Source organism: Taudactylus pleione, unplaced genomic scaffold (assembly GCF_031769625.1).
Source record: "Taudactylus pleione unplaced genomic scaffold, aTauple2 ptg000034l, whole genome shotgun sequence".
In the NCBI taxonomy this organism is placed as follows: Eukaryota; Metazoa; Chordata; class Amphibia; order Anura; family Myobatrachidae; genus Taudactylus; species Taudactylus pleione.
Window position 1 is genome coordinate 5,310,358 of NW_028284436.1, and position 144,179 is coordinate 5,454,536.

The window sequence follows — 144,179 nt, forward strand, 5'->3', positions numbered from 1 at the left end:
CATTTTCATAATTATCATCATCACAACAACATTAATTATATAGAGAGCTTACTCCAATAGGACTCAATGTATTATAATATTATTATTATTATTATTATTATTACTATTTATATAGTGATTTCTCCAGTAGGACTCAAAGTGCAATAATAGTAATAATAATAATAATAATAATAATAATAATAACAACAGAATGAACTGTAGAACTTTTCTATGTCCCGAAACAACCTGTAGCTATAGTTATAGCCAGTGCTTAAAGTGGTCCTAGAGAAATGGTGGAACTCACTGCTCCCCCTCTGTGTTTTTTTATAATAAAGGAAAAGGGTGCACTGGAAAAGGGGTGTGGCCTCAAACAAAAGGGGTGTGGTCACAAAAGAAAGGGCCATGGTCAAAAAAGGGGCGTGGTCACACAATAGTATTTCCAATTCAAATTACGCCAAACAGTAGCACAAACTTGGTTCACATTACACCTCCCTTATTCATGTATAACACACAGAAGTGCCCCTTTCACACAATGCCCTCATTTGTGCCCCTTATACACAATGCCCACAGTAGTAGTGCCCCTTATACAATGCCCACAGCAGTGGTGCCCCTTATGCAGTGCCCCCAGTAGTAGTAGTGTCCCTTATGCAGTTCCCACAGTGGAAATGTCCCTTATGAAGTGACCTCAGTAGTGGTGCCCCTTATCCAGTGCCCCCAGTAGTGGTAATGCCCCTTATGCAATGCCCACAGTGATAGTGCCCCTAATGCAGAGCCCACAGTAGTGGTAGTGCCCCTTATGCAGTGCTCCCAGGAGTTGTGCCCCTTATGCAGAGTCCCCTATGCAATGCTCCCATTAGTAATCCCCCTGTAATAGTGCCCCCAATAGTAGTGCCCTTTATGCAGTGTACTCAGCAGTGGTGCTTCTTATGCAGTGCACCCATTAGTGGTAGTGCCCCTGCAGTGCCCAGAGTGGTAGTGCCCCTTATGCAGAGCCCACAGCAGTGGTAGTGCCCATTATGCAGTGCCCCCAGTAGTGGTAGTGCCCCTTATGCAGTGCCCTCAGTGGTAGTGCCCCTTATGCAGAGCCCACAGTAGTGATGCCCCTTATGCAGAGCCCCCATTATGCAGTGCCCCCAGTAGTGGTAGTGCCCCTTATACAGTGCCCACAGTGGTGCTGCCCCTTATGCAGAGCCCACAGTAGTAGTGCCCCTTATGCAGAGCCCCCCTTATGCAGTGCCCCAGGAGTGGTGCCGCTTATGCAATGCCCCCATTAGTAATTCTCCTGTAATAGTGCCCCTAGTAGTAGTGCCCCTAGTAGTAGTGCCCCTTGATTAATGCCCCCAGTAGTAATGTCCCCTAAGTAATGCCCCCTGAGTAATGCCCCAAGTAGTAGCGCCTCCTGAGTAATGTCCCAAGTAGTAGTTCCCCCAGTAGTAGTGCCTACTGAGTAATGCCCCCAATAGTAGTGCCCCCTGAGTAATGCCCCCAGTAGTAATGCCCCTGAGTAATGCCCCCAATACTAATGCCCCCAGAAGTAGTGCCCCCTGAGTAATACCTCCAGTAGTAGTACCCCCTGAGTAGTGCCCCCAGTAGTAATGCCCCCAATAGTGAAGCCGCTACCTTACACCAAAAAAAAAAATCTAATACTTACCTTAAGCCCCGCTCCCACGTCCGCTGCCGTCTGGTCCATGTGGCTGTTCCTCTCTGAACTATGGGAGAGACATCATGACGTCCACTGCAGGAGCTGAATGTCGGAGCTCAGCGGTGAGCTACAGCCTCCGGCACAGCTGCGGTCCGCCTGGCTGCACCGCTCAACTATGGGAGAGACATCATGTAGTCTCTCCCATAGTGCTTGTGGGGGGAGCCGGAAGCCGGAGCTTTGGAGAGAGCTCCAGCCTCCGGCTGCTGGCGCTGCAGGGAAGGAGCCGGGTGCCCACTGGTAACAAAATCTCAGCGGGCGCCCGGCAAATGGAGCCTCCCTGTGGCACTGGGCTGAGGTGGGCCGGCGAATCTCCAAATAGATGTGACGAAACGCAGTTCCGCCCCATTCCGGTCCTCTTTAAAAAAATAAGTTAAGTGAGGATTTAAGTGATAGGATTTTATTTACAGCACTGTAGGTAGCCTAAGAAATTACTACTGACTGGGGAGATAAAAAACAATAGTCAAATAAATTAGATACGAGTTAAATTTGCGCAATCAACATATGCTGCTTCTTATGCTTAGCTAAGCAAATGTAACACCAGATACTTGAACACTAATAAACATAAATGGTAAACAATTGGATGCAATAAAATATACCAGTGTAGATGGTAGAAGAACTGTTTTTGAAAATAAAAAAAGCTGTTGATACTTGGAGGTATATTTACTAAAGTGCGGGTTTTTAGAAGTGAAGATGTTGCCCATAGAAACCAATTGGATTCTACATAACATTTAACTTGCACCTTCTAGAACAGGGGTGGGAAACCTTTTTTCTGCCAAGGGCCATTTGAATATTTATAACATCATTCACGGAACATACAAAATGATCAACTTAAAAATTACCCTGCTATATTTGGTCACTAAAGGTGCGTATCCACTAGCAGATAGTGGAACGACGGTACGATTACAACATTGTGCTGGTACAGTAGTTGCCCCTTTATGGTTAGTCTGTTTAGACAGTCAATGGCTGGATGTTGGGAGGGGTTTAGGGGTTCTTAGTGAGGTGAAGCTGATATCTCCTTTTATACCGTGTCCTTCTGGTTGTTTATTTCTCCTCTCCTATCTGCTCCTACTCTGCTCTTCCTTCCCCTCAACCTTCTTTCCCTCACTCTACCACCTTCCTTGTTCTTCAACTATTCTCCTTTCAATTCTCTTGTATTTTTATAATGTCATGTATCCAGCGTTCATGCCCCTCCCCCAGCTGTTTATGTGTTCCCTGGGTGCCCTGCGACGGCAGGCTCCCATTCTAGTCCCCGCCGCTGGTGCAGCGCCTCAGCATGAGCCAGGCCATGCACAGTTAGGCATAGCTGAGGCTTTGGCTAGGGATGGTCCATGGGGTGTCCATCAATCGTTACCATCGATGAGCCCATCGATAATTACCATCGATGGCATGAAAACCATCTATGGTGAACCATTGATGGTTTGTGCTCCTTTGATGGCCCCCGCTGCTGGGGGCATGACGGTCTGCGGGCCAATCAAAAATGGGGACGGGACTTAGTGAGTGCCGAGGGGTGGTGTTAAGCTCTGTCCTGTCAAGGAAAAAAAAACATTGGCTCCCACTCATCCATTGATGGTGGAGAACCATTAGTTCTCAGCCATTGATGGTAAAACTAGTTATCATCGGGTGACCATGATCGATGAATTGAAATCAGCGATGGTTGATGGCCATCCCTAGCTTTGGCTGGCAGCTCTACGTTGAATTCAGCCCCAGTTTCGGCAAGGCGGACATTGGTAGCTGCCACATCATCTCCTGTCCCCCTCTCAGGTGCCCGCCGTAGCTAAGAGCGGCCTAGACCTGTGGCAGCAGCCATGCACACGCAGTCTGTCAGAGCCGAGGCTGTGGCTGTTGTCTGGGGGTATCAGAGGCAGGCGACAGTAGCTGCTCCCTCTTTTATGGCCATAGCAGGGTCTGGATGCGGGCCAGTGGAGGGGGCGTGGCTTCCATGCAAGTCATAGCTGCTATCTTGAGTCTGGGGAGGCTGCTGCTGCCTGCACTAGGCAAGGTGTGTAGCCCTCCCAGGTCCACCAGCATGACCCAGGGTGCTTCTTCTCAGTCCCTGGTGCCCCAGGAAGATGGGGTACCTGGGGTTGTGGAGAGTCATCCCTCTTTCCAAACTAGGACAGGAGGGGTTAGCAAGGCAGATAACATAAGTAGGCCCCCTCTATATAGCAAGGTGGTGACCTCTGGGTTTAGGAGTGAATGATTCTCTTCTCCCGCTGCAGCATTCGTGGCAAATATGCAAGCTGCTGCGGTTGCGCGGGCCCAGAGTGTCACTTCCTCTGCACTTGCAATGACATTTGGGCTTTCACCCCTGCATAGGGCTAGACAGTCATGGCTTCAGTGATCCAGGTTGCTTCCTAGGCGGCGTCCAACACTGCATCTGTGGTTATACCTATGACGGGCCCCTTGGCTCCTGCAGTCATAGCAAATTCCCCTGATCCTGCTGAAGCATTAACTGCCCTCTGTTCGCTGGCATCTCTGGTTAGCACATTGGCCCTCATTCAGAGCCGTACGCTCTGAGCAGAGCGCACGCTCTGAATGAGGGCCGCCCTCCATAATTATGGAGCGTCCTCCTGGACGCTCGTATAGCTGTGGGTCACCACCCACAGCCTATACGAGCGTGCAGTTTGATGGCCGCGATGGTCGAGACCATCGCGACCATCGCCACTGCGAGCCGGAGCCTGCGGTTGAGTTTTTCAACTGCAAGGCCCGTAGTGATTTTGGCTCTATCAGAGCCAAAATCACTCCCACTGACATCACTTGTGATGTCAGTGGGCCGGCTTCTGACGGTAGGCGTTCCCTTGGGAACGCCCCCGTCAGGGAGGCACGCCCCTGGCACGCCCACCAAAGGGGCGTGCTGTCAATCAACATCGACAGCACGCCCCCTTTGATCAGACACAACGAGCGAAGGAAAGTCCTTCGCTCGTCGCGTCTGGCGCATGCGCACGACGGAGCTCCCGCCATCGACCACTTGCGAGCGGCCATTGTCTCCTTTGTTATCAGTAGTGGTGGCTATGCCCGGTGCGGCAGCCCCCAAGGTGGAATGTGCTGCATCCGTGCTGCTTCTCACTGCGCCAGGTGTCCAGACCCCAATTCACCCCTCCCCCTGCTACACCTACACCCGTTGTGTCTCCTGCTGCTCTTATGTCTGCCAGTGTTACTGATGTTCTGGTGGACCAGCTCTAATACAGATAGCTCGAGGGATAGAGGCAGAAAATTGTCACGTCAAAGCCGCTGTCATTCAAGCGAGGTTAGTTAAGCTTTCCCTGTTGCATCTTAGGGTGGGGTAGTACACTGCGACAACCCGACCGTACTTAGAGGGCTGCGTCGGAGGGTTCATGACAGGATTAACGGGGAAGCACGTTAATCTCTTCGCCTTAACTTCAAAAGCTATAAAAGAGTTTAGGGCGGCTAAGCGAAAAGGTGGGATTGGTTAGGAGGCCTACTGCTCATACCATAATTTGCAGGCCGGTTTCTTTATATTTGTGGTGTGCTACCTGAAAACCCACCATCAGGAGCATTTGAATGTCATTAGATATTTATCCATTTAATGCATTCGATGTTCCGTCCCGTGAGTAACTCCTCCTGGCAGACGTATGACGAGGAGTTCGGCGTAAGCAGATGGGAACCTCAGTCATCTATTCTGGCTGCAAGGATGTGGAGGTTTGGTTGGAGGCGACTCAGCCAGCCCCCAACCCTGCGGTTCCTTCTCCTAGGTGTTTACAACCTCCCTTTTGGGGGGCTTCACCATCACCCAACCCAGCAAGGTGCTATGCCTTCATTGGTCCAGCTGTTCAGCAGGAAACCATTGCATGTTCAGGCATGCCTGTCTGTGATGTGGAGGCCCGCACCCTTCCAAAGGCTGCTTCCGTGCCAAGCCTAAACCAGCCACCCCACGGTGGGTGGTGGGTCTAAGTCAGGGGTCAGGGAACTTTTTTACCTTTTACCTCAAAATATATTTAGATATGCCGACGTTACCCCCTTGATTTGAAAGGCAGGAAATCATATAGTAGTGCCCCCATATAATGCCCCTGTAGTAGTGCCCCCATAGTTATGCCACTGTAGAAGTGCCCCCATATAATGCCCCCATAGTTATACCCTGTAGTAGTGCCCCCATATAATGCCCATGTAGTAGTGCCCCCATAGTTATGCCCCTGTAGTAGTGCCCCCATAAAATGCCCCTGTAGTAGTGCCCCCATATAGTGCCCCTGTAGTAGTGCCCCCATATAGTGCCACTGTAGTAGTGCCCCCATATAATGCCCCTGTAGTGCCGCTTGTACAAAAAAAAAAACAATGATTTTAATCCCCGCTCCTGCATCCGCCGCCGTCCTGTCCGCCTGGCTGCTCCTTGGAACTATGGGAGAGACGTTATGGTGTCTCTCCCACAGTGCGTATGGAGAGAGGCGGAAGCTGGAGTTCAGAAGAGAACTCCAGCCTCCGGCTAATGCGGCGCTGCAGGGAAGGTTTGGGGTTTTTGCGATGGGTTTTGCTTGCACATTTTTGGTCCTGTTCTAAACGTTTCCCCAAAAAACTTAAAGTCAGTGGTGGAATTACCACATGTGATGCTCAGAACAGTTATAAAGGAGGTTGAGCTGGGTGGCCAGACCTTTTCCCTCACCTCCGTTGGCGGATCTAGTTTTTTCCCGTGGTATGGTGTATTTTAGCGGGAATGTCTTATTTTTCCTTGCTATATGACAAGTCTGACCCCTCCAGGTCGTCCCTCATTTTGAGGGCCTTGAGGGGTTGGTCCAGGTCAACCAGTACAGCTGTCAATCGCAGGCGCCCCATCCACATTTTACTGTTGCCCATTTGTTAGACGCAGTCCCCTCAGTTTGTCTTTCAGATTATGAGAGTTTATTATTTCAGTTAGGTTTTGCCGTGGCGTTTCATGGAGCATTTAGAACTGTGAGCTAGTTGCTCCCTCCAAAAATGAGGTTCCCCCCTCACTGTTCCGGGCCTTATAGTACAGCTGGGTGCAGCTTTATGCCATCTACGATGTTCAAGACTGACCAGGGTGGTAGAGGTCACTGTTAGTCCCATTAACAAGGTTTGTATGGTGACATTGGCGCTGGCCTTTGTGCAGGTACGAGTTGAGCAAGTCAGGGCATGGTTGATGTATGCAGATGGGTCTCCGGTTACAAAATACCAATTTTTTCATCATTAGGTCTCGCGCCGGGTGTGTTCGGTACTCACTCATTCCATATTGGAGCTGCTACATCTGTGGATTCAATCTCTGGGTTGGTGGCTTTCATCTTATTCGACGTTATACGTTGGAGTAATATAACTTATATTACTCCAACGTAGCTCACTGGGGGCCTAACCACTCACCGACATAATGCAGGGGCCTATGAGGAAATATTTATTTTCACTCAGCGATCCAATTGGCTTCATAATTATACTACATGGCGTAATTGTTAGTTTATTACTCCAGGGTTTTTTTTTATGTTTTTTCTCAGGTCCGGTTGGCTACATTCCCCCTTCTTTACCCCTTCCCCCATCTTGTTGGTATGGTGTGACTTTGTTTCGGTTGCATTTGTCTGTAATTTTAGATTTCTGACCTATTTTAACGTTTCAGGTGGAGTCGATTGCAAGCCGATATGGGTGTTAGGGCATTCATACATTTCTGGGTTGCTTAACTCCCATTAGCATCAGATCCTAATGTCTTCTCCCAGGCTCACTTGATTCGGTGGTTAGGGTTTAGAGGGATCTGCTGGGGTTTTTGGCTTGCTTTAGCTCTCATTATTGCATCTAGGAGATCAACGAACAGCTCTTGACCTGCACTCTGTGATCATTAGGGATTTTAACCTCATAGCTGAAGCTTTGCCTTCCTGCAAGTTTGGTAGTTCATAGTCCCTAAGCATGTGTGGATAAATGCTGTATCTGGTGCATGGTTAGATGTAGCTTAGAAGGTGAATATGGCAGTGGCTCTGTATATGTTGGAGAACGGTGGTGGTATGGTGGAGCATGTATTGATCCAATTCTGTGATGTCCATCTACATTAAGTAGACATACCATGCATACCATTGCACTCGAGTTCCAAATGGCCACTAATGTGGCGGTTTCGACAAGAACAATTAATAGGGAGGCCCATACACTTGCAGTTCTACTACTCCAATTTTACCTTGCAAATTCCTGCTGTTTGTATAAGCCACTACTGTCTGGAGGTTAAGACCTGACAGCATCCTACGTACCGGCGAGTGCGCCATACTCTATGGGAACAACAGGCAATTGTTATAGGCAGAAACCCTCCCTTGAGTGACTCTAAAGTACTTATGCAAATACAGGGGAGATTCATTACATTATCTTTGGCCTACCCACTGGAGCAGATTTATTATGGATCCTGCCTCGCAAAATCCACCTCAGATGTTATCCAATCAGATCCATGTTTTATCTCAGGTAGTGCAGGATCTGCCTGTGCGTGTTTAAACACAGGATGATAATTTTAGGTCGGTTCTACCACTACAGTTGACTGTAAATGCACCTCAGATGCATTTGCTTGATTGTTTTTCTGGTGAACGTAAACTTTTCTTGAGCTTTAAAGAAAGTTGCAAACTGTATTTTTGCTTGAGGCCTCACTTCTCTGGGTCTGAGACTCAATGAGTAGGAGTGATTATTTCCTTGCTACAAGGAGATCCACAGACCTGGGCTTTTGGATTGAGTCAGGATCATGTTTCCTTGCAGTCTGTGGATGCTTTCTTTGCTGCTTTGGGTTTGCTGTATGATGATCCTAACAGGGCTGCATCAGCAGAGGCACACCTGCGCACCCTCAGGCATGATCATAACACTGCAGAGACTTATTGTGCAGAATTTAGGCATCCATTGACTGCAGATGGAACTTTCGGCTCCCCGTTGGCAGTTCCGTCTGGAGGTTTATGAAGAAATTAAAGCCTGTTTAGTGCAATATCCAGTTCCTGAGACATTGAACATGATCACACAGTTTGCCATTAAAATTGATTGACGGATCAAGGGATGTAGGATGGAAAAAGATTGGCCTACATTTTCCCCCAGACTACCTCTCCAGTAACAATGGAGGAACCAGCAGAGTCTATTCAACTTGGAGTGTTCAGACTTCCAGCAGGAGAAAAACACTGGAGACGGATGTTAGGCCTATGTCTCTATTGTGGCGGCAAGGGCCACATTGCTCGTGACTGTCCAATCAAGTCGAGAAATGACAGGTCCTAAGTGAATTGGAGGATATTAGTTTGGGTGTACGTCTAGTCTCTTCTAAATATTCAGTGTTAGTACATGCTCAGTTATCATTCAACCAATGTGCAGTGGCTCAGACTTGTTATAGGGTAACCAGTCCATTCCTGACTTGCCGGAGATAATTTCTTGTGGAAGTTGTGCTATCTGGTCCCTGTTTCTGTAGCTGCTGTTTGGAATTCCTGGTTCTTGTACTGGCTGTGCCTTGCGTTACCTGTACCTGTTGCAAGTATACCTGGGACATTTATTGTGCTACAAATCCACTCTTCAAGCCATTCGTGTTGTATACTGTTGCTATTCCATCCTGTAAAATATGTTCATATCTCTTGCTGCTATTATACTGATATTCACGCTACCTGTTTATTAATGTGCATTCTATCTTGCTTGTGTCCACAGCTGCAGGTTGCTCCATAGTTAATGTTATTTTTGTACTACTACTACAGTTTTACCTTGCACACGCCCGCCGTTTGTATAAGCCTCTACTGTCCGTAGGTTAAGACCTGGCAACATCCTAAGTACCAGTGAGTGCATCAAACTCTATGGAAACAATGGGCGGATGGTTTACTCTAGGGGACTTATACAAATACAAGTGAGATTCATTACAGTCTTAGTGGGTGTGCTCTCCTTGAAGTGAGGTATGTCGTCAACCAATTGTCTTGAACGGGAAATGGTTACACCAGCTGAACGGGTTGGTGTGGAGTAAGCAGAGAGTTGACCACCAATGCTTGGTTTGTGCGTGTTTGATTGTTTGGCTGTCTGTTCTTTTGGTGCTGCCACCATTGCTAATTATAGTCAAAATTTAATACTTGTCAACAATAAAACTGACAACATTTTAAACGCCAGCACTGTTGTCCGTGGTTTTATTATTAGAGGTTTAAGTTTACACATGATATACTGTATTTAAATACTTTACACATCTCAACACTGGATCCCAATGTCTTCAGGGTCCATATTTTTGTGAGTCTGTACAGTTACATCTATGCGTCAAAGAACACTGAAATGCTGCTTAAAGCATATGAAATTGCACAATGTAGGTATATCTTAACCAATCAGCCCACCTCAAAATGTGCATGAGGACGGTGATATAGAATAACCAGAAGATCATCATATTTGTTTGGATAATAAAGATAATGTAAGAAGACCTTTTACACCTATTTGTTTGCAAGTTTATGCAATGTGTAAGGGTCTGTTTGGAAAGCACTAAAGCACCCAGGGCCGGATTACTAATGGGGTGGGTGGAGCTACAGCTCCAGGCCCACCATTAAAATAGGCCCACAGAATTCAAAACCGTGCAGACAGGAAAAAAATAATCCAGGAGAACACTGTCTGCACTGCTTTGAATGCGACGACACTGCATTGCTGTGATGGAAGATCCAAAGTCTGGACCATTCACCCCGCTCCCCGCATCGGCTGTCTGATGCTCCGTCACACGTCAGAATATCCTTATTCCTTTCCCTGCAGTATGAGGCTCCGCCCCTATGTTGCCCGAAGCCCTGCCCCCATGCCACCCGAAGCCCCGCCCCCAGGTTGTACTGAAGCTCCCCTGGCCATCTGAAGTTGTTTGTGAAGTTGTGTGCCCTCCCCCGGGTCATCTGAGGCCTAGCCCATTGACCCAAAGGGCCACTACCCCCCTTCCTGGGCAACTTAATCAATAGCTGGGCACATAAATTCAACTATAAGGTCAGCCTATCAAGTGGAGTGCAGAGGTTGAGCTGCCTTGCAATTGAAGGAAGTCAGCTTTCACCAGCCGTGAGGAGAAATCAGCATGCATAACCAGCATTCCTTCACACAGATAAGTGTAATGTCTGGCACCTATGTGTGTGTGTGCATGTATGTACATATGTGTATGTATATATATATATATACTGTATTATACACACAAAATGCATATACATATATACACACATATACACACATTTATATATGTATACAAATTAGGGGTGAGCGAGTTCGGATTTCTGAAATCTGAACTCCCCCGAGCCCCCCCGATCCGAGTCCGATCCGAGTCAGTCTCTACTTTTCCCGCCTGACTCGGATCTGAAATCGAGGCAAAACGTCATCATCCCGCCTTCCGAGTCCCGCGGGTTTTGGATCCTATATAAGGTACCCGCGTCGGCGCCATTTTCTCACTCGGCTGTGGACAGAGAAGAGGGAGGGTGGGAGTTAGGGCTGTGTAGTGTAGTGTAGTGTAGTGCTGCTGTTGTCCACTACTTCAAAGTCCATAGGGGCTGGCTGTGTTGTGCTGTGCTGCTGTTGTTAATAGGGGCTGTGTCCACTACTTCAAAGTCCATAGGGGCTGGCTGGACTGTGTTGTGCAGTCAGTTCTCCATAGGGGCTGTGTCCACTCCAAAGTCCTGTGCAGTGTCCCAGTCCTAAAGGGGTGCTGTAGTGTTGTCCAGGGGGTGCTCTGTCCATCAGGGGTGCTCCCCCCAAGTGCTAAAAAAATAATATATTTTCTGTGTTTGTGAATTGTGTGCGCAGTAGCCGCACGTGCATCAACAAAGTAGTGCCAAGCGTGCGCCTGTGTCATAAGTAAAGGGCCGGCTGGCTTGACCGTTAAAGGGTGCTGTAACCCCCAAAGTACACTCCAGTCCAAACCCCAAAAAAAATTATTTTCTGTGTTTGTGAATTGTGTGCGCAGTAGCCGCACGTGCATCAACAAAGTAGTGCCAAGCGTGTGCCTGTGTCATAAGTAAAGGGCCGGCTGGCTTGACCGTTAAAGGGTGCTGTAACCCCCGAAAGTACACTCCAGTCAAAACCAAAAAAAAAATTATTTTCTGTGTTTGTGAATTGTGTGCGCAGTAGCCGCACATGCATCAACAAAGTAGTGCCAAGCGTGCGCCTGTGTCATAAGTAAAGGGCCGGCTGGCTTGACCGTTAAAGGGTGCTGTAACCCCCGAAAGTACACTCCAGTCCAAACCAAAAAAAAATTATTTTCTGTGTTTGTGAATTGTGTGCGCAGTAGCCGCACGTGCATCAACAAAGTAGTGCCAAGCGTGCGCCTGTGTCATAAGTAAAGGGCCGGCTGGCTTGACCGTTAAAGGGTGCTGTAACCCCCGAAAGTACTCTCCAGTCCAAACCAAAAAAAAAATTATTTTCTGTGTTTGTGAATTGTGTGCGCAGTAGCCGCACGTGCATCAACAAAGTAGTGCCAAGCGTGCACCTGTGTCATAAGTAAAGGGCTGGCTGGCTTGACCGTTAAGGGTGCTGTAACCCCCGAAAGTACACTCCAGTCCAAACCAAAAAAAATATTATTTTCTGTGTTTGTGAATTGTGTGCGCAGTAGCCGCACGTGCATCAACAAAGTAGTGCCAAGCGTGCGCCTGTGTCATAAGTAAAGGGCCGGCTGGCTTGACCGTTAAGGGTGCTGTAACCCCCGAAAGTACACTCCAGTCCAAACCAAAAAAAAAATTATTTTCTGTGTTTGTGAATTGTGTGCACAGTAGCCGCACGTGCATCAACAAAGTAGTGCCAAGCGTGTGCCTGTGTCATAAGTAAAGGGCCGGCTGGCTTGACCGTTAAAGGCTGCTGTAACCCCCGAAAGTACACTCCAGTCCAAACCAAAAAAAAAAATATTTTCTGTGTTTAGCCGCACGTATATATCAAATCGATATAACATAAATGGAGGACCAAACTTTCTCCGATAAAAATAAAATAGAGAAAGATCAAGAACCACTTCCTCCTAGTGCTGAAGCTGCTGCCACTAGTCATGACATAGACGATAACATGCCATCAACGTCGTCTGCCAAGGCCGATGCCCATTGTCATAGTAGAGGGCACATACAATCCCAAATGGCAAAGTTCAGGAAAATGACCTTGAAAAAGACATTTAAATCAGCTGAAGAGAAACGTAAACTTGCCAATATGCCATTTACGACACGGAGTGGCAAGGAACGGCTAAGGTCGATCCCTAGTATGTTCATGACTAGTGGTTCAGCTTCACATGACGATGGAAGCCCTCCTCCCACTAAAAAAATCAAAAGAGTTAAGCTGGCAAAAGCACAGCGAAGAACTGTGCTTTCCAAGAAGATATCACAAATCCCCAAGGAGAGTCCAAGTGTGGTGGTGGTTGCGATGCCTGACCTTCCCAGCACTGGACGGGAAGAGGTGGCTCTTTCCACCATTTGCACGCCCCCTGCAAGTGCTGAAAGGAGCACCCACAGTCCACTTGCTGATATGCAAATTGAAGATGTCACTGTTGAAGTACAACAGGATGAGGATACTGGTGTAGCTGGCGCTGAGGAGGAAGTTGGCGAGGAGGATTCTGATGGTGATGTGGTTTGTTTAAATCAGGCTCCGGGGGAGACAGTTGTTGTCCGTGGGATGAAAAAGCCCATCACGGTCATGCCTGGGCAAAAGACCAAACATTCCACATCTTTGGTCTGGCAATATTTCTATCCAAATCCGGACAACAACTGTCTTGCCATATGTACCATATGTAAAGGTGAAATAAGTAGGGGTAGGGACGTCAACCACCTAGGAACATCCTCCCTTATACGGCACCTGCAGCGCGTTCATAAAAAGTTACTGTCAAGTTCAGAAACTTTGGCTAAGACCGTAAGCAGTCCAGGGACACCTAAATCCCGTTGTCCTGTTGTATTCAAGCGCCTGCAAACCACACCGTCAACTCCCTCCTCGTCAATTTCCTCCTTAGTCAGGATCGGAAGTAGTCCTGCAGGCCATGTCACTGGCATGACTGACTCTCCTATCCGGGATTCCTCCGGAGGATCCTGCATTGCTACGCCTACTGCTGCCGCTGCTGCTGTTGCTGCTGCTGGGAGTCGTTCATCATCCCAGAGAGGAAGTAGGAACACCACTACTTTTACTAAACAATTGACCCTCCAACAGTCATTAGCGAGGAGGATGAAGTACGACAGCAGTCATCCTGAAGCAAAACGTATAACTGAGGCCTTGACTGCTATGTTGGTGTTAGACGTGCGTCCGGTATCCGCCATTAGTGCAGTGGGATTTAGACAATTGATGGAGGTAGTGTGTCCCCGGTTCCAAATCCCGTCTAGATTCCACTTCACTAGGCAGGCGATACCGAGACTGTACAGAAACGTCAGAAAAAGTGTCCTCAGTGTCCTGAAAAATGCCGTTGTACACAATGTCCACTTAACCACGGACATGTGGACAAGTGGAACAGGGCAGACTAAGGACTATATGACTGTGACAGCCCACTGGGTAGATGTATCACCTTACGCAGCAACAGCAGCAGCGTCACCAGTAGCAGCATCTCAGAAACGCCAGCTCGTTACAAGGCAGGCTACGCTGTGTATCACCGGTTTCAGTAAGAGGCACACCGCCGACAACCTCTTAGAGAAACTGAGGGAAATCATCGCCCAGTGGCTTACCCCACTTAGACTCTCCTGGGGATTTGCGGTGTGCCTCTTACTGAAACCGGTGATACACAGCGTAGCCTGCCTTGTAACGAGCTGGCGTTTCTGAGATGCTGCTACTGGTGACGCTGCTGCTGTTGCTGCGTAAGGTGATACATCTACCCAGTGGGCTGTCACAGTCATATAGTCCTTAGTCTGCCCTGTTCCACTTGTCCACATGTCCGTGGATAAGTGGACATTGTGTACAACGGCATTTTTCAGGACACTGAGGACACTTTTTCTGACGTTTCTGTATGTGCCCTCTACTATGACATTGGGCATCGGCCTTGGCAGACGACGTTGATGGCATGTTATCGTCTATGTCATGACTAGTGGCAGCAGCTTCAGCACTAGGAGGAAGTGGTTCTTGATCTTTCTCTATTTTATTTTTATCGGAGAACGTTTGGTCCTCCATTTATGTTATATCGATTTGATATATACGTGCGGCTAAACACAGAAAATATTTTTTTTTTTGGTTTGGACTGGAGTGTACTTTCGGGGGTTACAGCAGCCTTTAATGGTCAAGCCAGCCGGCCCTTTACTTATGACACAGGCGCACGCTTGGCACTACTTTGTTGATGCACGTGCGGCTACTGCGCACACAATTCACAAACACAGAAAATAATTTTTTTTTTGGTTTGGACTGGAGTGTACTTTCGGGGGTTACAGCACCCTTAACAGTCAAGCCAGCCGGCCCTTTACTTATGACACAGGCGCACGCTTGGCACTACTTTGTTGATGCACGTGCGGCTACTGCGCACACAATTCACAAACACAGAAAATAATTTTTTTTTTGGTTTGGACTGGAGTGTACTTTGGGGGTTACAGCACCTCTTAACGGTCAAGCCAGCCGGCCCTTTACTTATGACACAGGCGCACGCTTGGCACTACTTTGTTGATGCACGTGCGGCTACTGCGCACACAATTCACAAACACAGAAAATATATTATTTTTTTAGCACTTGGGGGGAGCACCCCTGATGGACAGAGCACCCCCTGGACAACACTACAGCACCTCTTTAGGACTGGGACACTGCACAGGACTTTGGAGTGGACACAGCCCCTATGGAGAACTGACTGCACAACACAGTCCAGCCAGCCCCTATGGACTTTGAAGTAGTGGACACAGCCCCTATTAACAACAGCAGCACAGCACAACACAGCCAGCCCCTATGGACTTTGAAGTAGTGGACAACAGCAGCACTACACTACACTACACTACACAGCCCTAACTCCCACCCTCCCTCTTCACTGTCCACAGCCGAGTGAGAAAATGGCGCCGACGCGGGTACCTTATATAGGATCCAAAACCCGCGAGACTCGGAAGGCGGGATGATGACGTTTTGCCTCGATTTCAGATCCGAGTCAGGCGGGAAAAGTCGAGCCTGTCTCGGATCGGACTCGGATCGGGGGGGCTCGGGGGGGTTCGGATTTCAGAAATCCGAACCCGCTCACCCCTAATACATATATATATATATATATATACTGTATATGTATTTGTATAATCAGTTGTTGAAGCCGTGCTCATAAATAAAACTTTCACTGGTGTCCTCCTTAATTGCCAACTTCTGCAATAGGTTGGCATCCACACATATATGCCAATAAAGGCGGCACCTTGACGGTGATTATGGACCATTCAGCACATCCAGATGCTTTCAACATTTCAGAACTCTTTACTTAAGCTGAGTACACACTGATAAATATATCGTCCGTTCCACTGAACTGGCGATATACCCATAGTGCAACACCAGGTGTGTACAGCGGATATGTATGTGAACTACATGGTTCACAGACATATCCCATCTGTGTGCAGCTGTCAAGGCTGGGTCATCGGGCAGATGATTGGCAAGTATGTATACAGTACACTTACCAATCATCAGGTAGGTCGTGGTGGGTCAGCCAAACGTCGACCTAGTGTGTACCTGGCTTTAGGTTCTTTCATGAAAGAACCTAAGTATAGAATTCTGAAACGTGAAAAGCATCTTGGGGGTCCTGTGTGATCCATAATTGCTGTCAGAGTGCAGCCTTCATTGGTATTGGATGCGGTCATTATACCGACAGTCGGGATGCCAGCGCTTACAATGCCAGCGCTGGAATCCTGACACCTGTCAAAATCCCGGCCCCGGCATCCCGACCGCCGACACCATGACTGTAAGTACTGGGGTTAGTGTTAGGCATTAGGGGGAGGGTTAGGGTTAGACACTAAGTAGGGAGGGTTAGGTTTAGGGGTACAGGGGGGAGGGTTAGGTTTAGGCACTAGGGGGGGTGGAGTTAGTATTAGGTAGCGTGGTGGGAGGGTTAGGATACTGACCGACAAGTGTTGTTATCCTAACCCTGTTGGGATGCCGTTCCCAACCCATTGGTATATATATATATGTCTCTGTGTGTGCATCTAAATATATATATATATATATATATGTGTGTGTGTGTGTGTGTGTGTGTGTGTATAGGGAGCTGCTGCATCAATAAGGGGTGATGATGAATAGTCATAATCTTCAGAGGTGCCACAGGCCGCGGATTGCAGCTGTGTTTGCCCTTTCACAAAAACAAACAAACCCGTTTTTGTTATAGCACAACTATAAAGTTGTTAAAAGTGGACGCAAGATATGCCCCCATGGATATAGCCATACCCCCCATGTAGGCCACATCCACACACTAGGCATGCCCCCACATCACTAGTCACACTGCACAGAGGCTATCACATTCCCCTGCAGCAGCACACAATAGGCCCTTCCTAAATTTCAGCTCCAGGCCCATGTAGACCTTAATCTGGCACTGAAAGCACCATGTATTAGGTATTGGATTTGTTATCCAGAATGCTTGTGAATCAGAATATTCTGGAGAGTGACTTTTAAATTTGTAATTTAATTTAATTGTCAAGCATGTGAAGCATTATGGGCAGTACAAAGGAGCTTTGGGTGCTAGAGGCTACAATTCACAATGCAGACAGCAGCATGCAATTAAGTAGGCATGGCTATAGCCAAATCAGTAGCCACATACCTTTCAACATTGCAGATGTGCAGATCAAGACAAGGGACATGGCCTTCTCACAGAGCAGACCTTGCTGTACTGACCCTTACAAAGCCTCCCCTGTCATACTCCTGAGATAAATATAAAAATGACTAGAATAATACAAAGAAGATATTTATAACTTATAAACATCTTCTTTGTTTATTGTAATTATTTTTATAGTTAATATTCACCAGCTTTGTGGAGCTCCCTGGGACTGCAGGGAGATGAGAGATGAGGCAGTACCAGCTCAGCCTCACTTCTGTATAGTCAGACACTGCTTGCAGAGCTGGGGGCGGGGCCACACCACGGGCAGTATGCTTGGATGCGGTGGGTAAGGCTATCTTCAGATGGCATTACCCTACAAAAGTCTATGGGCTTCAATTCAGTGAGTGATGTAAAAGGAACCCAGCACCTTCCATGCGGCGTGTCTCATTCTGCGCATGTGTACAATGACACCAGAGGGACTTCTGGGTCATAGACCTGGAAGTCCCTCATTCGCAAAGGACAGCTCTTACCGAGAGAGTTGTCCTTTGTGATTTTGTCCATGCATACTGGCGCAACTAACGCCGGCATGCATCCCGCCCCTGGAGAGATACAGTACCAACCAATCAGCTCTTAACTGTTATCTTACAGGCTGTGTTTTAAGAATGACACAGAGGCGTATCTACAATGGGTGCAGGGTGTGCGGTGCACACGGACACCCTGCACCCATATTATCTAAAACGTACCTCTCCAAGGTCCCGCGTGAGGTCTCTCAGCGCTGCACAAAATGCTGGCCTGCGTTTTGCGCATGTGCCATTTCCCCGCCGATCTGCGCATGCTGATTCTGCGGTGGCCGGCCAGCCACGTCAGTCGGCTACCGGCCGCCGGGGTGAGAGGAGGGGGCCCATGATGGGGGATGCACACAGGCCTCCTCGTCTCTAAAGACGCCCCTGGAATGACAGCTCTTTGGCCCCCATTTACCAACAAAGGCAAATACCCGGCAGTGCTTGGAATGCTTCACTGAAGCCGTAAAGGCACCGCTGGCAATGGGGACCGCATTGCTCTCGCCATCTAAAAGATGTTATTTGTAACAGCATCGCTCTCGCCATCTAAAAGATGTTATTTGTAACAGCATCGCTCTCGCCATCTAAAAGATGTTATTTGTAACAGCATCGCTCTCGCCATCTAAAAGATGTTATTTGTAACAGCATCGCTCTCACCATTTTTAGATTACCGCTGTTTGTTATATGCAAAATGAGGACATGACCCCTTTATCGAGCACTAAAGGGGTTATGCTTCGTTGGTAAATGGGGGCCTCTGTCTCTTCTTAGGGAGAAGCGTTATTTAGTAGATTTTACAGAGAATGCAATAAAGTCCCCATTCTGCATCCATTGTGTTCCTAGAAGCTGATGGTGAAATGGTTGGCCAGTGTTTGCCTTCTGGAGTTTTGCAGTAAATTCTTAGTTATTACCATTCTAGCTTGCCTGCATCAAACAAATGACCTTAAAAAAGTTAACTGATGGCTATGTGCCTTGCAAATTCTAATGAAGGAATACCACTGATGGTCTCATTCAGTCGGCTAGACCATAGCCAATACTCTTCCAGGTGAAGCAACCTGACAGTTTAGAGTAACATGGGAGAGACACATTAGGCAGCCTGAAAAAGACATCGTAAACTAAAAACAAAGTTTTTAAAACTGTTGTGTCTACAATTAGCCTCTTCTGTTTCTCGCTTAATTTGTTTGACACAATGGAACTCGCTGAGTGGGAAATGGTTAATGTAATGTCTCAGTAGGGACCAATATAAATGTTTCATTTTATAATAAGACCCGGCTTAACGAAGGTTAGAATTTAGAACAGGGAATCTGGACTTGCAGTATGAAGAATACTATTTTATTTGCAGAGCAAAATCTTACCTACTATATGATTATTAGATTGGACAGGAAGCTGCTAGGAAGGAATGGGTATGTAATACCGGCTGTCGGGATATCTACTTTCAAAATACCAACAGCGGCATCCCGATGGTTGGTAACTTGGTATCTTGACGGGTCGGGTAAGTATACTTACCATACCCCTTCTCCCCCTAACCCTCCCTTCTTGTAGCCTAACCCTAACCCTCCAGTGGCAGGTGGGGAGTTTGACTGGGGCGGTACACCTGTCAAACCGTAACGCAGGTGTCCTAAGGCGAGCTCAGGGAGGACAGAAACCTCCCGTTGAGCAGAAGGGCAAACCCTAACCCTAACTCTCCCCATTCATGCCTAAACCTAACCCTCCCCCTTAGCGCCTAACCCCAGAGGTGTAGCGTGAAACCTCGGAGCCCAGAGCAAGCACTTGTTTTGATACACCCTGCGCCTTCCCCCCCTAAAGTGTGTGACCATTAAAATTAGTGTTTGGAAGTGCACAGGGAGGATACAATTTAAGTCTATAGTGTATGGTCTGGTTGTCAAATTTGAAATCCCCCTCTGACTGGGCACCCCCCACCCCCACCCCCAATTTGGTACACTTACTTCCCACTCATACTACGCACAATTACCACCACCTCCTACTAATGGACACACTCACCCTTCACTGTACGCCCCATCCCCCATGTATGTGCTGCAGCCTACCCGTCCCTACACTGTGGTGTGCCTACTGGACAGGCACCACTACTTTACTGGGCACATTCACACCTGTCCATCCCCAATCCCCAGCCTGCCACAGAGAGAGCCTCCTCTCCAGTCACAGTCCAGCTGCTGCCTTAGATTTGCGCTAGAGTGATCCCGCCATCAGAGACCTGGCAGGGGAAGTTGAGATGCAGCAGTAGTGGCTTGGGGGGGAAACATTTATTTTTATAAATGCAACCCGGATGGCACCCCCGACTAGAGCAGGCGCCTGGAGCATGAGCTCCACTGGCTCCACCATCGCTACACCCCTACCTAACACTAACCCCCCCAGTGTTGCCTAACCCTCCCCCCTAGGGGTGCCTAATCCTAATCCTCCCCCCCAAAACCTAAGGAGGCTAATCCCGCTATGCTACCTAAACCTAATCCCCCCCCCTTCTCGGCTAATGCTAAGGGCGCCTAGGACTTACCTTGTTCGGACTGGCATCCATCTGGATTTCCGGAGCCGGGATTAAGATAGGCGTCGGTATTTCGACACCTATCTTAAATCCCTTGGATTTCCCCCATTGGGATTTAGACCCACGGCATTGCCAGGGACGGCTATAGGGGTGTTCGACCGGAGAGGTCAAACAGGGGCGCCACCCATAGAGGGCGCACCCTTCCCCAGCATCCTGATGTTCCACCCGTGGACCAAAGTGGCCCACAGGTGGTCAAATCGGGGGGGTTGGGGACCCCAACCGCGCTGTGTAGCGGTGCCGGGACCCCGGAGTCTGAGTGAATGCTCCGCTCATGTGCGTGGCATCCATCAGTGCCGTGAGAGGGCTGGGGAAGCCCAGCTAGTGAGGCTCCCCCAGCCTGACATTATTTGGAGGCGTGCCATGCGGGCACGCCACTCAGATAACATCACGCAAGAAGGCATGGCCTGTGGTAATTAGGCCACGGCCCCAATTTCGGGTGCGCTAAGGAGCACAGGGTACTCGGCCGGCACAGGGCACTATTAGCCCTGGAGCCGGCCCTGGGCATTGCGGCCACCGGTCTCATAACTACATCCCGTTAGGAATATGTACTTTCTGCAATTAAGCATGTAAGTTCTCTTTCTTAAGGTAGTTTTAAGGTTATGAGAACAAATTCTGACATGGGGCCTGCCTCTCAGAAGGGGGCTGTTAGCATTGCTGCGGCTTCTTTGGACTGAGCAGCGATGCTAACATAGGCTAATGCAGCAGGAGGCGTCTGATGACAAAAGACGCCTCCAGCCAGCATCACAGATCCAAGTGCAGTGTACGAAGATGCAGCATCGGATCACCATCATGACCATCGGTCGTGATGCTCGCTGTCATCGCCCATTTGAGTAAGCTTAAGCTTACTCAGAATGGGCAACGGAACTGCTCAGCCAGGCCAGGAAATCCGCATCGGAAGAAGCAGACCCTGGCTCCGACTTGTCTAACAAACAGGGCAACGGCCCCCATATTGTAAAACAGCCCCTGTCGCTGTCCCTTCCCCACCTCCAATATGGTGCGGCTCTGGGGGCACCCTGAGCGATCTCATAGTGTGATATCCTAAACTATGAGTTTATTCACAATGTAATCATACAACATAGTATAACAGTAAAGATGGCAATAGTGAATCCTTTCTTATGTTTATTATACTTTGCAAGAACAAAAACACTTGGCAATATTCATATATCAACAATGCATTTAAGTAGACAGTAACACGTACATTAACACTCTTGTTTATTTTATTTTTCAGGCACCTGCAGATCACTAGCGAACTCTGGACTTTGAACCTGCAAACTATAAATGGGTAAGTATGCTCTAGTGGCAATTAACAAATGACTAATTTTGCAATTCCCTTAACATCTCTAAAATATATACAAAAAACCTCACGTGAGTATGATAAACGCATAAGGTTACATCAAGAATACAATTGCAAACTTGTGTTACTTTTCTATACACCTTTTTAGGAAAATGTTTTCCTCACACTACTGCACTTTACAAGTCTCATACAATGCTAGTTCAGCGCTGAAATAGTTAATAGGGTGCACCCTTCGTTGCCCGTGATATGAAGAACAGTTCTTAAACTGCTCTAGCTACAGTACTTGTCTGTATTTAATGCAACACTGTAATCCTCTGTAAATGATCCTGCTGCGATGGTGTTGGTATTACAGTCAGTTCCTTCTCTGTTTAGCAACCTTAGAGCCTGATTCAGAGCCGGACGCTCTGACCAGAGCGCTCGCTCTGAATCAGGGCCCTCCTACCTAAAAATGGAGCAGCCTCTTTGCCACTCGCATAGCTGTGGGTGACCACCCACAGCTTATGCGAGCGGCCAAAAAGATGGTCGCGATGGTCATGACCATCGCGACCATCGGGCTTGCGACGAGACCCTGCGGTAGGGTCTTGCTGCCGCAAGCCCAGGAGTGCTTTTGGCTCTGTCAGAGCCAAAAGCACTCCCACTGACATCACTAGTGATGTCAGTGGGGCCGGACCCAGACGGTAGGCGTTCCCATGGGAACGCCTCCGTCTGGGCAGCAACAAACCCGGCATGCCCACCAAAGGGGGCGTGTTGTCAGTCACCATCGACAGCACGCCCCCTTTGGTGCGAGACCCAAAGCGACAGCTTGGCTGTCGCTATGCGGGTCTCGCGCATGCGCACGGCGGAGCTCCCTCCGTCATGCGCATTAGGGCACCATCGACCAGCTTGCGAGCGTCCTACGCTTGCGAGCGGGTCTGAATTAGGCCCTTAGTTCATAGCGAGAGTATTACAGGTGCTGGTACTGAAGTGTCACCCTAACACTGCTGGTAACTGTTGTACCTAACCTCCAATAGGGCAGATGTACAGTATGAAGCTCTGGAAAGTGATAAATTAGAGCGTGATAAACAATCAGCCACTCAGCTCCCAACTGTCATGTCACAGGCTGTGTTTGAAAAATGACAGTTGGAAGCTGAGTGGTTGGTCGTTTATCACTCTGCACTTTATCACTTCTCAGAGCTTCATACATCTGCCCCAATATGCGGTATCAGGGGGTTAATCTTGTCTATAAACCCCACGCTGATCTCTGAAGGGACTGTTGTGTATATGTAACGGTGGACAACTGTAGACCTCCAGTTAATAGGCGCTAATGTCACTGAGTGTCTATTTAGGAGGTTGCAGCAGCTTTCTTACCCCTCCAGTATCAGCTCTCAACCTCCGGCTCCTTTACAAGCTCAGTCTCTATATTTCCGCAGCTCCGCCTCAGGAATTCCCTTAGGGGTCATCCGACACACCCCTCTTAGGCTAATTGTTCTCAGAACCTCCCCGCATGACACAGCTTAGTCCCATTGGATGTTCCCCGCCACAGAGACCTCCGCTGCTTGTCCCAGAGTACGGCCGCAGCCCTCAGGTAAGCATCAAGGCAGCGCAGTCCCTTCTCCTGTCCAGCTACCTCACCAACTGCCCACACCAACTGCCATTTTCCTCTAGTTCAAATCCTTGAGCCTGCTACAGTACTAACTGGTCCCCTAACATCCACCACCACTGAGGGGGCAGTGCAAATAGTCCTTGAACCTTAATGAAACCAGTTAAGTCATGCCCTATATTAGACAATGGCAGGAGTCACATTAATATTTAACATTTTCATAGAGGCACATCAGTGTGGGTAGGAACACAGGGTGTTGGTGGGGTGCCACAATAGGACCCGTTCTCCCAGAGCCGTAACTAGACTTTTTGGTGCCTTGTGCCAGAGAGACCATTGGCGCCCTCCCTCCAAATTTTTAACTAGGGACATAAGATAGCGCACGTGACAAAAGGGCCATGACCTCATGGGGAAGGGCCAGGGAAGAGATAGGGGAGGCCAGGAGCTGCTGGGAATAAAAGAAGAGGAAGCTACAAGTGAGTATGATAATAAACAGATGTGAATGGTAAGATATTCTCTGTGAAGCGCTGCGGAATATGTGTGCGCTATATAAATAACTAGTAGTAGTAGTAATAAATAGGAATATTGCCAGGCCCAAACAGCGCCCGCTGCCCTGCGGTGCCCTGTGCCATGGCACAGGTCGCACTACCCTAGTTACGGCCCTGAGTTCTGCACATGCGCAGTCCCCCAGCCATCAGAGATGTACCCAAACCATTGGGTTTGTGTACAGCTCTGAAGCAGGCCCATGGTTCAGTATTTTGTTATCTAATGACGTGGCAGGACCAGCAAGGAAGTTACATGACTATCCAAAGTGTTAGAAAAGGTTAGCAATGAGTCTGCAGGTGCGTTACAAAGGATCACTATGGCCATGCCTGCCATTAGAATTGTAGCACTGTAGAACAGAATAACACCAGGCTATGAATGCTGTGACTTTTTTCCTGACATTTAAACACATTACAACAAAAAGAAGTTTAAAAATTACATCATGATGAATCATAGAGTTTGTGTAGGGAGGAACTCAAGGGACACATATGTTATGGTATATTGCTATTTGTTTGTGTTTTCTTATGTATATGCTTGTCTTATTAATTACATGCTGTATCACTCATATGTGTTGTTAAAATGACTGAAGATTCTGTACTACTTCATTTGGTGCATAGAAAGCGACTATGTACTGTACAGAACTTTGATTTAAAGAATAGAGTGGAAAAGTGACTAACGTGTGTATGACTTTATGGGGTATATTTACTAAAGTGTGGGTTTTTAGAAGTGCGGTTGTTGCCCATAGCGACCAATCAGATTCTGATTAGCATTTATCTAGCACCTTCTAGAAGGTAATAGCTAGAATCTGGTTGCTATGGCCAACAACTGGAATTAAAAAACCTGCACTTTAGTAAATATACCCCTATGGCTAGCAAAATGAATGAAATGGATCCGAAAAGGGCTGAAATGTGGGAATGTTGCAGTGAGACTTATTAGCCAGTTATTCTGTATATGACTTGTGCTGAGTAAGCTGGGTATATGATCTGTATATGATCTGTGTACCCAGCTTTACAAAGTGTCCCAAAAAACAAAAGTAATAGAGCAGAAAATCAAATGTGTTATCATATCATCATTGTTATTTTTTACTATTAATGCGTATGGACCTGACTATGGTATGTCCTTGATTAGATATTGAAGGTATATTTAGTTCTGCCTTTTGGGTTGCATGGAGCTCCTGCTAAGCTCCAAAGGGCCATGAACCGAATGTTGAGACCCCATTCAGCCTATGACACTCTGTATGTTGATGGCATCGTCATCTATTCTCCAGACTGAGAATCTCATTTAAGTTTGAAGCAGTTCTGGTCTCTCTGAGATCTACTGGGTCAACCGATAACCTAAAGAAGTGTACCATTGCGGGAAGCCAAGTACTTGGGGTACATAGCAGGGCAGCGTTGAGTACAGCCACAGCTGGACAAAGTGGAAACAGTCAAACACTGGCTAAGACCCACATTCAAATCACAGTTACAAACCTTCTTGGGTCTAGTAGAATACTACAGTTGATTCATAGACCACTTTGCCACTAGAGCTGCTTATGGAATTGTTGAAGAAGGCATGTCCAAATTGCTAGGCTTGCACAGACTCTGCAGACCTTTGCTCAACCCCGGTGCTCTGTGCACCTGACCAGTCAAAGTTTTTTCCTCCAAATGGACACTTCCAGTATGGGTTTGGGGCAGTGGCGGCTCCAGAGGTGGGGCTGGAGAGCAGTCTAAAATTCAAATAGGGGAGCAACGCAAACTGCGAGTGAGTCCCGGTTGGCTATGTTTGGAAGGGCAGTTGGTGTGGCTTCCCTATTTGAATTTTGGACTATGTTGCAGCCCCACCTCTGGAGCTGCCACTGGTTTGGGGGAAGTTCTTTCAGTGAAGGACAGGTTGGAAAATCCAGTCCGCTACTTAAGTTGGAAGTTACTCCTGAGAGAGCAAGAGAACGTAACAAAAAATGCAGGCCTGTCTGGCCATTTAAACGCTGTTTCATGGGCGTGCATAAATTAGCCATTGCGATCTCCTTCACAGCATGAGAGCTTTCAGCATGTCGGGAGAGACACAACAGTGTTTAAGACAGGATAGACTACACTCAGAAACTACGTGGGTGCCTGATCTGGGTCATTGTTCCCAATGTTTACGATGTTGCACGTCATCGAACAGATATGAGAAGGCAGCAGTGGGCGTCCCTATGCTCAGGGAAGCTTTTGGAGATATTAGCATATTTTCACTATTGCAGTTCGTAAGAGATCGCAGCCGCGATTGCATAAGCGTCAATCTTGGATACAGGTCCTTTGTTTCACTTATGTGGCCACTGCTCTAGCTCCTAAAAACCATAATGGTTCCCATTTAAATTTAGACATTTTATTTATTTTTATTTATTTATTTATTAACAGTTTCTTATATAGCGCAGCATATTCCGTTGCGCTTTACAATTGGAAACATTGATAGAACAAAACAGGGTAATAACAGACAGACAGAGGTAAGAGGGCCCTGCTTGCAAGCTTACAATCTATAGGGAAACAGGCATTGATACACAAGGATAGGTGCTATATATATTGCAATTTGGTCTGGCCAGAATGCAGAGTTTCTTGGTGGGCTGCTTGATCCAGTCACATAGGAATGTCGGCAAAATGTCAGGAGTATGTGAAAGAAAGACAATATGTGAGGTTATGTATGGACTGTGAGAGGGGATGTGATAAGACATGGAAGCTATGAAGGTTATGTGGTCGGTTCTGGAATCTGATAAGCTTGTCTGAAGAGGTGAGTTTTCAGGGAACGCTTGAAGGATTGAAGAGTAGAGGTAAGTCTTATTGTGTGTGGTAAGGCATTCCATAGAGTAGGTGCAGCCCGAAGAAAGTCCTGTAACCGTAAATGGGAGCAAGTAATGCGTGGGGATGAGAGACGCAGTTCTTGTGCTGAGCGGAGAGGTCGGGTTGGGAGATATTTTGAGATGAGTGAAGAGATGTATGTTGGTGTAATTCGGTTAATGGCCTTATGTGTAAGTAACAGTATTTTGTATTGAATACGGTAGAAAACTGGCAACCAATGGAGGGACTGACAGAGCGGGGCAGCAGATGATGAACGTTTGGCAAGGAAGATAAGCCTCGCAGCTGCATTCATAATGGATTGTAATGGCGATAGCCTGTTTTTGGGAAGACCAGTAAGGAGACTATTGCAATAGTCAATGCGGGAAATAATGAGTGCATGGATTAGAGTTTTTGCAGTGTCTTGTGTGAGATATGGTCGAATTTTGTATATGTTTTTTAGATGTATGTAACATGATTTTGAGACAGATTGAATGTGGGGAACAAAGGACAATTCAGAATCAAGGATGACACCAAGGCAGCGAGCTTGTGGGGTGGGGTGGATTGTTGAGTTATCAACAGTGATAAAGAGATCAGATTGGTAACTGTTATTGGCCGGTGGAAATATAATTAATTCTGTTTTAGAAATATTAAGTTTCAGGTAGCGAGATGACATCCAAGATGAAATGGCAGAAATACATTCAGTGACACGGACCAATACAGATGGTGATAAATCTGGAGAGGATAGGTAGATTTGAGTATCATCCGCATACAGATGGTACTGAAATCCAAAAGAGCGGATTAGTTTGCCAAGAGAGGTGGTATAGATTGAGAATAGCAAAGGACCTAAGACAGAGCCTTGCGGTACTCCAACTGATAGAGGTAGCGAAGAGGAGGCAGAATCAGAAAAACGAACAGAAAAAGAGCGATCAGATAGGTAGGAAGAGAACCAAGAAAGGGCTGTGTCCTTAAGACCTAGGGATTGTAATGTTTGTACGAGAAGAGAGTGGTCAACAGTGTCAAAAGCAGCAGAGAGATCTAGAAGAATTAGAAGTGAGTAATGGCCTTTAGCCTTGGCAGTGACCAAATCATTTACTACCTTAGTCAGTGCTGTCTCTGTGGAGTGCTGGGAACGGAAGCCAGACTGAAGTGGGTCCAATAAGTTGTGGGTGTTAAGAAAGTGTGTGAGGCGGGTGTAGACAAGTCTCTCCAGTAGCTTGGAGGGGCATGGGAGCTGGGAGATAGGACGGTAATTAGAGAGAGTGTTAGGGTCAGAATTTTGTTTTTTCAGAATGGGAGTAATCACTGCATGCTTGAACAGTGATGGAAAGATGCCAGTAGAAAGAGAGAGATTACAGATTTTAGTTAGGGTTGGGATGAGCACAGGAGACAGAGCTTTACTAATTTGTGAGGGTATAGGATCTAGAGGAGAGGTAATAGAGTAGGAGGATGAGAAGAGTGTAGATACTTCATCTTCATTTGTGGGGTCAAATGAAGAGAATGTGCCAGAGGGTTCAGGTAGGGAATTGAGTAGGTCACTAGCTGAGGAAGAGAATAACATTTCATTTCGGATATTATCAATCTTGTCCTTGAAATAGGAAGCAAGATCTTGTGCACAGATAGTAGCAGGTGGCTTGGGTGAGGGAGGGGTAAGAAGCAGTTTAAATGTATTAAAAAGTCGCTTGGGGTTAGAGGCTTGAGCAGAGATTAGAGATTGGAAATATATTTGCTTGGCAGTGTCCAGAGCAGTACGATAAGAGTTGTAGATAGACTTATATGTGAGGAAGTCACTTGGAGTGCGAGACTTTCGCCACTGACGTTCTACTTTACGTGAGAGTTTTTGTAGATGCCTTGTTAAGTTAGAATGCCACGGTTGACGTCTGAGTCTACGCGGAGTGTGATGGGTAGCTGGAGCTACTTCATCGAGGGCTTTTACTAAAATCTGGTTTAGCTGTGATGCAGCATTCTCAGGAGAAGTGAGTGCAGAAATTGGTGAGAGTTGTTGTTGTAGAGAGGTAGATAGTTGTTGAAAGTTAATCACATTAATATTTCTGCGGGTTTTTGTAGGTTTGGTTGATTTCACTGACATTGAGGTTGATGTAATGGAGGAAAGTGTGCAGGTGATAAGATTGTGATCTGAGAGAGGGAAAGGAGCATTAGTGAAATCAGAAACTGAGCATAGTCTGGTAAATACAAGATCAAGGCAGTGGCCCTCCTTATGAGTAGAGGAGTCAGTCCATTGGGAGAGGCCAAGAGAGGAGGTTAGAGAGAATAGTTTGGTGGCATGAGGAGATTGTGGACTGTCAATGGGGATATTGAAATCACCCATAATGATGGTGGAGATGTCTGAGGATAGGAAGTGAGGGAGCCAGGCTGAAAAATGTTCCAGAAATTGGTGCGGTGGCCCAGGCGAGCGATAGATAACAGCAACTCGCAGAGAGAAAGGGGTGAAAGTCCTGATAGAATGTACTTCAAATGATGTAAATGTGAGTGAAGGTACCTGTGGGAGAACTGTGAATGTGAAAGATTGGGAGAGTAATATTCCTACCCCACCTCCTTTACAAATGCCAGGCCTGGAGGTGTGTGAGAAGTGTAGGTTACCATGTGAAAGTGCAGCAGGGGAGACAGTGTCTGATTGTGTTAGCCATGTTTCTGTTAATGCCAGAAGGTTGAGGTTGGTTGAAATAAAGAGGTCATGGATGGATGTTAGTTTGTTGCAGACAGAGCGTGCATTCCATAATGCACATTTTAGTGACTTGGATGGTGAAGGGAGGCATGCAATATTTATGAGGTTAGCTGGATTTATAGTTCGTTGTGGGTGTGGCATGTGAGTTGGGCCTGGATTTGGAGATATGTCACCAGCTAATAGAAGCAACAGGAGCGAGATATAAATATATTTGTGGGATTTGACAGAATGTTTGTTATGGCGAGAGGTTGTGGATGTTATTGTCAATGTGTTTAGATAAGTTAAAAGCTCATATGTGTTTGTAAGAGAAGAGGAAAGTACTGAGGCAGCAATATGTACAAAAGGATGAGCTGCAGGGAGAGTAAAGGATGTAGTAGTCTTAGAGATGATTCCATGGAGTGAGATCATTAATAGAAGTTTTTGATACATTTTTGCAATACATTCAATAATGCACAACACACAAACTACTGGTAAGGAATGATATTGTAATTACCTTGTTGTAGATGTTGTTCATTGTTTGTTCAACTGTTTTTTTTTAACTGTTATATAATTACACTTTGTGTTATAACACACTTAGTGCTTATAATACACAGCTGCCATCGACATCCACGGCTGCCTCTATACTGATTCTAAACTTACAGAAAGTCTGATTGAGACATGCTACAGCTGACCACAAATGCTAACTAATCAATGAAGAAATTTGGCACTGGGTTTGTGTAAACACAAGCAGTATCCTACCATAAACTAGGCATCACTGAACAACATCCCCCACCCAGGTAATACAAAATACAATCAAGTCATTACATCTATATCTTTGCTAACAGAAATAAAATCCATTATGCAGAAATGTAAGAGCAATATGTTGCTTGCTAGATGGGAATGGGTAACATACTTTTTAAAATCCAAACAGCTGATCTGAGTGATTGCAAAGCACTAGTTAGACTATGCAGCTTGTAGAATGGGTAACATACTTTTTAAAATCCAGACATATATATATATATATATATATATATATATATATATATATATATATATATATGTATTTCCATACAGCGCATGCACAAAAATACTTGTGTTGGCATCTGTATACTAATTCAGTTGCTCCTTGCTCTTACTCCTCCATACACTTATTAAGCTGGACACTGTCATATGTGCATCTGTTAGGAGGAGTATCTCTTGGGTGTGCTTGACCACTGGTGTAACGGAGCGCAGTTTAAAAATATTCCTGTAAACCCTGGGGATGCTGCAGCTTTTCTCGAGCACCCAGGGGGTAATAACCTTTGTCTCAGTAAGAAGAGGTATTGACACTGTCTTTTACCAGTCCAGAGAGAGAAACTACATCTCCCACAAGGCTGCTGTGAAAAGGGGACAAAGCCTTATGTGTCTGTATGTTTGGAGACTCTGAGCAGTACGGGCATCATATGGAAACAATCAAATAGGACAACAGACCTGGCGCAAAAATAGGGATTCTAAGCTGCCAGTTTCTAGTCAGGGTTAACACCTATTAACCCAAAGTACTATATGACAAATAACAGGGGTGACAAGAGTTATGACAACGCTAATCCCTTCTCAATCTATAAAGCATATGGTATACACAAAAAGAAAACACACTTCCCTGTTTATGATGATCTTCTCTTCCTCACCCTTTATAGGAAGTTTTCAAAGTTTATATGTTGATGTGTTTCATGTATGAAAAATATAAAGTATAAAACCGCAACATAGTGCAATAAAACAATTTATTGTAAACAATGATATGTAAAATCGATGAATTTCCAAGCAAACGTCTCCATTCATTACATGTGTGATTATCGCAGTTTGTCAGGAATTTGCTTGATATTTGCTTGGAAATTCATCGATTTTACATATCATTGTTTATAATAAATTGTTTTATTGCACTATGTTGCGGTTTTATACTTTTCATACATGAAACACGTCAACATATAAACCTTGAAAACTTCTTAGAAAGGGTGAGGAAGAGAAGATCACCATAAACAGGGAAGTGTGTTTTCTTTTTGTGTATACCATATGCTTTATAGATTGAGAAGGGATCAGCGCCGGAACTCTTGTCACCCCTGTTATTTGTCTTGAGCATACTGAGAGAGAGACTGAGCTGCCTCACCTTGTTCTCTACTGTGTATAATGAACAATGGATAGATCAGATGATTTTGCAAGGATCTAGCCTATTATTTCTTTATCCCCCATTATGTGTCCTATTCCGGGGATTGCTTATTCTGCCCATTGTTATCCTATGTTGTGCGCCTAAAATGGCTGTCTCACTTGGATCCTTTGTCGGTAGGATGAATAATACTTGGAGCTGATGACCTAAAATGGCTTCCACACCTTTGTATTATATTCATGGTTTCATTAATATATGCAAATCTTAGCCTCTGTACGTAGGCGCCGGAATGGGGAGGGGGCACACTGAGGCCCTGATTCAGAGCCGGACGCTCTGTCAGAGCGCTCGCTCTGAATCAGGGCCGTCCTTCATTTGTAGAGCAGCCTCCTGGCCGCTCGTATAGCTGTGGGTGACCATCGCGACCATCGGGCTTGCGATGAGACCCTTGTGGTAGGGTCTTGTTGCCGCAAGCCCTGGAGGGCTTTCGGCTCTATCAGTTGTGATGTCAGTGGGGCCGGCCCCAGACGGTAGGCGTTCCCATGGGAATGCCTCCGTCTGGGCAGCCACGCCCCCGGCACGCCCACCAAAGGGGGCGTGCTGTCACTCACCATCGACAGCACACCCCCTTTGTAGCGAGACCCATTGCGACGGCTTGCCCGTCGCTATCCGGGTCTTGCGCATGCGCACGACAGAGCCGGGTCTGTCGTGCGCATGCGCACTGGGCCAACATCGACCCGCTTGCGAGCGCCCAGCGCTCGCGAGCGGGTCTGAATTAGGCCCTGAGTGCACTGCACAGATGCAGTAAGTCCCATAAGACACCACAAAATGTCAGAGGCATGTGCTGAGCTCTGATTGGTGGTGCTAATCACATGCTACTCTGACCTGTGCAGGAGATCAGCAGCAGCCTCATGGGAGGATTCACCAGAGTCAGGCAGCGCCTGCTGGGACTGTGTAACCTTTGCTGATTGCTGAGTAAGAATGGAGCTCCCAGTAATAAACAGAAGCAGTGAGGTAATTACTATGTTGGATACACATATACAGGTGTATGTAACATGTCTGACTTATTACAGGACAAAGTTTAGGGAAATTGCATATATGTTTATGTTTGACCATATTGGCAACTCACAATACATACTGTAATATTGACACCTACTATAGTATTAGGACTAAACAAGATCAACTTAAATGTGAAGCTATTTATATCCTACTGAAATCTGTGCAGGTTTTTTAATAAGAACATTTTTGTTATTGTTGGTATTTGGGCACTATAAGGTGAAGTCTGAGCCTGTCTTCCTCCTCGGGGTGTAACCAGCCCAGCATAGCGTGTTTACAGCAGCGGTGTCTGCAGGGGTGTTTCTAGAGAGGAGGGGGCTGTGTGCAGTCTCCGACACGGGCCCCCTCCTCTCTGTCCGGCGGCCGGCTGCGCACTAATAGGCCAACGCCGCACTTATAGACTCTGGGCACTAGAGTGTGCCCAGAATCTATAGCGAATGCACAGGTCACCAGGAAATTGGCCGAGACGGCCATTTTCCCTGTACTGCGCATGCGCAAGCGACGGGAAAATGGCCGCGGCGCCCATTTTTCATCCGTTTTGACAGGCCCAGTCACCGGAGCCGGCGTGATACTCCAGACAGGTAAGTTTTATGGGTGCAGGGAGTGTGGTGCGGGCCCCCCCTTGACCCAGGGGCCCGTGTGCCCCGTACTCCCTGTACCCATTATAAATACGCCCCTGGGTGTCTGATAATAATTCCCATTTGTGGCATGCATGCAATGTGTACTATTGTGCATTATTAGTTATTAGATTAGTTTGCTGGATTGGAGGGATTGGGAGTCCCTATGTCTGTATTTGGGTGGAGTCTGACATTATTGTCACTATATGTACGTGGTCATGTCTGTACTGTACATAGGATGGGCATATGGAGCAAAGTTTGTGGTGTTTGTCTTGTATATTTGTTTTACATCCTTGATTTTTTTTCTATAGAATATTTGCAGTGGTTTGTGTATAGTGCAGGGAATAGCAGGGTGCATACACTGAGCTTGATTCTATTAGGCGCAAGTTGGGTCCTGTGAGCCCTTCTTACATGATGCATGATGGTGCCTGTAGTCCTAGAGTGAACTTCAGTACTCTGTAGCGATAAGCTCCTAAATCCACGCCAACCTACAACTCCCAGCAGCACACGGGTAAACAGCCTCCTCCTCTCTTGGTGCTGGTTGGATAAATCGCCAGTACATGGCAGCACTTTTGGTTGTATGTGTTCCCAGAGCTGCACTGTAGCGCTGTGTCAGTGTTGTGTATGTGTGTTAGGAGACTGGGAGAGAGCACTGATGTCCGCATACAGAGGCCAAATCGGCAAAACCAAAGACCTCTCAGGCTTACTGATCACTGTCATCAGGTGGGTAGTGTGGCAGGTTACTCCAACTGTCCCTGAGTGAGCAATATTTAGCGATTTAGGGGCACCAAATTTAAATGATATCTTGGGTCCCCAACCTAAAACCGTTGTGTCGTCCCTGCATCTGTAATATGTTCATAGTTTCTGTATTTTATGAAAATCTAAACCTCTGTATTACGTTCATACTATCTGTAAAACGCCAGTCCTATTGGAGAAAAGCGCTATATAAATAAAAATATTATTATATGTTGACAGTCATCATGTCGACAGTCATCATGCTAACATGAGAATGTTGGCATGGTCATAATGTTGCCGTTGACCATATCGACAGTGATGTTAGAATGTCAACATACAACATGTGGACAGTGATGAAATGTTGAGATGTTGGCATGTCGACATATCGTCCCTGGTAGCACACGGGGGACTCACCTGCTCCTGATGGCTGCAGCGGCTCCAGTGGCATCTTCTGAATACTGGCAGTCAGGTGACTGTGACTTCTGGGTCAGACCTCTGATCCTCCAGCATTCGGGTGAGTATTTCTCCCCTATTCCCAACCCTAATACCTACCCCGTCAGATCTCAAGACTTTTATCTTCTAACCTGTTTGAGCTTCTACTGATCTCTTGTAATCTGCAATTTTATCTACTACTTCACTCTCTGCATTGATGAAGTACACGTGTATCATACTTGTGAAGTCATCAATGAATGTTGGAAAGTATCTGTATCCACTTATCGATTTCACCTCCATCGGGCCACACACATCTGTATGTACTAAGGCTAGGGGTGCTTTAGCTCTGGTTGCTGATTTTGAAAAAGGCCAATGGGCTTGCTTATCCATTATACAACTCTTGCATGTTGGTCTGTCTGTGTTACTCATGGTTATTCCTGTCACCATCCCATAAAGGAGCATCTAGACATTATCATACCACAAATGGCCTAGCTGTCCTTGCCAGAGGTCCATAGATTGATTTGAATCAGAGTCTGTCATTGCATAAAACTCTAGGATGTACAGTTGCTGGCATTGGGTTGCTATCGCTATCGCAGTCCCTCTTTTTGCCCTCTGCAAATGTGACCTTGAATCCTTTCTTCTCTAGGATACTTAAGGCAATGAAGTTTGTCCCCATTCCTGGTACGAATAACACATACTGAATATCTGATCTCACCTCTTATTCTTAGGTGAACCATGATTGTCCCAACTTTTGTAGCTGTGAGGACCTTATCCACAATTCCTCTGATCTTTGTAGAACCACATGTGTTAAGTGATGTAAACCACTCGTGGTTGCAACTGAAGTGTCTTGTTGCTCCTGAGTCTATGTACCAACAGTCTCTTCTGTGACTGACCATGTCACTTAGGGCTGACTTGTTTTTCTTGTCACACTTCTTTTGTTGTCCTGCATTCACATCTTTCAGTTTGTATTCTGAGGCTTTGTGTCCAACTTTGTTACATCTATTCAAAACAACTGTACTTAGGCCTTTTGATCTTCGTATTTCTTGTGTGTAATGCAGTATTCTCAGCACTTAACTCAACTGGTATTTAGTGTTCACTCTAGGTGCAGGGTGCTGATCAGTGAGGAGGGCAAAGTTTAACTTTAGAAGGCAACATTTTAGGTGTGATGTATTCCTACAGTTACAATAGCTGTAACAATACATCATGTCTATAATTTTTCATTTCAAACTTAAAATATGCCCATCTCACTGTTTGGCACCCTGCAGCTACAGTGAACACTTGTATATATTCCTGGAACTGTATGAGTGTAGGCCTTCATTCAGCAGTGCACACTAGTGTATCGCTGAACGCAGATTCCCGATGATTGAGAATCTGCGCAGGCACCTGAACTGTTCTGTGCATGTGCAGTACGGATCTGCGATCCCACACGCAGACTGGCAGCAGACTGTCAGTGATTTTGCTCCCCAAAACGGAGGAGTGTCATCACCGTTGAGGAGGAGGGAAGACGCCAGGATCTCCGTCGGCTGACGGAGGTTTCCTGGCTTCTTCCTTTCATCTGCGGCGGCCGGCTGCATGACCCCATTGGTCACCGTAGCCAGCCAATGTTCTGCAGATTATCCAATGCTGCGTTGGACAACGCAGCTCGGATAAGTAATACAGCAGGAGGCGTGATGCCATATCTGCACAGACGGAATTGCAAAGCTGCTTGCAAGCAGCTTTGCAATTCCGTCTGAAGCTGAATGAGGCCCTTCGTCCTGAAGATCTGTTGATAGCTTGGTCATATTAGACTAGAGCTACTACTAGGAAATTTAATTCAGACATTAGGTTCTATTGCATCTGTCACAAATTGGGTACTTAGGGCCTGATTCCTTATGTTATGCTGCGAGGGCATTGCGATCCCAATGGATTAGCATACTATCACAGTTGAACTGTGTGCATAATCGCTATACGAATTTGCAGTTGCATACAGTAGTGAATCAGGCCCTTAGACCTTCTTAGCCTACTCTGCGCTGCTGATTCACTGGCTGGTGAATGTCTCCTGGCCAGTCATGTCAGAATTCACCTGCAGCTGCGTTATGGTGCTGCAAGCCCACCACCATCTTGCCTGAAGTCAGCTGAGTTGTTTCAGCCATCCACAGTGTCTCTACGCTGCACATGACTCTCACATCCAATCCTGTGCTGGAGCTCCGTTTAAACTGCTCACTGCCACCTGTTATTTGCCAGTACAACAAGTCTTCTAGGACTCCTGGTCTCCTGAGTTCCAGCATCTGTACTACTCTCTCTGATACCTCACTGAAGTGCTTTCCTTTCAGTGGATTCTGCTTGTCAGCTGCGCTCACCATTCTGCAGCTAAGAGTTACTATAGGCCTTCCTATTGTAATCAGCCCTACCTTACACCAGTGTGATGTCTGCCTTCAGCAGCAAGGATTCAATAATCACTACAGTCTGCTATTCCTAGCCTCCTGCATGCAGTCTCTCTCACATATGCCACCGGTGTTCAAGAACTGCCACTGACTGTTAATTCCTTCAGCTGTCATCTGCAGACACACAGCTCAATAGTGTGTTAAAGACTGATCTATACAGTACTCATTTGCACTCATATGTACTAAACTTTTAAAGGTATATCTACTGTACCACTGCCAGGTACCTTACTTAGCGCAGACTTAGATTTGCTCTGTTCCCCCATATCAGACATGAATACTGAATAAGGAGAAGTATAATTCAAACTCCCAGTTTCCGTGACTCTGGTTCTAGTCAGTCCTGCCCTGTGGCCCCACTTGCGGGTACTATACAACTCTGAATCTGACAGCATAATTAATGCGACTTCCTTGTCATCCACTTGGACCCCTACAGATGTTAAATGCTGAGATATAGCCATCATCTTATCAATATAGTTATTCATTTCTTTACACTAACTTAATTAGGTACCGTATATAGTGTACGCCTCAAATTTATCCTGCTCATGAGACCACGGTCTTCATATGCTGCCTGCAGGACTAATCACATGTCATACTGTATGCTGACACTTTATGTCAATTATGGAGTAAATGTGTTGCTCCACACTTAAGCCTATGGTACCCATGGCTCTATCTACTTTATCTGGGTTAGTATTGTCAACTGGGTTATTTGTAGTCTTCCACAGATTCTCATGTTTCAGCTGCATTTCCATAGCGAACTTTCTGTGTGGCATTATTCTCTGAGCCTTTATGTTTCATGAAGTTCACGCTGATCCAAACACAGGACTCATTGTATGCTTCACACATAATATACTTTGGAGCTTGTGGTGTCTGGGACCATAACCTGTTGATATGTCCTATTGCAGTAGAATAATATGCACCAGCGGAATTGTGAAATGGAGTTTAGGCCAGACAGTTTATCCTTAACCAAGCTTGCAGGTTAATTTGGATAACAGCGGTGACAGATATAACAGCGGATGTCAGTGGTAGCACAGAGTAATAATGAGTAAGCAGATCATAACGAGATACAGCGATGGTAACAGTGGTATGTACTGTAATATAGGTGCTCACACCTCAGAGGAACATGTGCTGCATGTCCGTGCAGTACTTCACACAGATCCAAGATGGCGCAGGTTTGGGCATGGGCAGTAGATGGACCGACAGCCATTTTGGTGAAGGTAGCTGGCCGGCTTCACACAGCACAGGAGACAGAGCTGAGGCGCACTCTTTTCTAACATAAGGTGCATTTGATTATGGTCTGAGCACCTTTTTTTATTCAATGTTTATCTCCTTTTCATCTTGGATTAACTGTTTTGAAGTGGGTTGGGGTTAAATAACCTACTGTCTATAGAGGATTATTGAATTGTCCACAGTAGCATGGAAGACTTTGGCCCTCATTCAGAGCCGCTCGTTAGCGGCAGTACGCTCGTTCCGAGCGATGTTTGCACATCTGCGCATGCGTACGGTTTTTAGTACGCATGCGCGAACCAGTCAGTGCGGCCAAAAATCGTTTGTACGCTATATAGCGAGTGCCTGCTATTTTGAGTGACAGAATGAGGCGTATGTGGGTGGTAACAGGGGAAGGTGCTTGAAAATGGGGAGTGGAGATCCGAACGCAGGCGTGCTTAAAGGTCAAAACAGGCGTATTATGGGTGTGCATAATTAATACAGCAGCGTCATTGACCACGTCACTGGGTTATTTTATAGCCAGAACTGCTCGCAAATTTGTGGTAGCAAACACCAACCACAAGAATAGCGAGCAGTTCATACGCTGGTCGATGTACTCGATTAATCTAATAAATAGCGGACATGACGTATGGTGCGAGCGGCCAGGGGGCGTTTTTAACAAATAAACGAGCGTATGTTTTGCTCGCTCGTTCAGACTTAGAGGTGTGAACAGACTGCAATTTGCGAACGGATCATTTGAATAGCCACCCCTTGTTTTTGAACGAACGACCGCAAATAGCGAACGGCTCTGAATGAGGGCCCTTGTCCCCTTGTGTGATTGAGTGCAGATAACAGGGACAGTGCAATAGTTCTGGACAGAAGTAAGCAAGAAGCCACCGTGGGCCTGATTCGGAGGTGTACACTAATGCAGTTGCATCTTTATGCTGATGCTGCAGCTGATACGTACTTTCCAGCCCAGCCGACTCTTATCTGCAGCCTTCTATTCCTCTTTCCTGGCGGCTCGGGCCCAGCTTCTTTCTAATCCAGAGACACAACGTCATGATGTCATGCGCGCTGAGCTGGCATCACAAAAAACATTATTGTGTCGGGCTGCCAGCCTCCCTCCCTGTAGCAATTCAAAATAGTGGTTGGTTTTTCACAGGTGCTTGTAGGGGGGGGGATGTTTACTCTGAACTACAGAAAAAATAAAATAAGTTTCCCTCCAGCACACTGCAAAAACCCAGCAGAAAGGCGTGTATACTACATGATAATAGACATTCAGAGGTCCTTGTTGCATATATTTGCAAATATATGGTTAAGCGCTGGGCCACGTCAGGGTTCCTCTAAACCGGCGTCCACAACACTACATAATAATAGCACCCACTCTGGGTCTCCCTCTTTCTTCCTGTGGCTGTGCTCTCCTGAATATAGCAGCATCAGAGGCTAAGGGGACACATGAACTGGACTCCCGAGATTCCTGAGGGGCCGGGGCTCCTCGGAATCTCAGCGCCCAGTACAAGTGTCCTCCTTGTACACCCCTGTCACCAGGTTTGATTATACTTAGGGCGCCTTCCACGTCGAGAAGCAGATTGGGGGCATTCACGTTTAAGTTCAGTAAGGGCATGCAGATGCAAGCTAGCCAAGCTTCTTTGAGATGATTACTATTTACTGCCGTACAGGGCCGGCCCTAGCCCAAATTTTTTGGTAAGCTAGTATATTTTTTGGTGCCCCCCTATGCAGTGCCCCTTTTACAGTGCCACCGGTAGTGGTCCCCCCTGTGCAGTGCCCCTTGTGCCCCCAGTAGTATTGCCCTTATATAGTGCCCCCAGTAGTAGTCCCCCTATGCAGTGCCCCCAGTAGTGGTACCCCCTATGCAGTGCCCCTTTTACAGTGCCCCTGGTAGTGGTCCCCCCTGTGCAGTGCCCCTTGTGCCCCCAGTAGTATTCCCCTAAATATAGTGCACCATTAGTACTCCCCCCCCCTATGCATTGCCCCCAGTAGTGGTACCCACTATGCAGTGCCCTTTATATAGTGCCCCCAGTAGTATTCCCCCCCTAGTAATCCCCTCTTGTAGTGCCCCCAGTAGTATTACCCCCTGTAGTGTCCCCAGTAGTATTCCCCCCTAGTAATTCCCCCTTGTAGTGCCCCCTAGTAGTATTACCCCCTGTAGTGTCCCCAGTAGTATTCCCCCCCTAGTAATCCCGCCTTGTAGCGCCCCCCAGTAGTATTACCCCCTGTAGTGTCATAAGTAGTATTCCCCCCTAGTAATCCCTCCTTGTAGCGCCCTCCAGTAGTATTACCCCCTGTAGTGTCATAAGTAGTATTCCCCCCTAGTAATCCCCCATAATGAAAATTAAAAAAACCCCACTTACCTGAAACCCGCTCCGGTCCTGGTCCGCCGCCAATACCAGCTCCTCCGTCCGCCGCTTTGCATTATGGGAGTGACGTCACGCCATGAAGATGTCCGGCTCTGGCAGTGGGAGCAGCAGCCGATGAGAGTCTGTCTGACTCTCATCAGCTGCTAAAGCGAACACACAGCTGCCAGAGCCGGCGGCTGTGTGTTTGTGCTGTGTAGCGCTGACCGAACTCCGTCTGGTCAGCGCTACACAGCGCTACACCGCTGCACCAGCTGTGTCACAGAGACACAGTCTGCACCGCGGCCCGCATGGTACGCAGCTGAGGCGGCCTACACTATGTGGCGCCTTACGCAGCTGCGTACCATGCGTAACGGGAGAACTGGCCCTGATGCCGTATTCAATTTGGGAGCGAAAAGTCCAGCATGGACTTTTCGCTCCACATCGGAGCTTTTCCTGGGATAAATTATCGGGCACGCGCCCGCTTTATCCCCGTATTTAATTAGGAAGCAGCGAAAACAGGAGACTGCGGAAAGGTATCGCAAAAAATTTGGGAATTTTGGGGTTTTGTTCCTAGGACCCCCCTAGAGATGTCCAGGCATGGGGGTTCACTCTGGGTACCCCTGTTTAGCCCTGCAGAATGTGTTCTGCATTTTTAAATAGCTGAAGCAGGTGTTTTTTCCGACATTAGAACAAGTGATGCAGAAGAGCACTCAGGTTTTTTTTTTTTTTTTTTTTAAGTGGCCACATCAAATTTGGGGTACATGAAAATGGGTACTAGCATATTTTTAAGTCCCTAAACTAATTTTTTTTAAATTCTGCAAAAATGCACCTGCCGCTAATAGCCTATTCTAGAAAACACCTGCCGCATACTTGCAGAATAGCCCTGAACCTATTTCCCTATTTTTAAACACTGTTTTCCCTTTTTTTTTTTACCCAAAATTTTTAATTTATATTTTACGGGTGTCCCTATTTTATTTTTAAACTTTTTTGACACAGTTTATTTTTATATGACATTCCCAGGGGTGCAGGCTTTTTTTTTTAAGCCTGCACCCCTAAACCCCAATCCTGCGCTTTTTTTCGCCATGTAAATGATGGTGAAAAGTTATCCCCGTTTTTTTTCAAAGACTTTTCGAACCTGCGAAAAGTTTTTCAAATTGAATACGGGGATAATTGAAGTAGGCAAAAATGACGTCATCAGCGATCCGACTTTTCGCAGCCTATTTGAATACCCCCCTTAGTCACATATATATTTTAGATATGTCTTTTGGGGGGCATTACGTTTGGATGTCCATAAAGAAGTTACATATTTACAAGCTACTCTAGAACCATCTACAGAATTAAAGTTGCCTGTGTCTTACGGCTGCACCGAGCCTGCACTTACCACCACTTCATAAATCCTCCGTCACTTGTCTTCAGTTGAATCCCATATTTACTTTTAGGGATATACATAACGTATAACCAATTAAACTTCCTGTCTGTACCATTCGTAGGTATTTGATATACATACCATGATACATTTAGCTGTGTGTTTTTTTTTTTTATCACTCTTATTTCAGATATGAAAGGCACATCCCTTCATTGTATAACTAGAACACCATATTGCAGCATATTTATAGACCCGGTGCTATTTGCATATTGCTAGGCTTTCATTAAATATTAATGAATTCCTTGGTGTTCATTTAGCTTGTGGTTTTGAAAGATCGGAACAAACAAAAAGATCATATCTGTTTGTATTTTTGTGCGTGTGTTTTATTTATTTATTTATTTCCACCTTTTCCCCCCTCAATGGAGACCCCTGGTGTATCATCACTTTGTTTACAACAAATTAAACCTTAGCTGTTTACCAGGCAGAAGACCCAAGTGCATAACTCCAGAACGCCATTCTCTTTTTTTTTTTTTTAATAATCGTATCCTGGGATTTGCTTGCAAAAAGCCCTAATCTGCATAAGAATTATACAATTAACTTTTGATTAACCACCTAGTCCTTTTGAAAATAATACTGTATAGGACTGGCTGCATTTAAATAACTATGTTTAAATGGGGAGCTGGCCTTTTTTTTTTTTTTTAACTAAACAACAACATTTACAGATAATCACATCCAGAACAATGGGGGAGAAGGCAAGGGTGGGATGTCATCTTTAAATATAACAGCTTAGATAAAAGCACCAAGATTGTGCCTTATCAAAACACACAAAAAAAATCAAAGCTCTCTCTTGTCTGCGGCAAAATACCAGGCCCCAGTGCCTGAATGTACTATTGTTTGCTATGCAAGTGTTGTAGGATTTGCATTCACAGAGCCGGTGCTGACATACATTACATCACGTAGAATACTTATCATGAAATTCTGACAATAATTATCAGGAAGAATATACTCAGAATGACTTTTTTGTAGGTGTTTTTTTTCTTCTTTCTCAAGCACATCTCCAACACAAGGAATGGAAGATAACGGCGTTATAAGGAGGGGAGAGTCTCTGAAGGCACTCCCTGGAGCAACGTTCTTCGATTAAATTTGCTGTGCCACTCTACGGCTGCTGAACTAGTGAAAAGGAAGACTATGAGGCCTTTATAAAGGGTAATAATAGGCCAAACACGGCTCCTACCAAAAGATAAGACGCATTGTCAATACAAACAAAGGCAGCAGCTTTAAACACCACTAGAAGAATACATATGAGCAAAGTTTTAAATCGCTATTCTCGTGTAGGTTTTATACTACCTGATATTCATGCAAAAGAATGATTCTTACAGGGAAGCTGGTGAAATCCGTATGGGTGGTATGTATTATTATGTAGCAATTGTGAATAAAGTGATTTAGATTGAATTAGGGCAGGGGTAGTCAAACTTTAGTGACATGGAATGTGTTTTTGGTTCAGTCAATCACTATTAACCTATTATATATTGATAAACTCAATAAAACACATGCAACTGTTCAGTTAATATTAATATATATATATATATATATATATATATATGTGTGTGTATATATATATATATATATAATTCTTTATTTATATGGAGCCACAAATGTTCCGCAGCGCCTTACAAAGTACATAAAGTACATAAATTGTCCAAAAGAAGAGTATATATACTTGTTTGATAAAGTAACCTTATTTTTATAAGACAAAAGAACCATAGAACATCCTAACAGTGAAGCAAGTACCCGAAGGAGGCATTCAGGTATATTTTGGCATACAGGTAAATTTTGTTTTATTCAGGTACCTGCCACACAAGTCCAAGGTAACTGGTGGTTCTGTAATTGTTCAGTATTCTAGCAAATGTATATCTAAAAAAAAAGGATCACCATGACTCTCTATAAAAGATAGGAATTATCTACAGTATCTGAACTAGGTCCATTTTAGCCTCCAACACCACACCACTAATAAAGACCCAAGGGGTTGTAAAACCGTCATACAGTAAGTGCCAGGAAAATTCAATATGAAATAACAAAGGATACAGCAGTCAACATTTCTAAGACAAAGACTACAACACCCAACAACATCATGCTCGCCCCACCCTCTATACCACTCTCCATTCAAGGCACTCCTGGTTTACCTCAAACAAAGAAACAGTTCTACTACCTAGACCCCCACCCCCACCTGCCCCCAACACAGTATTCATTTAGAAAAGAAAAGCTGGTAGAGGCTATTCTCTATATATGACCATATAGATCAGAAGCAATGTATAGCTGGTATGAGCTACTTTGTAAATTGCCATAAGGCAAAGGTACTCCAGCGAGCCTTGGCAAAAATAAAAGTAGACAACAATTGTCTTGTTGCAATAATAATCTATGCAAGAAAATAAAAGGTCATCTCACACAATAAATAAAAGAATGGGTATCAAAAAGACATAGCTGAATCGTCAAACATAATGAAAACACAAAAGCAGATCACAGTCCATGACTAGAACAGCAGGAGATAATCACCATTCAATGCTCCAGCTGGTCCAGCCATATGATGAGGTGGAATAACAGATATAACTGCATTGCAGGTATACTAAACTAGAAGGAAATATCAGGACACAAGGAAATTGATAGCCTCTCAGTTGACCCTGGACTGGAGCAAATGGTATACGACCCCCTCGCACAGGCTTGGAAAGGTCCGAGAGAACAAAAATCTGTAGGTAATGCAGAACACACATAGAGCAAAATTTACTAAGCTGCGGTTTGACTGCGGTTTCTATTCTATTCTAAACCCCGGCGGTTTGGTGGCGGTTTTGCAGCGGTTTCTAAATGACAGCCCTGTTCTATTCTATTCTAAAATGTGTTTTGACTGTGGTTTTGCGGCGGTTTTGTTTTCTGCAGACTTACTAAGGCCAAAACCGCTGCAAAACTGCCATCAATACACATTTTAGAATAGAATAGCACAGGGCTGTCATTTAGAAACCACTACAAAACCGCCACCAAATCCCCGAGGTTTAGAATAGAATAGAAACTGCCGGGGTTTAGAATAGAATAGAAACCGCCGTCAAAACGCCGCTTAGTAAATTTTGCCCATAGTCTTCATTTGTTTTTAAAAGGACTCTGACCAGTGCCCGCCTTTCTGGGATGGAAAAACCGTATTATGAAGGCACCAGGAACCACCATAGGAAGGAGGACATGGGAAAGGAGATGGTGGGGCCTTTCTGCAGCAAAGTATGTCACAAACATATCACGATCATATGTCCCAATAACAGCGTGCCTTCCGTACCTTTGAGTGGTCCGCCAATTCTGACAACATGTCAACAGAGACAATTCTCAAACCTAGGCATTGTTTGTACCCCTGTAGCCATGTGGGTCTCCAAGGAGAAACACTGAACATTCACAAGTGATCTATCTTCCTTAGAAGTAGATAGGTGAGCCACAACCTCCTCCATGCACTGCCATCGGTATTTGTAGGTCAGAGATAGGGAGCGGCAAGGCCAACTGTACCTTCGCAATTTTATCTAGGATATTCAGATTTACTCACCACCTGTAGCACCTACTGAATAGTGGCATCAGGAGAAAAGGGAACAGTATGATCCAATGGGGCCTGGGGATTCCATGGAGATGAGGGTAGTGTAGTAGGGACAAGCCAGTCCAGCTTGCCAACCTGTAAGACACAGAGCACAGGCTGAGGGAACTATCACTGAGGATATATGGGGACAGCAGACAGCAGCAAAGTTGACACTTTGTCACACTTGTATTGCAACCAGAGAGACTTTAGGGTATATGCAGGAGTCACAGCCAGCTAACTGCAGAGCGGAATGCAGAGCCCTTCACAATGGGCGCTGCCAGGACACTCTGCCAGGGGACACCGGATGCTGACAGAATCATCTTCGCAGCCAGAGAGCAGAACAGACAGGACCCAAGCTCCCAGGGATCAGGAGAGCTCAGAACACAGCAGCGACAGATCACCCGGCAACCAGCGTGAGAGCAGGTACTGCCAAGAGGAGAGAACTACTGGGGCCATTGCAAATCCAAGCAACTGCATACACATATGCCACCTCCATCGTGGATGATAGTCGCGCAGAATGGCTGCCTGAACTGATAAGTCAGAATCACTTTTTATTTGTTTACAGGATCGGAGTTGTAGGCTGAGATACACCCCAAAATTGGTTGCGACACATGTAAAAAAGCCCCCAAACGGTCCCTGAAGGTCAATCACTTTGCAAAGAAATCCTCAATGTGAGCGGCAACGCCAAGGTTCATTGGCACGTGCACAGTGCAGCCGTGAGGCATGCGAAGTTGGCCGATAATTGATCAATTGCGTAAATTGCGTACATATCTGAATCAGGCCCATTGTATGTATGTATTTGTCCCATGTTGGTGTATTGCTTTGGAGATGTGGATACAGAGGGTTAGGGGGACACTGCATGTTTATTAGCACTTGACCCACAATTTCTGATATAACATACCGCATGGGAAACTAGAATAGATACCAAGGCAAGGTGTAATTTGTATTCATTTTATTGTATTAGTCTACATAGATGCACAGTGGTCATATATTAATACTAACCCTTAGGGCCTGATTCAGGGGCGCACTTAGTGCCAATACCACATGCAAGCTGCCGTTTTCGGTCTGTGCATGCGTCCACGTCTGGCTACCCTCCCCCATGTTACCTCCCAGGAACTCCTCAGCTCTTGCATCCAAATTCATTCTGCAGCTTAGGGCCTGGTTCAGAGACGGACGCTAATGCCAATCCTGCTGCGAGTTTGTAGGCAGCGGCTGTGTGAAAGTATGCAATTGTCACAGCCGCTGGGATTTGTATTGAGATGCCCAGTGGCAGCTTCGCAAATCTAAGCAACTGCGTACAAAGACCCAGCTCAGTTGCAGATCAGCCGATTATCGAACTTCTGAGTAACCCTATGGTCGTGCATAGTAGTTGCAGGAACTGAGATGCCGGAGCCATTTTTACAGCGAACGGGATCGCAGTTGCAGGCAGAGACAGTCCCCGGATAGTCGCGACACGCCTGCATTTAAGTCACCACCCCTCTCCTTGGGCATATTAAGATATGCTGCGGTTGCCGGTCAGCCAAGTCAGTCTGCTGCTGGCTGCCGGGGAGAGAGGAGGGGGGCCCCAGACGGGGAATGCACACGGGCCCCCTCCTCTCTCCCTGGCAGCCGGCAGCAGACTGACTTGGCAGACCGGTGACCGCAGCATCAGTAGACTCTGGGCACTAGTCTGTGCCCAGAGTCTACTGCACATGTGTATGTCCCCGGAAAAATGGCGCGGCCGCCATCTTCACATCGATTTCCTCACTGCGCATCCGCAAAAGGCCGGAAAATGTATTCGATAATATCGGTGCCGGGTGCGCGGTGCGGCCCCCCCTGGACCCACGGGCCCGTGTGCACCGCACACCCTGCACCCATTATAGATACGGCCCTAGCCCCTCTGTTGCTGCCCACAAATGGTCCCTGCCTATCAGTCACTGCGAATAAATCCTCATTGTGAGCGACAATGGTAATGTAGCTTGATTCATGCGCAGATCACGAAAATCGCTCAACAGCATAAACATCACCATTGTTTCCATCTCTGAACCAGGCCCTGAGCCGCACAATGAATTTTAGGGCAAGAGCTGGGAATTTCAGTGTGCGTTCTATGGAGGTATCTTGGGGGAGGCTAGCCAGACGTGGACGTGTAGCAGTCAGGGACCTGCCGCTATAGACGCAATTGCACTGACACCGGCGGCCATGTTCAGACGGAGATTGTGAGCTGCAGTGGTGTGCACCTCTTATTCAGGCCCTTAGGGTGAATATATAAACAGAAAAAATGCAGCACATTGTATAGGGTGTGATATGTATTACATGCATGGCCGGCGGTTCAAATCCCGACAGCGGCTGCCCGACAAAGGAGGAAAACCTGATCGTCCTAAAGGTAAGTATAAACTAATCTAATTCTACCCCCTAACCCTCCTTTAGGGTGCCTAACTCTAACCTCCCCCCCGTGCCTAACCCTAACCCCCCCTCTAAGTGCCTAACCCTAACCTCCCCTAACCTCCCCCCCGTGTCTAACCCTAACCCCCCTCTAAGTGCCTAAACCTAACCCCCCCTTCCCCACTGCCTAAACCTAAGTCCCCTGGGGGGGTGCCTAACCCTAAGCTTCCCCCGGGGGTGCCTAACCCTCCCTCCCCCTAGCCTAGCCCTAACCTCCCGGGGGGGGTGCCTAACCCTAAGTCTCCCCCAGGAGTCCTAAAACTAACCCTCCCCCCCGCGGCTGTCCGCTGCGGCGCCCGGCATTCGCTCGATCGAGATGCTGTGCGCCGGTCTCCCGACGTCAGTCAAATGACAGCCGTCTAGATTTAGATGCCTGTCATTCGTCCCTAGTCGGGATTACAGTGTCTGGAAGCCGGCGGTCGGCATTTAGACTGTCAGCTTCCGGACAACATCCCATTGTATACCAGCTGCATCGCAGCACAGTGTATATCAGCTGCAATGCAGCACATTGTATATCACCTGCATTGCAGCACATTGTATACCAGCTGCATTGCAGCACATTGTACACCAGCTGCATTGCAGCACATTGTATATCAGCTGTATTGCAGCACGTTGTATACCAGCTGCATTGGAGCACATTGTACACCAACTGCATTGCAGCACATTGTACACCAGCTGCATTGCAGCACATTGTATACCAGCTGCATTGCAGCACAGTATACACCAGCTACATACATTGCAGCACTTAGGGCCTGATTCAGAGATGAAAGCAATGGCAATTATGGATGCAGATCAAGCGATTGTTAGCCATCGCGCATGCGTATAAGCCACACTGCACATGCGCAGAGATCGCATTGCGATTATGGATGCACATAAGGAATCCAGTGCAAAGTGAGTGACAGGTGGACTGCGTTTGGAGGTGGTAACAGGGAGGTGGTCAGAAAAACGTAGGCGTGTCTGTGTGTTATAACGCTGGTTTATGAGCATACTTATATTAGCCACTGTGATTGCATATGCAGCATGAGAGCCCTCTGCATGCTAGGAGAGCTGCCGGTTCTGCAGCTGGTCAGACCTTCCACAAGGGCAAGATGGCCTCTCGATGTGCGTCGATGTTACAGATATTTACACAGGTATGTGTCGTCGCATGCAGGTAAGAAGGCAGCAGTGGGGGTCTTTATGCTCAGGTGGTCTTTCCATACATTAGCATATATTTGCACCTGCGTTGCATACGATAACACAGCTGCAATGGCATTAGTGGCCGTCTCTGAATCAGGCACTTAGCCGTTGTGTTTTTAGTTCATTTGCACAATCGTAGCCTGTGACAGAAATGCACATATGGAAACAATAACAGCATTTTGTTTTTTTAATTTGGTGTATGTGCACATATAGGGCCTCATTCAGAGGAGGTTGGAGGATGCAAGCGGTCGCTCAGAAACTGGGCGGCCACTTGCATCCTGACCGCCCGCCTCTGTTGCGGTCGTTAGGCTGTGGGTTAACACCCACAGCTCTAACGACCGCTCGGGTGATGGTCGCGATGGTCAGAGACCATCGGGGCTTACGACGAGACCCTAGGGTAGGGTCTCACTTGTCGTAAGCCCCGGAGAGCTTCTGGCTCTGTCAGAGCCGGAAGCTCTCCACTGACATCACTAGTGATGTCAGTGGGGCCTCCCCCAAATGGCAGGCGTTCCCATGGGAACGCCTCCGTTTGGGCTGCCACCCCCCCGGCCCGCCTTCCAAACGGGGCGAGCTGTCAATCAAAATCGACAGCTCCCCCCCTTTGGAAAGAGACCCGCTACGACCGGCGCTGTCGGTCGTAGCGGGTCTCACGCATGCGCACGAGGGAGCCGGCTCCCTCGTGCGCATGCGCACTGGCAAAACATCGAGGCGGCCATGCAGTCGTAGACCGTACGGCCGCCTCTGAATAAGGTCCTTACTGTAATTCACTGCTGCTATGAGATAAGTCCAGATGGAGCAAAACACATCTGAAGAACTAATGACATCAGTTACTGTATACAGAAAACAGAGCAACCGCACCAGCTAACAACTGTCTTGTTCTATTTGTTACTTGGATGATTGTTATTATAGTTGAAGAGGTGATACCTACCATATTTGATGACAAGCGTTGAAAGAAAAAACAGGATAGTAAAATGGCGCATCGGTCATGTCTGCATATAAAACTTAGCTTTTAATTTTTTATTCAATTTAAAAGAACAAGGAAAATCTATTGAATCGTTTTCATAAAATATAAGTTAGGTGAAATATTCTTGAACTGAAAATCATTGTTAGGGATTGTTTGGATAGACACTCAGAAGAATTCGCTAAAATATCTTCTTAAAATTAGAGATGAGCGGGTTCGGATAAACTCGGTTCTTATCGCCACGTTACCGCAAGTTCAGATTAGTTCGGATTTATTTTATTGGCTATCCAAAACACGTGATAGCCGATAGACAATAAAATGCCGTTTTGAGAACCGAGTAAATCCGAGTAAATCCGAACCCGCTCATCTCTACTTAAAATATTAATTATCTCTATTCCACTATGTGTAGGAATCTTCCATTATGCGGTGTACTATTATTTGCAAAGATTTCTATCTGGCAACTTTGTTTTCTTTTTACCTGGCAATTGTTTCCAAATAACAGTATCTGTTCAGAGCTTCCCAATGCACTGGTTATTTTTCCAAAAGAACAGCTCACTGCGATCCTACATAAATGATGTGATCTTATCGTATTGTCTATCCCTATTAAACACTACTGAGATCATCTGCACTTTATTTCCTAGGACAAAAGTTTCTGCAGTTCAGATTGTTGCTAAAATGACAAATTCCCCACAAGTGCACATTCTCCTTGACTTGAAGTGCGTTAGTGTTAGAATAATGTTTATTCATATATATGGATTGTAATAACTACCATACTTATTGTAATAACTACTGTACTGTATCATAGGCAAACACAGTGGGAGTCCAGTAATCCCCCAGCCAGTGGCTCAAATCATGACCACAATAGCAGTTTTACTGTATATAAAAAAATTTCACTAGAGCTATAGCCACAACAGGCAGTATAAGGAATAGAACGGAGCTGCTGCACATGCCCAGTGACAGCAGCTTGCCCTACCAAGTCTGCTGTGTGTATATCTGAGCGCTCACCAGACCAGAGAGACCAGAGAGCAGCTGTCTGCAGAAAGAGACAGGCGTCTTACCAGGAGGAGGGAGAATGTATGTTTTAAGATCAGTTCTGTCTCCTACTGGTTAAATTATATGAGATGTAGTCATAATCCCAGCACATGGGATGCAGGCGCTTAGAATAATGACATCCTGAAGGTAAGTAGTGGGGGGACAGGGAGGGTTAGGGTTAGCAGTTAGGGTTAGGCACTAGAGGGAGGGGGAGGGTTAGGTACGGGGGAAGGTTAGGCACTAGACAGGGTTAAGCTTAGGCAGAGGGGGGAAGGTTTTGTTCAGGGTGCGAGGGGTAGTGGAAGGGTGATACCTACCAACAGGTTTTGGTATCCTAACCATGCGAGATGCCGGGGTCAGGATTTTGAAGGCCGGGATCCCAACCAGCACTAGACTCAGTAAGCCAGAAATACAGGGGAACAAAATGAGTAGGTGTCCCCTGCACTTTCCACAACCAGCACCAGACTCTTTCTATCAGGGGTGTAATGCTGCAGTCGTGGGACCTGTGGTGTATATAGTTCTCATTGCTGTGTATGTATTCCAGTGGAGACAACGGATCTTATTTTGTGTGTGTATTAGTTGGCATATGAATCTCTATTCTGTGTCTTTGGTTTCTTGCAGTTTTACAGTAAAGAATCACTCACTGGGCGGAATTCAATTGATTCCTGCCCCCATCGCACCCGACATAGCTATTCAATTCTAGCTCCTGTCGGGCACAATCAGCTGCCAGCGCTACATTTCAGCTCGCAGCCCCTGGGGGAAATGTGCGAAAAGTGACATGTTTGGGCTCCCAAACATCACTTTTCGCGATCGCGCCCAGCACTTTGGTCGGGTTTAGCTGCTTTACGCGGCTAAACCCGACCACTTTGGGCGCGATCAGCGTGAAAATCTAGAACAATTGCATAGCGGCCCGCGAACTCCTGTCACTTTAGACGGGAGATGCGGGCCGCGAAAACAATTAAATTCCGCCCACTGTGTCCAGGTTATTATGGAACCCTTATTGAAGTATAAGTCACAGACTTAACACTGGCGACGAGGATTAAACTCTTCTTCAGCATTGCTCCAGTAATCAGTGGACTGACACAGCATAGTTGTGGGCTGCAAAAAGGTGCAGCACATGCAGACTGCCAGCATCACCTAGGGGCCCATTTATCAAAGTATATTTGAGGTTTAATCCCCAAAAACACCCGTTTTTGGGTGTTTACCTCAAATATTAAGTATCCCCCGGATGTATTAAGGAGGGACCGCAGCAGGTATCTCTGATACTTGCTGTGATCCCTTCATTACCGCTTGCAGCCGCATCCCTCTTAGTTTTCTATGGAGATGGGATGCTGCCAAATAAACCAATCTCTGGAATGCGATGCATTCCAGATATTGGCCCCTGCAGCTAACGCCGACTGAAGATGGCATCAGCCACTGTAGCCTATGGGCTACACCGTGCATAATTATCTGGCGGAGGGATCCGCCAGAACCCTCCCTGGCTATTAGGGCTCTGCATGTGCAGTCCGCAGAACTCCGCATGCGCAGCACCCCCTGCACTGGCCAGCAGCTCTCCAGAGACATCGCAGGGGCCTGCATGTCCCGGATGATACATCCAGCCGCTATGACAGCATTTTGCAAAAATGACGATCATGGGCGGTACTGGCATGCTCTAATTGCATTGCAGAAGCGATCGGGGGCCCTAGTTTGATTAAAGGGGCACGTGAGTTATATCATTCTTTCTCTAGGGAAGGGGGGAAAAAGGACATGAGGCAAAGTGTCAGGATGTATAGGCACAATAGTTGCTATTGATAGTTCTGTAGAGGACTGGGCTACATATATTGAGAGAGTGGAACTTAACTGTAATGCTAACAGTGTGCAGGAAGACAATAATGTAGCTGTTCTGCTCAGTGTAATGGGTGCCAAAACATACAGGACCTGATTCAGAGACGCTCGCTAGATGCGATCGCTCGCATCCAGCGTATGCAAATTTGTCAAAGTGACGGCATGGGAAGTGATCGCTCGCCAAGGCATAAGCACGCCCACTTTGGCTGTGCGAGCAATTGCTCTGTGTATGCAGACGCCCATTAGAGTATGTAGAGACGCCCACTAGTGCATGTCATCTCCAGGAAGTTAAAACATTGGTACACCGAGCACCATCGGTAGCGATCGCAGCGCTTGTGGTTGCCTTACCCTGTCACAAGCAATGCGAGGACTTCAGTGTAAAAAACAGGCATGTGATGTGTACTGTGACGCTGCGTGTTAATTATGCATGCCTTAAAAATGGCTTGGAAACACCGAGGCACGCCTACGTTCGCACCTCCACTCCCCCGTCATTAGTGTCCTGCCCCTGTTACCACCTACAAACGGCCTCTCCTGTCACTCATTACACTGGGCTGTCTTTGCTGGGCGAGCGAGCGGGCTGCGATCGCACAGAGTAGTTCGTGCACATGTAGAATGAAGCGTGCGCATTCGCAAACCATCTGGCCGCTTGTGAGCGCACAGTGCTAGCGAGCGGGTCTGAATGAGGTCCACAGTTTGCTGAGGAGTTTAACAACACCTGAGAAGCCAGCCAGCAAGTCATTCACTGACATTGTGGACATTTTACAAAAGCATTTAAATCCTAAACCATTAGTGATTGCTGAAAGATTCAGGTTTCACAGAAGAAATCAAACTGAAAGTGAAAGTGTGTCAGATTACATTGCTGAACTGAGAAAGTGATCTGAGCACTGTGAGTTTGGAGCAAGGTTGCCACAGGTGCCCACGCAGGGGGGGTTTCCGGGGCACCTAGAAACCCCCCCTGCACGCCACTCCATCACAGCGCAGCTTAAAATTCTTTTTTTTTGTAAAGGACCTGAACTGTTACTGGCTGAGCTGGCTGTAGGGGGAGCTGCAGCTCCTCCTGCGTAGTTCCCATCGTACCCTGGCATTGTGGGAGGCTGAGAGATTGGAGCCTGCTGGGTGAGTCAGTGACCAGCGCTCTCTCCCAGAGCTGTACCGCAGGTAGGTGTAATGTATTACATGTGGGGGGAGCCGGTAGGGGCGAAGAGGTGATCTACTGTATAATAAGCCATGCCAGCACTATATTTACAGTATATGGCTGAATTTGTGTTATTAAGTGAGAGGTGTGTTTGTCTCAGTGTGTATTTCAGTGTGTGTGTGTAGGCTTTGTCAGTGTGTATGTGTGTGTGTCTAGGCTTTGTCAGTGTGTGTGTGTCAGTCTGTGTGAGTGTATAGGCTTTATCAGTGTGTGTATATACTTTGTCAGTGCAGTGTGTGTCTAGGCTTTGTCAGTGTGTGTGTGTCAGTCTGTGTGTGTGTATAGAGTTTTAAGTGAAGTGTGTGTGTGTCTAGGCTTTGTCAGTGTGTGTGTGTCTGTGTGTATAGGCTTTGTCACTGCAGTTTGTGTGTCTGTCAGTGTGTGTGTGTATGGGCTTTGTCAGTGCAGTGTGTGTGTCTGTGTCAATGTGTTTGTGTGTGTCTAGGCTTTATCAGTGTGTGTCTAGGCTTTATCAGTGTGTGTGTCTAGGCTTTGTCAGTGGGTGTGTCTGTCAGTGTGTGTGGGTCGGTTTTGTCAGTGTGTAGGCTTTGTCAGTGTGTGTGTCTGTGTCAGTGTGTGTGTCGGCTTTGTCAGTGTGTATGTGTGTCAGTGTGTGTGTGTAGGCTTTGTCAGTGTGTGTCTATGTCAGTGTGTGCGTCAGTGTGCGTGTATATGTCACGGTGTATGTTTGCGGTGCCGTCTTTTTATTTCTTCGAGGGACTGAAAAGCTCCACATAAATATAGACAAGTAGATGGCACTCCAAATAATAAAGTGCAACACCCGGGCTGCAGATCCTAAGCACTAAGCAGACCGCTCAATTTTGAACATACAATCAGATACAGGCAGCGCTCCTCAGGTACTCAATAATCCAAGCTTGTTAGTCTATTTCAGATGCAATTATTACATATTTCGTCAACATCCTGCGCTTGCCACTGTACCAGATGCCCTAAGAGACCTTTTAATTTGTGGGATGACAAGTGCAAGTATACAAAAGAAATAGCTGGCTGAGCCTAAACTGACCTTAGAGCGGGTTGGGTATGATATCCCGGCTGTCGGGATTCCGCTGTTCAGTATACCAACACCCATTGGAACGCAAGGTAAGTTTTTTCCCTACCCCTACCTTAACCCCCCCCTTCCTTGTGCCTAAACCTAACCTCCCCCTCCCCGCACCCTAAACCTAAGACCCCTCCCCAATGCCTAAACCTAACCTCCCGTCCTAGTGCCTAAACTTAACCTCTCACTCCCCGCACCTTAATCCTAACCCTCCCTCCCGGTGCCTAACCCTCCCCCTAATGCCTAAAAGTACTGTAACCCCGCTACCTAATGCTACCCTCCCCATGCACCCCGATACTTACCATTCGGGATGCCGACGGTCGGGATACTGGTGCCGGGATCCTGACCTGTCAGGTTTTCGGCGCCGGTATTTAGACCGTCGGCATCCCATACGCCGGGATACCAACTACATCCCAAATGTATTGCTAATCCAATTAATTGGAATCAGAGACAGTCCTGTGTCTGGTGTCATGATGCCAGTCAGTGCTGGTCTAAAGACAAAGTGTGTAGAAAATGTAGGAAAAGAGGCCATATTGAAAGGGTGTGCCAGTCAGTGACAACTCCCAACCGCCCGCAAGTATCTAAAGCCCCTGAAAAAACATATACACCCCAGGTGCGTAAGGTAGCCGACAATGAGTCAGACTCTACTGATACTACTGGGACAGAAAAAGGTTTAGGCAGCCTAGAGGTGCACTCTATAATGGCAAAAGAGCGCCAGGTGATTTGGGTCACCTTGGAAGTAGCAATTATTGACTTACAAATGGAATTAGACACAGGCTGCGCTCTGTCAGTGATAATTGCAAGTGATTACAAATGCCTATTTGCTGAGATTCTTTTAAAGAAAACATCAGTAGGACTGCGCACATATACGGGTGAACCTGTGTCTCCGTTGGGAAAAATAAAAGTATTTGTGAAATATAAAGGCAATACACATAAGCTGTATTTATATGTACTTCCACAGGGTGGACCGGCGCTATTGGGCCGTGGTGGATAAGGAAAATTCAACTTGATTCCATTCACATGTTACAGCCTACCGCATCTAATGTATCCAACAGTGACGCAGCTACTAAAGGACTTTCGAAATTGTTAGCTGCCGCACAACCCATTTTCCAACAAGGGATAGTCACGTTAAAGGGCATTAAGGCCAGTTGGATCCACATGCTGTTCCAAATTTTCATAAAGCTAGTACAGTACCATATGCTATCCCGCCAGGAGTTGAGGAGGAATTACGGAAACTGTTAGACTCTGGTATGCTCTCCCCGGTAGAATGGAGTGAATGGACTACGTCTATAGTTCCAGTAATAAAGAAGGACAAAGAGGGAAGTATCTGCATTTGTGCAGATTTCTAAATAACAATAAATCCAGTACTACGTACTGTACAGTATCCTTTGGCTAAAATAATTGCTGTTCTGCGAACTATCTTTGCCAGAAATGGTCTACCGGAGCAAATATGCAGTGACAATGGGCCACAATTTGTGTCCACGGAATTCAAAAAGTTCACGTAAGACAATGGCATTAAACATTTTATATCAGCTCCACACCATCCAGTCACCAACAGTTTGGCTGAGAGATTTGTACAAACATTCAAAAAAGCTATCAAGTCTATGCACAATGAACATCACTTTGCAACACAAGATTGACAACTTCTTGTTTATATATCACAGAACTGAGCACTCCACTACCGGTCAGCCACCTGCTGTGCTCTTTATGCAACGGAACTTGAGGTCTCAATGGGACATGATAAAACCATATCTGAGACGAAAGGTACACGACAAACAGTTTCAAACTGTTTATCAGAAACCTACTCGGACGTTTGACATTGGCCAGCAGGTGCTTGTCCGTGATTACAGAGGAGACAAATGGCAACCGGGAATAGTTTCTTCCAAATCTGGCCCTCTGATGTATGTGATTGAAGTGGGAGGAGAATTGTGACAACGCCACATTGATTACATAATTGAGGCCTGGTGGCAAACGGACTGTACAGTACATCGAAATATTGACATAGCCAAGCAAGTGATATGGGAGTTTAGGTATACCCCTCTGAATCTATTCCTGACACTGTAGAGAATGTGTATCCCTCTGGGTCTGCTACAAAGACTGTTCCCAAGCCTGAGCATGAGGTTCCCTTAGTGACAACAACTGATCCTGAACTTTCTAGTGTGATTTCGGTGGAGCAGCCTGTCACTCTTGGATCTAAGCATCGTTACCCAGACAGAAGGCCTGATTCAGAGCCGCTCGCGAGCACACAGCGCTTTCATGCGGCTCGATGTTTCCCCACTGCGCATGCGCCGCGTCCGGCGTGTGCATGTGCTTGCCCCGACCAGCGACTGAAGCTCAGTCGCTACAAGATGGGGCGGCTGTCGATGGTGAGTGACAGCTCGCCCCGTTTTGTAGGCGGGTGGGGGTGGCTGCACTAATGCAGGCGGTCCCTTAGGAACGCCTGTTGTTTGTGGGAGGCCCTACTGACATCACTACTGATGTCAGTAGTGGACTTCCTGCTCTATTAGTAGCCGAGACCCTACCACAGGGTCTTGTTGCAAGGCTGATGGTCGCGATTATCGAGACGGTCTCCTGGCCGCTTGCACAAGCTGTGGGAGGTCTTACACAGCTTTGCGAGCTGCCAGAGGAAAAAAAAAACACGCCCACAGACCCTGCGAGCTGTCTGCGGCAGTGAGCGAGTCTGAATCAGGGCCAGAGTTCGTAAGGCACCCCAAAGGCTTGATTTGTAGCCTTCTGGGGTAACATATACATTGGGTAGTGCTAAGCACTTTCAATGATTGCATTTATTTATGGGAAGAGTGTGGTGTATATAGTTCTCATTGCTGCGTATGTATTCCGGTGGAAGGTTACAAGAGATCTTATTTTGTGTGTGTATTAGTTGGCGTATGAATCTGTATTCTATGTCTTTGATTTCCTGCTGTATTACAGTAAAGAATCAAGCAACACTCACTGTGTCCCGGTTATTAAGGAACCCTTATTGAAGTATAAGTCACAGACTTACAGGACCCTTTCACCGGGTCCCCCGGCCAAAGCATTCATCAACCCTCGCTAGTCAGCCTAGGCCAGGGATCCCTGGGGTGGTGGGGATGCCCAATATCTCTCTCCAGGATACCCCCGGCTGTTAGCCCAGGGCTACACCCCACCCCTGGTGGTGGTGGGTGTGGGGTTGATAAATAATTTGTTAAACAGTTTGACTATTGTTTTCAACATGGGGACTACAAATTCCAGCAAGGTTGCCACACTTGCTGGTACTTGAATAACCACAAGTACAAGCAAGCCCAGGCATTATGGGCCCACTGCTACTTGTAGTCCTCCTGTTAAAGAAAAAGTTAAAAAATAAATAAATATTCCAAAAACCACAGACACACACACCGTGATAGTATAACTTTAATAAGCACTTGTGCACAATCACACTCACACATACTCACCAACAATACCTGTAGCCATTCACGTCCTCTTCTCCATGTAGCATCCACATAACCTGTTAAAAAAAAAAAATCCATACTCACCTACTCCTAGTGAAAACCACATCCTCTTTAGTCCAAGTAGGCATCCAAGGGGATAAAGAAAAAACAAAGGGGGTCATTCAGACCCACTCGTGAGCGGCAGTCCGCTCGCAAGTGGGTCGATGTTCCCCACTGCGCATGCGCACGACGGAGGGAGCTCCGTCGTGCGCATGCGCGAGACCCGGCGAGCGAAGGACTTTCCATCACTCCGGGTCTCGCACCAAAGGGGGCGTGCTGTCGATGTTGATTGACAGCACGCCCCCTTTGGTGGGCGTTCCAGGGGCGTGCCTGCCAGACGGAGGCGTTCCTATGGGAACGCCTACCGTCTGAAGCCGGCCCCACTGACATCACTAGTGATGTCAGTGGGAGTGATTTTGGCTCTGATAGAGCCAAAATCACTCCTGGCCTTGCGGTTGAGAAACCCGACCACAGGGTTTCTCTCGCAAGTCCGATGGTCGCGATGGTCAAGGCCATCGCGACCATCTTGTTGGACGCTCATATATGCTGTGGGTGGTCACCCACAGCTATACGAGCGTCCAGGAAGATGCTCCATTTTAATGGAGGTGGGCCCTGATTCAGAGCGAGTGGCTCTGAATCAGGGCCTAAGTGAGAAGATGAACCACAGACACAAGGAAGTTATCACATAGTCCTGTCATTAGAGGAGCAGCCAGCCAATCAGCGGTCACCTCCATAGGAGCTGCCCGCTGATTGGCTATAAGCGGGCAGATTGTCTATCAAACTTTCCACCATAGACTTTGGTAAAGTGCCATTGACATTTATGGTGGAGACCACTACATGGTACTGCCCACTGTTTGGCTATGAGCGGGAAGGCTGTCTATCAAACTTTCCCCCATAGACTTCAATGGTGGTAAAGCGCCATTGATGTTAATGGTGGGGACCACTACATTGTATCCTATGATGGGAGCCTGCCCGCTCATTTTAATTTTTTTTAGCACTTTCCTGCCTTTATATACACAGAAGCCGTCAGGGATCTCACTGATCTGTGAAGCCTTATGTATAACTTGCACCTTGTAATGAAACTTGCATGGACTTGCACAATGTAGTAGCCTCGAACTCACAAATTCGCAGTTGTGGGACAAACTCGCACCTGTAAATGTACGAGAAGGTGCGAGTTTGTCCTACCCAAAAATCTCGGACCCCTATTTTTATGAATGTAGGAAAATGCAGATTAATGAGTGTGCGCCTTTAAATCATCAGATAATTCACTTTCAGAAGACTTTTTTTCCCCTCCTATAATTCACTTTTAGAAAGTGCATACTACAGAATAAAGAAACCAGGAACCTGGTATTTACTACTAGCAAATTAATGCATAAGAGAATTGTTTTTTTTCTCCTTATTTCCCACAGCAACAACGCACGTCTCAATAGAAGTTTTTTTTTATTTTTATTTTTACATTGCAGAGCTCATTTGAAAAGGTTCACTGTGTTTTCACACAAGCGGTTGTCATGCTTTGGAAAAAAAAAAAAATCACAAGCTGTAAAAAGTCAAAATTGTCAGTTGCGAAGACGTTGCTTGTTCCGCTGGGCACAAAGGAGAGGGAAACGCTTGCAAACGATCTTTAGAAGAATAGAAAAAAAAAGGAAAAAAAGATTTCAGAAACAGCAACAGAATAAAGATGAAAAGGGCTGAGGGCTTTATTCTGGCGGAAAAGGTTTGCAATGGGAAATCTGTTGAAGAAGGAGAATATTATCAGATAGGTCATCTGTTGTGTAATGAAGGCTGGGAGACATGCTAAGAGAGGCAAGGTGAGTCTATATCTCAGAGGACAACCTCTGCATGTTCTCCGAAATGTATATGGACAGTAAATAAATCAAGAAAATCTAAGACCAAACTAAATTTACAACAGGAGGCGACGCACTGACAAAATCACTGAGCGCATAACAGTCAGTAACATCTTCCTTTTGCTCATTGCCACTAACAGGATTCCGTTTCGAACCACACAAACATAATATAATTATATTTTTGATATTTCAATAAACAAAAACATTTTAAGAAGCAAAAACATTTTGATTAGTAAATGAAGATAGATTAAACAAGAAAACACATAGGGATAATCTCTTCAGTGCCGTATCAGGGCTCTCTGCCACCCAGTGCCAGCCATGCCCCCTACATCCCTACCGTCATGCCGAAACGCCTAGGGGTTGGGGCTGCTGGCTTCGGTAAGTTTAAGGTCATCTGCAAGATCAAATATCGACAAACCACCTAAGATTTATGATGAGGAATTCACAAATATCGCATTTAGTCAGCCTTAGGACATCCGGAAGCCAACGTCAAAATCCGACTGGTATGAGTAGAAGTCTAGGATAGGAAAAAGGACTTTGCAAGAGCTAAAGGTCGCAAGTGTGGAAGGCATCCAGAATCGTGAAAATGGCATCAGTTCTGAGTTTGTGAGACAAGAGACTGTAGTTATAGTCCATGCTACCAATGAAGGCACTCTTACTGATGTGTCTACCAAGGAGACCATACCAAAGTCATATGATGTGGTGATGTTTTCTTATGTGCTTAACCCTAAATTTCTTACAGGCTGCCTCAGGGAAACTTTGATTGAATGTTTGTGTAACATGGTGAAGCTTGTAGTTTCTCACTTTAATCGGCAAGTGGATACGTGGCTTTACTATCATTTTCTAGAAGGCAATAGAGACATGTTAGTTAGAATCTGATGGGTTGCTATGGGCAACACCACTTTAGAAGCTTTGGTAAATCTACCCCTAGGAGATAAAGTGAACGGTGATAAAGTACCAGCCAATCAGCTCCTAACTGCAATGTCACAGGTTGTGTTTGAAAAATGTCAGTTAGGAGCTGATTGGCTGGTACCTTATCACCGTTCACTTTATCTCCTAACACAGCTTAAGCTGGCCATACACGCTACAATCATCAGGCTGATCCGCCCGATATCCGCGGATCGCCCCGATAAATTGTAGCGTGTGTGGGGGGGGCGACGGAGGGTTAAATATTGCTCGGTTGGACATGCCAGATTGCCCAGCATGCCCGTCCGATGCGATATTTAGAGGTAATCTGTTGGCTGCATCGGGCAGTGTATGCCTAGCCGCGGCCGACAGACCGACATTTCCTGTGTTCCCTTCCCCAGTGGCGGAGCGCAGATGTAGGGCGAATAGACTGTGATAAATCTCACAGTGTATGCCGGGAACATCTGCGGCTTGCAGCCTGCCAGATAAAATGTCTATTGGTTTGACAGGCATTTTATCTGGCCGTGTATGCCCAGCTTTAGTAAATAGACCCCTAACAGAGCATGCAAACTGCTGCAGCCCCTGTCGTCTATTCCATAATCACACACTTCCTGTAGATATCTCTTCCCTTTATAAACCACCAGTGCCAACGGGAGTCCTCCTCCCTCCATATTCAGAATTAAACAATTACAACTCTTTTTCTGTGTGATTGCTGTTTAAATTGCATTAGCATATTTAATACTTAAAATGAACAGGATCCATTTCTTATTTGCAGCTCTGCCGAAGCCTAATAGTGCTTAAATAAAACCACTGAAATGTAGTTTACATTTTTTTTTTAGTATTATTATTATTTTAAAGAGCTACAGAACCTCTTCTGAAATGCGTGCGATTAAAGCATTATTAGTGAAATGCTGTAAAATCCTCAGAAGATCAGCTTTCCCTTATCGCAAGGTGCTATTATGCTCATCTCCTTTTTATGCATATTTTGTTCTTTCTGTGGAGATAACTTGTTATCATTATGGCATTTGTCCAGAAAATAACGCATTTCTAATTTTGTGATAAACGAGGCCATGCTTTTGAAGTGTTTTGTAATGAAATGATGCAATGCCTTTGCAGGCTGAACCATATTACTGCTTTTAAATAATTTGTAATAAGTTGCCCTGAGCACCTGAGTGTGAGCCATGCTTGCCAACATTCTGGCTGCCCATCCGGGAGAGGTCAGCCAGACGGCAAAGCCAGGGGCCGTGGTGTGGCATAAGGGGGTGTGGCGGGGACATTGTGCTCTTTTGGGGGCTGGAGCAGGGGGCATGACCACGCGAATGTGTCACCATGGACCCGTCCCCCGCTACACAATGCAGAGATTACCGGCATGGCGACTAGCCAGGTGGCTTGCACACCTTTTTGGATAGCCGGGAGTGCCACATGGTTTTTGGAAGCCTCCCGGCCATTCTGGTAGGGTAGGCAAGTATGTTGTAAGCAGCACTACGCACGTGCAGCAATTGAATTGTGAGTACACTCACAATGAGGATTCAAAGTGAGTGACACGTAGTCAGCGTTTGGGGGAGGTAACGGGGTGGTTAGAGAAACGCATATGTGTCAGACTGTTAAAACACTGTTTTCTGGATGTGCATAAATTAGCCATTGCACTCTTGCTCGCAGCAGGAGAGCCCTCTGTGTGTCTGGATACCGGCTGTGTCTGCTGCAACTCAGAGTTGGAGGCTGATGGTCACCTGATCTGCGTTCAATGTTTCCGGTTTTGTGCGTGATCTGCAGATGTGAGATGCCTTCAGTGGAGTAGATCATTTGCATATTTTTGCAAAGTGAGATCCGTGAGAGGTCGCAGCCAGGGATGGATTAAGGCTTGTGGGGGCCCAGGGGCACATGAAGCCTACCCCGGCCTTCCCCCGCCCCCACTTTGCGATTACTCACCTTCTGGCTCTGTGTTCTGAATGAAGCAGCACAGTCAGCCCTGCTGCATAGAGTGCAGAGCGACTCCTGAGGTCCTACATCAGTGATTATGATGTGTCACGTGATGCTGATGAGGGGACTCGGGAGCCGCTCTGTGCTCTATGCAGCAGGGCTGACTGTGCTGCTTCATTCAGAACACAGAACCGCTGCAGCTCAGCCCCCATTCACACTAACACACACATATGCAGTATACACACACATAAACACATACATCAGACCCTCCAACATGACCCATTCCATTAGGTACAAACTGCTCTGCTCCTGGACTTGCCTCTTAATTTATGATTGCAGTCACCTGTGCTGTAACATCTGTCTCATCAATAACCTAGTTCAAAACAGATGGCTGCAATCATAAATTAAGAGGCAAGTCCAGGAGCAGAGCATTTTTTACCTAATGGAATGGGTCATGTTGGAGGGTAGGCATACATACACACACTAAAGCTGGCCACAGACTAGACCAACTTACATCCAACCAGCCAACTTGTTGATTGGTTGGAATGAAAATCTGGTAACGTATAGGAGTAAATAATGATCAGCAATTTGCTCCTAAATGCCAGAAAACAGATGAAAATGGTAATTCAAACAAGTTTGTTAAATGTTTGTTCTAAACTATTTGTTCAAACAACAGTTTTGGTCCATTTTCCAGTGTTTGGGAGCAAATTGCTGATTGTATTCCTTACCAGATTTTCATTCCAACCAATAAACTAGTTGGCTGGTTGGACAGATAATCTTTAGATGTGTGGCCAGCTTAACACATTAACACACATACATACACAGTATACACACACTAACACATATATACACATTAACACACATGCATAAACAGTATACACACACTAACACATATATACACATTAACACACATGCATAAACAGTATACACACACTAACACATATATACTGTGATAGGATCACTGGTAAAGTGGTCTGTGGCAGGTACATTTGTCCCAGATTCCTGTCTTTTGTGTTTTAAACCCCAAGGAGAAAGTCTGCAGTGTAGCAGGCTTGAGTTTCGGCTTTTTGAAAAGCCGGTTTGGGACCTGGGGGTTGTGGGTGAGAGGAGAGGGAGGGCTCCACCCACGGCCACTACAGGTTTTGGTTCTCGCAGCCTGGTAACAGGCTTGTTAGTTTTCCACCTGAGAGTGGCCAATATAAGCCTAGTGTGTTTAGGGCTGAGTGTCTCACCTGGGAGAGCAGACAGGGAGTTTGCTCAGAGACACTTGAAAAACCTATCTGTGAGTACTGTGCTGTGCTTTGTTGCTGGCGATGGCAGTAGGCCCTGCCAGGTTCTGGTAGTGAGGGAACTACCTGTGAAGTTAGTGCCCCGACAGGGCTAGGATTTATATTTATGTTTTCTTTATATTTCTGTCATTGTACAATAAAGACTGGCGCCGACCAGCTTGTACTTGCATCCAGACTGGTGTGCTGCTTCACTGCTGCTGTGTGTGTGTGTAAGGACGGAGTCCTCTACCCAGGAGAGGGACCCCTAACCTAACTGTGTCACAATATGGTGGAGAATGCGGGCACCCACACACACTGAAGTTGCAGCAAGAGGAAAACTTTCCATTTAAAAATTAAAGGGACAGACACCCAATTTGTGAGTGTGGAAATAACGCTGTGTCCTTGGAGTCCCATAGAGGAGGCGTCAGCCCATGCTCAGAGAGGCAAGGTTCAGCTTCCAACCTACACCCCAGGACAAAATGGAGGACATTATTAAAGCCCTGCTCCAAGCTACAGCAGCTCAGCAGGAATCTACTAGGGCTCTGTCACAATACACATTAACACACATACATACACATATATATACACACACACAAACATATATACACATTAACACACATACATATACAGTATACACACACTAACACATACATACACATTAACACATACATACAAAGTATACACACATACATATACATTAACACACATACACATATATGCACACTAACACATACTCAGTATATACACACTAACACATATTGTATATACAATAACACATACCCATAAATACACACTGGGCGGGATGTACTATGTACTAAGCCCCGCCCACCCTTTTTTCGTCGCGGAGGGTAACGCCAGAAAAACCTGGCGTTACCCTATAGAAGCCTATGGGCTTCTTACTGGACCCCGTACCCGCCTCTTCGGCGCCGCCCCGCCGTCGCCCAGCGAAGGCCCCCACTCACCTGTTGTTTATGGCCGCCGGCCCGCGCTCCTCCTGGGTCCTCCGTCTCCTCCTCCTAATCTTCCGGGTGTAGGGAGGAGGTGGAGGAGCCCGGGGCTTCCTGCACGTGTGACCAGCAGGAAGCTCCCGGGGCTCGGAGGACCCCGTCACCAGGAATCGGCTCCGTCGCAAAGGGCAGCTCTTGTCGCAAGAGCTGTCCTTTGCAATATTAATCACATATGTTAGTACATATGCGATTAGTAAGGTTGCGGCGACTGGCGGAGTGGTCACCGCAACCTTAGTACATCCTGCCCACTAACACATACATAGACCATAAATTAGTACGCATACACTTACATTTTAATGCAGCAGCGCCAGGATGATAATCGCGGGCACCTCACCTCATTAGGCTCACCTCATTAGGCCACTCCCCCTCGCACCGTAATGCCGTGATTCACAGGGGATATAGGAGCGGGGCTTGCCATTTTGGCTCCGTCCCCACTTCGGACAGCGTAGGGCTGTGTGGGGGCCCCGAGGCGACTGCCCCTATCGCTCTCCTCATAATCCGGCCCTGGTAGCAGCTGCCTGGCATTTGCGTCCGTCTCTGAATCAGGCTCTACGTGCACAATTTAAACTAAATTAAATTCCTGAAGAAAATTAAACAACAACATGTAATGTGCTAATAACGGAAACCTACTGACTCAAAATTAAATTTTGCAATCAGACAGTTATCTTACTTAACAGAAACCATGTGTACTATATAGTAAGCAAATTGTGTAAAAATGAATAGAGATGTCTCTAGGGGTAGATGACTCAAGCATTGCACGTTTAAAATTAAGATATATATATATATGTATATATGCCTGTATGTATTTACATTGCCTATTAAACTAGGTAAATCAAGGAAACCTCAGGAGTAACGCGATTACAAATGTTATTACCTTCAAATGATGGATGAGCCACATAAGGAAATGATGCATATATTCTGCCAGGCATATATAATACATTTGCATTTCAATACAGGGACTTTATTGCTTGAACAAGGCTTGGGCTTGTCCAAATATTCTATTACAGTACTGTATGTACATGCTGGCCTACGGCTATAGTTGGATTTTTATAATTTTACACAAATAATTTAACATTACTAACTAAAAGTAACAAAACACCTAATGTATCCTTATATCTAAACAGTATTTTATATATATAGTATTCTGAATACTGGCAGCATTCTGAATATGCTTATCCTGTGACAGTGTAATACATGTCATTTAATACAATCTACTGTATAATGATATATCCTGTTATTTACATAACCTATAATGTCATTTAACATAACTTACTATGACAATGATGTGAATATATTTCAGCCACCAGTACTTACACAGTAAAGCATAAAATTGTATTACTATATGGGTGCAATGCAGGCAAATATGGGATTTTTTTTCTTGACCATGTAGGCACTAAGGGTCGATCTTGATCAGAAGACAAAGGGCCTGATTCAGACCTGTTCGCTATCTGCGTACGCTCGCTAGATGTGTATGCAAATTTTTCAAAGTGACGCAACGGGAAGCAATCACTCGCAAAGGCATAAGCACGCCCACCATGTCTTAGTGAGCGGCCACTTTGGGTATACGTACGCCCATTCGCACAGGCAGAGCCGCCCACCAGCAACACAAGTATATTAAAACACTGGTACATCGAGCACCATCAGATGTGAGCGCAGTGCTTGAGGTAGCTTTACCCTACCGCAAGCATTGCGAGGAAATCAGTGTAAAAAAAGGCAAGTGATGTGTACTATGACGCTGCCTGTTACTTATGCATGCCTCTAAAATGGCGTTGAAACACCCAGGCATTCCTGCGTTCGCATCTCCAACCCCCCGTTATTAGTGTCCTGTCCCTGTTACCACCCACAAATGGCCTCTCCTGTCACTCATTACCCTGGGCTGCCTTTGCTGGGTGAGCGAGAGGGATGCGATCGTAGTGTGTAGTTCGCGCAGAATGAAGCGTGCGCATGCGCGTATGCAGAACACCGGGCTGCTTGCGAACGCACAGCATGAGTGAGCGGCTCTGAATCAGACCCAAAATCCAGCCCACCTATTAGATGCCCACATCCTCCCAGCAGTGGAGTAGCCAGGGGAGGATCAGTGGAGCGAATGCTATCTCATAAAACAGTGTTTCCAAAACGATGCTTTACATTGTACTTTCACGGGTGGTCTGCTCCCAAATCAAATGATTTGGGCTGGCATCTTTTAAGACTTAAATGTGCACTACCTGTAGCCTTAGAAAGGCTGCTCCCTGTCATTTTTAAAGGCAGCACGGCCTTATTTGTGGGGTGGTTAGATGCATTTTCCTGCTGCACTGTTTAATTATTATAGCAACAGTGTTGTAAATGGTAGGCAGATGTTTTGCCACATAAATCCGAAACAAAGTAACCAATTGCAACGACAGTATTTTGATGCAAATCTACGGACCAAGACCTTTAATTTGGTGTATGATGTGCCCTGCTCAGACAACGGCATCATAGAAATATGCCACTCATAACAGTCGTCCTTCTGCTATTAATATATAGATTATTTAGTTTATATACCGTTTTTCTCCAATAGGACGTAAGACGCTTAACAGATAGAATGAACATACTGTAACACAGAAGCTTAGATTGCATGATATACAGAAACCATGAAGATAATACACAAGCACAGCAGCCATTTTGGGTCATCAATTGAAAGGATTATTCATCCTATCCATGAAGAATCCAGATGAAGCAGCCATTTTAGACACACTACATAGGATTACACTGGGCAGAATAGGTAATGCCTAGAATTGGTGACACATAATGGGGGAGATAAAAACGCTAGTTGTGATCCTTGCAAAATCATCAGAACTATGCATTGTTCATCCTACACAATAAAGTACCAGACGAGGCAGCCACGGTGGGCAAACTACATCTGTTACAATGTGCGATAAGCAATACATGGAAATAAGACATACAAGGAAAAAATGAACAGTGACCAACAGAATTCCCACTGCATAAATAGTCCAATGGGTTCTTCATCCTGCCTTTGAAAGTAGCAGGTGAGGCAGCCAAGTTGGGCGCACAACACGGGTCCAGTGGTCAAAATGAGCAATATATATCAGTGTAACATGCAGTGGAAAATTACAGTGAAAAAAAAAAGACCAGTAGGTTGAAGTGGGTGGAGATACCAGGCAAGAGCCATTGGGGCCGATGGGGGGGATGGCAGGGGTCAAGGTTGTTCTGAACATAGAGCAACAAACATAAACAAAAAACAGCAAGTACAAATAACAGAAGGGAGGACAGATTAGGCTGTACTTCAGCCCTCTGTGCGCATGTGCTGAAAAAAAGGTTTGTAGTTATACCTCACGGGCATGTTATAAGTCATGGGGGCGTGGCCTTGCAGCATGCCCCTCCTATCTCTGCCTGCCGGCCGAGCAGACCTCCTGGAGGTGGAGCTGCTCTGCTGAGCTTTCGGGCCGTACAGGCCCATCAGCCCTTCTGGCATTTGCCAGAAGTGCCAGAGGCCAGTCCTTTAGAAGCTGAGATGCAGAGTTCCCATGTTGAAGTCCAGAAGGAAACTGACCATACACTTGGTAACAAACATCTCTGTTTTGCTGCCACCAGCTAAGAGGGGCCCTTAGCTGCATCAGCAGTTGATTGGTTGGGATTTTATCTCAGTTTACTTTCTCTCCATCCACTAGACCCCAAAGTAATATATCTGCTGCAGTCCCTCCATTTTCATCCATAAATGCAGCCCCCATATGTTTCTATGGGGGAAGCTGAGCCATCAGCTTTACCAAGCAGCTTGGCTCTGATAGGTAACGCCATCTCCAGATGGCGTTATTCTATTCTAGCCTATGAGCTACTATTTCACTAATTTTTCCATTGAGGGATCCTGTGGCGATTGCTCCGGCCGACGGCCATTCATGCGCAGTGTGCACCGAGGACCCAAACCATGAAGCAGTATGATAGATTTACGCTATCCACTGCTTCCAGCTCTCATCGTAGCCAGTCTCCTGGCAAGAGACAGATGGTAAATTTGTGTTAAAATATTAATTTTCACATTATGAATTTACACAAAAAATATTTAAAAATTCAGATTGTGATAAATATGCCCCATAGTGATTGCTGATTGTGGTGAAATTTGTGAACGTTGTCTTGTTTCTTGTTCTGTATATTGTCTATTTAAGGTGTGCTTTCCATATACTATGTTGTTATTATTTTTTCAATTAAAGTGCTATGTGTGTTTTGTATGTGTGGGAGTGTGGTGTGATTGTTTTTTTTTTAGTGTTTTATATTTTTGTTTGTGTGTTTCTGTTAAATTCCAGTCATGTCTGGTGAGAGGCATCAATATCCTACATAGCCCAGTTAGATGCCATTAATGTCAATCAATCTTGCCTGTCAAAATTAATGTACCTGCCATTTCTGCAATAAACACCTATATGTGTTGGAGATGTGTGTGCGCAGGTCTGCATGTTACACAAACATTTACTTTCAGATTTTCTGTAATAGCTAGTAAAATAAATTGGGTCAAACACATGAAAAGGCATCAAGATTTCACAAAAAAGTTTCTTTACTGACAACATGGGCCATAACAATAGTCTCTTGACTCACAAACTTGGGACTGCTGTCACTATCACGATTCTTTTCACACTGTGGTTTTTTAAACCTTGCAAAGCCCCTTTGCCTATCTTAGATTTCCATTCATACCAAAAAAAATTTGGTTTTGGCTTCTGGATATTGTGAGGTTCACTGAAGGCTATGATTGCATACTATCTTTTAGGTGGCTTGCCAATATTTGACCTTGCAGAATACTTTCTCTCTGGTGGAACTTCCGCCAAACAGTATGTCCAGTGACACATACTTGCTTGGCATGTCAGCTTCCAACTTTTTTACAATTTGTGTTGTTTTTTTTTAAATATAATGGGGTAAATTTACTGTTAAGTGATGTTGCCCATAGCAACCAATCAGATTCTACTTCTCATTTATCTAGCACCTTCTAGAAGATAATACCTGGAATCTGATTGGTTGCTATGGGCAACATCACTTCTTAATAGAACTCCCATCTTAGTAAATTTACCCCCAAATCTCTGAACTTAACAAACTTTCCGGTATTTGGTTTTTACAATCTGTAACCTTTGCTCTCAAGGCAATAGCCAAGGCTGACGCACTTTACTGACTTTAAATCCAGCTTTCATCTTTTCTCCCTTGGTTATTTGTACATAGGGTATACTTCCAAAGGTTCTGAGATGTCTTACACTTGGTGTTCTCTTTGAACGGTTCTTGATATAAACTGCTGTGGACACAGCTTCTGCCCAATACAGATTCTCTAGGCCTGCGTCCTATAGCATTCATCTTGCTCTCTCTACTAGCGTATGGTTTGCTCATTTACTGACACCATTTTGCTTAGGAGTAAAGGCAATGGTCAATTGATACTGTATTCCAAGTTTTCTTAGGAATTGTTACAAATGTCTGTTGAGATATTCTACACTATTATCAGATCTCAGGGTCTTGAGTCTGTAACCTGTTTGATTCTCTACAAGTCTCTTGTAATCTGCAAATTTTTCGCCACTTCGGATTTCTCTCTGATGAAGTACATGTCAACCTTGTGAAGTCATCTATAAATGTCACAAAATATCTGTATCCACTCATAGACTTTACTTCCTATGGACCACATGCATCTGAATGTACTATTCCAAGTGGTTTTGTGTAACTATGTGTGTTGATTATGGAAACAGATGACAACTTTGTTTCCCTGCAATAAAGCTCTCACATACGGGTTTCATTGCATTAGTCACTGACATTCCTGTAACCATCCCATTCTATAGCTTCTGAAAACTCTCATATCCAAGCTGAAGAAATCTTCAATGCCAGAGTTCCAATGACTGCGACTCAGCTGTCATTATTGCATAACATTGCTGTTTATCAAGGACGTACAATTGCTGACACCTTGTGCCTGTAGCTATTTCTCACAATGCACTTTCCTTTAGTGAAGTGAACTCTGTGGCCTCTCTAGGTCACTGATGGCAATACGATTTGTCCCCACTTCTAGAACATGCATTTTGATTTTCTGTAACTTTTGTTCTTGTTCCAACTTTTAAGTGAGCTTTAATTGTCTCTCCCAACTTTAGTTGCTGTAAGGACTTGATTGCCAATTAATTTGTTAGTGATACATTTGGTTAACTTAGTGAACCATTCCTCATTGCAGCTGCTTAGCTGCACCTGAATCAATGTGCTAACAATTTTCTTTTGCGGCTACCTGTAACACTTAGGGCTGACTCATCTTTGCAGTCACACTTCTTACTTTCCATAAGATTCACATTCTTTTGTCTGCACTCGATTGCTTTCTGACCTGTCTATCTTATCTATCTTAAACTTTAATTTTCTGAATTTGTCACTTTTTGTATTTAATGCAGTTGTTTTAGCACTTAAATCACAGGACATACGTTCTTGAAACTGTAATAACTTTGCTCTGACTGTGTCTGCCACATCCAGGAAATCAAACTCAGGCATCAATTTCTGTAGCATTTCTGTAGCAATCTCTTTTTCATTCCACTTGCACTCAAACATGTTAGTTGCTGAGAGACAGACATAATTTTCAGTAATCACTCATACTGCTGCATTCATCCAATGTGGTGTTACAATACATGACTTAAATGTATCATACTTATGAGACCTCCATCTTGATACGCTGCTTGCAGTGCTGACCACATATCTTTTTCTGACTCTTTTCCATGTATAATAGAATGCACATGTTGCTCTACATTTAAGCCTATGGTCCATATGGCTCTCTCTCTATCATCTGGGCTTGAATTTATATCTGGTTCTACAGTGACCTTCCACAACCTTTCATGCTTTAATTGCAATTCCATAGCAAACTTCCTGGTTGTAAAATGTTATACACCTTTTAGCTTGATAAACCCCATTAAGGGGGTAGCTCCTATATTTATACTTCTTACAGACAGAACTGTGCAGCTTCTGTACTTTAATCAGCTTTACTGTTGCTATTCTGTGCTGTAAACACTATGTGCTGTCTTCACTCTGTGCTTCTATGAAGTCTGCACTACACATGTGCCTAAGATGGCATCTGTATGCTGCTCTGGTCATCTCTAATAGGTTGTATGCCTGTGTATGGGTTTCTGGGTGCTTTACACCTGTGTGCCTGTGTACTTTACACCTGGGGTACTTTACACCTGTGTACCTGGGCCCATAATATGTTGGAAATTATGTGTGTGCAGGTGTTGATATTGCAGAGATATGTAGGCACAACACACAGTGGCGTAACTTCATCCCAGATGCCCAAAGGCAAGTTATAATTTGGTGCCCCCCCGTCACAGCCGATGACACTGTAATGTAGCATTTCCCATTACACCTGCAGTATCGCACAGAATATAGGAATGTCACATATCATTTTAATCAGCAGAAGCTTTGCACAAAAAGATGTTCAGTGCTACCAAATCACTTTGCGCTCACACATTATGTGTAACGCGACTTGTCGTGCATGGAGGATAGGTGTATGTGGACATATCTGTATGCATTAGACACAAATAAGATAGTGACCTGTATGGTGCAATTAGCTTGAGGCTCAGAGTCAAAGCTACCTGATGTGGGTTGGGGAGCCCTCCTGATACCCCTGATGGAGAGAGAAAACCACCTGATGTGGTGGCTTTGAGGACAGAGTTTAAGTCAAGATACTGTAAGACTGCCACTGTGGTGGGACTACAAATCACAAAATGCCCAGTCTACTGCCAACTGCATTACATGTCAGGAAGTTGCTCCACCAAAGTTGTGGGTGATAGGGCACGCCGTATCACACTGACATAAGAAGCTGCTGAGGAGCAGCGACACCAATGAGTAGGGACAGGCTATGGATAGACAGAGGTGGCAGCTGTTGGTCTGACATGAAGCTCTCCACTAGTGTATGGTGGCTTCTCAGGTGCCAGGAAGAAGTGCCATGTATTGGGCGGCCATGACGGTACACTCTGGGTACATAGTTACAGTCTTAAGTGAGGTGAATATATTGTGGGCAAATGGAGGAGGTACCTCTTCAGTGCTGGCGCCTGGTTGCAGGCACCTCCATTGTCTCCCATAGTTTCGGCCCCTGGGCACACACCAGCAGATGACTCAAATGAGGAACTTTTTTAACTTTACCAGTGGTGTTGGTTTGTTGATAAATAGCAGGTACAGCAGTACTCACTGTAACATGCATGCTGTTGATGGAGCTGGGTTCCATACAGTTAACCAGTCGGTAAGTGCATGCTGCTTGTGAGTAGCGGTGCAGGATGATGGAACAGCTTTTTATGCATGTATTAACCAGAGCTAAGTAGTAGACTTCTGTCTCCCACCATGTCACTCTATACAACACAGAGTATAGACAAGAGAGAGCCTGCAAGTGCTCAGTAGGAATCTCGGTGGTCATCTTGAAACAGTGCATGAAACCTCCCTGGAAGGACAGGAAGCCTGGAGTCTGAGCATTAATGCACTCCTTATTCAACAATCTGAGCCCAGTCATTTTTTGGGCATGTTTTTTTAAAAGCTGCAGCTTAATACATCATGGATTTCTACTCTTCCATGGGCTAAATCATTGAAGGTGCTTCAATATGTTATGCTATTCTTATGTGTGGTTTTGGCCCTTGTAAAAACGACAGAAAATGTCTGATATACCAAACTTGGAAATTAATTTCCAACTAGAACTTCAATGGAATTCTCATGCTGCAGCACAGAATCTCATTTTGGCAGTTTTGCGCTGTATTAGGTCCATTCCAATGTCTAGGCCCCAATTCAGTAAGAATTTCAACCTGTCCGCCATTGTTATCCTATTATAAAATACAACATTTTGCACACTACAGTCTCCGCTATCTTGACACACTAAGCCATGTGCAACTGGCTAAAGTGGGCAAAAATAGTCCCATAATGCCACAAAAGTAAGATAATTTAAGCTACACTGTTGACCAGAATAAATGACATCCATAGACATAAAAAAGTATGCTGTTTTCCCTATAGAAAATATATAGATGTCCCAGTGCCATACATTAGTCATGTATTATTATGTCTGGTGGTAAAATTAGGACTGCCTGGCCACTGTAAATGAAAAAAGAACCCACACAATTTAATAAAAATAATTTTTTATTGTATATTGATAATTGTGACAGAATAATAATTGCAAATCGTTAAAGTTCAAGCAACAGCTTGTATGCTAATAAATGATGGTGACCTAAATTATCTCCTCTTTTAATGTATTTCTTTAATTTTAGTGCTTCGGAGGAGAATACTTAAACTGTTAAGGACAATTGGTATAGTAATAAAATTCAGTAGACTATTAGAGGATTTATTTTTATTCTATTGCTTCTTAGCAACCTGATAACTACAGCAGTGTCTATTAACTTTTCAAGTATTAGTCCATATGAGGTTGAAATAAATTGTACGAGCATAATAGCTAATTCCTTATGCTTTATTTTGCTATAATTCAGAGAAGGAAATCTTCATATGCCAGATTTAGAATTATGAAATGCTCTCACTTCAGAATCCTTCATTTTACTGATGCGGATATAGTTATGTTTTCTTTGCCAATTATCTAGAGTTGGTTAGATTATCTAACAAGCTGAATGAATGACATTAATTTCATATAGAGGTTTGGCTAATGCCCCATTCTTTCTACATCAGCATTCCAGGAGCTTGACGCCACTTTCTCTGTGCTGTTGGGTTACCCTGTTCCTTCCTCTAATTCAGGGGTGGGGAACCTCTTTTCTACCAAGGGCCATTTTGATATATATAACATTATTCGCGGGCCTTCTGTAGACCACGCCCCCTCTGTGTGACATCACACAGGGCAGGGCCACAATCTCTAGTGATTCCAGCAGTGCATGGAGCATCCTGAGGATGCTCGGGGGAGCTGTAAGGGCAGCGGTGTGACCGTCTGAAGCATCCTAAGGACGTTCCAGGTGGCACTGCTGCATAGATTCTGGCTGCAGGGTGTCATTCTAGGCACCCTGTTATCCAGATGAGGCTAGCAGAAAATAGCTCAGAGGGCCAGACCAAATGATTCCCCAGGGCCCGAGGTTCCCCATCCCTGCTCTAAATACTGTAACTACCAGACTGTGACTTCCTGCTGCTTCCATTCCTCTCCTGACATCATGAGAATGAGCCTGGTTCATTACCGATCACAACAGCAATTATGCACGCAGACGGCCGATTGTTGCTTTCTGTGCATGCGTATGCATCGCAATGCATGTGCACGAAGGGCTCACTGTGATCGCAGACACTATGCAAATCCACCGCAGATTGATTGACAGGAACTGAGGGCATTTGGGGGTGGTGACGGGGGGTGGTCGGCGAAACGCAGGCGTGTCAGTACATTTGAACATCGTTACAGGGGCGTGCATAAATTAGCCACTGCAATGCCATACGCAGCTTGAGCTATCACTGCGTGCGACGAGGTTAGAAATTTCTGAGTAAGTTCAGACCTTGTACAACTGTGCGTGAGGCTACGATGATACTCGATGTTACCGATGGTTTCATTATTTGTATTAGTATTAGTATTACGAATTTGAGTAAGGGGATGTGGGCGTCCTATGTTAGGCTGCGACAGCATTGCGATTGTAAACATTAGCATATTTTCGCAGTCGACCTGCATGCATAAATAGCGATCCGTAAAGAATCAGACCCAATGTCCCTGTCACATGAAGCTCTGGCCCTGATTCAGAGCCGGACGCTCTAACAGACCAATAGTCAAGACCATCGCGACCATCGGGCTTGCGACGAGACCCTTGTGGTAGGGCCTTGTTGCCACAAGCCCCAGAGAGATTTCGGCTCAAACAGAGCCGAAATCTCTCCCACTGGGGCCGGCCCCAAACTGAGGTGTTCACATGGGAACACCTCCGTTTGGGCAGCCACTCCCCCGGCCTGCCCACCAAAGGGGGCGTGCTGTCACTCAACATCGACAGCACGCCCCCTTTGGTACGAGACCCGGAGCGACGGATTGCCCGTCGCTATCCGGGTCTCGCGCATGCGCACGACGGAGCCGGCTCCATCGTGCGCATGCGCTCTGGGCCACCATCGACCCGGTTGCGAGCGCTCAGTGCTCGCGACCGGGTCTGAATCAGGCCCACTGTCCTCACTGACACATAACTCATCTCCTGATATACTCTGTGTTGCTGTGGGACATAATTCTCAGTCTGTAGTTTCCTGCTATCTCCATTACCCTCCTCAATTCATGACTATGTCCCTGTTACATACAATAAACAATTAGCTACACAGAGAAGCACTGAGTCCAGATAAGCGTTTAGGGAGGGAAATCAATTAGCCGCGATAAGCCACTTTTTTTTCACGAAAAACAGCTTACCGTGTGAACTTATACCTATCGCGCTATCCTATTAACCGCGGTTTCGTGGGTGCGAATTTTGCACAAATTCATTTTCACCACCTCCTGAGCAGGTGAAAAGTTGGGGAAAAATCCCTATTTCAAGGTAGAAATGTCGAGACTTGGATCAGAACCCCTGGGACACTCTCCTTAATTACTAATTAGGCAAAAATATTATTTTAATTAGCTTAATTTGGCCTATAATGTCATGTCCTTTTTGAGGGTGAAAAGAGGAATAAAGTGCGAGAAATTGGCCTAATTGACGTGGGACAGGTATATGGGGCATACATGCCTACCCTTCCTATTTGGTCGAGAGCCTCCAAAAAATCGCGTGCCGCTCCCGACCTACAAGGAAGGCAGGCAATCCTCCCGGCTGCCGCCATACTGAATCACGTAATTTTGGCCCCGCCCCCTGCTTCACAATGTGTAGCGGGGGCGGGGCCAAAATGACGCGGTCCAGTGGCTTCGCCTCTGCCCCGCCCACAAATAATCACAGTCTGGCAGGCCCCGCCTCCTTGAGCTGGCCACGCCCCCTTTCATGCCGATCTGGCTGGTCCCTCCCGGCAGGGGCAGCCAGAAAGTCGGCAAGCCTGATATGGGGGTGGTCTATGAATGGGACAGATGTTTTTTAAGATTGCAGGCGGGTGTTAGAGGCGTATTGCGCCTGATTTAGCAAGGATCGCTATTCTGCTAATACGCACGCAACGCAGTTGCTAATATCAGCGGTGATATGCAAATGATTGCATTCGCTTTGCAATTGCAGCCTAACATAAGGACGCCCACTTCCCCTTACTCACATCAGTATACTTTAGTAACATAGCGAAATAATTGGTAACATCAAGTAACATCGGACCCTTATGAACACTTCTATGTATGCTATGAGACTTCACTCTGCGTATGGCACGCGTTTCCCCAATCACCCCCCGTCACCACCTACAGACGGTGCTTTCTGTCAATCAGTCTGCCAGGGGTCTGCGTAGCCTCTGCGATCGCAGTTCTCGATCGCAATAGCTAGCTTGCGCATGCGCACTGCGATGCATACACATGTGCAGAACGCAACAATTGGCCGATTGCGTGCGTATTAGCAACTGCGATCCTTGCTGAATCAGACCCATTGCATTTTGTAGGTGTTTTAAAAGTGTCTTTAAATAACAGAAATATATACTTTTAGGCATTAATATGCACCCCCAATATAAAAAGCACATTTATTTAGCCAAAAAATAACTTGTCTTCTATTATTATTTGACTGTTTTAGAAATATGCATGTAACAGCCATTTGACACAATTTAAGAACCCCACATACTTTCAGTAGGGCTACTAATACACTTCTATTAACACTTTGCCTTTTTCTGGGGTACAGGCAGATCTCCCCATTTTCACCTATACTTATTGCGGGTAAAACCAGGAAGAACATTAGTGTGAATGCCGATTCACAAATTTTGGAATTGAATTGCGCGACAAACAGGAATGCGCATAGACGCGATAAGTGACATTCGCATGCAAACAGTGTTAAAAGTTAGCGTGGAAAATTTTTTTCTGCTAATTGAATCCCCCCCTTAATAATATAATGATAAAAATACAATATAACTACAGCCATGGCCAATAGTTTTGAGAATGACACAAGTATTGGTTTACACAAAGTTTGCGGCTTCAGTGTGTTTAGACCTTTTTGTCAGATGTTACTATGGTATACTGATGTAACATTACAAGCATTTCATAAGTGTCAAAGGCTTTTATTGACAATTACATTAAGTTTATGTAAAGAGTCAATATTTTCAGTGCTGACCCTTCTTTTTCAAGACCTCTGCAATTCGCCCTGGCATGCTGTCAATCAACTTCTGGGCCACATACTGACTGATGGCCGCCCATTGTTGCCTAATCAATGCTTGGAGTTTGTCAGAATTTGTGGGTTTTTGTTTGTCCACCTGCTTCTTGAGGATTGACCACAAGTTCTCAAAAGGATTAAGGTCTGGGGAGTTTCCTGGCCATGGTCTCAAAATTTCGATGTTTTGTTCCTTGAGCCACTTAGTTATCACTTTTGCCTTATGGCTCATGCTGGAAAAGGCATTGTTGGTCACCAAACTGTTCTTGGATGGTTGGGAGAAGTTGCTCTTGGAGGATGTTTTGGTACCATTCTTTATTCATGGCTGTGTTCTTAGGCAATATTGTGAGTGAGCCCACTCCCGTGGCTGAGAAGCAACCCCACACATGAATGGTCTCAGGATGCTTTACTGTTGGCATGACACAGGACTGATGGTAGCACTCACCTTTCCTTCTTCGGACAAGCATTTTTCCAGATGTCCTGAACAATCGGAGAAAATAACTTTACCCCAGTCCTCAGCAGTCCAATCCCTGTACCTTTTGCAGAATATCAGTCCGTCCCTGATGTTTTTCCTGGAGAGAAGTGGCTTCTTTGCTGCCCTTCTTGACACAAGGCCATCCTCCAAAAGTCTTCGCCTCACTGTACGTGAAGATGCACTCACACCTGCCTGCTGCCATTCCTGAGCAAGCCCTGCACTGGTGGGCCCCGATCCCGCAGCTAAATCAACTTTAGGAGACGGTCCTGGCACTTGCTGGACGTTCTTGGGCACCTTGAAGCCTTCTTCACAACTATTGAACCTCTCTCCCTGAAGTTCTTGATGATCTGATAAATGGTTGATTTAGGAGCAATCTTACTAGCAGCGATTTCCTTACCTGTGAAGCCCTTTTTGTACAAAGCAATGATGACTGCACGTGTTTCCTTGCAGGTAACCATGGTTAACAGAGGAAGAGCAATGATTTCAAGCACATTTTCCGGTGCACGTGCCTTCGGTGCGCGCACATAAAGGGGGGGAGCTCCATTTTTCAACTTGCCCTGGGCTCCAGATACCCTAGTTACGCCACTGTCCAGTTGTAATGCTCGTATAATGTTACTTGCGTTATCGTAAATGACAAACCATGATGAGAGTGTTAGCGGGGTAAGCCATTTGGCTATCACATCCCTGAGTTATTCCAACACCGGTATGCCTGTTAGTGAAGCTGGTGACACAGAGAGTAGCATTGGCAAACGCAGGATTTCTAGGGGGGGAGTTTCCAAATACTTGATTTTAGAGCGCATGTGGCCAGTTTATGAAGAGGACATAGGCCCTGATTCAGAGCCGGACGCCTTTTTTTTTTTTTTTTTTTAGAACGGCCTCCTGACCGCTCGCATAGCTGTGGCCACAAGCCCCAGAGAGATTTCGGCTCTAACAGATGTCAGTGGGGCTGCCCCCAAACGACAGGCGTTCTCATGGGAACGCCTCCATTTGGGCAGCCACGCTCATGGCCCGCCCACCAAAGGCAAGCTGTCACTCAACATCGACAGCTCGTCCCCTTTGGTGCGAGACCCGGAGCGACGGAGTGCCCATCGCTATCTGGGTCTCGCGCATGCGCTTGACGGAGCCGGCTTTGTCATGCACATGCGCTCTAGGCCACCATCGACCATGGTTGCGAGCGCTCAGCGCTTGCGACCAGGTCTGAATCAGGCCCATAATTAGCACTTAACCAGCTTTACTATGCGTCATACCAAGTGTATTGTGTGTCATAATTCCAGCATATACAGGACCAGTGATCACAGTAAGCCATTGAATACGGCTGTAGGGCCATCCTGCCTGAGCTGAATGTTTTTATTTCAGATGTTGGCACCATTCCAAAGCATTGGAGCAAGTCCATTGAGTCTGGAGGAGCAGCAGAAGAACCTAGCACTGTCCTGGACATATATGTACGTATTGGTCTTCTTATGAACTGGATAGTGTATTATTAAACTGTATCAATAATTAATCCTATTGATGGTTTATAGCAGTGCACCCCTAACAGTGCATGTTTTCTAGATCTCCTAGTTGGTGCACAGTCAGGGGTGTTTCATGAGAGGAGGGGGCCCTTGTGCAGTCTCTGTCCTGGGCCCCCTCCTCTCAGTCCGGCGGCCGACAGCACACTGAGTGCCAGAGCCGCACTGATTTTGGGCACTAGAGTGTGCGCAGAGTCTATAGCGCATGCGCAGGTCCCCGGGAAAATAGCGCATTTTCCAGGCGTTTTTACAGCGCTGATTACGGCGCCGACGTGGCACTCCGGAGAGGTAAGTATATTAATGGTGCAAAGTGTGCTGTGCGGGCCCCCCCCTGGGCCCAGGGGCTCGTGTGCACTGCACACCCTGCACCCATTATAAATACGCCCCTGTGCCCAGGTGTATTTATTACTGTCTGACACAGGTTAAAAGATCCACAGGTGGTGCTAATTATTTCATTTGTGATACTGAGAAGAACAGGCCGCAGTAGTGAGATTCTATTATTTTACTATCTCTATTGTGGTCATGATGTGGGCAGGGGAGGGAGGTTTATAGGCAACTGGAAACCCCCCGCTGCTTTTGCCTATGAGTAACCTGTCTGTGAATGAGCTGGCGCTGTGTGTTAAATACTGCTGCTGAAGGCGATACACCTACCCATTGGGCCGTCACATTCATGTAATCTTTAATTTGAACAGTATCGCTTGTCCACATATCTGTAGTTAAGTGGTTACTCAGCACAATGCCATTTTCAAGGCCAAGTATACATTTTTTTTTAATATCCCCAGACAAGGCGAGTAATTGCTGCTCTAGTAGAATGGAATCGAGATGGAATTTGGTAGTGTGGACAGAGGACCTCAACTAATTGTTTAAAACCAGATGCATTGTTGGTAGATATTGGATACAGATCTAAATCTAGTATATGTGTCATGGCTTCAGTGATCCGCTGTGCAACTGTATGGCAGCTTTCATACTTGCTTCCTCTTGCTTCACAGTCTACTTCGTCTCCTTCTGTGATGAAGATTCACCCACAGCAGCAGCAGCCCTAGTGCGCAAGGTTTTTTGTGGGTAATCCTGGATAGGGGAGGAGTCAGTTAGCCTTTGCAAATTGGATGAATTGATTATTAATTAGGAGGTTGATTATGAAGGTGTTGGCGATGCAGATTGCATGTGCTGGGATATATCCATGCTGCTGGCAGCTGATACTGGACCGCTTGTTATTCTTTTATAGGGTTTTTGAGATTTCCCAAATATGAACTCGCTGCAAAATCGGTAAGAGGGAGGAGGTGCCTAGATGGTTATTTACTTTGGCCTCACAAATGGCACAGATGGCTTGACAATTGTCAGGATTTGGGAAAAAATTATTCCACACAAAAGAGGTGGCTTTCTTGGTCTTTTTGCCAGCCATGACAATAACCTTCTTCTTGTCCAACACATTCATCATCAACATCCTCAGTCGGTTACACATATAATCTCCCTCATTGTGTTGCACTTCCAACAGTAGCATCCTCAATTTCTATGTCACCATCCTTACTTTTAGACTAAACTCTTTACATCCAGAAGGTCTCAACAAATCAGTAGAATTGAATTCCTTCTTATAAATGTCGAGAAGTTTGAGAATGAGGTAGATAGGGTCCCCATCACCCATCCCCGACAACTGAATAAGATAGAGGAGTTTTATTTACTTTCTTTTTTTTAGGGACAGCTACATATAGACACCCCCTGTTCTGGATTGGGTCGTACTTGACACTTTTTTGGTCCATTATCCCCAACATCTCTGTCCCTAAATCTGTCTGCTTAATATTCTTGTTGTTCAATTAACAATTATTTTTTAATGTTTGAGGGGAACATCACTACTGCATATATTTAAGAAACCAATAGATGGAATCTGGAGAACTTTTGACTTTAATGATTCCCCATACTTACAATAAACAATAAAAATACATTATTATTATCTTTCTGATTTGTGTATTCAATTGAGATTTGTTTCGGTTGGCTTACCATCACGACCACTATTTGATGGAGGTCAATATTATAGTATAATTTTTAGTACAATGTAGATCCATAGACCATTGGATTTATAAACATCAAGTTTACCCGATCGACTCAAGGTTTTTGTATCTATCTAAAAACTGTACATCAAAATAGTGTAGGATGTGGGTATAAACTCACCTCAGGGAATCTCAATATATGGGATTAACATGAATATTACATTTATTTATGATATACTTCACTCGATCTTCAATGATATATGTATAGACTATATACACTTTTATATTCTCATAGGTGGATTAAAACTTCAATACCAATGATAGACAACTCTTTGTCAAATTGACTGTATGATGCTGTTTACACCATGTGATATCCGTCCCCAATCACGATTGGATATCCGCTTTTCGCATCAAACAAATTGTGAAAAAATCGGAACTAATGGACACCATTTAATAGGCACAGCAGGGACATGTGTTCATAGTTTACATCATGTCCCAACTTAATATACTCTATCCCTCCAACGTTAAACACCACACCCTCGTGATTCAGGCCCAGGTCCCGGATGTGTGGATGCCACAATAGGACCAGCCGAGTCACGTGATCTGAGTTTACATCACATGACTTGGCGATATGTTTCAGCCTGCATTCACTGAGCACCACACCCACGTGACTCAAGCACGTGTCCCGGATATGTGGATGATAGTAGGACTAGCCATCACGTGATCTGTGTTTGAATCACGTGACTCGGCGATATGCATCAGCCCGAAAAGACCGGGTATGTACAATCTTTCATATGATTTATTTATTGGTATTAATGATGCTACAGTTATTATCGTAGCTATGCGCACCTTTTATGGAAGTTTTATGTGACTATTTTTGTGGCTCTCTATGCGGCTTGGCTTATTGGATCTCTGATGAACTACAGTTGCTGATAATTTACATTAACATAAGGGTATAAAAAACTCTGCTTATGGACACTGGGGAAATTGCTACTGAGGAAGCTGTGAGACATTCCACAGGGAAACGCGTCTAGCACCCCATGGGTATCGGCTACTCCAACATTGGGATCTCATTTGGACATTTTCCGGACCGGCACCACTCACTTTATTCCACTCTTATGTTTCATTCATTCAAGCACACCATTGCAGCTATTTCTGCATGTTCATCGGGATGTGACCTCCTAATACAAGTCTGGTAAATACCAACAAGCTGAATAATATTCCGGATTACTTAATTGAGACCAGTGACTGGGTTTTTCACTTAATGTCGATTGCCCTTTGGAACTACGAATTTTTAAGAGTCATTTATGCTTATCCTTGCACTTTATACTGTACATTTATTATTATTCTTAGCATTTTTGTGCATTCATTTATTATGTAATCTATTTTTATGTTTTTTATCACCTTTATTTTGGAACTGAGGGCCTGATTCAGAGCCACTCGTTCGCTCTGAGCGATGTTCGCACATCTGTGCATGCGTATGGGTTGTAATGCGCATGCGCCAACCAGTCATTGAGGTCAGAAATCGTGTGTTCGCAAAATAGTGAGTGCCTGCTAATTTGAGTGACAGGATGAGGCATTTGTGGGTGGTAACAGGGGAAGGTGCTTGAAAACGGGGAGTGGAGATCCGAACGCAGGCGTGCCAAACGGTCAAAATGGGCGTTTTAAGGGTGTGCATAATTAACAAAGCAGCATCATCAGCCACGTCACTTGGTTGTCTCTTAGCCTGAACTGTTCGCATGATTGCGGTAGGAAAATCCAACCACAAGCACTGCAAGCAGTTCAGACGCCTTTCGATGTACTCGATTAATCTAATAAATAGCGGAGATGACGTATGATGCGAACGGCCAGGGGGCGTTTTTACAAAATAGCGAGCGCATATTTTGTTAGCTCGCTCAGACATAGAGGCGTCAACAGACCGCAAAGTGCAAGCGCTCTATTTAAATATCCGGACCCTTTTTCTGAACGAGTGAGCGCAAATAGCGTCCGGCTCTGAATCAGGCCCTGAATACCAAGCATTTAGATGATTTGTTCATATATCATATATTGCATGTTTTTAATACTTTTTTATGAAATTGCAGCAATAGCCATTTCCTATACAACCAAGCCACTTAGAGTCATATAATTATATGTGCATTATATTAATTGTTTTTTTTATTACATTTTGTGTTCGGAGATTTGCCCTATTGTGATCCTTCATCCATATTTGATCCTTCGTGTGAGTTCAACATCTACCTTACTAATTCAGTTCAATATAGTTTATGGTTACTAGTTTAATAGTGCTGTTCATTCATGTATTGTGAATCCTTTCTTTTATCGCAACTTATCCGCACATTTGCAAAGGGTGCAGAAATAGTGGAAGGAGGCTTCTTTAGGCTTACAGTGTCAGAAATGTTAGACTCACACATAGTACTCGTGGACACCCTTAGACTTTCCTCAGGTATTTGTGAGTTTGTGAAAACACAGTTTGTTCTTCAGCCTAAGGGGTAAATTTACTAAGCTGAAAGTTTGGGAGAGTTTGCAAACTCTGGAGAGTTTGGGCATTTTTTCCCACTCTCAAATTTACTAATGTCAAACTCGGGAGAAAGATCTCCTTTGCTACGGGAAAATACTGGAGAGTTAGCAAACTCTCTTCAATTCACCATCGGCAAAACTTGAGAACCTTTTCACTGGTGAAGATAGGATTCTGGACTTTACCAAACAGAGAGTTTCTAAACTCTCATAAGATGGGCAAACTCTCCTGTAAAAACTCGTGAAAAAAATACACCTGCCTGTGAACTGAGAGTTTGGCAGAAACATACACAGATCGCTGTGATCCATGTATGTTTCTGCCTGTAAATAGAGAAAATAACTGTAAATATCATGAAAAAATGACATAGGGTCCCCCCCCCTAAAGCTTAACCAGCCCCTGGCTTGCCAGCCTGTCATGATTTCTAAGATTACGGGGAGTAAAATGTGTAGGGTTCCCCCGTAATTTAGAAACCAACACCAGGCTGCAGGGCCAGTCCTGATTTTAAATATAGGGGGGAAAAATTGCGTAGGGTCCCCCCTATATTTAAAACCAGCACCAGACCGCCGGCCAGGGCATCAAACTCGCACCGCTTGTACCCCCACCCCCTGCCACCACCATTGCACCACTTTAATGAACAGGCAAGTGTGTCTGCTGAAGCTGGCTGGTCTGACTGTAGGGGGAGCTGTAGCAGAAGTGTGCAGCCTCTCCAAGGCAGTCTTGCCATACTGTAGCCAGACAGCTGCCGCTGGGTGACAGATTCTTCCTTCCACAGCGCTATGGGGCAGGTTTGTGTTAGTTTCTATTGCCCCTGCGGGAGGGGGGCCGGACTGCCAGAGGGGGAGAGGGGGGGAGTTGGTCTCTGTGTAGGCTGTCAGTGAATATGTGTGTATCTGTGTCAGTGTGTGTGTCCGTGTGTGTGTGTATATATCTGTGTCAGTGTGTGTATCTGTGTCAGTGAGTGTGTGTGTATATCTGTGTCAGTGTTTGTGTGTGTATTTGTGTCAGTGTGTGTGTGTATGTGTCAGTGTGTGTGTATGTGTCAGTGTGTGTGTGTATCTGTGTCAGTGTGTGTGTATGTGTCAGTGTGTGTTTATCTGTGTCAGTGTGTGTGTGTGTGTGTATATGTGTCAGTGTGTGTATCTGTGTCAGTGTGTGTGTGTATCTGTTAAGAGACAATGCAGGGGGGAGGTTATGGTGTGCTCGGAGACGACGCAGGGGTTGGTAAAGGTGTGCTAAGAGATGACACAAGGGGGAGGTAATGGTGTGCTGAGAATCGATGCAGCAGAGAGGTGATGGTGTGTTAAGAGACGACGCAGGGGGGGTAATGGTGTGCTGGCAGACGATGCAGGGGAGAGTTAATGGTGTGCTGGGAGATGATGCAGGGAGGAGGTAATGGTGTGCTAAGAGATGACGCAGGGGGAGGTGATGGTGTGCTGAGAGATGTCGCAGGGGGAGGTAATGGTGTTCTGGGAGATGACACAGGGAGGGAGGACACAGTGTGGCTGAGAGACAAAGCAGGGGGGCAAAGATGGTGTGGCTGAGAGACAACATGGTGGGGAGGAGATAGTGTGCTGACAGACAACTCTGTGGGGAGGAGATAGTTTGCTGAGAGATGATGCAGGAGGGGAGGTAATGGTGTACTGAGAGACAACGCGGTGGGGAGGTAATGGTGTGGCTGAGAGATGACATGGTGGATAGGTGATGGTTTGGCTGAGAGACAATGCAAGGGGGGAGGTGATGGTGTTGCTGAGAGATGACGCAGGGGAGGAGTCGATGGTGTGCCGAGAGATGACACGGGATGAGGCAATGGTGTGCTGAGAGACGATGCGGGAGGTGATGGTGTTCTGAGACAATACGCAGGGGGCGAGGAGATAGTGTGCTGAGAGATGATGCAGGAGGGGAGGTAATGCTGTACTGAGAGACAACATGGTGGGGAGGTAATGGTGTGGCTGAGAGATGACATGGTGGAGAGGTGATGGTGTGGCTGAGAGACAACGCAAGGGGGGAGGTGATGGTGTTGCTGAGAGATGACGCAGGGGAGGAGGCGATGGTGTGCTGAGAGACAATGCGGGAGGTGATGGTGTTCTGAGACATGATGCAGGGTGGAGGTGATGGTGTTCTGCGAGACGATGCAGGGGGAGATTGTGTGACTGAGAGATGCAGGGGGAGGAAAGTTACACAGGGGGAACGTGTCACGGTCAGGGTTTCGTGGCATGGAGATTTGCGGTCCTTACCGGTAAGGGCACTGTGACATGGTCCTTTTGTCGGGGGAGCTGGCATGTGGAGACTGGCATTGGCTGTACGCAGAGCTCTGCCAGCATTGGACCATCCTGGCAAGGGTAAGTCTAGCGGCATCTCTGTGTCACAGGTGTCTGGGCGCAACCATGTTGTCTTTGGCCATGTGACATAGCAGGCCAATCGTCTGTAGGTCACCTGCTCTCTCTGGCCTATCAAGTTCTGCTACTGGGTACTTAAAGGTGTTTGGAGCTCCCTGTAGTTGCCAGTGCAACATGTTCACAGCGTAGCTGTGAGAGAGAGTTCTCTGCGCTCCTGAAACCTAGACTTGTGTTCCGGTGCTATCTCCAGCTCCTTGTCGGCCTCTGGCTCCCTGCATAGCCTGCACCGCTCTGCCTTGCTCACTGCTGAGATCAGCCCTGGGCCTTCCACCAGACCCACTCCTGCCTGAACCTGTCTCCTCAGTTAACCCACTCCTGCCTGAACCTGTCTCCTCAGTTAACCCATCACAGCATTTCCAGATTTCCATTTCAGCCAGCATCACCGCATTACTGGATGTCCCCTTCAGCCACTATTCAGCAAACCGGGATTCCCACTTCACTCTCACAGTATATCTGGTACATCTCTGTCACTGATCTGGATATTCATTACTCCCATTCACTATATCAGTTTGTTTATTACTGGACTTTAGTTTATCTTATTATTCATGTCTACGAACAGTCAAATTAAACAACCCATCTTTCAGTTTAAACCTGTGTCTGCTCCTGTTTCCACCCCGGGTCCACAACAAATACAGACTCTGACAGAACGAGTCTGATTGAACCGCTGTTGTATGATGATGACATTGTTAATATTCCTAATCAAACAGGCATCTTTCAGACGATGTGCAGGGGCGCCGAGAGGGGGGGAGCGGGTACAGATTACCCAGGCCCAGGCTTCCTGAGGGGCCCGACGGGGGCCCGGATCCGGTGCCGCCCCCCCTCCCTCACAGCAGCCTCGTGGCTGCTGAGCAGCCACAGCAGTCTCCTATGCCTGTTGGGGGGAGCGATCACCCTCATTGTGCCCCCCCTGGCTCTGAGCCGGGCTGAGGGGGCTCAGAGCGCCCTCCCCCCCCTCCCCAGCGCACAGCGGCGCTGCGAAACATGTTTTTTTTTGGGAAGGGGTGGCGTGGCCACACTTCCCGCAATTAGGCCACGCCCCCTGTTACCCGGGCCCGCCGCCGCTCTTGTTGGGCCTGACGATGTGACCTACATGAATAGTGAATACTGACTGAAGACGTCGTCTTCCCAGGGAGGACACATTTCTTCAGAGATTCTACATTGTGAGAAACCCCGTATAGGTATGGTACTGTACATATGTAATGTTACCACGCCCATTTCTTTTGCCACGCCACAGGCACGCATATATAATTTGCTTTCTTATTGTAGGGGGAGCGCCGTTCTTCAACTTGCCCGGGGCGCCAAAGACCCTAGTTATGCATCTGGCCCTAATACAGAAGGAGACAAATATTCCACAAACATTTTTCAAAATTGTTCTCTTCACCGCATGTGATATGCAACTGCTGCATGCAATGGAATTTTTTAAGATGTTTTTCCCTTTAAGTTTAGCCATGCGCTAACAGAAGGCACTTGCTCTGGATTCACGCTATATATTTTTTTCTTTTTGTGATCTCCCATGGAACTTGTAATTCTTGGAACTCAACTTGTTTCAACCCTGTGCTTTCTGTATTCTTGGCTGTTCACCTACTCAGGAGTTTCTCTACTGCACCCTCGCTCCTCTTTGTAATCCAAACTTAATCTCACCCATCCATCGGTGTTACAGTTAATTGTCTAGTCTGTATGTCATTTAGTAGAGCTGTGTTTGACTTTCTCTCAGTACCAGCTTAGATCCGGATTATAAAGTGCATTAGACATCTACGTACAAACTACATACAAAGATATAGCCTGGTTGCAGACCAGTCGACTATCAGACTTCTTAGTATCCCGATGTTCGTGAGGAATGGCCATGGAACTGAGACGTCGGAGCCATTTTTACTGCGTACAAGATTGCTGTCGCAGGCAGAGACCCGCCCAAAAAATGGGCTGCGTTTGAGACGCCACCTTCCCGTTGCCGCCCACAAACAATCCCTGTCTGTCAAACACTATGCGAATTAATCCTCACTACAAGTGGTAGCGTAAATGAAACTTGGTACTTTTTTGGGCATTTTTCATCGGTCTTGCAATCCACTCATTTACTAAAGGCCAAACCGATGAGGAATCGACCAAACGACTGACTTTAGAACACTATAGAACATTGGTTCAGTAACAATGTATTTTTAGTTACAAGAATAGTAACCTCTGATTGGGCTCTAGTCCCATCCACCAATGACAGTGATGGGATGTCACCCCACATTGATTGGTGGATGGCTGGAGCTATTCATCAATCAGAACTCAGAAGACTGCAGGAGCACTAGACAAAGAGAGGGGCTAATTGCAGCAGGGTAAGTATGCTGAATGTTCATAGTTCTCTGGTTGAGTTGCTTCATTGATCTGAGGTCAGGGCACTATTTGCAATGAGGGACTGAGGGAGAGAGAATAGATTTGGACCATAACGTTTAATAAAAAGGGCACGCAGATTTTAGGCAAGATGTTTAATGAGAGGGTATTTGTGGCATTATTTTTAATTATGGAGTTGTTTGCTTGTGTTTTGTGTCTGTATGGGGGGGGGTTAATCTAGTATATTAATTGTAATAAGGGAAGTGTGTGTGTGTGTTTGTGTGTGCTTGTGTGTGGCAAATCTGTGGTTTGACTTTTTCATGAGGGACGAGGGGGATTATCAAATTTTGAGGTACAACTTTGTGTGTGGGGGATACATAGCTTGGGTCGAAATTTTAATAATGTTGGTTTATGTCTGTGAAATCTGGGGTCTGATTTTAAACAAATGAGGGGTTAGATCAGGTGTACATTTTTGAATGAATGAGGAGAGGAGGTCAGATTTGGGGGTTTATTTACTAAGTGTCGGGTTCTAAACCCAGCGCTTTTGATTGTGTTAATGCCCAAAATTTAAAAGGGCAATGCTATTACTAGCCTTATTTTGCTAGCTGTGCTTTGCTACTAAAACCATTGCCCTTTTAAATCAGGCATTAATGCAATCAGAAGCGCCAAGTGTTAGAACCTGTCACTTGGTAAATTAACCCCTTTGAGTCTGTTTTTAAATGTGTTTATTGTATAGACAATAGAATAGTCCCTGCTTTGTCAGTTGGGGCTGGTAGGTGTTGTATTTGTTTATACATATTTTATATTTAAATTGCTACTTAAACCACACCCACATTACATAAGCCAAACCCACATTACATAAACCACACCCACTTTACATAAGCCAAACCCACATTATATAAACCACACCAACATTACATAAGCCAAACCCACATTACATAAACCATTCCTGCAAGATTTTCGTTACACTTATTTTTCCATCGCAGTTTGCTGGTAGAAAAGCTGGGGCCAAATGCTTGTGTTGGCCTCAGGCTGAAAGTTGCCAGCCAGCCTCTGCAGGAGAGTGTATGGAGCAGGTGTGAGCTGTAGTAAACTTCTCTATTGTCAGATGACAGATGAACCATACTAAGGGCTCTATTTACTACAATCCGCATATTGAATGCGGATTGTAGTGTGATATTACCGAGTGAATTCGCATTGCGAATTCAGGCAATATCACAGGGAATTACTATAAATCCCTTGCAGGGACAGAGCTTGCGATAAAGCTCTGTCCCTGCGGATCCCATCCGCACTCTAGTCGCGGTATTTTTGGAAAAAATACCGCGACTAAGAGCCCGCGCATGCACCGACCCACCGTCGCTGCTACCCCCACCGATGCTAAGCCCTGCCCCCGGTGCTAAGCCATGCCCCCCGCGATCGCGGACCCCCGCGACCCCCCCCCTCCCTTCATTACACTTACCTGCATCCTCCTGGCCTCCGGTGATCTTCTCCGGGCTTCCCGATCAGGTGATCTCCCATACTGCACTGGGGCCCGATCACCTGATGACCGGGCAGCAGTGCACTGTGGGAGACCAGCTGACCGGAGAGGAGCCATCACCGGAGGCCCGATCACCGGTCCCTGGATTCAGGTAAGTAAAAAAAAAATGTTTAATTTTTTTTTTCTTTTTTTTTACAGCAATCAGCTTGCGGTCTATTTAGACCACATAGCTGATTATTGGTACCGGCTCCCGGCTCTGCTCTCCCCGTTAGAGCAGAGTGGGAGCCCGGTAACCGGGGGAGACCCTGGATAATGCCACCTCCCGGTGGCGTTATTATCACAGGGCTTCCCCGGTATTTTTTTTACAATTTATTTTTAGTAACTATGGTCGGATCACATTTCCCATTACAATTATGGGAAATGCGATCTGCTTTACTAAAAATAAGTGATAATTAGGGGTTGGAGTAGAATTTTACTAATTCTACTCCAATTGCCCTATAGTAACTACAGGTGAAACTAAAATAATGTGAAAAGGGTGTGAAAACACCCTTTTTCACTTTATTTTAGTAAAAATAATGTTAATAAATAGAGCCCTAATAATCTTAAAACACTCTAAACTTAACTAGAATAAAGACATGAGACCGAAAGTGCAGTTCAAAATTAATGGTCAGCTTTATTTATTACAACAGAAGAATGGTGGCATATTGCAAACCAGTTGACTTAGGCAAATGATGTCACAAATTTGGAGGGCCAACTATCCCATTGTCAAAGGCAAATGTGAAATTAGAACTTGCAAGGGCCAACTATCCCTTTCTAGCAAGAGGAGAAGAATCCGACACCCATACCAATGCACTATTAAGGCCCCCTCGGGTGAGAGGCACCGCTGACCCCATTAGGGTGAAATCAGCCTAGCCAATGCATTGAACGGGAGTGCACCTCCCATACTGCAGCAAGCTGGCCGCCAAGTTGACGTTCTTCCCCTGCACGTCAATAAAGCTGACAACAGACAAGACACAATAAGGGAAGGGAGGGTGGGAGATCAAATCAAAGAGGCAGGATAATACACATCACTGACCTAAAACCTCTCTGGAAGCCTCCCTAAAGATGATGCCCACCAATCAATCTGCTACCAGTGCTGTCCGTCAACCTACAAACACAACCCCTTAACTATCAACTCATTCCGTCCCAGACTAGAGGTTTATGAGCCTTCAGTTTTAAGGCAAACTTCAGTTATCTTTGTGTTTCAAAGACACAATTAGAAGCCATTAGAGACATGTAGGTAGATGGAATGGATGGCAAGGATAACTGCAGGCATCTTTGTCACTGTGTAATGTGTTTGTTAGACACACTAGTTAGCAGCAACTGGAATCCGGTGCAAACAGGCTACTGTCACTGTGTTTGCTTGTCAGACACTAGTAGCACCTGCATCCAGTGCATAGATACAGGCTCTTATGTTAACAGTCAACTTGCACTTTTTTTTCAGATGGTTATCTATCTATATCTACACTGCAGTATATATTGTCACTTATGTAAGAGGAAAGTCAGTGTGATTATTTTCAAGCTGCGCCCCAAGGAACTTAAGTAACTTAAGTTTTTTTTAATGCCCAGTCTTCTTTATAATTCACTTTAAATTGTATTTCAAGAGTATGTAGTTTTGAGAGGCACCATATATTACTGTACTTACTCTGGCTGTGGTAGTGTCCCCATCAGCTGCACCCCAAAATAATAATTGCAGAATAAAAATATTTATTTTCCTGTTTTAAATAGAACTTCATTATTTTATAATTCAATTTAAATCATATTTCAAGAGGGTATGATTGTGAGAGGCAGCATATATTACTGTACCTACCCTGGGCGTGGTGGTGTCCCTTCAGCTGCACCCCAAAATAATAATTGAAAAAATTTTTTTTTTTTCTGGTGTCTAATAAAATTTCCAGTGTTTTAATATAACTGGATGGTAAAGGTAGCAGTTCCTCATTTCCCTATCTCATTGTATGTTCACTGGTAGCAGTTAAGTTCAACTACAGTAGCTTTACTCCTGTCATGGTGTATATATAAAGTAAATCATGGATCAGTCATTACAAAAACAGGAGCAACTTTGTACAAGAGCTGGCAGTCATAGTACTTCTTCAACAACTACTTTTAATGAAGGTCAATGGGTAAGAAGAAGGTATAAGAAAGGGCACTCCAAATCTAAACATTGTTTGAAAGTTTTTAAGAAAACATCACCTCTTACTATGAAGGGAAAGGTAACAACAAACTATGGCCCTCATTCAGAGCCACCCACAAAAAGCGAGCGCTCGCTCTGAATGAGGGCAGCTGCTTTTTTTTTCTTTAGCCGGCCTCCTGGCTGCTCGCTAAGCTGTGGATGACCACCCACAGCTTTAGCGAGTGGCCAGGTGATGGTCACGATGGTCTTGACCATCGCGTCCATCGGGCTTGCGACAAGACCCTTGTAGTAGGGTCTCGTCTGCTGCAAGCCCCAGTGAGCTTTTGGCTCTAATAGAGCTGGAAGCTCACTACTGACATCACTCGTGATGTCAGTAGGGCTGCCCCAAACGGCAGCTGTTCCTTCTGGAACGCCTCTGTTAGGCCAGCCACCCCCTCCCCGCCTACAAAATGGGGCGAGCTGTTGAACAACATCGACAGCCGGCCCGTTTGTAGCGAGCCCCGGAGCAAGAGATTTTCTCTCTCGCTATGGGGCTTGCGCATGTGCAGTGCCCCACCAATGACCGTCTTGTGAGCGCACAGCACTTGCGAGAGGGTCTAAATGAGGTCCTATGTGTTTATAAACTTCACAGATCCCTAATGAGAGTCTAAGGGTGTCCATGGGGTGCCCATGAGTGCTATGTGTGAGTCTGGCACCTTCCACCATTTCTAAAACTTCTGCAAATGTGAGGATGAGTAGTAGTAAAAGTTATGTTGATAATGGTTTACATATGGAAATTGAGGATGCTACTTTGGAAATGCAACAGTTTGAGGGTGATAGTTGAGTATCTGACGCTAACGAGGATGTTGATGATGAATTTGTTGGGCAAGAACAAGTTGATATAAGAGGATGTTGTTGTTTGTGTCAAAGTAAATCAGCCACCAGTGGTGGCAGTTTTTTCCAGTGATAAGAAGAAGCACATTGTCATGCATGGGTAAAAGAAAAGCCACCTCGGCTGAATTTTGTGTTCTGTGCATGGGTATGCATGGCAGTGCGCATTTGCGAACCAGCCACTGCGATCGGGACTGTGACTACGCAGACCCACCGCAGAGTGAATGACAGGAAGTGCCATTTGTGGGAGGTGACAGGGGGGTGGTCGGCAAAACACAGGCGTGCCAGGGCGTTTGAATGCTGTTGCAGGGGCATGCATAAATTATCCACTGCGATGCCATATGCAGCCTGAGGCCTCAAAGTGTGCGATGAAGTTAGCAATTTCTGAGTTAGTCAGGGCTTGTGCAAGTGTGCGTGAGGCTGCGTTTGTACTCGATTGTTTCGAAGTCTTGCTAAACATTATGGATGTGTGTAAGGTAAAGTAGGGTCCTTATGTTATGCTGTGACGGCATAGCGATCACAATGGATTAGCATACAATCGCAGTGAGACTGCGTGCGTAATTGCTATTGCAATCGCAGTTTCGATCAGTAGTGAATCTGCTCATTGTTCACTAGAATGCCTTGTTTGATAAATAGGAGCCGAAGGGGTATACTTATTAATCAATACTGCCCTTTAAATATGAGAAACTGCTGATTCCGCTTGTTTAAGGGCAGAATTAAGTTTCCCTTAAATGGGCCAATATAGAAACCAGGAGATATTGGCTATATCACTTACTTTCTGTCCACCAGCCCACAGCGTCCCTCTGCATCATTTTCTATGGTAACAATATTCAACAAGATCCGCAAAAGAAATACTATGCGGATCTTTCCTGCGTGTGCTAATGTCATCTTCAGTCTGCCATGTGCAATGGGGGCAGCTTTGCTGGTGGGCTGCGGAAGGTCTTGCTGCTTATGGCTGCTTTATCCACATTGCGCAGCTGGAAACCATACATACATAGTGGTTGCAAAGGGTCCTGTAGTTAGAAATAAAGTGATTACAGCTGTGATCACTTTACTTCTTTCTAATCACCTGGATGGGCTTGTATCTGTGATTTTTATTAATACATTTAAGCGAATAAAGAATCCTTATTGCCAGGATATATGGCAATAAGGATTCTTAATATTCGGGCACTTGACGCAATTTATAACAGATATTCCCCAATGTATTAACTTAGAATTATTTACAGAAGTATATAGAACTATAGAGCGCTAACCTAGTAAAAACCTAAGATGACAGACAGGTGGATGTGATAACCATAAATACTGTAAATAGATCACTGTAATAATCGATGAATTGAAAGTAACTACACAATTGCATAGCCTATAGGTCACGCTGCTGTATAATGCCCGGGAACCATTCTCATTCCGCGACTGTTTAATGATCAGCAATTGTACAGGTTACAAATGCACATTTTGTATTTCGGAAGTTTACATATTGAATTGTAATGTGACATTTTTATTAATTTCTACCACACAGTCAAACATTTGTTTCCTTTATTAACACTTGAGACATGTAAAGCTAATGCACAATTAGCTATCCGAGTGTTGTGATTTCCCTGGTGTAAAATTCTTGTGACTTCCTCTTATCACTTAAAGAGGAATTACCAGGAGAGAAATCTGTCCTGAGATGTAGTGTAAATGATCATACTGTACATTGATTTAGCTGTCTGTGGTATGGCAGTGGTTCCCTGTGTAAGCCAATCTATTCCAAAGAATAATGTGCAGCTGAAAGTGGAGGTTTCTATGAAACTGAATATATGAACCGTCATTTAGAAAACTGCAAAAATGTCACTATTTACGCACGGACACTCATCTTTGCGAGACTATAGGTATGTCACAGGGAGAGGTTTGTTGGGGCTGTGGAGGAAAAAACTTAGGCCCTCATTCAGAGTCTTTTGCTAGATGCGATCGCTCGCCCCCAGCGTATGCCAATTTGTCAAAGTGACGCCACGGGAAGCGATCGCTCAACCAAGGCATAAGCATGCCCACCATGTCTTAGCAAGCGGCCAGCGTACGCCCAATCGCACAGGCAGAGCCGCCCACCAGCGCACTTCATCTCCAGGAAGTGTATTAAAACATTGGTACATCGAGGACAATCGGAAGCGATCGCAGCGCTTGTGGTTGCCTTACCCTACCGCAAGCACTGCGAGGACTTCAGTGTAAAAAACAGGCATGTGACGTATACTATGACGCTGCGTGTTAATTATGCTTGCCTCTAAAATAGCGTTGAAACACTCAGGCACACCGGCGTTCGCACATCCACTCCCCCGTTAGTAGTGTCCTGCCCCTGTTACCACCCACAAACAGCCTCTCCTGTCACTCATTACACTGGGCTGTCTTTGCTGGGCGAGTGAGCGGCCTGCGATCGCACAGAGTAGTACGCGCAGAATGAAGTGTGCGCATACACGTACGCAAACCATCGGGCCACTTGCGAGCACACAGCGCTAGCGAGAGACTCTGAATGAGGTCCTTAGTATTTTCTGGTGGGATAAGCTGCCTCAAACTGGACAAGAGCGGCATGTCCTACTGGCTGTTGGGCTAGGAGCATCTGTGCCCAGAGCCGTAACTAGACTTTTAGGTGCCCTGTGCCAGAAAGAGCATTGGCGCCCCCCCTCCCCCTCTATTTTTCAAATAGGGACATTAGACGGGCACCAGAAAAACTGCCATGGCCTCATGGGGAAGGGCCAGGGAGGAGATAACAGCGGCCAGGAGATGGCAGGGATAAAAGAAGGGGAAGCTAAAAATGAGAATGATAATAAACAGACAATTGAGAGGCCCAAACAGTGCCCCCTGCCCTGCGGTGCCCTGTGCCATGGCACTGATCGCACCACCCTAGTTACGGCCCTGTCTGTGCCTTGCACAGACAGGGCCGTAACTAGGGTGAGATTTGACGTTGTGGGATGGGGCGCTGCAATGATCATAAAGAGGAGGTGCAGAATTATTGGGGTGTTCTTGGGTTAGCGAGCACCTGCAGAGTCGTTTTCCCTTGCAGAAGCATTACATTGGTTCTGGGGCAGATTCGACCCATGTTTTCAGCGAAAAGCCATTTTCCCTATCCAAGAACACTTTATAGATGACATCCTACTCATATAACTTAAGCGTGAAACCTAATAAATAAGATTCAGAGAAGTATGATATGCTGTTTTATCAGTTGATCGATTATATCGGCTGCCTGCGCAAGTGTCTAAGTCCCACTGCGCATGCGTCAAAGCCTAATCGCATACAACAACTTTTTACTGGCAGAGTGGTTGACAGTTAAGGGCCATTTGGGGGAGGTAACGGGGTGTGCAGCCAAAAGCGCAGGCTTGTCACCACCGTTTTAGGGATGTGCCGCTGACTATGTCAGTGATCCCGTGCGCAGAAAAACATGGAGCCCGATTATCAAAGGATCTGCATATGCTGCTGTGTATTAGTACATAGTTGCTTGGATTTGCATTTGGCGCCTGCGGGCAGCTCAAAACAAAAACTGTGTACAAAACGCGGTTTGGTTGTGGATCCTTCAATTATGGGACTCCTGAGTAGCCCTATGCCAGCAGGAAATGAGATGCCAGAGCCATGTTTCCGGCATACGGGATTGCAGACGCCCCAGGATGTGACACGCCCCGAAACAGTCGAGACACACCTGCTTTTTTAGCAAACACTCCCCGTTGTCTCCCCCAAATGCTCCCTGCCTGTCAAACACACTGCAAATAAAGACGTGCAGTGTGCGACTACGGTAACGCACATGCGCAGTGGCAAACCAAATGGCTCCATTTGTGTAAACATTGGAATAGCGTACAACTCAGTCAGGCCCTTAGATAAATGCACAGTTTAAAAAGTTTTGCCCATTTGCAGAGCCGAAACTAGGATTTTTGTCACCAGGGGCAAGACAGTAATTTGGCGCCCCCCCTGGTAATTCCCCCTGCAGCAGTGCCCCTATAGTAATGTCCCCTGAGGTAATGCCCCTGTAGTAGTGCCCATATAGTAATGCCCCTGTAGTAGTGCCCATATGATAATGCCCCCATAGTAATGCCCCATAGCAATGTCCCTGTAGTAGTGCCCATATTGTATTCCCCCCATAGTAATGCCCATATGTTAATACCCCATAGTAATGCCCTTGTAGAGCCCATGCTCCCATATTAATGCCCTTGTGGTAATGCCCATGCCCCCATTATAATGCCCCTGTGGTAATGCCTCTGTAGTGCCCATGCCCCAATAGTAATGCCCATGTAGTGCTCATGCCCCTGTAGTGCCCATGCCCCCATAGTAATGCCCCTGTGGTAATGCCCATGCCCCATAGTAATGCCCCTGTGGTAATGCCCATGCTCCCATAGTAATGCCCCTGTGATAATGCCCATGCCCCTGTAGTGCAGCTTATTAAAAAAAAAATACTTACCTTGAACCCTGCTCCTGCATCCAGCGTCGCGTCCGGTCTGCCGGCTGCTCCTCGGAACTATGGGGGAGACGTTATGACGTCTCCCCCATAGTGCCCGTGGGGAGAGCTGGAAGCTGGAGTTCGGGAGAGAACTCCAGCCTCCGGCTACACTGCGTCGCTGCAGAGAAGGAGCCGGGCGCCCGCTGGTAATAAATATTACCAGCGGACATCAGGCTTGGATCCTCCCTCCCGGCAGGGCTGGAGGTCGGGCTGGAGGTCACTGGCACCGGGTACAGTGGCGCACCCGGTGCACGTGCACCTCCAGCCCCCCCCCTAGTTGCGGCCCTGCCATTTGCAGGAGTATCGCATCCAACCCAGATTCACACCCTAAAATTCCTCTTTGTCTGCATGTGAGAGGCGAGTCTTATAAGACTGAGGAGACACTACCGCCAAAAAGATATCAATAAAATGAGAAAACATTCAGAGAACAGCTACTAAAATGGTGCATGAGCTGCATAGCAAAACCATCAGGACAGACGATGGGGGAGATGCATGGGGAGAAGTGGCATCAGCAAATGTCTAGGATGAAATACTGAAGTTATTGGCAAGGAATAAGTAGAGTACATTGAAGGGGACATTAATGGGATAGCAGTTGTCACCAGAACCATTTTAACCTGGCAAAACAAAATCTTGTGTGGAGCAGACCGGCCCCATTTGTGCTCATGGCTGCCATTTTGCACTTTTGTGTTTAATAGGAAATCCCCTTATAATCACCTCACACTACTCCCTGTCCGCTGTGCCCTGTTCACTAATAATATGGGTGTTCCCCGTCTCCTGTGCTCATCTCTGACTTAGCTAACATTGGTAACCTTCCACTCTCTTTCCACTATTATTCCAGAATTGCATCTAACATGATTTTCAGATTACCATCCCATCTCCCAACCCCAATACACCACTAAGCTTCATGACCATGCCTAAACTCTCCCTCTCACCACACAACCTACTGGATCCTCCTCGGTCAGGATTTCATTCCGCGCAATCCGCAGATCTCTTCCTTGTACAATATCTTCTGGTGTTTCCTGAGAACTCAGCTGTATAGGCAAGCATATCAAATTCCCAAACCACCTTCTTACCCCCCCTTCACCCCAGTCTGATTTCCCTGATTACCGTCCCTCAGCACAGATCACTCAAAACTTTATATTTTTTATGGGCCTTATTCTGCATTGGACACAAATGTAGATTAATTCCGCAGATACCAACTCAAAATCCGGCCCCTGCATTTGTACATTTACCTTTGCAAAATTTATATTCTATAAATAAAGTTGGGACGATGATTTGCTCTGTCATCTGGTGTGGTTGGGGCACAAGTGAGAACTGAGAACACTTGAGGCCAAATTCCAAGGCCAGAAAATGTGTAAAATTTAGCTTGAAAGCTTTGAATATTTTACTCATCTATAGTTTTTATCTAGTTCTTCTGAGTTTAAAGATTCCAAACAAAAGCACTTTCAAATACAGATGTGCGGTTCAATTACCAGAGAACTGACAACAACTGAATCTAGGGGTTCCGAGTTGAACCGAGCCCGAGTTCGGAATCACTTTGGGGGTCCGAGTCAAGCCGAGTCCCGGCTCAGTTGCAAGGTCGGAACTTGGTTTTAAAAACATAATTTTAGCTGGTTTTTTTTTTTGTATTAAATATACAGATCCAAAACCAAAACACTAAGATGAATCCAGATCCAAAACCAAAATCAAAACACGGGGGTTTGCACACATCTCTACTTTTAAACCATGCTCCTAGGAGGGATATAAGGACAGACTTTGGGGGAAGTTTATTTGTTTTTAACTTTTTACTTTTTCTTTAATTTTAGACATCATCAAATAAGACTCTGTGGGGTATACTTACTAAAGTGAGAGTTTTTAGAAGTGGAGATTTTGCCCATAGCAACCAATCAGATTCTATTTAACATTTAACTAGCACCTTCTAGAAGATAATAATAGCTAGAATCTGATTGGTTGCTATGGGCAACAACTCTCGCTTTAGTAAATTTACCCCTGTGAGTCACTAGAATCTAAGTTTGAGGGGTCTATTCATCATACCTTAAAAATCGAGGGAGGTAATTAGGTATAGAACTCGCATGGAGTTCTACCTAATTACCGGAGAAATTCATCATTCCTCCTCTCCATAACTATCTATTCTGAAAAGCTGTCATTTTTGCGATGACAGCTTTTCGGGAAATAGATACTTTTCCCTCTCTACTGTAACTTACCGCAGCTGGAAACAGTGCTGCACATGTGCTGTTACATTCGTAAACCCAGCGCATGCGCAGCACTACCTACAGCGGCGGTAAGTTTGTGTACTAAAAATAAAATGTGAAAAAATACCTGGGGAACCCCTGTGCTAATAATGCCACCTTCAGATGGCATTATCCAGGGTCTCCCCTGGTTCCCGACTCCTGTTCTGCTAGATCAGAGTTGGGAGCTGGCACCAGTGATCAGCTGTGTGGTCTAAATAGACCACAAGCTGATCACTGCAAAAAAAACCCAAAAACCCAACAAAACACTTACCTGATTCCTGGGCCGTTGATCGGTGCACCAGTGATGTCCTCTGGGGCTCCGGTCAGCTGGTCTGCCGGCTCCTGCACATAGAACAGCCGACAGGGGTCACAGTGCAGGATGGGAGACCAGCTCCCTGGATCTCCAAAGGACCTCACTGGAGCACCGATGACCGAAGGTAAGTGAAAGTAAGGGAGGAAGTCGGGGGGAGGGGGGTAGGTGAGCCTGTCGGCGCATGCGCGGGCACCTTCTCACTTTGTCGCAGGGCCAGAGCTTTGTCACAAGCTCTGTCCCCCTCTGATATTTCCTACATACGCAATGTGCATTTAGGCGAAAATATCACACTGCAACCCCATGTGGATTGAAGTAAATAGGGCCCATAATGAGATCCATGTCAACATGCATCTAAGAGTCCCGGGCCGGTTTAAGAGAGGAGGGGGTCCGAGTGCAGCTTACGTGCGAGCGCCCTCTTCTCCGGCAGCCCAGTAGACTCTGGCTGTGTTCCAGAGTCTACTGCACATGCACAGGTCTCTGAGAACATGGCAGCCGCACTATGTTCCTGTGCATGCAGCCGTACCATTTTCCCAGTGATTTCTGTCTGCAGCACCGGCACATGCCGGACTCCGGAGTGTATAAGTATAGTTATATGGATGCTGGGTGTGCGGTGTGGGCCCCACTGGACACAAGGCCCCATGTGCACCACACACACCCTGTACCCAGTATAGACAGCCAATGTAAGAGTCATACCCTACAGATGGAACCTCATACACTGTAAATTCAGTCGCACCAACCAGCCCCTCTCGACGCTCCAGGTTGCGGGCGACTCGGCCGCGCCGAGCGTCTTTTTCATTCCAGATGTTCCATGTGTTTAAAGCTAATTCCTGTGCAGTTACATTGCAGTCCAGCGTCTGTAGTACTGTACACTGTGAGTGGGGCTATGCTACAGCTGTAATGCGAATAAGACACAAATTGTGAAAAAAAAGACGGTATGCTGCACCTCTCGGAGGGGCTAGGTCGCGCCCAGTGTCTCATGCCATATGGCATATTGATGCTTGGTGTATGAGGACTAGAGATGAGTGGGTTCGGATTTCAGAGATCCGAGCCCACCCGAATTTAGCAGATCCGAGTCGGAACCAAGCAGGCTCAATTTTTTCCGCCTGACTCGGATCTCAAACCGAGGCAAACCTATAGAGTCTGAAATCTCGCGGTTTGCGAGCTTTCATCTCTATGATCAATGAAGTATATAAGGGACCATGCGCCGGACGCCATTTCACTTTGGCTGTGGAGACTGAACAGGGAGGGTGGGTAGTGTAGGGCTGGGAGAGGTGCTGGTGCTGTCTGCTGTGTCCTGGGCTGGTGCTGATCCATTCTGGCTGGGCTGGTGCTGTCACTGTGCTGTCTGCTGTGTCCATCTGGGCTGTCTGTGCTGTCTGCTGTGTCCTGGGCTGGTGCTGCTGATTAATTCTGGGCTGGTGCTTTGCTGTCTGCTGTGTCCATCTGGGCTGGTGCAGAACTGCAGATACATCTGGGCTGGTGCTGTGTCCATCTGGGCCCAAGTTCTGGACTGAAAAAAAAAAGATATAGTCAAAATACAAATCAGTGTCTTTTAGATTTTTGTGTGTGTGTGCGTGCGTGTTAGGCTTAACCGCAGTATCGCACAAGATCCAGCCAGCAACGCAAGTTGCAACCTAGTGCTGCCCGACTCCAGTCGTGACCAATCTGTGCTCTGGGCCCAAATTCTGGAGCATAATTTTTTTTTAAATCAATTGTCTTTTTTTCTAATAATTGTCTGTGTGTCTGTGCGTGTTAGGCTTAGCCGCACAAGATCTAGCAAGTCGGCAATGCAACCTAGTGCTGCCCAACTCCAGTCATGATCAATCTGTGCTCTGGGCCCAAGTTCTGGAGCTGAAAAAAAATAAAAATCAATTGTCTTTTTTTTATTCTTTAACTTTAACTGTCTGTGTGTGCATGTATCCAGCCAGCATTGCAACTTGCAACCTAGTGCTGCCCGACTCCAGTCGTGATCACTCGGTGCTCTGGGCCCAAGTTCTGGAGCATAAAAAAAATAAAAATAAATTGTCTTTTTTTTGTCAAATTGTTTTTGTGTGCGTGTCAGTCACACCTGGCTGTCACTGTCATTGGTGTAGGTGCGCAGGGGTGCTGTGCTGCTGTCTGTCAAGGGGCTGGATGAATATTGCAATGAAAACTTTTTTTTAAGCTATTGGGTTACAAAAAGTTTTTTTTTTTAATCTTAAACAGAGCAGAAATGTTATCCTAACAGCTTATAAAGTTATATTCTCTAAAAAACTAAAGCCTATTTTCATTTACAAACCTATATAGAGTAGACATCCTAAATTAGAAAACTGTGCTATTCAAAAATGTAAACAAAAGTCAGAGAGACCTCTGAGAACATGAAGAAAGATGCTCTAGGTGCTGAACTTCAAGGGATTTCTCCATCATGTTCTGTAGTGTGGAAAGGTTTCATTCAGATGTTTTCTATAAAGCAGTTCAAAATTACAGCCTTCAAAGTGTCTGGCTATAACACCAACCTTTGCCAGGAATTACCAAAGATTCAAGCAAAGGTTTCATATGTCCGGAATCTGTCTGGGAATTCATGGATCGTATTTGGCCTGAATGCACTAAGACATCCAGAGATTCTGTCACTGTGTTCTGTAGCCCACTTTATTCCTACCTGTATCGCAAACTGAAATACGGGATAGTAAACACAGACAACATGGAGGCCTTTGTTATTCCGCTGCCTTCATGCCAACCAATACCTCCCAGACTTCACCCACTGGGGGGACTAGGTCTTGATAATGACCATCCCCATCTGTTGCTAGGCCTTCTTCTTCCAAACCATCCATCCTGGACTTCCTGTCCAAAAAGGGTGAACAGGGTACAGAAAGAGGAGCTAGATGTCCCCGATGACATTTTTTTAAAATCTAAAATAGATGATGTGGAGAGATAAGAGCTTCAGATGTTGGAACAGGGGCTCCCACCTATTTGGCTTCCCTCCAGAGAATAGAGCTTTGTTCCTCAGGAAGTGTCTATGCCTGAGCTGATAGGTAGGTAGTCCCTGTCTGTTGGCAAACACCCTTCAGGAGATGGCAACCCAAAATAACAACAACTATAATAAAATGTCCACTGATAACCAGCCTGATCCCTTAACAGCCACATACCCCATATGGCCAACTCATAACATGACACCCAGTTTGCAGTCTCCTTTTCCTTTTGACACTAATCCAGTCACCATGGTTGATCAATCAGCCATGTGTGGTCCACCCAATTTTTGGCCTTCTACATTCTAACATATTCACATATCTAAGAAGTGGACAGTGGGAACAATGGCAATTTGAAGGCCACTAACTAACTCTATTTTTTTCAATGTCCCTATACAGGTTGGGAAATTTCGTTACAGAACAGAAGGTTTGCATTTATTATTATTTATTTTTGGAAAGCATGCTTCCTGGTCCCCTTCTAGGATGAAAAAGATCCACTCCCACCAAGCAGGCATGGTGCTCAAGAAAGAATTAGCAAGAAAGGCACAACGTAAGACTTAAACCTTAAATCTGAAATGTTGCATTTGCTGCTCTGTTCAGCTTGTTCATATATCTCATATGATCGAGTGGACAGTGGGAACAACAGCAGTTTGAAGGCCACTAACTAACTATGTTTTTTTTTATGCCCCTGTACAGGTTGGGAAATGCCTTTATAGAAGATTTGCAAAGCATTATTTAAGTCAATTGTTTATTTTTTTTGGAAAGCACTCTTCCTGGTCCCCTTCTGGAATGAGAAAATCAACTCCCAGCAGCAACAGCCATGCTCAAGGATTCTTCTGTGGCAAGGAATGATGTAAATGTACTGTATCAAATTTTTTTGTAAATACCTCCTCCCCTCCCCTTCTCCCTCATAAGTTTTCTTTTGAATCAAAAAATTAAATTAAGTTTACTACCAATCAACCCTTCCTGTCCCTGCCCTACCTTCAACTACGTACATACTCCAACTCCCTCAGGCCTCTCTTGAATAATAAAAGTGTTTCCTGATGTGCCATGTTTGAAGTTGAACTGCCATGTGTTTGTGCCGCCAACTGCTGCAGCTTAGCTTGGTGCAAATTTTGTGCTAAACTAGATGAACAAATCAATATTGAGAGCTGTGAGGTGGTCAAAATTGACTGGAAACAAGTGGAAATAAATGTTATTGAGGTTATTAATACTGTAGGAACAAAAAAAGGCCCATTTTATGTGCTTTTAGCTGTTTTTTATTTTTTTAAGAAAAAAAACAGATCCAAAACCAAAACATGAAAACAAAACATGGAGGTGAGGTTTTGGCAAAACCAATCCAGATCCAAAACCAAAACACGAGGGTCGGCGCACATCTCTAATGAGGACACATCTGTATCTTGGTTAGTCATTTCAGCTATTGCATGCAGTTTAGCTGGCACCAGCAGGAAATCCCTAGCGTCATCACAGGTTTATTTAGCTGGGGTTGTCTTTGACAATACTGAAGCCCTCTGGAGGACTTTAACTTTGAACACTGTACTGTCATGGGGCCAAGGACTGAATGACATTCTCCCTGACCTTGTCACTGCACCCGCCGGATGTTTATCAGCTTCAGCCTGTGCCATGGCATTTCTAAATGTCACTTTGCATGAAGGGGTTAAAGCAAATATTTTTGAGATGCTGACAGTTCATCTTACAGGATACACTGTTCCATGACTGCATTTACACTTATGTTTTCCACTGCACAAAAGTGGAGGCGCAGCTGATTTATACATATAAAAAGTCTAAATATTTGTTAAAATTAGAGGTGTGCGTTGACCCCGTTTTGGTTTTGGATCTGGATTAATTTTTGTATGTTGGTTTTGCAAAACCTCCCTGAAGTGTTTTGCTTTTGGTTTTGGATCCAGGTTTTTCTAAAAAAGACAAATTGATAAATCTTAAAAAAACAAAACAAAACAGCTAAAATCATGTAATTGATGCAATCCTAAATCAGAAATATTGGATTTAAAATTCGAAATTCCAAACCGCGGTGGGATCAGAACCGCAACTCGGATCTATCCAAATCTCTGCAGGAGATCAGAACCGCTACTGTGAAATTCGGGTGGATTCGGATTTCTGGGGAACCGATCCGCACATCTCTAGTTAAAATATACAATTTGCTTGCGTAAAGGGGGTACATTACTCCTCATAATACACAAGTTTCATTTGAATATCATGTACTAGTATTTTGGACCTGTCATTACTAACTGGCTCTAGTACAGTTCACACATTTCACATAACCCAAAGTCTGACAGCTCCAGGGAAGGTGAAATGCTCACATGGTGCCAGGACCAATAGAGAGATCAGATAATATAGCAGACACATGATTGGAAAAGCTTTTCAGGGAGATTGAGAAAGTGTCACCTATAAGAGGATGTATACAAGGCTTAAAGGAGTCCTGTAGAGGTGGTAGAACTCATCTCGCCCCCGCCACCCCCCTCCTCCCATTAGGCAGAACTACTCTGAGATGGTGCCTTGCTACTGCCAGAGGCACAACTACTGTTGATGGTGCCCAGAGCATATCCACAAAATGTTGCTCTTTGAAAACTTTTTAGGAACCGAAGGATAAATAGTCTGAAGGGAAATTTAACGCCCTAAGCAGGACCTGCAAATTTATTACAAAGGGCAGACAGCATAGGGTTACATTTTAAATAGGGAAGGGCTGAACTTCAGTAGGCAGCTGTCAGTCCAATCAAGTTACTGGGGGTAGGAACTTAAGATGGGTCTATATCATACTTGACTACCCTCCCAAAAATCAGGTGCCGCTCCCTGCCCCACTGAAATGCAGGCAAGCCTCCCGGCTGCCACCGACCCCTCTGGCCCCCCCACGGTAACAAGGGAAACCCCCACAGCGGGGGTGGCTGGTGATGCGATTCACGCTGAATTGTCATTTTTGGCCCCGCCCTCTGCTTTACAATGCCGGTAATCTCGACATTGTGTAGCGCAGGGGGGGCGGAGCCAAAATTATGTGATCGCGTGGCAACACACGCGCTGCCCACAAAATGTCCAGCCACGCCCCCTATGCCAGCCACACCCCCTTGCTATGCTGATCTGGCTGCTTCCTTCCAGAAGTGGCAGCCAGAATGTCAGCAACCCTGGCCTATATAAGCATAGGCATGCACAGGTGCCAGCACAGGGGGTGCCCCTTCGGCTAGCCCCCTCTATCGGGTCATAGGCTACTCTGCCCCCCCCCCCCCCCTCCGGGACATACACTTCTCACCTAAACTTTCCTGGCTTTCCAGGTGAGTAGTCTATGTCCCGTTGGTAGGTGCGGACGGGGTTGTCCATGACCCTGTGGATGGGGGAAGTGCCAAAGGGGCATCTCCTGTGCCAGCCTCTGCGCACGCCTACATATATAAGGGTTGGGTAGCAGGAGCTTCAACCTCTTTTCATCTGAACAGTTTTTTGCGGGTTTTTGCGGTTTCGTTGTAGGTGTGCGTGTGCTGGGTTTGTCTTATTTGGTTTGGGGCAGCAAGTTGTAGTCAATACCTATTTGGCATATTTGGTCAAGTGTACGTAGGCATTTATTGTGGCGATTTTGCCAGTAAGATGATTGCTGATACCACCCGTATGGGCAGCTCCAGTTCCAGTCTTATTTCTGGACGAATAGGCATTTTTTGTCAACCATGTTGTGCAGGGGTGAGTGTCAAGACCTCCATGTTTTATAGATATTGATGATTAAATAACAGCTTGGCCCATGGCGGCTTGCTTCTGCTTTGCTTCGCCACCAATTTGTTTTTTGTTCTCTATTTTTATTTAGCCAATTGGAAATGACAAATTTAACAAAATCAGCTTTTACAAAATACAATATAACAGTATTAAGATTTTTGAAACTGTTAAAAATAAATAAATTATTTAAATTCACCATTCCTAAGTCTTCTGGTATTTATTAATTTTAGAGTGTTTAAGTATAATTTATTTGTGGTCAGTTTGAGAAATGTGCTGACTGGGGGTTTATCATACTGTAATTGTGGCCGTATATTGGTACTGAAATACACATTGGAAACACAAATAAGGGAAGTGCAAGAGCAAGGTAAAACCTTAATATGACTAGAATAAATACCGCATGCACACAGACACACACTGGGCCTGATTCAGACCCGCTCGCAAGCGTGCACGAGCCCCGGAGCGAGCGCAAAAAGCACTCGCTCCAGCGTTCGCATCCAAAAGGGGAGGCTGTCAATATTGATCGACAGCTTGCCCCCTTTGGAAGGCGGGGCGGGGGGGGGGGGGGTGGCTGGGCAAACGGAGGCGTTCCTGCAGGAACTCCTGCCGTTTGTGGGCGGCCCGACTGACATCACTCTTTTTGTCAGTAGGTGGACTTCCTGCTCTATAAGAGCAGGAGGTCCACTGGGGCTTGCAGCAATGAGAACCTACCGCAAGGGTCTCGTCGCAAGCCCGATGGTCGCGATGGTCTTGACCATCGCGACTATCACCTGGCCGCTCGCATAAGCTGTGGGTGGTAACCCACAGCTATGCGAGCGGTCAGGAGGCCACAAGTAAAAAAAAGCGCCCGCCCTGATTCAGTGCGAGCGCTCGCTTTTTGCGAGCGCCTCTGAATCAGGGCCACTGTTCTATATAAGCAAATTTAAAGTTAATCGCCAGGGGTCTGGGGGACCCCCAGGAGCTTTAGGGGCTATGATAGTGTGAAATACGCTGTAGATGCTTTTTTTTTAGCATTCCTGCCAGATGAGACTACAATGTTAGGTCACTTAAAAACACATTGGGGCTAATTCTGAGTTGGAAGCAAAGCAAAAAAAAAAAAAGCAAGTGACTTTGCTACAATGCAGGGAGTGCAAATTAGAGATGAGTGGTTCGGACTCTGTGTAATCCGAACCGCTCCGAACATTGGGGATCCGAGTCCACCCGAACCCTGGGTGTTCACCGTCTGACTCGGATCAGGCGGATCACCGCCTGATGTCGGATTCTCGCTAGAGAATCCGACATCAGGGCTCCTATTGTGTAGGGCAGACCGCCGTGATAGCGGTCTGCCCTACACAGAACAAACACACAGCTGCCAGCGGCAGCTGTGTGTTTGTTACAGCAGCCAATGAGAGTCACACAGACTCTCATTGGCTGCTGCACGGAGGGAGCCGGCTGGAGCTCACTCAGGAGCTCCGTCTTCCGGCTCCCTCCTCAGCGCGTGGATGCAGAGCGGACGGCGCGGGAGCGGGGATACAGGTACGTTTTTTTGTTTTTTTTTTTTTACTTGTGTAAGGGCCGGGGGTGCTATTGGGGGGGGTCTGCTACTGGGGGTGCGGGGGGGGCCATACTACTGGGGGGGCCTGCTACTGGGGGGCCACACTCCTGGGGGGGTCCTGCTACTGGGGGGGTCTGCTACTGAGGGGGCATACTACTGAGGGGCCTGCTACTGGGGCAGCCTACTACTGGGGGGGCCTGCTACTGGGGCAGCCTACTACTGGGGGGGACATACTACTGGGGGGGCCTACTACTGGGGCGGCTGCTAATGGGGGGCATACTACTGGGAGGGCATACTACTGGGGGGCCTGCTAATGGGGGGCATACTACTGGGGGGGCCTGCTAATGGGGGGCATACTACTGGGGGGCATACTACTGGGGAGCATTCTACTGGGGGCACTGCATAGGGGACCCTACTACTAAGGGGACTGCATAGGGGGCACCACTGCTGGGGGCATTGTGTAAGGGACACCACTACTGTGGGCATTGTGTAAAAGGGGCACTACTGTGTGTCGTAACATAAATAAGAGACACTACTTTATGGTGTAATGTGAATCAGGCCCTATGTGCGGTGTAATGTGAATAAGATTGTGCACTGTGACTCCTTGGGTCGTAGCCCACTATGTAAACAAGTACTGTGACTCTGCTGGCCGTACCCCACTGGGTGGGTGCACTACTTTTCATTTCTGCCACTGCTGTGTGGCAATGTGTCATAGATGTGCTTTATACTGTGGTGTCTGTGTCGTTGTGCCACTGCTTTGTCGCTTAGTAACCAGTCAGATCACTGCAACCTTTGGCCAATAATGTTGAAAACAATATTATAAGCTGTGAGGTGGTCTAAATTGACTGGAAATTAATGTTATTGAGGTTAATAATACTCTAGGAAGAAAAAAAAGACCAATTTATGTGATCTTAGCTTTTTTTGTCAATTTTTTTAAAAAAATCCAAATCCAAAGCCAGTCACCGCAGTTTGGCAAATCCAAATCCAAAGCCGGACGACGAATTAGAACCAAATCCAAATCCGGCAAAAATGGTCCGGCGCACATCCCTATTGCAAATACATATTTTGTGCATGCAGTGTTAATTCTGGCTGATTTTGCATGTAGCCCACAAATGCTGGACAACTTTATTTATACAGAGCAATTAACATTTGGATCTGGGCACGCCCATCTCAGATCGTTACTCTGCACATTTTACATGTGCCCCACCTGCAGTACAACATAGTTTTACCTAGGTGCAAAGTTACTAGCTCTTTGCGTTGCTTTGCTCTCAGACCCATTATCCTCTTCTCTCCAGTGTTTCCTCTATACTGGGTGGAGACCCAGAGCTCTACAGTGTAGTCAAGAAGATCAGCCACTATTTCGGGGAGTCTCCCTGACATTCAGGGAGAGTAGGAAAGTATGGAGAGGCAGGTACTGACAGTACAGTGTTTAATCAGTGACTTCTGAAGACAGGTTTTAAAGAAATTAGTTATAGAAAAGTTTGTAGGCAAAGTTAATATACAGTATAAGTAGCAGGCAGAAAAATCCTTGTACGGTACAGATGTTGCACTTTTCTGCTTTAGACAAAATATGAAGAAAATGTGATGGACAATTCAAATAAAAAAATAAAATACATTTTTTTTACTGAAAATTGGGCGCAGTGCAAGAAAAAAAAAAAAAAAAAGTCCACATTTGCGAAACCCCCAAACACAAACCACTCCCGTAAACATTTTTAAGGATTACTATAAGATGCGTGAGAACTACAGACATACAGAATGCTTACTGTTGTACAGACACTCTGTATGTGCTTTTTTCATATGTGTCTGGATTTAAATGACAAAACTCCTACAGCTTAACTCTTTAGTTAAATCACACATTGATCGATCTATTTGTTTTTGTATTCACCCTTTGCTGTCATTTACATATTTTTGACTCCACTTGCACACATGTGGTTAGGGCCCTAATGAGGGGTGTTGACCTGGTTCCGCTGCCCAGGGCCCAAGGTGGAGGGGGTGGAAAGTTTGTACCAATGATGGCACCTGTCTCCAGCTTGCTGGGGGTGGGAGGTACTAGCGCAGGGTGCCTCTGCTTCCTGTATGCGGTATATGTCTGCTAATTTGGATGTTGATCCACACGTGAGGAAGTGAAACATACAGAGTCTCTGTCATCCAGATGGTGACAGCCGCTGCCTACAGAGGGGTATTCAACTGGTTTGGGGCATATTCTATTTTTCAGCAATAGGCTCTACGGAATTGGCCTTCCATGTTGGAGGCCCTTATTTGTATTCTAAAAGATTTTTTAGATCTTTGTTCTCTTTAATTGTTTCAATGGTCTAGGGGTAATATGTCTCTATAGGTGGCAAATGCTTTACTTACGCACTTGATTGCCCCCATTATTAGTGATGATTTGGGTTAATTTATAGCAACATCTACAAGTGAGTTTAAGAAGAAGTGAAGGAGAAATAATAGAACATGACCACTTGGACCCTTGTTGGAATTCATCTGAAGAACATTATTTCTCATTATCTGTACCATAAATTCTATTCCATCCTAATCAACTTTATGTTTGAATTATTATTATACAGATTTTATCCTGTTGTTTGTTTTTCCTGTTTTTTATGTTCTAAAATGTTACATACACCTCACCCCCGTATTTCCTGCACTATTCCCTCTTATTAGCTCTGTTCCAGCTCTCTAGAGACCTTTCCCCTAATACAGAGGGACCTCTGCTTATTTGTGATATTATGTTCCTTTACATCTCTTATTAGATGATTGTCCTCCTCTCCCTCACTCCTCCACGTTCCGTCACCCTTCATTCTGTAGGCACGTTTCATCAGGGACTTACAGTATATCTTCTATTTGGGTAACTCGTTTCATTGTGCCACAACCCCTAAACATTGAGGAATATGTTGATGCTTTAGTAATACTCAGTAATATAATAACAACCACTTTTAAACAGTAGAATTTTCTTTTTAGGCTCTAGTTAAACCAGCAATAGTCACGTCTCACATTGGCCAGGAGATGGCACTATTAGTCTTCCAAATAGCTTGGAGCACAATCCTCGCAAACCCTCTTGCTCTCCTGTAGGAAACTCATTTTTAGTTGGCCAGAAAAAAAGTGCGAGAGAGAGAGAGAGAGAGAGAAGAAAAACTGAAAACCTTGGACTGAATTTACCTGCGAAAAGCAAACTAATGGCCCTGCCAACTTCTGCTTTTGGCTCCGGACTCTACCATTTTATCTAAATCATTACCAAAGCCAAAATGGTCATTTTATTTATTTATTTTACATGTCCTTAAAATGACTTTGCATCACAGTCTACTTTCATTACCCTGAGACAAAAAGGATTTCATCAACGTTTCATCGGCTCCTCGTGTTCCCAACTGCAGTCATTCATAAGTTTACGGGAAGACTCACGGCAAATCTGATGTCATCTGCCGTGTACGAGTAATATCGGAGGATCTGTTATTTTATTTACTCAATAAATGCGGCCGCCGTTTCTAAAAAAAAAACCAGAATAAAATAAACAACAACACACAACACCTTTCAGCAATCAGATCATAACAAAGAGAATGAAAAGAGAAAAAAACAAAACAACAACACATTGAAGATTATAATTTAATTGAATAATGTATGGGAATATATGTGTTTAGGGCGTGTAAATAAATGTATCGATTCCAAAGTTCATAAAGAAGAAATACAATGCATAACTCAGCGGGTTCATTTTTTATTTAATATAGATTTTCTATTTTTTCTTTTCAAGCTATGGATTAAAATAAAATGCACTTATTAACTCTTGTAAATCTGCTAGAGGTGAAACATCTTTTAAAATCACTTTTTATTGATGCCCTATCATTTAGCAGATCTTTTTCTGGGCTCCAAAAGATTGTTTCGTTCGCTAGTTATTTATTCATTTTTTATTTCTTTTTTTGCTTTCAGCTTAGCCACAGACATGCTTGCATTTTTTATGTATACTTTTGATGAATGTGTAATGGTCGCGCTGTTGATAAAATGATTTCTAAGGAGAAATATAAAAAAAAAATATGGAACTTGCAAAGTGAACATTTGTTGGAATGCTCCTGATATTGATTGCTTTTAGATGAATTGCATCTCTCATAATATCCAAACATGGAGTCATTTAGGAAGACTCCCTGCAAGATTAGGGAACTTGTTTCCAGATGTAATTTAAGATTTTGTACTGTCAGGTTAGCCAGGCTATTTAAACATATTATAATAAGATTTTATTTGGAATTGATGATCTAATAAATTGAAAAAAAAATAAAGGTATTTATTTAAATTGCTGAAATCAGCTTTGTCCAAAATTTTAAATGGGCTGACTGTAGACACGAATTTCCTGCATTTTGTATTGGAAATTAACTGGAGAGATTTAGCCAAAATTTGTACTTTCATTGAATCATTTGCACAAACATTTTGTTCTGGTTCATAAATGAATTATGAGTTGAAAGCTTCATGATTTCTTTGCCAACTTTTATAATGATATAAAAATATATATAAATAACAGTGTTAATATCTGGGTCAAATTTGGCATTATACAAAGTATAGGGTAAATTTACTAAAGTGAGAGTTTTTAGAAGTGGAGATGTTGCCCATAGCAACCAATCAGATACTACTGTAGCTGTTATCTTCAAGAAGGTGCTAGTTAAATGTTAAGAAGAACCTGATTGGTTGCTATGAGCAACATCTCCACTTCTAAAAACTCTCACTTTAGTAAATTTCCCCTTATGTATGTTCCTTGTTCTCATACAGGTTGAGGGGGTCACTTTGCTTTTGGAAAACAAGAATAGCTTAAAATGCTGTATGTATTCTTCTATTCCCCAATGCAGCCCCTTGTCCATTGTAGAAAGAAATTTATTGATAACTGATATTATCATTGCTTAGCACTAAGGGTCGGATTCAGAGATGGACGAAATACCGATGTTTATTCAGATTGAGCGATTATCAGTAATCTGTGCATAAGTCTGAGTCGTACTCCGCATGCGTCAAGTTTTCATTTTCGTTGTCACTTGCAGTGAGTATTTATTCGCAAAAGTGATTGACAGGTTGTAACGGGGAGGTGGCAGCTCAAACGCAAGTGTGTTGCGACCATTTTCGTGGTGTGTCCTCGTCTGCGGCTGCCATCCCATACACTGTAAAAATGGCTCCACCATCTTAGTGCCTGCAGCCATTCTGAGAGGCCGCAAGTTTGCTCAGAAGTCCGATAATCGGCCGATCTGTGACCGATGCTGCTTCGTGTGCAATCGCTTGGATTTGCAAAGTCGCCGTTTGGGCGTCCCAATACAAATCCTGTCAGCTGTGATATTTGCATATTTTTTGCACGTCTGCTGCTTACACATTTGCAGCTGTTGCGGCATTAGCGCCCGTCTCTGAATCCTGATTATTTTGTGTTGTTATAGTATAGCTCATATACTGGTGGCAGGGAAATTTGTATAGAGGAGGAGATGTATCAAACCATTAAAGATGACAAGCTGAGAAGGGTGTAGTAGGTATTACCGCCGGCCGCATGGTTCAAATCCCGACAGCTGCAGCCTGGCAAGGGTGAAAATCCCGATCGTCAAAAGGTAAGTATCGCTAACCTAATTCTACCCCCTAACCCTCCCTTAGGGGTGCGTAACCCTAACCTCCCCCCCAAGTACCTAACCCTAAACCCCCCCTAAGTGCCTAAACCTAACCCCCCCTTCCCCGCAGCCTAAACCTAAGTCTCCCGGGGGGTGCCTAACCCTGACCTCCCCCCCACGGGTGCCTAACCCTAACCTCCCCCCGGGGGTGCCTAACTCTAACCCCCCTTCCCCTAGCCTAAACTTAACCCTCCCGGGGAGGGGTGCCTAACCCTGTCCTCCCGGGAACCCTAAAACCTAACCCTACCCCCACGTGGCTGTCCGCGCCCGGCGCCCGGCTTACCTTCGTTCGGTATGCCGGTCGTCGGTCTTATGGCGTATGGATGACAGGCATCGAGTTTTCGACGCCTGTAATTAGAACCATGCTGGGATTAGAGAGTCGGGAAGCGGGCGGTCAGTATTTAGACCACCGGCTTCCTGACTACATCCCGCTGAGAAGTTTCCCATAGCAACCAATCAGCTACTAGCTATCATTTATCTAGGGTATTCTAAAAATGATAGCTAGCCGTTGTTTGGTTGCTATGGGAAACTTCTTCCCTTTGTCATCTTTAGAAGGTTTGATATATCTCCCCCAAAATCTTAGATCCTAATCCGTGGTCGCTGGCAGGATAGACCTCAGTTATTAGACAAGAATATCTAGAATATTTTATTCATTTGTTCTACAATGGACAAGGAGATGGATTTGGGGCCAAAAACAAAATGGAGAACCCTTTTAAGGAATAAGAAAGACCTTACGGGTAAACGTCTACAGTTTCACAAATGTGTATGAGAGACCTCAATCACCTTGAAGCCAGCAATATATGCCAGTGAACGAATAGCTTTACTATTCTCAAGGTTTGGCAGATATGTAACCAGAAGGCATATTTAATAAGTAGGGAGGAATTGTAAAATGTGCTGCATCCCATAAAGGCCAATAAGAATGGGCTTTTATTAGTCTAACTTGAAATGACTGAACAAAGCAGTAATTATAAAATATAATGTATAATTAGTTGCTGCGGATTATAGGAAATTTCTGCTATTTGCTCTGTGGCATTAAATAACATTATATACAGTATATATATATATATATATATATATATATATATATATATATATATTAGTGGGTTGCCAGATTAGCCATGAATAACTATACACATGGGTGTAGAGCAATGTGACTAAAGGTTGAACTGGAACTAAGGTGCAGCATAAAGCCAACACAGTCTAAAGAGAGAGCCACACCAGGAGAGCCACACCATGTATTGTATGGCGCCCTCTTGTGTTTATCCGTTATCGCCTCCATTGACCCAGTGCAGTATATGGTGCTAAATCCAGATTAAGGAGCCCTAAATCCAGGAAAAATGGCTGCTTTCACGGAATTTAGGTCACTATTTATTGAACCCCACAGTCTGTGATAGCTGTCGCTGGGTATTACAGAGGGTGGCGATCGCAGGGGGCTTCCCACCCCATTGCACCCCATATTATTTGCCCCATAGTAAGCAAGGATAGCAGCGCTAATTGTACCACCTATGCTGTCACCAATTTATTTATTTTTTTATATTTTTTACATATCGGTTATGCAGCAAGTCTGTGCTTACTGCTACTGGCCAGTATTTTTGATATTCTTTGGTTTTTAATTGGTGAATTTCCCTGAAAAATATTTTCTATTGCTGCAATGAGTGGTGATAGAAAAATAGTTTTTTCAGGGCCAGCTGATAAATAAGCCCCTAAGACAGAGGTTTCCAAACGCGGTCGTGTTTCGGATAGTAGGTCCTTCAAAAATACCCCATTCTATGAGAGGCTCACCTCGAAGACCCTTAATTTTCTATCTTTGGAGGAAACGAAGCACGGCCTAAATTTTGTCTTTGTGGCAGATGAGACTTTCGCTCTTCACGAAAACATCGTGAAGCCTTATCCGCAAAGTGGCTTAACCAAAGAGATGCAGATCTTCAACTACAGGCTTATTGTTGAGGGCACGGCATACTGTTGAGAAGGCCTTTGGAATACTAAGCAACCGTTTCCACGTGTTCCACTCCCCCATCAACCTGCGTATTGGCAAAATTGACTGGGTGGTGTCGGCGTGCTGTGTCCTTCATAACTTTCACCACCACAAAAAACACAGCCAAGAGCAGCAAGCCAGTGGCGTATCTAGGGGGCGGTCAAGCAGGGCTTGCACACTGTTCACCATTGTACCAGTGGCGGGGGTGGTGCCGCCAGCTGTAGTCCAGGACACTGGTCAGAGTAGGGTGGGCTGCACGGAGTTTGGACTGCACTACACAGTAACAAACACCGCCGACGGTGAGTACACTCGTACTACCCAGCGCCAGCGGCAGTGTGTTTGTTTTGGCAGCCAATGAGAGTCAGACAGACTCTCATTGAATGCTACGCCCACTGGACTGAGGAGTGGATGGCGGCGGGTGCAGGAGCAGGGATTCAGGTACAGTAAGTGTTTTTTTGTGTGTGTGTCTTTGTCCTTTATATATATATATATATATATATATAAAGGACATATATATATATATGTCCACTGCAGTGGGGGGGACTACTACTGCGGGCACAATATAAGGGGCACTACTGGGGGCACTGTATAGGGGGAACCACAACTGGGGGCACAACATAGGGGGCATCACTACTGAGGGCACTGCATAGGGGGGACTACTTCTGGGTGCACTATATTAGGGCCACTACTGGGGGCATTGCATAGGGGGACTACTACTGGGGGCACAATATACGGGGCACTACTGGGGGCACTGCATAGGGTGACCACTACTTGGGGCACTGCATAGGGGGGAATACTACTGGGGGCACTATATAAGGGGCACTACTGGGGGCACTGCATAGTGGGACCACTACTTGTGGCACTGTATAAGGGGCACTACTGGGGCACTGCATAGGGGGCCTGGGGGCACTATATAAGGGGCACTACCGGGAGCACTGCATAGGGAGAACTACTACTAGGGCACTGCATAGGGAGGACCACTATTGGGGGCACTGCATAGGGAGGACTACTACTGGGGCACTGTATAAGGGGCACTGCATGGGGGACCACTACTGGGGGCACTGTATAAGGGGCACTGCTGGGAGCACTGCATAGGGGGGACCACTACTGGGGGCACTGCATAGGGGGGACTACAACTGGGGCACTGTATAAGAGGCACTGCACAGGGGGGACCACTACTGGGGGCACTGTATAAGGGGCATTACTGGGAGCACAGCAAAGGGGGGACCACTACTGGGGGCACAGTATAAGGGGCACTGCATATGGGGGGCCACTACTGGGGGCACTTTATAATGGGCAGTACTGGGAGCACTGCATAGGGGGGACCTCTACTGGGAGCACTGCATGGGGGACCACTACTTGCAGCACTGTATAAGTGGTACTACTGCGGGCACTGTATAAGGGGCACTGCAATCGGGGGGTACTCTATAACTGGGGGCACAGCATAAGGGGCACTGTATAAGGGTGCATTACTGGGGCACTGTATAAGGGTGCACTACTGGGGGGCACTATATAAGGGGCACTACTGGGGCACTGCTACAGGGGGCACTGCTACTGGGGACATTGCATAAGGGGCACTACTACAGTGGGCATTGCAAGAGGGGCACTACTACTTGGGGCATTAAGGTGCATATGGAATGGAAAGAAATGTTCCCAGAGTGATGACAAACAGTTGTGTGTCATGTTGCCATGCTCCCATTTTCCAGTGACCACGCCCCTTGTGGCATGTGACCACACCCACTTTTTCAGCGAACGCACCTACTTGAGGGGGGGCTGCATTTTTTTTACTTGCCCTGGGCTCCAAATACCCTAGTTACACCACTGCAACAAGCACAACCAGAAGAGACCCAGAATAACCAGAGGAGGTAGTTCAAATGTCTTCTGTGGCAGCACCTCCTCTGCAAAACACGGGGTCAGGGTGGAGTACCTGGCCTATTTTATTGGAGTGGGTGCAGTGCTGTAGCAGGAGGACTCAATTAGATAAGGCAGAGGAGGAGACAATTTGATTTTTACTAGAGATGAGCGGGTTCGGATCTCAGAGATCCGAACCCACCCGAATTTTGAGATCCGGGGCGAGAACCGAACGTGCCGGCCCTGGATCTCAAACAGAGGCAAAACCATGGAGACAAAATCTCGCATCAGTAGGATTACTATGGCGACAACACCTCATCAGTAGGGTAAAACTAACCTGTCTCACGACGGTCTAAACCCAGCTCACGTTCCCTATTAGTGGGTGAACAATCCAACGCTTGGTGAATTTTGCTTCACAATGATAGGAAGAGCCGACATCATCTCTATCTATATAAGGGATCACGCGGTGGCCGCCATTTCACTCTGGCTGTGGAGACTGAACAGGGAGGGGGGGGGGGTAGTGTAGGGAGAGGTAGTACTACTTACCTGTGCTGTCGCTGGGCTGTCTGCTGTGGCCTGGGCTGGTGCACTGCTGATCCATCTGGTCCTGTCACTGCTGTGCTGTCTGCTGCATCCATCTGGGCTGGTGCTGATCCATCTCGGCTGGTGCTGTGCTGTCTGCTGCGTCCATCTGGAGCCAATTTCTGGACCCAAAAAAAAAAAAAATATATATATATATATATTGTCTTTTTATTTTTTTTCTGTGTGTGTTGTAGGCGCAGAAGATACAGCGACAGAACCTAGTGCTGCCCGACTCCAGTCATTATAAATCTGTGCTCTGGGCCCAAATTCTGGACCCAGAAACCCCCCCCATATAAAAATAGTGTAATTTGTCTATTTTATTTCTGTGTGTGTGTGTGCATGTTAGGCTTAGCCACACCAGATACAGCGATGCACCCTAGTGCTGCCTGACTCCAGTCATCAATCTGTGCTCTTGGCCCAAGTTCTGGACACGAAAAAGAAACACAAAAAAAATAGTGTCTTTTGTCTTTTTATTTTCTCTGTGTGTGTGTGCGTGTTAGGCTTAGCCGCACAAGATAGAGCCAGCAACACAAGTTGCAACCTAGTGCTGCCCGACTCCAGTCGTCATCAATCTGTGCTCTGGGTCCAAGTTCTGGACCAAAAAAAAACACAAAAAAATAGTGTATTTTGTCTTTTTATTTTCTGTGTGTGTGTGTGTGCATGTTAGGCTTAGCCGCACAAGATCAAAATACAGCCAGCAACACAAGTTGCAACCTAGTGCTGCCCAACTCCAGTCGTCATCAATCTGTGCTCAGGGCCCAAGTTCTGGACACACAAAAAAAAAAAAATAGTGTCTTTTGTCTATTTTTTTACTGTGTGTGGGTGCGTGTTAGGCTTAGCCGCACAAGGTACAGCAATGCAACCTAGTGCTGCCCGACTCCAGCCGTCATCAATCTGTGCTCTGGGCCCAAGTTCTGGACCCGAAAAAAACAACCACAAAAAAATAGTGTCTTTTGTCTATTTCTTTTCTGTGTGTGTGTGCGTGTTAAGCTTAGCCGCACAAGATACAGCCAGCAACACAAGTTGCAACCTAGTGCTGCCCGTCTCCAGTCGTCATCAATCTGTGCTCTGGGTCCAAGTTCTGGACCCAAAAAACCCCCACAAAAAAAATAGTGTCTTTTGTCTATTTATTTATTTCTTCGTGTGTGTGCATGTTAGGCTTAGCCACAGAAGATACAGCAATGCAATCTAGTGCTGCCCGACTCCAGTCATCATCAATCTGTGCTCTGGGCCCAAGTTCTGGACCCGAAAAACAACCACAAAAAAATAGTGTCTTTTGTCTATTTATTTTCTGTGTGTGTGTGTGTTAGGCTTAGCCACAGCAGATACAGCAATGCAATCTAGTGCTGCCGAACTCCAGTCGTCATCAATCTGTGCTCTGAGCCCAAGTTCTTGACCCGGAAAAAAAACACAAAAAAATAGTGCCTTTTGTCTATTTATTTTCTGTGTGTATGTGCATGTTAGGCTTAGCCGCACAAGATCTAAATACAGCCAGCAACACAAGTTGCAACCTAGTGCTGTCCAAATCCAGTCGTCATCAATCTGTGCTCTGGGCCCAAGTTCTAGACCCGAAAAACAGCCACAAAAAAATAGTGTCTTTTGTCTATTTATTTTCTCTGTGTGTGCGTGTTAGGCTTAGCAGCACAAGATACAGCAGCAAGGCAAGTTGCAACCTAGTGCTGCCTGACTCCAGTCGTCATCAATCTGTGCTCTGGGCCCAAGTTCTGGACCCGGAAAAAAACCACAAAAAAAAAATAGTGTCTTTTGTCTATTTTTTTACTGTGTGTGTGTGCGTGTTAGGCTTAGCCGCACAAGATACAGCCAGCAACACAAGTTGCAACCTAGTGCTGCCCATCTCCAGTCGTCATCAATCTGTGCTCTGGGTCCAAGTTCTGGACCCAAATAAACCCCACAAAAAAAATAGTGTCTTTTTATTTTCTGCGTGTGTGTGCATGTTAGGCTTAGCCGCACAAGATACAGCAGCAACACAATTTGCAACCTAGTGCTGCTCGACTCCAGTCGTCATCAATCTGTGCTCTGGGCCCAAGTTCTGGACCCGAAAAACAGCCACAAAAAAATAATGTCTTTTGTCTATTTATTTTCTGTGTGTGTGCGTGTTAGGCTTAGCCACAGAAGATACAGCAATGCAATCTAGTGCTGCCCGACTCCAGTCGTCATCAATCTGTGCTCTGAGCCCAAGTTCTTGACCCGGAAAAAAAACACAAAAAAATAGTGCCTTTTGTCTATTTATTTTCTGTGTGTATGTGCATGTTAGGCTTAGCCGTACAAGATCTAAATACAGCCAGCAACACAGGTTGCAACCTAGTGCTGCCCAAATCCAGTCGTCATCAATCTGTGCTCTGGGCCCAAGTTCTAGACCCGAAAAACAGCCACAAAAAAATAGTGTCTTTTGTCTATTTATTTTCTCTGTGTGTGCGTGTTAGGCTTAGCAGCACAAGATACAGCAGCAACGCAAGTTGCAACCTAGTGCTGCCTGACTCCAGTCGTCATCAATCTGTGCTCTGGGCCCAAGTTCTGGACCTGGAAAAAAAACACACAAAAAAAATAGTGTCTTTTGTCTATTTATTTTCTGTGTGTGTGCGTGTTAGGCTTAGCCACACAAGATACAGCAACGCAACCTAGTGCTGCCCGACTCCAGTCGTCATCTCAATCTGTGCTCTGGGCCCAAGTTCTGGACTCAAAAAAAACACACAAAAAAAATAGTGTCTTTTGTCTATTTATTTTCTGTGTGCGTGAGTATGCGTGTGTGCATGTTAGGCTCAGCCACACAAGCAGCAACGCAAGTTGCAACCTAGTGCTGCCCGACTACAGTCGTCATCAATCAGTGCTCTGGGTCCAAGTTCTGGACCCGATAAAATAACACAAAAAAATAATGTCTTTTCTCTCTTTATTTTCTGTCTGTGTGTGCGTGTTAGGCTTAGCTGCAGAATATACAGCAATGCAACCTAGTACTGCCCTACTCCAGTTGTCATCAATCTGTGCTCTGAGCCAAAGTTCTTGACCCGGAAAAAAAACACAAAAAAATAGTGTCTTTTGTCTTTTTATTTTCTGCGTGTGTGTGCATGTTAGGCTTTGCCGCACAAGATACAGCAGCAACACAATTTGCAACCTAGTGCTGCCCGACTCCAGTCGTCATCAATCTGTGCTCTGGGCCCAAGTTCTGGACCCGAAAAACAGCCACAAAAAAATAGTGTCTTTTGTCTATTTATTTTCTGTGTGTGTGCGTGTTAGGCTTAGCCACAGAAGATACAGCAATGCAATCTAGTGCTGCCCGACTCCAGTCGTCATCAATCTGTGCTCTGAGCCCAAGTTCTTGACCCGGAAAAAAAACACAAAAAAATAGTGCCTTTTGTCTATTTATTTTCTGTGTGTATGTGCATGTTAGGCTTAGCCGTACAAGATCTAAATACAGCCAGCAACACAGGTTGCAACCTAGTGCTGCCCAAATCCAGTCATCATCAATCTGTGCTCTGGGCCCAAGTTCTAGACCCGAAAAACAGCCACAAAAAAAGTGTCTTTTGTCTATTTATTTTCTCTGTGTGTGCGTGTTAGGCTTAGCAGCACAAGATACAGCAGCAACGCAAGTTGCAACCTAGTGCTGCCTGACTCCAGTCGTCATCAATCTGTGCTCTGGGCCCAAGTTCTGGACCTGGAAAAAAAACACACAAAAAAATAGTGTCTTTTGTCTATTTATTTTCTGTGTGTGTGCGTGTTAGGCTTAGCCACACAAGATACAGCAACGCAACCTAGTGCTGCCCGACTCCAGTCGTCATCTCAATCTGTGCTCTGGGCCCAAGTTCTGGACTAAAAAAAAACACACAAAAAAAATAGTGTCTTTTGTCTATTTATTTTCTGTGTGCGTGAGTATGCGTGTGTGCATGTTAGGCTCAGCCACACAAGCAGCAACACAAGTTGCAACCTAGTGCTGCCCGACTACAGTCGTCATCAATCAGTGCTCTGGGTCCAAGTTCTGGACCCGATAAAATAACACAAAAAAATAATGTCTTTTCTCTCTTTATTTTCTGTCTGTGTGTGCGTGTTAGGCTTAGCTGCAGAATATACAGCAATGCAACCTAGTACTGCCCGACTCCAGTTGTCATCAATCTGTGCTCTGAGCCAAAGTTCTGGACCTGGAAAAAAAACAAAAAAATAGTGCCTTTTGTCTGTTTATTTTCTGTGTGTGTGCGTGCGTGTTAGGCTTAGGCAAGATACAGCCAGCAACACGAGTTGCAACCTAGTGCGTGTTAGGCTTAGGCAAGATACAGCCAGCAACGCAAGTTGCAACCTAGTGCTGCCCGATTCCAGTCACCATCAATCTGTTCTGAACCTGAAAAAAAAGTGTCTTTTGTATATTTTTTTTTTGTGCGCACGACTGCACGTGTGTGAATTTTGAAACTACACCGTGGCTACACTATTGGTGCTTGTGACACTGCTTCAAGACCGCAGAATATATGGAGGGCTGTCACATGACAGGAGAGCAAGGCCAAGAACCACATGTTGTAGCTGCCGCCAGCAGTCATCATGATAATGCAAAGCCATAAACTACCTTGTCCTCTATGAAGGCCCATGCCCCAGGGCTTAAGTCACATCATGGATATCGTAAAGCTACTTTTACTGTAGTAAAGAAAAAAAAATTGAATGGCAAGTTGCCAATAGATAAACCAAAAATTGGCAATATGCCATTCACTACACAAAGTGGCAAGGAAAGGATAAGGCCTTGGCCTTTATTTATGCTGACTGCTGGTTCTGATAGCCCTTCTGCTTGTAGTAGTAGTGGTGGTGGTATGTAATGTTGTTAAGAGTAAGACAGCTCCGGAGTAATCGAAATCACAAATCCCCGAGGAGAGTGCATGTGTGTCCGCGTTTGCCATATGTGAGCCAGACCTAAATACTAGTGTACTGGAGGATCCTCCAAGTTCCAACATTTGTTTGCCCTATGTAAATGTGGGGAAGGGCAGTCAACAACTTGCAGACCTAGTCAGTGAGGATGCTTCTATGGAATTGCACATGGAGGAGGAGGATATTTTGGTAGTTGAAGGCACTAAGGATGATGAGGATGTTGATGATGAAGATATTGGTGATGAGGCTGTTGATGCTGAGGATGTCATTTGTGTAAGTAAGGCAACAGCTGTTGCCCATGGATTGAAAAAACCAAAGCCCATTGTTGTCATGCCGGGCAAAAGACAAAAAAATCCACTTCTCACGTGTGGAATTATTTCCACCCCAATCTGGACAACAGTTGTCAAGCCATATGTAACCATTGCCAAGCAAGAGTGAGGGACTTAAACCACCTAGGAACCTCCTCCTTGTTACGTCACTTGGAGCGCATTCATTAAATATCAAAGTGTATGTCGCCAAGTTCCAAAACTCAAAATGTAACAAGTACAGTGTCACCTACCAGCTCCCTCTCTGTGGGATCCAAGCGCCTTCAATCTCCACCACCAACACCTGCATCATCAACATCCTCATTCATCATCGGAAGTAGTCTTGCTGCATCCAATGTTGTTATTCAAAGCATGATTGACTCCTCTCCTATCCGTGATTCCTCAGAAGGATCCTTAATGACTACGCCTGTTGTTGTTGCTGTGAGTGGATCTTCATCCCAGAAGGGGACCAGGAGGAAACAAGTATGACAGCAATCACCCAGTTGCACAGCGGATTACTGATGCCATAACAGCTATATTGGTATTAGATGTATTAGATGTGCGTCCAGTACCTGCAGTGGGTTTTCAACAGCTAATTGAGGTCCTGTGTCCTCGCTACCAGATCCCTTCTAGACTCATCTTCGCTAGAACAGCAATTCCAAGTCTGTACAAGGACATTAAAAAAAACCTTATTAATGTCCTCAGAAATGCAGTTGTACCCACTGTTCATTTGATCACTGATATGTGGACAACTGGGACAGGGCAAACTAAGGATTACATGACTGTGACAGCCCACTGGGTAGGTGTATTGCCTACAACAGCAGCTGCAACATCTACCAAAAGAGAGCTGATACAGAGGCAGGCTACTCTTTGTATAACTGGTTTCACTAAGAGGCATACCGCTGAGAACCTCTTAGAAAAGCTCAGGGAAATCATTTCTAAATGGCATACCCCACTTGAACTCTCCTCGGGATTGTGATTTCGGACAATGCCACCAATATTGTGAGAGCATTACATGTGGGCGAATTCCAACACATCCCATGTTTTGCTCACACACATAATTTGGTGGTGCAATTTTTTTTTTTTAAATACAGGGGCGTGCAGGAGATGCTCTGGGTGGCCCACAAAATATCCAGACATTTTAGACATTCGGCATCCGCTTGTCGAAGAGTGCATGACCAGCAGGTACTGTTAAATTTGCCCTGCCATGCCGAAAATTGCATGACCAGCAGGTACTGTTAAATTTGCCCTGTTAAATTTGCCCTGCGAGAGGTAGTAACTCAGTGGAATTCTACCCTCTATATGCCCCAGTGGATGGAGGAACAGCAAAATGCCATCCAGGGCTATGCAACAGCCTATGACATAGGCCGTGGAGGGGAAATGCACCTTACTCAAGTGCAGTGGAGAATAAATGTTCTCAAACCCTTTGAACTTGCCACACGTGAAGTTAGTTCAGACACTGCCAGCTTGAGTCAGGTCATTCCCCTCATCAAACTTTGCAAAATCAGCTGGAGAAACTGAAGGAGGAACTGAAACGGAGTGACTGCTTAAGGTATGTCGGACTGGTGGATCAAGCCCTTGATTCACTTCACCAGGATCCAAGATTCATCAATCTATTGAAATCTGAAAAATATATTTTGGCGACCATTCTGGATCCCAGGTTTAAGTCCTACCTTGTGATTTTTTTTCAAACAGACCGAAATCTAAAACTATGCAAAGAGCTGTTGGTACAAAAATTGTCAGCTGCAACTGCACGTGAAACGCCATCATCTCCTCCTTCAGTCTCTGCAACTGCCAGGAAAAAACTCAATTTTCCTTACAAAATGCCTGCTGGTCATGCAGATCATTCACCAAAAAATTACATCTGGTCGGTCCTGAGAGAACTGCCTACTAGTGGCATGTCTTCTACTGTGACTATGTGTGATACGGTCTCCATTCACAGAATGGTGGAGGACTATTTCAGAGATAACATCCTAGTAGGCATGTCAGACAGTCCCTTTCAGTACTGGCAGGAAAAAGAGGCAATTTGGAGTCCAATACACAAACTGGCTTTGCATTACTTAAGTTGCCCACCCTCCAGTGTGTACTCTGAAAGAGTTTTCAGTGCAGCTGGCAACCTTGTCAGTGATCGGCGTAGGAGGTTACTTCCTCAAAATGTGGAAAAGGTGATGTTCATTAAAATTAATTACAAATTCCATGAGGAACACCTCTACCAACAATTACATCAAAAAATTACAGAGGCGCCTATGGTGGATTCCAGCGGAGACAAATTAATATTATGTGAAGAAGAGGATGTACACACTGATGGGGAAGACGAGGACAACTTGTAATGTAAAGCCAGTTTGTATATGGGATCATTTTCATTTCCATGTCCAATGCACATTGGCAGCTTGTTATATGGGGGTCCAAACAAACCAATAATTTCAGCCACAATTGGCAGTCCTTGTCGCTAACTGATTGGTTTGTTAAACTGTGAATGTTCTGTTTCGTATACAACATAAGGGTGGGTGGGAGGGCCCAAGGACTATTCCATCTTGCAGCTATTTTCTTTCCATTATGTGCTGGTTGGGGCATTGCTGCCTGACATTTTAAATTAATGTTATGGTTGGTTTAGGAACCAATGATTTGTTTTTAAATTAATTTATTATCAATTTTACAGCCAGGGGCTGCACCAATTAATTTCTTTTTTTTTAATTATTCAGCCAGGGGCTGCACCAATGGATTGTTTTTTAATTCATTTTTTATAAATGTTACAGCTAGGGGCTGCACCAACTATCAACTATCAATTCTTCAATCCTCAAGGGTATAACAACCATCACCTTTGCACAGTCCTCAACTCTATTAATAATTATATCAATCAGTTTTGAGCTAGAAAGCTGGATGCAACCTTTTGGCCCTTTAACTAGATGAAAAAAATCAATATTGTGAGCTGTGAGGTGGTCAAAATTGACTGGAAACGAGTGGAAATAAATGTTATTGAGGTTATTAATACTGTAGGAACAAAAAAAGGCCCATTTTATGTGATTTTAGAAAAAATCCAGATCCAAAACCCGAAAACAAAACATGGAGGTGAGGTTTTGGCAAAACCAATCCAGATCCAAAACCAGGGGAGATCCAAAACCAAAGCACAGGGGTCGGCGTACATCCTTAATTTTTACAAATATATATTTAAAAGAAAAAAAACCTTTATATTGTGTCTGAACTTTCCAATAGTGCCTCCAACGTGTCACCCACATCTGTTGCTTCCTTTCCAGTGTCATTCTCAGCCATTATCACAAGGCCTGTCCTCTGCAGCTCCTGATCCTTACAAAACTTCAGCTGACAAGTTGACAAGGTGGGTTTGTATACCTCATCCGTCCTTGCACCGGACTTTTTAGATTCTTCAGTCTTATTGCTCTCTTTTGTGCAGGGGCTAGCTGCATAGACAGTGGGAGCTTGCTGAGATACAAATAAAAGCTGGCTGGAGACACAGAGTGAGAGGGGCAGGCAGGTGAAACAACTGGGGCTGGCTGTAGAGACAATGGGGGCTGGCCGGGGACACAATGTGTGCTTGATGGAGACACAATGGGGCTGGCTGGAGAGATAGTGGGGGCTGGCTAGAGACACAATGGGGGCTGGCTTGAAAAACAGAGAGAGGGGGGCAGGCAGGAGAGACAGTAGTGGATGGCTAGAGAGACAGAGAGAGGAGGACTGGCAGGTGACACAGAGAGAGGTGAGTGGCAATGGGGGCTGACTGGAGATACAAAGGGGGGCTGGCTGAAGAAACAGAGGGGTGCTGGCTGGAGATACAGGGATGGCAGGAGAATCACTGCAAGCTAGCTGGAGAGACAGATAGAGGGGTGATGGCAGGAAAGACAGTGGAGGCTGGCTAAAGAGACAGATAAAGGGGGGCTGGCTGGAGAGACACTAGGGGATGGTTGTAAAGACACACACGGGGAATGGGGGTCTAGAGCAATCTGGAGCCTACGGGGGGCACCACCATCTATTTTGCCTCCGGGTGCCTGGCATGAACTTATGCCACTGCGTTCACCCGCTGCATCCCAATGCACTGGGTCATCAGTCAGATCTTCTGATTGAGCAGCATGTACGGCAGATCTAAAGATGCGACGGGCGACCCCGCGGGAGCATGCATAGTGTGTACACACTGGATTATTTTAATGATTTGGTATTTCGATCCTTCGGAAATTGTCAAATCGTTAAAAAAATCATCGTAGTGTGTACCCAGCTTAATGGACAGTGCATGACTAAAATGCTGCATTTGTGTTTTAATATCACACTTGCCTACTTTTTGTATGGCATGAAAATAAATGGCGGGTGTGGCTTTTTGTGGCCATTTGCATCATCAGGAAGGTGGGTAAAGCAAATATGTATGCTAATGTTATAATCACACCCCTTCTTACTCAGTGTTCACTGTGGTATGTGGGACATGAAAATGAGACTTGCTGACCACCCTGTAGGCAGATAAGTGCTCCTGCGGGAGAATTGGCTGCTCTCTTGGGAGTTCTGGAGGTCTCACCCACATACCGCTGACTCCTGGACATTCCTGGACAGTTATCAACTTTTGTTTGTAAATACCCCCTTACTGCTGAGGCCTCTTTCTCTCCACTGCGTTTTACCTTGCTGTTTTTTTTTTTTTAAATACTTTTTTTCAGAAATGGTTATTAGTTTGCCTATATCTCCTCACATGGCAAAGAATATCTAACCAAAGTGAAAAGCCAACATAAGGTTATTTTTTTTTATTATTGAAATGTTTACATTTTTTTCTATGGAAATGAAAGTGAACAAATGTGTGTATTTTTGTTTTTGTCTCCGAAATACCACCAAGAATTATTTTGTGGGTTTTGGTTTAGCATCAATCCACCCTTCTAAAACTGCAAAAAGCACGATGCTACATATAGATTTTATTATTAACAGGAAATTAATAAAATGTGTATGAATAATATAGGTAGCAATATGAACCAACCAGACTGTCAGAGATTGGGCGCTATTAATGCCCTCCAGCCATATCGTGACTCTTTTAGTGTACCTGTAGTGTAGGGTGATATTGTCCAGTGATCATATGAGTATTTATTGCTTGTTTCACACATCAAATTCTACGGGGCCATATCATTTGAAAGAGAATACTCACTTCTTTCAAAGGAGGGTTACCCATGGGTTGTAACTTATAAGTGCCATTTTTGGAGAGATGTGTCCTTCCTCCATTTCCAGGCACTTTCTAGTACTCTGAACACAGGGCCTGATTCAAACCCGCTCGCGAGCACACAACGCTCGCAAGCGGGTCGATGGACCCCCGCTGCGCATGCGCGAGCTGGCTCCGTTGTGCGCACGCGTGAGACCCGGCCAGCGACGGGCGCTCCATTGCTACAGGTCTCGCACCAAAGCGGGGCAGCTGTCGATGGTGATTGACAGCTTGCCCGTTTTTTAGGTGGGCAGGGGGTGGGGTGGCTGGGCAAACGGAGGCGTTCCTGCAGGAACGCCTGCCGTTTGTGGGCGGCCCTACTGACATCACTCTTGATGTCAGTAGGTGGACTTCCTGCTCTATTAGAGCAGGAAGTCTACTGTGGCTTGCGGCCACGAGACCCTACCACAAGGGTCTCGTTGCAAGCCTGATGGTCGCAATGGTCTTGACCATTGCGACCATCACCTGGCCGCTCGCATAAGCTGTGGGTGGTCACCCACAGCTATGCGAGCGGCCAGGAGGCCGTCTTTTAAAAAAAAAAAGGGACGCCCTGATTCAGAGCGAGCGCTCTCAAAGAGCGTCCGGCTCTGAATCAGGTCCACTGTCCGTTCTAAGAACAAGTATGTCTTGACCTTAGTACTGAGCAGGGTGACTACCACTATTCCTTAGCACTGATGGGATTAATTTGTTAAAAAAAAAACATTGACAATTTTAATTTTAACTTTCGGGATAATTGTTTCCACTAAATTTATTTTGAATCATAATGAGTTGCAATTAATATATGATATATGACATAAATTTGGGTCTTCATGTTAATGTGCAGGTCTTTACATTAATATAGAGCATTTCAAATGGGCTGCTGATACTTAACCTAAAATACTACATTGTGGTTATATAAAATTAAATAAAGAAACACTGACACACTTTGTAAATCACACTTTGCAAACTGGGATACAAAGCTAAGGGGTCTATTTACTAAGCAGTGTTAGGAGACGTGAAAAGTGATAAGGTGCCAGTCTATCAGCTCCTAACTGCCATCTCATAGGCTGTGTTTGAAAAATGACAGTTGGGAGCTGATTGGCTGGCACCGTATCACTTTTCACTCTTCACTTTTCACTTCTCCTAACGCTGCTTAGTAAATAGACCCCTAAATGTGGGTGGCATATTTTGTGGTTTTAAAGTGACTGGTTATTGTGTGCCGTTATAAATTTTAGGGATCTATTTACTAAGCAGTGTTATGAAACAGAATGAAAAGTGATAAGGAAGTGATAAGGTGCCAGCCAATCAGCTCCCAACTGTAATTTTTAAAACACAGCCTGTGAGATGGCAGTTGGGAGCTGATTGGCTGGCACTTTATCACAGACTTATCACTTTTCACTCATAACACTGCTTAGTAAATAGACCCCTTAGAACATTAGCCCGTACATACAAAGATCGTGTTCCAGGTTTCAAAGAGTAATAAAGAATGGAAGGAAAAAATTACCCCCAGATACATAGGCAAATGCAGGGGGGTGTCCAGTTGCCAGGAAACCCCTCCCTCCACCCCAGCTGACCAAATCATGACCAAAATAGCAGTAGTAAATAATACAAATAGAGCTAGAGCTACAATATGCAGTATAAAGGGCGGAACAGAGCTGGTGTGCATACCTAGTGGCAGCAGGTTTTCCTACAGAGGGGCCTATTCAGCAACACTAAGGACATTTTCCTTCCTTACCGTTATTTTAGTATTCATGAAGACACTGATATCTCCTGGTTAATTAAACCTGCGTTAATTTCCACACTCCCCATACATTAGAACATTAGTATGGGGATATGGAAATGAAGCTATTCCTAAAATTCAGAAAATTATGTATTTTCGGAAATTGATGGTGTCACTATACGCCACTGTGTGGTGGCGTACAGCGGGATACACTTACCTGCTGTCAGCTGGGCATGTCCTCCGCCGGCTCCCTCCATCGCTCTGGTCCATGACTAGGCTCCGGCTGCTGCTCTGTGTTCTCACAGCATTGCGGCTGTGAGAACATCATAAAGTAAAAAAAAAAGAAATCTTCAGCCCTCTTTGCCTGTCCGTGCTGTCTGCAGCAGATGGGAACCGGGCGGGAGGTCGGGATTCTCGGCTACAGCCGGCCAGGTAAGTGAAGGGGGGGTGGACACAGAATTATCGCAGGTGTAATCTGTGATGCGCATGCGCCGCTTTTGTGAATGGAAAGGCCCATGCACAGCACTGATTAGAGCTGCGGTAAGGTAGTATAGGCAGGGAAAAGTATCTATTTCCCGAAAAGCTATCATCGCAAAAATGACAGCTTTTCGGGATAGATAGTTATGGAGAGGAGGAATGATGAATTCTCTGGTAATTAGGTAGAACTCCATGCGAGCTCTAAACCTAATTACCTCCATCGATTTTTAAGTAATGATGACTAGGCCCCTATATGTCAGGACCAGGGGCATTTTAAGAGAGGAGGGGGCCCATGTGCAGTCTCTGTTTGGGCCCCCTCCTCCCTGTCAGAGCAGTTGTTTCTGGCTTCATGCCAGAATCTGCTGCGCATGTGCGGACCTCCGGGAAAATGGTGCCTGCGCCTTTTTCCTGGGGACAACTTTTCTGTGCATGCGAGAGTCACCAGGAAAATGTCCGCCGCCATTTTCCCTGAGATCTTTAGCTGTGGCGCTGCAGAGCAGGAAACCGGAATCTGCAGAAAGGTAAGTATAATTAACTTTGGGTGCAGGGTGTGCGGTGTGGGCCCCCCCTGGACCCAGGGCCATTTCTAGAGAGGAGGGGGCCCGTGTGCAGTCTCCGACACGGGCCCCCTCCTCTCCGCCCAGCGGCCGGCAGCGCTCTGAGCTGTGCACGGCCAGAGATGGAGTTATAGTCTCTGGGCACTAGAGTGTGCCCAGAGTCTATAGTGTCTGCACAGGTCACTGCGCATGCGCAAACGACAGGAAAATGGACGCTGCAGTCATTTTCCAGTCGTTTTACAGCGCCAGAACCCCACGCCGACGTGGGACTCCGGAGAGGTAAGTAATATTATGGGTGCAGGGTGTGCGGTGCGGGGCCCCCCTGGACCCAGGGGCCCGTGTTCCCCGCACACCCTGCACCCATTATAGATACGTCCCTGCCTGGACCCAAGGGCCTGTATGCACTGCACACCTTGCACCCATTATAAAGGCACCCCTGGTCAGGACAGCCAAGGCAGCCCCCTCCTCCTGCAAATAAGTTTTAATGACAATGGGGCTCCTGGGAGCCCCATTAGGCCAGTGGCTCCCCCAGCAAGTGGTTACCCTAGGCACATACCTCACGTGCCCAGTGGGCAATCCACCACTGCGCACGCCCCCAACGGCTCCCACTGCTCGAGAGATGGGACAGACCGTAACCTAGCAGGAGAGGAGGGAGGAACACGCCACCGGGACTGAGTGGTGGGTGAAGGGGGGCTCAGAGCAGCAGGCAAAAACTGAGATGACCCGGGTCCGTTTACTAGTATTAATACATTTTGAATAAGAATTAATAGTATTGATAGTGTGTGGCCCCTTTCAGCCTAATTGTGCATGAATGTTACAGTTAAACATATATTAACATCAATTATCTAATTCAGCTCAAGTTAATTAACTTGCAAAGTAAGTAGGAAAAGGGGAGCAGAACCCATTCTAGAGGGCGCAATGGGTTAGTTTGTAACATAGACTGTTCTATGAAACTGATGCTCTGAACTAGTTTTGCTGTTAATCCTCTGGAAACAGCTGTTATGCAGGGTTTGCTACATTAATGAAGTATCAGGGCTCTGTATACAGCAGATATCTGTTATCGATGGGTCCCCATAGGTTTCTGTGGGGACTGCAAATATGCCCCTTGTATCAGCTTAGCTTTTCAGGGCTTGACCCCAATAGCTATCTCCACCCTTATAGCCTATAGGCTACATGTCAGTGGCGTAACTAGGGCAGGGCGAGCAGGGTGCGTGCCCTGGGCGCCACGGTCCGGCCCGTCTTAGTTAGCCACCACTGTAGCGATGACCGCATATATATATATTTTTAAAAACTTGTCAGCACTACTGGGGGCACAACGGGGGAGGGTGGTGACTACTACTGGGGGACCTCTACTGGGGTGGGGGCACAATGGGGGGGGTGGCTACTACTGGGGGCACTATTATTGGGAGGACCTCTACTGGGGGGTCTATTACTGGGGTTACCATTATTGGGAGGACCTCTACTGGGGAGGCTATCACAAGGGGCACTTAATCGGGAGGGGGAACCTCAACTGGGGACCACTACTTGGGGGGGGCTACTACTGGGGGCATTATAAAAGGGGCCTACTACTAGGGGCACTGCACTGGGGGGACCACAACTGGGGACAATAACAGGAAGGACCACTACAGGGACCACTGGATAGGGGGGTCACTACTGGGGGCCTGCATCAGAGGGACCACTACTGGGGGCACTGCATGAGAGGGGGGGGCTACTGCTGGGGGCACTATATAAGGGGCTTACTGCTAGGGGCACTGCGGGGACCACTACAGGGGGCACTAGATAGGGGGGATCACTACTGGGTGCCTGCATAAGGGGGACCACTACTGGGAAAACTGCACGGGGGGGACTACTGCTGGGGGCACTATATAAAGGGCACTGCATAGGAGGGGACTACTACTGGGGGCACTATATAAAAGGCACTGTATAAGGGGATACCGCTACTGGGTGCACTGCCTTGTGGGGACTGCTACAGGGGGCACTGCATAAGGGGGAACACTACATAGGGCACTGCATTTGGGGGGACCACTACTGGGGTCACTAAGGGGAACTAATTGGGGGCTGTATAAGGGGGACTACTACTGGGGATACTGTATAAGGGGCACTACTATGGGCCTGCATAAGAGGGACCACAACTGCATACTGGGGGTACTGTATAAGGGGTACCACTGGGGTTAAGGTGCATATGGATAGGAATGTTCAGCGTGAAAATAAAGGGGTGTGTCATGTTGACACGCCCCATTTTTAAGTGCGCACATATCGGGATGTTGGGGGGGGGGGGGGGCTCTCTTTTCAAATTTGCCCTGGGCTCCAAATACCCTAGTTACGCCACTGCTACATGTTCCACTTTATTACGGAAAATTGGGGTTTCCTATACTGTACACAGCAAATAAGGCGGAACTAAAGTGATATCGTAACGTAAGCTATAGGTTCACTTTTCCCACTCCGCCATGATGGCGCCTCTCAGACCGTGTGCCCCTGCAAAAGACACTACACCCCAAATCATTTCATATTGCTTTGATATGCTGTGATAATAAAGCCTAACTGGGACATTGCAATAAGTACATACTGTAGCCAGCTAGATGTTTATCAATGTATCGTGGGCATCAGCATCCTCTTACGTTCTGCACTGACATTTGGATACAGAGCAATGCAGTCCCTGTTCTCCACATTTGTCCCATTCTATTACTTTAAATGTACGCTAGTTTCTCTCATTTTGTCAACCAGCTGCCTGTACTGTACCTTGCAAGCTGAAATCTCCTATTTAGCCGAACTGCACTGTATGTTACCCCTGAGAATGGGCATTCAGAGCTGGATAATAAGTGCATGCAACCTCCCTAAGTCCCCTACCCTCAGAGGGAAAATATCTACAGGGCCAGTTAGCAGCCGATATTGCTTTTTATGAGCAAGTGAAAGCACTCCGTCATACAACACTCTCTGTATCTTCATTATCTCGCATTGTATGGATACATTGCCATAACTAAGCCGTTTGCTAGGTTTGATGAGCAGAAGTGACCCATTTCCTTTTCTTGTTAATAAAGCAGTGTCTGCACTTATATATCCTATAACTGCCTGTCTTATGTATTTACTGTTATAGCCTCTGAAAACCAGATTACCGATGCAGAGGTTACAGGGGGGGCCAAGTAACTAACTAAGCTGCAACCTTATACACCGAACGTAATAAAGTGTCTTCTTTATAATCTGCAGCTGCAAATTGGTCAGTGCCGACTATTTTATTCTTACACAGTTGCACATACTTCTTAATGTTCTTCAGTATTGAAGTGGGCTGTTCTATATATATATATATATATATATATATATATATACACACACATACATATATATATTTATATATATAAAACCCGATGAAAACAGGACACTCTAGGAGATTGCAATAAACATATTAGTTTATTTAGTTGCAGAAGCAATATTTTGGTGCGCTCCTTTCTAAAAAGTGTTAAATTTCATGGTTATACAGTGTGTGTAGCTGGGAAAGACACATACAGAAAATAATAAAAGAGAAAATATCAGGAATAATTAATTTCTTGAAATTATTTTTGATACATCAGACCACTGGTTGGTAATGTGGCCAGTGAAAAATTTATATTGTTTTTAAAGCACTTCCATGAGTAATTTGTAAATTGCCAATTATGCTGAATAATTTATATATTCCACTAATAAATGACTTGTCGTGAATCACTGCACAGGGCACTCGGTTAACACGGTTTACAGGGAAATGATCTATTTATATTGGGACATGTCAGCTGCAGGAGTCCGCTATCGGTAACAATATTTAAAGTGCCTTGTTGTGTATATGTATTCTTAGGTTTATAAAGCAAGCATTACACACTGGCTATGTGAATATAGTGATGTGTGTGTGTGCATCACCTCTTGAAAGATCTGATTAAACAGTTATTTATTATTTATTTTGTACATTGTGCATTGGAGATGTATGAAAGGTAACTTGTCTAGTCAGCACATTAACCATATGACAGCGGGTAGACAGGAAGCGATAGGTTCTATAACCTGTCAAGTTTTTGATAAGAGGATGGTGGGGGAGGAATTGTGTGGACTGAAGACTGATCCATGCACTAGGAATTAGAGTGCTTTTTGTTGTCTCTATTTACCGGAGCACAGTAGCTGATGGGCACTAGGACCAAGCGGCTCCCTCCTTGCAGGTGTGACCTCTTTACTCGTCCCTTCTACCACATCTTTTTCCTCTGTTTATCCTGTAATACAGACATGCCCCTGAGTATCTCCACATATGGATAGCCCCATGAGACCCTTTAACCCACTGTGCCACCACCCACTGCTACTACCTACTGTATAAGTCCACAGTGTATGAACTAAGGGCCTGATTCAGACCCGCTCGCTAGATGTGGCCGCTCGCTCCCAGCGTATGGTAATTCAGCTAAATGACGTCAAGGCAGCCGCTCGCACGGCAAGCCATAAGCACGCCCACTATGTCTTGGCGAGTGATCACTTTGTGTTTATAGACGCCCACCAGCCTGTCTTTAACCGCCCACTAGTGTACGTCATCTCCAGGAAGTATATAAAAGCCATCGGTACATCGGGAACCATCGGAACAGACCGCAGCACTTGCGGTTGACTGTACCCTACCGCAAGCACTGCGAGTAGTTCAGTGTAAAAATCAACCAAGTGACGTGTACTATGACACTGCCTGATAATTATGCACGCCTCTGTAACAGCGTGGAAACACTCTGGCACACCTGTGTCCGCAACTCCACTCCCCTGTTGCTACTGCCCTGTCCCTGTAACCACCCGCGAATGGCCTCTCCTGTCACTCATTCCACTGGGCTGTCATGGCAGGGCGAGTGAGCACATTTCGATCACTCGTACTAGTTTGCACATGCGCACTGCGAACTACATGCATGCGCACATTAGCTAAAATCATCTGCAACGAGCGGCCACGTGCTAGCGAGCCGGTCTAAATCAGGTCCTAAGTGCACTACAATGCCCAGCATAACCCTGATGCTCCCTGCTGCAACTGGTCAATCCTGTCAACCTGTACATGCTGTTAACCCTGTTTGATCTGGCTATTTGTTTCTACCTGGTTAATAAACCAATTTCCTACTTAAGTGGGAAAAGATGTGGAAAGTTACCAGTGATCCTGGTGTTAATCCAAACCCAGATGATGTGGATAGTGTTAGGAATGTGTGTGCACCCTTGATGGTGATCAGAATATTGTACACACCAGCAGTTAAATTGTTGGCATTGACCACTCAGGTAGCTTAACCAGGCTCTGTAGTTTATTTTGTAGTGGATATACAGCCGTTCTCACTGTTACAGATATCTGGTTCTGGATGGAGCGGAGCCTGTAGCGGATCAGGGGTGCTGACTGCCGGTGACTGTCCTCTTAGTATGGGTAGTGGTGCAGGGCACTGGAACAATGAATCAAGTGGTTAATGTCACAGATCTCCAGAGCTAAGAGGAGGATGTCCATCCTCCAACATTTTGCTCATACACAGTGGCAAGTTAGTGCCACAATACACTATCAGTGGCCATCTTGGTAAGTATCCCTTGAGGACTGTGCAGTAGTGCACTCCACTACTAACAGATATAGCCATGGGGACAAGAGGCTAAGCTGTAGAACAGCATATATACTCCTAAGCAGCAGCCACAGCAATGTCCTATGCTTGAGGGGGAGAGCAATTTCACTGCGCCCCTTCCTCGGTGCTCAGGGCCGCTACACAGCGCTGCAAAAGTATGTTTTTTTTCAGAGGGGGCGGGGCCACGCCTCCCATGATTAGGCCATTCCCCCTCTTTACCGGGGCCCCGCACAATGGTGGGCCTCTCTGTGTATATCCCTGGCAGTGACATGCTGCAATGCTGGAGCTGATTACCTGGATTTTGGAAGTAGGTGATCCTTTGGTATCAGCACCAACCCACCCCCCTCCCAACAAGGGTTTTCTTTTATCTGGTAAACATTCTTAATGCTGCCTATGAGGGCTTTACTTTGATAAAATAAATTCCCATTTTGTTGTGATCATGATTTCTGTTGGGTTGTTCAGTCTATACAATAAATGTGCCTACCCCCCGTGTCCAGCCTTCCCTGCCCTGTGCCCCCCATGAATGTTCTGCCTTCTCTGCCCTGTACCTGCCCAGGTCTAGTCTTCCATGCCCTCATTAATGTCCAGCATTTCCAGCCCTGTGCCTCCCCAGGTCCAGTCTTCCATGTTCTGTGCCCCCCCATTAAGGTCCAGCCTTCCCTGCCCTGTGCCACTCCCCACCATGTCTAGCCATCCCTTACCATCCTCCTCCTCCTCTTCTGCTGAAGGTGATGGAGACCTTCTGGCTGACGATCAGAAACGACTTAGGGAAACCTGAGCACTGGTTTCCACGCCAATTGATGCTCCACCTCCGCTGTAGCCCCATTAACATCCACATCTTCATGCCACCCCCCCAACCTCCCAATGGGGAGCCCTGCCTATTTTGTCAGTACCAGGCCCCACAACTTCTGATGGCATCCCTGACAGTTGACTCAAGTCACTAAAGTGATGTGAACCTGTGAATGTCAGGGGAATAGGAGACAAAGGGCTCTATTTATTAACATTATTTTTACTCAAATTAAGTGAAAAAGGGTGTTTTCAAACCCTTTTCACATTAGTATCACCTACAGTTACTATAGGGCAATTGGAGTAGAATTCATAAAATTCTACTCCAACCCCTAATTATCACTTCGTTTTAGTAAACAGATCGCATTTCCTATAACTGTAATGGGAAATGTGATCTGGCCAAAGTTACTAAAAATAAATTGTGAACAAATACCAGGGAAAGCCCTGTGATAATAACGCCACCTGGAGGTGGCGTTATCCAGGGTCCTCCCCTGTTACCGGACTCCTGCTCTGCTCTAAAAGGTAGAGCAGATCCCGGAGCCGGCCCCAGTGATCAGCTGTGTGGTCTAAACAGACCACACGCTGATCACTGCTAAAAAAAAAAGAGAAAAAAAATAGTAAAAAAAGAAAAACTTACCAGAGTCCATGGACCGGTGATCAGGGCTCCGGTGATGTCCTCCCTCTGGTCAGCTGGTCTCCCATCCTGCACTGTGACCCAGTCATCAGCTGACCGGGTCCCAGTGCAGGATGGGATGTCAGTTGACCGGAGCCACGGAGGACATCACCGGAGCACTGAGTACTGGAGGTAAGTGTAATAAAGGGAGGGGGGATCACGGGGAGGGGAAAGGTCACGGGGGTAGCGATCATGGGGATGGGACTTAGCATCGGGGGTGGGGCATAGCGGTGGACGGTCGGCGCATGCGCGGGCACTTGTCACCGTATTTTCACAGAAAATACCGTGATAAGTGTGTGGAGGGGATTTGCAGGGACAGAGCTTTATCGCAAGCTCTGTCCCTGCAAGGGATTTTTAGTAAATCCCTATGATATTGTCGGTAATATCACACTACAATCTGCATTCCAAATGCGGATTGTAGTAAATAGAGCTCAAAGTCTTGAATGCAACAAAAGTCAGGACAATTATTGTATGCTTAAAAATTAGAGGCAAAACAGTTCTCACAGATATAAAAAATTTACTATATGTGCCTGATATAGGAAGCAATTGGATTGCCATCAGTGTATTGGGGAAGAAGATATACAGTCCAATTTGCACAGGGTCAGTGTGTTGTGTACAACTGACAACCGTAATTGCCTAAGCAACCCTGTGCCAGCAACTGTATATCCCGGGCACTGGACAGTGTTGTGTGATGACAGGTTCTGAATCCCACCAGTCTATGGCATCGAAGACCGGGTCACCTAGGGTACGACAATGTAAAGAAACTTCTAGATGACATGGCGACAGGGATGTCGGTGAGCAATCCTGAAAGACCAGAGTCCCCAAATCAGCATCCAGAGATAAATCAGTGTTGGAATTAGTGCATACAGATGTATGTTGACCAATGGAAGAGGAATTCATGGGCCATTTTCAATTAGCAGCGAAAACTGGCATTTTTTTTCGCCATTGGCGAAAACGGATGTTTTTCACCTAAAAAGGGTGATATTTTCACCAAAAAACAGGCGAAAACGGCAACAGGCACAAAAAACCTTGACAAATGTTTTCTCCATCCCAGACCAGGAGAAAAAAAAAAGCAAAATTCCTACTTTTGGCTAAATATAAGGGAATTTCTATCAGAACCCTTTGGACACCCCCCTTAATGATAAATTACCGAAAAAAAATTAGTAAGTTGCGTACTTTGGCAAAAAATAACTGCGCAAATTTTGAGCAGTCATTTTGAGAGACATAGTGTTTCCTGAGACCACTTCAGCTAAAGATAAACAAGACATCGTAACACCACAAAAACTTGTGATACTAGATATGCCTGCAGCTGGGAGCGTGTCAGAGACTGAAACCATAGACTTAAATGATCAGCCACAGACCAGGAGTTCTATGAGGAACCCCTGGAAGGTAAGCAAGGAATTTGCAAACTTTGGCCCTCATTCAGAGCCGTACGCTCTGAGCAGAGCGCACGCTCTGAATGAGGGCCACCCTCCATGAAAATGGAGCGTCCTCCTGGACGCTCGTATTGCTGTGGGTCACCACCCACAGCCTATACGAGCGTGCATTTTGATGGCCGCGATGGTCGTGACCATCGCGACCATCGAAACTGCGAGCCGGAGCCTGCGGTTGAGGTTTTCAACCGCAAGCTCCGGAGTGATTTTGGCTCTATCAGAGCCAAAATCACTCCCACTGACATCACTAGTGATGTCAGTGGGCCGGCTTCTGACGGGAGGCGTTCCTGTGGGAACGCCCCCGTCAGGGAGGCACGCCCCCGGCACGCCCACCAAAGGGGGCGTGCTGTCAATCAACATCGACAGCACACCCCCTTTGATCAGACACAACGACTTTCCTTCGCTCGTCGCATCTGGCGCATGCGCACGATGGAGCTCCCTCCGTTGTGCGCATGCTCAGTGCATAACATCGACCCACTTGCGAGCGGACAGCCGCTCGCGAGTGGGTCTGAATCAGGCTCTTTGTCTGCTGTGATCTTAAACTGTCCAAGAAGCAAAATCAAGTAGTGACTTGCAAGAGTGGAAGTTGGCTATAGATAAAGAACTTGCAGCCTTGGGTAACAATGGCACATGGACTATTGTGGACAGGTCGAGAGACCGTAAAACTGTTAAAAACTAGTGGGTCTTCTACAAGAAGCTTAACGCCAATGGAGGTCTTGCACGTTACAAATCCCGACTTGTTGCCTAGGGTCACACTCAAAAATTCGGCATTGACTATGGAAAAATCTTTTTGTCTGCTGCAATATACAATACACTACACATGGTCATTTCCATATCTTTTTGTATGATTTGTTACTATACCAGCTAGACTTTGACTCATCCTACTTCAATGGTGGACTAGAAGAAAACATTTACAGGGAACCACCATAACACTACAATGCAGATACATTCCCAGTGGGAAAAGAGTGCTTTAAGAAGAAGTCATTGTACAGCCATTGCTGGGGAGAGGAGGAGGCTGGGGTTGGAGCCATGGATCAGCAAAATCTGTCCAAGCAGTGTAAGTCTGGTGCCTGCTGGAAGATTTGCTTTGCATCAGATGCAACAATGCCAGGCACGTGGTTAAGATGTGTATGTAGCATGCAGCACATGCACAGTGTGCTAAAAATTGTGAGATGAGGGGCATTCGGAGGACTGTTGTGCAATCTAACCCAAAGCCTGGAAATCTTTGAATGAAATAAAATGGTGACGCTGGCAGTTAGCTGGCTAGCGCTACCAGGCACTTTATTACACTATATCTCATTTCATCTCTTCCGTCTTGCCTCTGTTCATGTTTTCACTTTGAACTTGTAGTTTATTCAGCCTAATCCATTTTCTGACCTGGGCAGTGAATGGTAGTGACCTGTATCATAGCAACAGTAGCTGTATAGTGCTGCACAGACCATGCACTGTAACAATCCTCCACTTTCTGATTTATTTCTTATTGACAAAACTATTTAGATTATGAAACACAGAAATTAATATTTAGGGGGAGGTGCCCTAGATTTCGCAACCTAAGCACAATGTGAGGTGCTACCTGCTGAGACTTGTAGTGCTGCAAGCAGAAAAAGATAAACAAATGCAAGTGCACACTATAACCATGCTGAACCTAATAATAATACTGCTAAATTGCTTCAAAGAGGTTCTTAGCATAATAATGGCCATAATTATATGCCTGCCCACCGCATCCAGGTGACCTCTATCAGGCAAGTCCCTAACACTCCTATGGAACAAATACAGGACACGGGACCCCCCAGGCCAACCCAGCAGAACCGCCCCATGGCACCTAGTGTGAGGATTAAAGTGAGGATTAAAGAATAATAAAGAAGAAAGCCTATGTGTTAAGTGCTACATAAGTAGGAGGTTATAATTAAAAGTGTATAAAGTGCTACATATATAAAAAACAAACTAAAGAAATGAAAAAGTACATTATGATGCCATGAAACAGTCCAGCCACACCAGCCCAGAGAGCCCCGCACCCCAATAAATTAATATTATCTAGTACTTAATACTTATCACTTCATTCATCCTGGTGACCAACCATATATTCTGTATATGGTTGGTTGTATGCATGCCCCTGTAGTGATATGCAATGACTACACTAAGGGCGGTATCCAATTAGCCCCGAACATAATTCGGGCGCTAATGGATAGCAGCAATCGGCGAAAAAAGGGGATTATCCCCATTTTTTGGCCAATCTGTTTTTTCACTCTATCCTATTATTTAGGTCAAAATAATAGGATAATTCTCCCAAAAACACATAGGACCCGCGATAAGCCATTTAGGTGGTGAAAAAACAGCATTTATCGTGGATTATTTTTGGGACACATCAGGTCCTGAAATATATCCACGATAAGTGCCAGCGTGGGGCGCAACGCTAATAGGATAGCCCAGCAGAAATCAATTAGCAGCGCTACTTTAGCTCTGCTAATTGGATACCATCTAAAACATTGATAAATATGGAATAAAATTTAATCTTTCCAGACCCACGTGTATTGGTTTTTGTTGTAAATTACAGTCATGTTTTGGATTTGGCAAAACCACCATCAAGTGTTTTGGTTCCGTTTTGGTTTTCTTTAAAAATTGATAAATACACCTAAAATCATGTAACTTGGACCTGTTTTTGTTCCTATAGTATTATAATCATCAATAACATTAGTTTTCAGTCATTTCCAGTAAATTTTGACCACCTCACAGGCACATAAAATCACGATTGTGGGGCTTAAATGCAATCCAAAACACACGAGATCTGATTTTTAGATCTGAGTTCCAAATTTGATGAAAGGTCTCGAATCGGGACTCGGTTCTAGTTTGAACTAGGGAGGCCAATCCCAGGTCATTTTTTCAATCTTGGGATTCGGGATTGAAAAACGCTAAATCCTGGGATTCCCGGGTTACCCTGGATTGAGTTAGTCAATGGGGTGGGCTCGGCAGAAGGTACGGGCTGGTGTGGGGCTTCTGATGTCATGTCACACTGCCGAACAGAGGGGGGCCAGGACAGCCGGGTAGCGTCTGGGCAAGTGCTGCAGGTGCTCAGTGCTGCCTGGAATGAAGAAAAAGAATAAAAAAGCTCATGCAGTCACTAGTACCGAAATCCTGGGATTGGAAACTCCAATCCCGGGATTCAAATCCCGTCAATTTTAGGCCAAAATTCCAGGATCCCGCTGATCCCAATTCCGGGATTGGCCTCCCCAGTTGGAACCCCAAAGTGATCTGAGCCAGGACTCTGTCTGACTCGAAATCCCAAAGTATGGGTATGACTTTAACATCAAGCTCCAAAAATATAATTTTTTCGGAGCTTGATTGCAGGAGCATTCTCCATCTTCAGTTGGCGAATGCTCCTGCTC